General features: G+C 27.9%; 4 protein-coding genes and 1 pseudogene across 6 annotated transcripts; 3 read left to right on the top strand and 2 right to left on the bottom strand.

Annotated features, from left to right (window-relative positions):
- Positions 1 to 973: 973 nt before the first annotated feature.
- On the top strand, positions 974 to 31,840 carry LOC107167527 (phenoloxidase-activating factor 2). Of its 2 annotated transcripts, none has more exons than XM_089216328.1 (6): positions 974 to 1,323; positions 19,710 to 19,933; positions 23,548 to 23,841; positions 24,541 to 24,818; positions 26,579 to 26,742; positions 30,500 to 31,840. In XM_089216328.1, the coding sequence occupies exons 1-6, from the start codon at positions 1,285 to 1,287 to the stop codon at positions 30,710 to 30,712; spliced, it is 1,212 nt and encodes a 403-aa protein (XP_089072454.1). In that variant the 5' UTR covers positions 974 to 1,284; the 3' UTR covers positions 30,713 to 31,840. The 2 variants fall into 2 exon arrangements, with proteins under 2 accessions (XP_089072454.1, XP_015372107.1); XM_015516621.2 differs by having other exon boundaries at positions 975 to 1,323; positions 24,541 to 24,809.
- Positions 31,841 to 42,792: 10,952 nt separating this feature from the next.
- On the top strand, positions 42,793 to 47,601 carry LOC107167523 (tubulin beta-2 chain-like). Its single transcript, XM_015516611.2, has 6 exons — positions 42,793 to 43,104; positions 43,206 to 43,264; positions 43,883 to 43,991; positions 45,510 to 45,705; positions 45,836 to 45,995; positions 46,653 to 47,601. Exons 1-6 carry the CDS (start codon positions 43,017 to 43,019, stop codon positions 47,463 to 47,465), a joined length of 1,425 nt encoding a protein of 474 aa, XP_015372097.2. The 5' UTR covers positions 42,793 to 43,016; the 3' UTR covers positions 47,466 to 47,601.
- A 13,130-nt stretch (positions 47,602 to 60,731) lies between these two features.
- Megf8 (multiple EGF like domains 8) lies at positions 60,732 to 108,588 on the bottom strand. 2 transcript variants are annotated; one of them, XM_015516614.2, is made up of 41 exons: positions 108,438 to 108,588; positions 108,085 to 108,365; positions 103,002 to 103,165; positions 90,421 to 90,704; positions 90,152 to 90,330; positions 89,843 to 90,066; positions 89,527 to 89,639; positions 89,225 to 89,469; positions 88,715 to 88,978; positions 87,909 to 88,046; positions 87,651 to 87,834; positions 87,295 to 87,575; positions 87,057 to 87,208; positions 86,772 to 86,981; positions 86,506 to 86,700; positions 86,124 to 86,434; positions 85,846 to 85,957; positions 85,536 to 85,788; positions 85,213 to 85,414; positions 83,237 to 83,428; positions 82,917 to 83,093; positions 82,590 to 82,772; positions 82,287 to 82,471; positions 82,003 to 82,214; positions 81,652 to 81,936; positions 81,350 to 81,559; positions 74,909 to 75,092; positions 74,570 to 74,751; positions 74,060 to 74,204; positions 73,811 to 73,991; positions 73,318 to 73,546; positions 73,048 to 73,217; positions 72,813 to 72,984; positions 72,524 to 72,754; positions 72,079 to 72,457; positions 69,931 to 70,387; positions 69,528 to 69,837; positions 68,119 to 68,279; positions 67,867 to 68,037; positions 67,550 to 67,790; positions 60,732 to 66,671 (listed from the first exon to the last, which is right to left on the bottom strand). In XM_015516614.2, exons 2-41 carry the CDS (start codon positions 108,272 to 108,274, stop codon positions 66,270 to 66,272), a joined length of 8,760 nt encoding a protein of 2,919 aa, XP_015372100.1. In that variant the 5' UTR covers positions 108,275 to 108,365; positions 108,438 to 108,588; the 3' UTR covers positions 60,732 to 66,269. The 2 variants fall into 2 exon arrangements, with proteins under 2 accessions (XP_015372100.1, XP_015372099.1); XM_015516613.2 differs by having other exon boundaries at positions 108,434 to 108,586.
- Positions 91,800 to 99,805, top strand: LOC149062392 (uncharacterized; annotated as a pseudogene).
- A 1,769-nt stretch (positions 108,589 to 110,357) lies between the features above and the next one.
- On the bottom strand, positions 110,358 to 114,977 carry LOC149062393 (uncharacterized). Its single transcript, XM_089216881.1, has 5 exons — positions 114,474 to 114,977; positions 113,109 to 113,312; positions 112,550 to 112,713; positions 111,258 to 111,488; positions 110,358 to 110,490 (listed from the first exon to the last, which is right to left on the bottom strand). The coding sequence occupies exons 1-4, from the start codon at positions 114,595 to 114,597 to the stop codon at positions 111,270 to 111,272; spliced, it is 711 nt and encodes a 236-aa protein (XP_089073007.1). The 5' UTR covers positions 114,598 to 114,977; the 3' UTR covers positions 110,358 to 110,490; positions 111,258 to 111,269.
- Positions 114,978 to 131,643: the final 16,666 nt, after the last annotated feature.

Raw genomic sequence — 131,643 nt, forward strand, 5'->3', positions numbered from 1 at the left:
TCTCGTGTAATACTTTCAAACATCGATTACACCTATACTCAAATTGAACGTGTTAAAATTAATAATATTGTTGCTGTGGTGATGGACGATGGTACAACGTTAGTACGTTTTTCCTTGTTTGCGATTGACGTATACAATAAAATATTATGTAGGTGTACAAAAAAAAAAATTGAACACAGCTGTGCGCAAATTCGTAATTAATGTATAGGTACCTGAATATATATATATATATATATAAACAATAATAATAATAATAATATCGAATGCGCATCTCGTACAGGAGGTACTTGCGAACTCTCGGTAGGTGGGTACCTGCGTTATTACAATATTATTACACCTTGAAAAGAAATATTGAAACGGCCAGCGACGTAGATTCCCCGAGGTGACGAGCAGTGCGCACGGCCCGCACTCTCGGCAATCCGTGCAAGGTCTCCGTCGGCGGCTAGTCGTTTTGTTCGCACCGCGGTCCGGGACCGGTTTCACGAATAAAAATGATTAATATAATAATAATAATAATAATAATAATCATTAATAATATTTTTGCTCGTTGTTATGAACATAATAATGAGTTATTACATATTATTCCGATTGCAAAGAATCGCCGTGGATGGGTACCAACGTTGTCATGACGTACGAGACGAGTATAACATACCAACATCACCGTCATTGTACAGCTTGTATTATGTATATTAGTATTATCAATAGTAATAATGTGTTCGGATGACCTTTAGAAATCCAGTTATACGTGCATAATAATAATTTAAAGAATACTATAAAATAACATTTATTAATTATACATTCCGTGGTCACCGGTCTGCCGGCGAGGTGCGGTTGGCGAATGGCGAGGAGTCGTCGTATCGATCGCAATATGGATGGGGGAGGGGGCGACGAGCGGCGCGCGCATGTCTCCCCCGAAACGCGATGCGAGGACCGGACCGCCACCACCGGTTTTCCGCGGTTTTCGCGTCTCCTGCGCGTTCGCACTTCGCGCCCATCACACCCGTTTCGACGTGCTTTCGCGTAAGACGACATCGCGCCCCTCTCCATCCCTCGGACGGCAAACGCTGCTGTCGCATTATTGCAGTCGACTACTGTCTAAATCGAAAATAATCGTTTCCGGCGCAGTCCAGACGAATTTTTTTCGCACACGATATCGCAACGATATAATAATTATTACTGTCCGTCGCGTTCGCGTCGTCGCGCTGTTGATTGTTCCTCGGCGAGTACTCCGTGCGGCAGGTGCGCCGGATATTTCCGAATAGGATCGACGCCGTTCCGGTGGACATGTCGGGCCCGACCCTCAAGAGACTTTCGGCGCCGCCGGTGAGTGATATTGCAGTCGTAGTACGTAGGGCCCAGTCGTGGTGAATGAATACAGATTAGTTGTGTACAACCGGTTGTTGCGGTTTGCACTGAAACGGGCAACCGGATGTTGCGGGTGGGTAGCTCTATGAGCGTCATCTTGTAGGGACCTCAGCTGAGTTCTGCTAACGTATATCACTACACTTTATACTGTTTAAATGGGTGCTCGAATTGAATATTGGAAAACGCTAGGTTAATGAGAAACTCTATCTACGCACTCGAGGTAGAAAAAAAATTGAATCGTAGTCAGATATACACATGTATATTAAGCTATATACCTAGTACCTACATATAAGTAACCTAGTTCACTCCTACCTCTTGTAATATATTTATAAATGAATTTTTAAAGTTAGATAAATAGATAATTTATACAAATGAGAACTATTATAAGTCAGACATCATATATAGAAACAAAAACAAAAATAAATTACTCAATACTCATATATATATATATATATACTATCTATATTATAATATTGTGAATTTAGTATAATATTGATGATAACGCTTATCGTGTTGACCACAGGATTCTGTGAAGAATTCTTATCTGTGTGCTGATTAGGAAGCTAAAACTTGATAAACAATTAACATTCTACTATATAGGTTCATTAAGTTCTATAAATAGTCAACATTATAAGGTTTGACATCTTATCGCCAGCATGGATTATAACGGCGCAGACAGCATAAAAGTTAACGTATTTGCATAATCGCATTATGCATTTGCACCAAATGAATTGAGAGCTTTTAATCATAATAAATGTAATTCCAAAAACTTATCATCATATTCGTCATACTTTCTATTTTTTCACAAACATTTACATATTGACCGTTGATTAGCATTCATTAATCGTTATCGGTTTCAAAAATTTTAAATTTCCCAAAACTTTTCTAAAAAAAATATTTCAGTAATAAGTAGCTTGAGTAAATACATGAAAATAAATAATAATACTTTAAACTGTTTTTCATGTTATTAGCTAACTGTAAAAGTTACCAAGTTCATAATATGTAGTCTAAAGACTGGCTTAAATGCACGAAACAATAAAAACTAGATATACGACTTAAAATATACGAGTAAAAAAAGTCCAAGATAAATTGCAATATTATGATGATATTTATAGTTAATAATTAATCTCTATTTCACTTTCGTTTTACCAGCATTATTAATATTTATATATTTATAGCTGACATGTAAACATCTATAGCAATATTGTAATACCTATTCTATACCACGTGATGAAATAAAATCTATAAGATAAGTGAATTTTCTGTTGTTAAATCACTTCCTTTGGAAAATAATATAAAATCAAACGAATTTAATGTATCGTAAGTTATATATTAAAGAATATCAATACAATCAAATTTCTATAACATCTAAGTCAGAGTATATCTTATACCTATCATAAGACATTTAATATTTAATACCATATACTATAGGTATACGTATAGGCAATAGACACATTATAGATGTAAAGTGATTATTTGGATTTCGTATATAATTATTTATAATAGCGTAAATAATATCTAGGTACTATGCACAAGTAAAATTTCCAATGTTTAAGTGTCCATGTCGTTATTTAATATAATATATTATAAATTATAAACACTAATATATATTACTACAGGCTACAGCCATTTTATTATTATTAATTTTATTTTTATTGTTGGTTTAGTAGGTAGGTATAGCTCCTATATGATATAATTTATGAAGATTAAAATTAAATATATATATTTTATACAATTATTTTATCTTATGTAAGGCTTGAAATAATATATAACACTTTCCAATCGAGTTACCAAAATTATAAAACTGTAATAACTCTGACAAATATAACTTTGACGTATTAGATATCTATCGTGTTTTCTATACTTACCGCTTACCGGTCTGAATGACTACTTATTGATTATTGCGAAATTATTTTCTATTATTCGCATGTGGCGTGTGTTTCAGACAGAGAAAAAAAACCTTATAATAACAATTATTATTTTAAATACATGTTTGTACAGGAAAATAATACATTTATCAAATGGTTTGTAAAAACATTAAGTACCTGTCATAAACACAATACAATTTAAATTAAACACTGAATATGATCTACAATTTCCATAAATAATATTGAAACAATCAAACAAATAGTGATGTATTTTGAACTCAACTATCTCTTGTGATTTATGTTTGATTATGGAATCAACTAAAATTAAAAATACATTAATGTATATTTTACCTAAATGTGTTATAAGTGTATTATGTGAACCAATATTAAACTCTTTCACAGTTCACATTAACACGTCATGCATTATAATAAACTCAAGAGAAGGTAGTTTTTATATATTTATAATGTATTTTTAAATTCCGTACAGTAAAATATTATAAATATTAGATAGTTAATTGGTTTGTACCTATAGGTACTACATTTAAATACAATAATTAGTATAACTTAATCATTTAATAGATTTTACCTTATACTAATAAAATCAATGTGTCCTAAAGTTTTGACAAAACCTCGAAAATTCGGAAATTATTTTTCAGTTTAACTACAAATGTATATAGTATTTTCAATTCCTAAAGCTAAGGATTGAAAATTAATCACAACTTATTGTAACTAAAAAAATATCAAAAAAAGGTACTAATGTACATAATGAAATTTTTTTATAAGCGTTAAAAATGCAATGTCTAAATTCATCAAAATCACGAAAATTTTAAAATTATATTTTAATTAAAAATTAAGAGGACACTACACCCACGTGTATTGTCTTTGGACTACTACCAAAGTGGTCCTATGTTATACATTTTTAAGACTGTACACAATATGCTGGTGTAGTGTCCCTTAATAACATTTTGAATTTTTACCCTTAAGGTTTGAAAATGTAATACAAGTTTACTTTAAAAAATGTTCTGGATATTAATAAAAAATAAATAGCACAAATGCGCAATGCCATGTAAACGTTCAACTTTTGTCAATATTTGATATTCAAACGTGTAGCTGATATCAATGTGTATTACTTCTTAGTTCTTAATATTCAAAACATATTAATTGTTAAAATTGAAATATTCCACTAATACTTAAATAAATTATCATTTTCCAATCACAATAAAATATTAAAAATATGTTTACTAATTATATACAATTTATATATTATTAACATTTTGAATTTTTTTAGTTTTGGCTGAAAACCTTAAAAATGTACCACAAAGTTATTCATAAGTTGTTCTTATAGATATCTTTAAATATTTAAAACGTTAATGTTACATTTTCATAAGCGTTTGAAGTTAAAATGTTGTCGAATTTCGTCAAAATCACTAACATTTGATAATTGTTTTGTAGTCAATAACTCGTACATTTTTTTATTTTAATAGCTTGTCATGATGATGTAAGCGCATTTTTTCTTTTTAGCCCGCGTGCAATACAGAAAACTTTTCATCCACAATAATTACTATAATCACAATGATTTCTAAAATTAAAGTGAAATGACTTTTTATCTTTTTATAAAATTTAAAGGTAATATGCGATGACCAGAAAAAAAAATGCGCTAACTCTTATCTGTGACACAAGCAATTTAAGTGCTCAGTAATCAGTTGGATTTCTTTTCATCTGACTGAAATTTCCTAGTACCTACTACCTAATACCTACATCATAATAATATGTAGTATGCACCATCATTAAAAACGTAGAAAAAATCTAAAACTAATAATCAATTAAAATTCTAATAAGTTTACACTAGAAAAAAAATATATGAAAATATCTATTGAATACGATTAATTCAAGTTCAATTATATAATATAACACAATATTATTGTTATTTGAACTTTGTCACTCGGATTTTCTTATTCCTAGTTGACGTTCTGCGGCAGACGTTTTATCTAAAGCCATTATTGGTAGAATAATAATTGTGTACTTATGTACCTCAATTAACAACAAAAATATAAAAATAATGTAATGTGATTATGTGAAATATAAATAGAACTTATACAGTGTCCCGCAAGAATTTCCCCATTGCGATATTTCACGTTATAATGGAGATATAAAAATTCTGATTTTGTAATAAGCCTTAAAGGGAAAGAACTACAATTATTTCATTTTTAAATATATATTTATGTTTTGGCAAACAAATAAAAAGATATATTTTCTGAGAATATTGGCGTTTTAAAATTGTAATTTTATTAGTTTCCTGGTTTTTAATATTTTTTCTAGCTTTGAAGAAATAAAATATGATTATAACTAGGCACATTGAAACTGTTCGGCAGGCCGTACGAGAACGCGCGCGGCGCGGCGTGTCGTCTCATATATATGATAAATTGATAACACTACGGTATTAAATAATTCGCAATTTTTCTCGAAACTAAAAGAAAAATTTAAAATCAAGAAATTAATGAAAATAAAATTTTTATTACTCAATCCCCTAGTTTAACCACTCCCTGGTGGATATACTTATACGTTCTCACAATAGACATTTCTCAATACGACGCGCGACGTCCCTTACGTACGTTAATTTATGAATTATTCCTAATAGTGTAATAGGTAAAGTAAATTGTAGACTATAGTTGTTTAGCATAAAGTTTAAATGTACATAATTAAATATTCATTTAGTAATAAATAAATAATTAGATAAATATTAATTCGTTCAGTATTGATAATAATGTAGAAACTTGACCTATATTTTAGATTTTGAACGGAATAATGAATGTATTGATCTTATACAACATTATTTTTTGTTCGTCTGTTAATAATTTTTACTTTAAATGCTTTGATTTCTAACTTTAGCATTTTTTCTGGTCAAAAAGTTAACGTAGTTGATATTTGGGGATGGTCAAATGTAAAACATTTACATTTAAAAAAAATGGTCATCATTTATTACTATAAAATACGTATTAAAAACAAAATTGAATTTATTATATTAAATATAACACATTTTATAAAAGTAATAATAGCTGAATGTCTGGGGTGTTAATAATTACTTATACTCTCAGTAAAAAAAAAAAAAAAATAATTATGATGAATCGGATTGCAAGGCTTGGTTAATTAATATCTAATTTTGACCAAATTTGAATTTAAAATAACTATAAAAAACTGTGTTTGTATAGTTTTTAGATTTTTTTTTGTTACAGAATTAACTACTTACGTTAAACTTTGTTTTAAGTTTTCAATCCTAAGCTGTAAATTATAAACGTTTTATAAATTTTTAACAACTAATAATTTTCAATTTAATAAATTTTGTCAAAATTTGAACTAAATATATGGCGAACATTGTACTCTATATTTTCAAGCTTTTTGATCCAACGAATATAATTTTATTGATATTTATAGAATAAATAACTAAAAAATTCCAAATTTTAAATATCTATAAATAACTTAAAAAGAGTTGAAATATTTTTAACAAATCATTTTAAAGTATAGGAATTGATTAAATAAAAATATGATGTAAATTTCAAGTTTCTAAAATTCATGGAATTTTTGAATAACAACAAAATAAGAATATCGGCAAAGGGGAATTGATCCAATGTAGTAAAAATTTGAAGTTCAAACGCTCATAATAATTAAATATGATTTTCCGGTAGGTTTTTTTATTGGATAAAAGTACACAAGCTTATGAAGATTCTTGTATTGAATTCTCGAATATTAAATTTAAAAAGATATATTTTTATGAATTTCTAACTCAAAATAATTTGCACATTTTTGTGATTTTTACTTGTTTTATCAAAATTTGACTTAATAATATTTACTAAAAAAATTGTAGTCATATATTTTTGATATTTTTTAACTATAACACTGTAACAACATATAAGGAGTCTTGTCTTAAATTTTTAAGATTTTTTACCATACGATAAAAATTTTATTGACATTTATAGAAACAAAAAACCATAAAAATTGAAAATTGAAAATATCTATTAATAACTTAAGACGAGTGGAAATATTTTGAAAATTTTATCAAGTATTGAAAATTCTAACATAAAAATCCAGTGTACATTTCACGAATTTACGGTAATTTGTTTTAGAGAGTACACCAAATATCTTTAATCGATTTTCTCAAAAACCGATTTTGCATAATAATTCCTGTTTTTCGTTAACTTTTTTTATATTTCCCGGTGCTTTTTAAAAATACTAAGAGATTTTAACCTCCCCAATGTACCAACGAGATTCAATTTCCCACCGAAAAAGCTACTGAAGTTGAAAATCGAAGCATTATTTCGACAACTCATCGTATACATACTACATAGACACACAAACAAACACACGCACACACACACATCATTGTAAAATCAATACATTCATCGCTCCACTTAGAATCTAAATTATATACTTAATAATATAAACTCATCATAGACCGCTCGGAATCGTTCAGAACCATTTCCCGTAAACAACAATACAATGATTTATCATAGGATTTAAATTTAACGCGTACATTACAGTGACCCATTCTACACATGTAGCCTACAGTCAACTTACTCACTCGCCCATCTCTTTATTCCTACAGTAAATCATCGACCAGGTGTGACAAATAACAGTTATTTCACCCCCTTCTCCCAGAGCGGCTAAAGCTGTAACTAACCTATTCAGCTGTTTAATTTATATACTTGCAGTTTACCGCCTAATTTCTTTATGAACCAATAGTTTTGGTTAATATAAAATATTCTTATACCTTAATAAAGTTGATAAACATAATGTCAGTACGTCACCATAAGACATAACTTGACTTGTTAAAACTTAACATAATTTAAACTTATCATTTAAAATTGTATTAAAATTATAAGTCTTCATAAATCATTATATAATTATATAAACCTTGGCTTATGTTAAGCAACTGACTGTTAAATTATTGCATAAATATAAAAAAAAAAGTCTTAAATAGATTTAATATGTTTTCGTTCCACATTATAATCTGTATTTGTATAAAATCATCATTGGTTTTCCTTTCATAATTTATGAATCAATGAATCAACAGTTATATTATTACTAGTACGAGTTGTTAGTACATAATATAGGGCATATAGGCTCTAATATGTACAACGTAGGCACTAGTCAACTATAATATTGAACTATCAATAGCATTAATAATAATATAACTATATTATTATAATATTCACATTTAATACAAGTTATAACGCTAAGGTTGTTTTTTCATTACATTACCGTCATTATCGGTTCTTAATGTACCTATTACTAATTACTATTATCTATACCTTATACTTATCAATTATTATATAGACAATAGACATTTTATGAGCTTGTGATTTATATATACTTTGTTTTAGTATACATATAGAATTCTACATATTATATATACATTTTGTTACTAATAGAGTTTTTACTTTACATAGCAGACAAACAAAAATTGTTCATGTAAAAGTTTTTATGGCACACTGAAACACGATTGTTGACTTTGCTTGTCTAGTTAAGTACAGAAGTATTAACAATGCTCATAATATTATGAACTTGATCTTAAATTGAATAAAATTTAAATTTTATTACGTAATAAGAGTGCGTGTACGTCGATAATATTGGTGATTTAATTTAGGTACGCTACCGTTGAAACTTTAAACCGACTTTTTGGAAAATCGATATGATGAATAAATTAGATTTTTAGGTTTTGAAAATATAATTTAAGTTATAAAATATATAAGAAATATAATTTATTAAGCACATGATTTTTTTACGAAATATTATACTTAGCTAGGCTCTATTAAAATCAGAGAAACAAAAACATTTTTATGATTGGCATTTTATATTAAATTAGTAATTTGTATTCAATTATATTTGCATAGGGTAGGTATTATTCTTTTGTTAATAATTTAAAACGATTTTGGTAACAGTTCAATACTCAATATACAAATCATTTTTAGCCTTTATGTTAGTGCACTATTTGTTTTTTCTATCTGACCAATGCGAAAAATAGTTAATTTGAGTTCAACACAACCAATGTTGTATAGTCAGTTTTAATATTAAATTTAATTAATCTATTATCAAACTTGAAGTTAAGGACATTATCTGTGTTGGTAAGTTCGGTTTTTTTATGTTATTATGATTTTAATGTGTATATGTTATGGTTATGTAAAATATTACAATTTAAAAATGTTATACATTACAAAATAGTCAAAATAATTTAAATATCATAAAAAATTCAACCGATAAACACAGATAAATGTTCTTAACGGTATCTTTAACTAAGATATTTATAGCCTTCTAACGCTGTAAACTTTTAGCAGCATGTACTTTATTTTTGCCTAAATCATTTAATATTTCAATTATCAATATATAGTTGAGTATAGAAACGTCATTTTTTAAATAAATTTGAACACTTTATCTAGATTTAGTAGTCTTCAATAATAACTTTTTTGTATTTTACATGTCGTGATCTCTTGTTTTCGGATCAATAAAAATTCTGAGTGGTTGATACTTGATTGTTTCGTGAATGTATTCATATATATTTAGTAGTTTAGTACCTATTTATGAGTTATTCGATCGCACTTATTACATAAATTAAATCATACTTCTGGCTAAAGTAGTACGGAATTTATATTATTTTTACGAATTAAAATTTTGTTTTAGAATTACATTTTAAAGTTTTAAACTAGTAATTTAAGCGTAGACCACACTGAAACATAAAAGTTACAGGTGTTATATTAGACTAAACATGTATTCGTGAGTTTTATATTAAACTGTTATCATAATTTTTATTTCAAAATATTAAAATTTAATAAGGAAATAAAATGTGATATTTATAAATCTGAATTCTTTATTAAAAAATTACAATATAGGAACACTTAACATAGGTACAATAATATATTACATATTATGCGCATGGATTAAAAATTTACGGAAAGTTTAAAATTTTTTTTTTAAATTCATTTAAATAAGGAAAATTATGATTGAAAAAACTCTACTACGTTGTAGTTAGTACTTAGTAGGTAAGTTAAATTTTTAATTATAAATTATATAAAATAAATTTGAAATCGTCATACATCGAATAGTTATAAAAACTATGTTTTTGAATGTTTGCATGATAGGTATAGGTATATCGAGGTCGATCACTAACCAACTTTCAGACGTCCAACAATATTTTGTGAAATTTTATAAATTCCGAACCAAAATATCAAGATCGGTATCATTAGTTTTACAACAAAAATTGATTAAAAAAATTATGCCTAACTGAATTAAAAATAAGTACGGATGAGTATTTTGTACATTTTAAAATTACAAATTATCTGTGAAATTGTGAAAGCATGTAAAATAATATTTATGTTTACAAATATGTGATGTTTTTGACTGCGTAGCGTTTGGCCAAGCCCATTGATGAAAAACCTGTATAATATTAATGCAAATAGGTATTGAATTTTAATTTCAAATGGAAATACAATCTACTGAAATATTATGTTCAAGCTCGTTCTGGAGGAGAAATTCATACGACTCACAATAATCGTGTATACCACTATCACGGGAGGTATACCTATAAGTTCAATATATTATGTTTTTCGTACATATTATAGAAAATAAACATAATATGCTTTACGAGGGCCTTGATAAAAACCACACGAGCCGCATTGATTTTACTTCCACCTCCATAAAATCTATACATACTTATATGAATTGTTTATATATAATAGTGTATGTAGAATGTAGATATTAGATACGTATTATTAATATATACCTATGTCCAGCTACGACATTGACCAATAAATATTTAAAATTAAAACAATTCCAATCGCAGCGAATAATGCACTATTATATTATAATTTACTTTTTTCCGTAAAATACCCGAATTAAATATAAATCCAACTGATTGTAGATTATAAATTATGAAATTTATTATTATACTAAAATGTATCTAATATATATATAAGTAAATATCTCTTGATAAATACATATAGCTAGTAAATGATTATTTTTATTATAGCTCAAAACATGAAATTTGTGTTGCGTCTACTAAAACTTTGGTACAGGCAATTACTATATTATAGACCAGTCTCTGTTTTCTATGTCGATTTTTTAGAAGCAAAAAGTTTATGGCATTATTTCACTTATGTTATAAACTCTTATAATCTACCAAGTATTTATTTATTTATTTATTTATTTAGCATTTATTTATGTTATTAGTTTTGTATAATTTAAAATGAAACAAAAATATATTTTTGGATAGTGAATTGAACTTATATGAAATATGTAAATTTATTACATAAAATTTTAATAGTAAAACTTTGGAAGTGTTGCTAGAATTTTTTGAATATTTAAGTATTTGTTGAGGTTTTCGCCCTTCCCTCACCCTATTTTTTTTTGCAGATGGTGATGTTATGTCCATGAGTAGGCTTGAAGGCCTAGTTCAGACGTCTTTGGCAGAATTTCTAATGGGTACCCGATAGGTTTCTGTCATGCCCGGGTGGGAGGCGGTGGCCACTTTTTTTCCAGACAGCGTGAACGGCCCGGAAAGCGATGCCCGCATGATCGGATTCGAACCGGCAACGGTGCAACCGACGCCTAAATTCACCCACCCTCAACCCTTAAATCCTGGCTACTTGTCACTGGTTTCTACTTTAGGTATTTGGTAGTTTATGGATTTCTTATTTCGGCCGTCAAACAGTTATGGGGTGTTACACCCTCATGTACTGTCTTCGTCTTATAAAATTTTGCACCGAGAAAGCTATAGAGTCATAACTAAGAAATGAAGTTTTTACCATTTAAATACCAATAGTAATTTGCGCTGATCAAAATTATAAAAATATTTTTGCAAACATTTTAATATTTTTGATTTTATAAATAGTTTACAATAACAATAAATATGTAAACAATTTAATATGAATACAATATATAACAATAATAACTTACTTAATCACGCTAATACTTGTTTTGGCATTGAAAACAGAGATGTGGAGTCAGAAACGATTATACGATTATATAGGTACCTATGTATTCTGTAAGTGTACATTTGTTAGATGAAATACCTACGAAGAATAAAAAACCGTATTCTGTCTTAAGAAATTCCCAAGCGGCAAGCATAGATTGTTTTTAAGATGAGGGTAGGACCTTCCAGTTGCTGTATCTAATTTAAATAAATACATAAATTATCAGTTATAATTTGTTAGAAACGTATTTTTTATTTTTAGCTTATATACTTATATGGTTAACATTAGGTACTTATTATGTTAATTGAAGTTTGATAATTATTGTCAGTGTCACGTTTAATTTGTTTTTGGTGCTGGTTTGTATAGGTATCTACTTAGAGTTTCTTCTGATCTATGTGAAAATGTGGACTGTAAAGTTTCATATTAATGTACATAATTGGTGTAATCCTCGGCGTTTAAATTAAAGAGGGGGGGGGGGGTTGGCTTGAGATTCCAGGCTCCTAGCTATTTTATATTGAATAATGAGCTTTGCTCCAACACTAACACAAACACGATTTAATGATTATATATAATCATATGTCAAATATTGAAGTCCTGTGTAGGCAAGTCATTTGAAAATTCAATAATTAAGTTAGCATTCAAAATAGGTAAGTACCTACCTAACTATAAATTATTACGGATATTAAATTAGTTAGCCGCAATATTACCAGGGGCGTCTCTAGACCTTGGTTATGGAGAGGGGGTCGATATAATAAAAAAATTAATATAAAGCACAATTAGCGTAAAATGATTGAGTATATATACCTTTGTAGCAACACGACTGAGCATAGAATATTTTATTATAAATTGATATATATGAATCAATAATAATTATAAATTATAATATTATATTATATTCTCTGAAAATTCTATGAGTCTATGACCGCGAGTAGGTACGTGTTTATAATAATAATATATGAAGAAATTTGATATTATATTATAATTTCATGTAAAAAAATAAATAAGTACTTATTACCAATAGTACTTTTCATAGAGTAAGACTATACCTATAGGATAAGTGATAACTTCAAAATGTTGAATATTTTCAAATTTATTCATATTGAACTACCATGATAACCATATTATTACACTAGTTTTTAGACTCTGAACGAAGTGTGATGAATGTATTGATTTTACAATGACGTGTGTTTTTTTTTGTGTGTCTGTGTACAGCATAACTAGTCGAAATAATGCTTCAATTTCAAACTTTGGGGGTGGTTTCCGATGTAAAAGTGAATATTCTTAGTGCATTATAGAGGTCAAAAGTAAACATTTTCCAACAGTTTTCAAAAAAATCGAGAAAAACAAAAAAAAATTATAGAAAAACGGGAATTTTTACGCAAAACCAGTTTTCGACCAAATCGATTTTTTTATATGGTTGTAATTCAAAAACTAATCACTGTAAATATTTGAAATTTTCACCAAATTTTTATGTTAGTGTTATCTATATTATCTATATACAGTTTAATTTTCACAAATTGTTGACTTTTTTTGAGTTATTTATAGGCCACTGAAATTTTCAATTTTACTGAAATTTTTTTTCTGAAATGTTGATAAATTTTTTCTGGCCCAATCAAAATACTTGAAATTTTAATACAAAGTTTCTCATAAGTTATTCTTATAGTGAATAAAAAATTATGAGAATGCATAAGCACAATTTTTTTTTATTAGCATTTGAAGTTTAAATATTGACAAAAATTCGTCAAAACCATGAATATTTTTTTTTGTAGCAGTTTTGGGGCAGTAAAAGTGCTTCGATTTTTGACTTCAATACCTTTTTCGATCCGAAAGTGAAGCTAGTTGTTACTTTGGGGGTCAAAAGTTCTTAATATTTTTCTAAATAATCGGGATAAACAAACTAAAAATTAAGGGAAAAACAAAAACTGGAAATTTTACGCTCAATCAGTTTTCGACTAAATCGATTTTTATTTTTGATGTAACTTTAATTTTCACCGAATGTTTTTATAAATATATTTTATCCACTTTGCAGTTTTCAAAAATGTTCGACTTAAGTTGAACTATTCATAGGTATATGTAATTTTCGATCATTATTAGTTTTTTTAAAATTAATATTGATAAAAATTATGTTTTGGGTAGAAAATCTTGAAAATTTAATACAAGGCTCTTAACATATTTTTACAATAGCAGTTGAAAAATAAAAGAAATTCATAGTCACAATTTTTTTTTATAAACATTCAAATTTTGAATTTTGATAAAATACGTAAAAATCACAAATATTCGCAAATTGTTTTAAGCTAGAAATTCATAAAAAATTTTCTTTTTAAATCTAAGATTTGAAAATTTAATACAAGATTCCTTACGAATTTCTCTATCTTTATCACAAAAAAAAAAATGTCCACCGGAAATTCAAATTAAATTTTTATTATCATTTGAATTTCAAATATTCACAAAAATTCGTCAAAACCATGAATATTTGCAAATTATTTTGTAGTTTAAAATTCAATTGAAAAATAAAATATTTGTTTCAAAATAGAATTTATGACAATATTTAAATATAATATATCCTAGACTGACAAATCATCTCCGTTCAGAATCGTTTTTCGTATACAATGATACCTATCATTGCATTTAAATCTAACCTACCCTAGTCAGAGGTCCACCCCACAACCTAATGTACAGCAGAGCGACATCCACTTACCCGCTTTTAGATTCTGAATGAAGTGATGAATGTATTGATTTTACAATGATGTGTGTTTTTTTTTTTTTTTTTTTTTTTTTTGTGTCTGTGTACAGCATAACTAGTCGAAATAATGCTTCGATTTCAAACTTTGGGGGTGGTTTCCGATGAAAAATTGAAGATCCTTGGTGCATTATAGAGGTCAAAAGTAAACATTTTCCAACAGTTTTCAAAAAAATCGAGAAAAACAAAAAAAAAATGACAGAAAAACGGGAATTTTTACGCAAAATCAGTTTTCGACCAAATCGATTTTTTTATATGGTTGTAATTCAAAAAATAATCACTTTAAATACTTGAAATTTTCACCAAATGTTTATGTTAGTGTTCTCTATATACAGTTTAATTAATTTTTGAGATTTTTTTTTGAAGTGTCGTTAAAAAAATGTTGGACGACCAAAAAAACTTGAAAATTTAATACAAGGTTCCTTATGAGTTTTTCTTATTGTAGCTAAAAAAAATTAAAAATTGTAAGTCACAATTTTTTTTAATAAGCTTTTATAGTTCAAAATTTTACGAAATCTGTCGAAAACGCGAAAATTTGCAAGTAATTTTGAAGTTGAAAAATCATAAAATTTTTTGTGTTTATAACTAAAGATTAAGAATACATCACTAAGTTTTCCATAAGTTTTACTTCAAGTAGCTATAGAGAAAACTCGAAGCGTCATTATAGGAAAAATTTTAATTGCGTTTGAATTTTAAATTTTTACGAAATAGCGTAACGATAACGATTTATCCTGAAACGATTTTAAATATTTGTTATTATTCAAAAAGTATGAGTCCTAGATACTTGAAAATTTTACCAGTTATTAAGATTGGCATTTTCTTTACATGATTTAATTTTCAAAATATTTTGACTTTTTTTGAGATATTTATAGACAACTGAAATTTTCAATATTTCTGAAAATTTTTTTTGAAGGGTTGATAAAATTTTTTTGGCCCAATCAAAATACATGAAAATTGAATACAAAGTTCCTCATTAGTTATTCTTAAAGTGATTAAAAAATTATAAGAATACATAGGCACAATTTTTTTTTATAAGCGTTTATAGTTCAAATTTTTACGAAATCTGTCGAAAATGTGAAAATTTGCAAGTAATTTTGAAGCTGAAAAATCATAAAATTTTTTGTGTTTATAACTAAAGATTAAGAATACATCACTAAGTTTTCCATAAGTTTTACTTCAAGTAGCTATAGAGAAAACTCGAAGCGTCATTATAGGAAAAATTTTAATTGCGTTTGAATTTTAAATTTTTACGAAATAGCGTAACGATAACGATTTATCCTGAAACGATTTTAAATATTTGTTATTATTCAAAAAGTATGAGTCCTAGATACTTGAAAATTTTACCAGTTATTAAGATTGGCATTTTCTTTACATGATTTAATTTTCAAAATATTTTGACTTTTTTTGAGATATTTATAGACAACTGAAATTTTCAATATTTCTGAAAATTTTTTTTGAAGGGTTGATAAAATTTTTTTGGCCCAATCAAAATACATGAAAATTGAATACAAAGTTCCTCATTAGTTATTCTTAAAGTGATTAAAAAATTATAAGAATACATAGGCACAATTTTTTTTTATAAGCGTTTATAGTTCAAATTTTTACGAAATCTGTCGAAAATGTGAAAATTTGCAAGTAATTTTGAAGCTGAAAAATCATAAAATTTTTTGTGTTTATAACTAAAGATTAAGAATACATCACTAAGTTTTCCATAAGTTTTACTTCAAGTAGCTATAGAGAAAACTCGAAGCGTCATTATAGGAAAAATTTTAATTGCGTTTGAATTTTAAATTTTTACGAAATAGCGTAACGATAACGATTTATCCTGAAACGATTTTAAATATTTGTTATTATTCAAAAAGTATGAGTCCTAGATACTTGAAAATTTTACCAGTTATTAAGATTGGCATTTTCTTTACATGATTTAATTTTCAAAATATTTTGACTTTTTTTGAGATATTTATAGACAACTGAAATTTTCAATATTTCTGAAAATTTTTTTTGAAGGGTTGATAAAATTTTTTTGGCCCAATCAAAATACATGAAAATTGAATACAAAGTTCCTCATTAGTTATTCTTATAGTAATTAAAAATTTATAAAAATACATAGGCACAATTTTATTTTATTAGTATTTGAAGTTCAAATATTGACTTAATACGTAAAAATTACGGCAATGTTCAAATTATCTTAGATAGAAATTCATAAAAATTTTTCTTTTTAGATCTAAGATTTGAAAATTTAATACAAGGCTCCTAACATATTTTTACAATAGCAGTTGAAAAATAAAAGAAATATACATGAATACATTTTTTTTTTTAAAGCATTCAAAGTCTGAATTTTTACAAAATACATAAAAATCACGAAAATTCGCAAATAATTTTAAACTAGAAATTCATCAAGTATTTTCCTTTTATACCTAAGATTTGAAAATTTAATACAAGGCTCCTAACATATGTTTACAATAGCAGTTGAAAAATAAAAGAAAGATATAGTCACAAATTTTTTTTATAAGAATTTACAGTTCAAAATTTGATTAAATACATAAAATATACGGCAATGTTCAAATTATCTTAGATAGAAATTCATAAAAGTTTTTCTTTTTAATTCTAAGATTTGAGAATTTAATACAAGGCTCATAATATAGTTTTGCAATAGCAGTTGAAAAATAAAAGAAATATATAGCCACATTTTTTTTTTACATGCATTCAAATTTTAATTTTGACAACATACGTAAAAATCACGAAAATTCGTAAATTATTTTATTCTAGAAATTCATAAAAAATTTTGTTTTTACATCTAAGATTTGAAAATTTAATACAAGATTCCTTACAAATTTTTCAATTTTTATCACAAAAAAAATGTCCACCGGAAATTCATATTAAATTTTTATTAGCATTTGAATTTCAAATATTGACAAAAATTCGTCAAAACCATGAATATTTGCAAATTATTTTGTAGTTCAAAATTCATAATATTGTTTGTATTTATATCTAAGGTTATAAAATTTAACACCAAGTTTTCCATAAGTGTTGCTTCAAATAGCTATAGAGAAAATTTGAAGTGTCATTATAGGAAAAATGTTTTGAGCGTTTGAGTTTTAAATTTTTATGAAATCGCGTAATGATAACGATTTATCCTCAAACCAGGTACATGTATATCTATGATAATATAAAGTATTATGAATTATGATAACTACACTAATTGATTAACCATGCCATATGCAAAATGCGTCTTAATTGAAAAATAAAATATTTGTTTCAAAATAGAATATATGACAATATTTAAATAGAATGACAAATCATCTCCGTTCAGAATCGTTTTTCGTATACAATGATACCTATCATTGCATTCAAATTTAATCCCATCCATTGCAGTAACCTACAGTACAGCAAAGCGACATCCACGACTTACCCGCTTTTTTTTTTTTTGGTTTTGTAATATCAGAAAAGCGTTATTAGATTCTGGTATGGATCTTAGTTTTACTTCACCAAATCTAAAATGGGCTTTAGGCTTATAATATATGTCCTTTCAAATCATACCATAAGGTCAATAATGTAATTCGGAAAGTATATAAATTTCTGGAACTTAAGCAGAAAACAATAAATCAAACTTTGTGGAAACCGATACCTTTAGTCACGTAAAAGCATTTTCTTTTACTGCTTCTTCTGAAGGTAAAAATATGGGAAACCAAAAAAATGTTTTAGCTAATTCCCCATATTGGAATTTGTATTATTGTAGTACCTATTAAGCTAGGTAATTTTGAGTCAAGTGTACAAGTTATAATTTTATAATCGGAATATCTAAATATGTATTATAGCATTGCAGTGAATAGATGTAGTCAAAAGCTACATGGAAGTATTAAACTTTTTAATATTTAGTATTTTACTAAATATATTATGAAGTAGGTATACACGCAGAGATTTTGAACTTTCGTCCACATAGTATTAAACGTTAACACTTAATTTTGATAAATATAAATTGTATACAATTGGTTAGAACATTTTGTACATAATCAAATGGACTGTATCCAAAATCATTTAAGCATATACATTTAATAATATACCTATTGTGTATATTAACTATATAAATTATTCTTAAAGAATGGATACTGTAATAATATTTAATGTCACAAAGTTACGTAAAAATATGAATTCACAAGAAGTTCTATTTGAACAATATAAAAGTGCCTGAAATAAAATAACTAGATACCCTTAAATTATTTATTAATTAATTTAATTAATTGATGCCAGTCGGCATTTACATATTGGTGATATAACAGTCAATGAAGAAAAATTTTATTGATTTGATAGACTTGGATACTCAAGATGACCACAAATTACATTTATATCATTTTCTCGTGAACGTATATCACTTGTAATTCGTATCAAAATAGTATTACTTATTAGTTATTATTTTATTAATTATTATTATTGTTTAATATAATTCCATTGTTATTAAAATGTTTATTAGAAACATTTTAGATAGGCATTTCAGTATATTATGTTATTATATTAGACGTTATAGGTAGGTACTGTTGTTATTTTGGATTTAAATTTAAACAGTGCCTATCTACCAAAATATTATTTAGATATAGGATAATATTAAATTTTGAGAATTGTGTTACAGTAATTATAATGTTTGTAATATTTGTATAATATCCAGAAACATGCTTTCAACAATAGTACAGAATCATTATTTAAAATAAATGTATTGTTTTGTTATCCATTAATGATCTTATTCTAATAACTTTTTTTTGTATTTTTACTGATTTGTAGTTATGTGTTTTGTTGTCTGTCACATTGCTGTTACAAGTGACAGTGACTGTAGTTTCTGGTCAAGAAGAGGATGTGACTAAGGTAGATCTCGATAATGCAATTTTGGAAGTGTTTCCAACACCAACACCTTCACCACCACCATCGGATCGGTGTATATGTGTACCATATTATTTGTGCAGAAACAAGACGATTAATACAGATGGTGAAGGATTAATAGACATTAGGTATGTCTTATCACTCCAGTTTTATAGTTAGAGAGGATTAGAATGGCATAGAATATCTAACTATTAATATTATTATAAATCTAGAATGTATATAACTTAAATATTAAAATAAACTTGTATTTTTTACTATAAAATGAGTTTTAATCTCATGTAATTATTAATGTAGCCAACGGCTCCCAGTCGCCGAGGCGGTAATATTTATCATTAAAAAAAAAAAATTCTAACTATAGTATAATTTCATTCGATGAAAGGGACTGTAAACGGCCAAACTATTTGTAATCCGATAAATTTATCTCGATGATGAACAAAAGTTCAAACTTACTTTTGTAAAAAAAAAACATGCTATCACTCGAGCGTGACATTTTGACAGTGAGGCAGGTATCAAGTGGCTTGTAAATGTGTGGAAATTATGCGTTATGATTGTAGTGCACGCATACAAATACATATATTATAATATTATTATTACAGGAAAAATGAAATTTTAATGATGTTTAAATCATTGCAACTACGCGAATAGTACGCGAGTACCTACTCTTCAAACTAATTTGCCTATATTGAACTCCTTAAGAAGACTCCACGCCTGTATGTGTCGTCTCCATATTAAGCCGGATTCCCACGACTGGTGTACTTGCCAAATACGCCAATAATTGTACATTTGACCAGTGCACGAATATGGTGCTCACACGTCTGGCGTACTTGACAAGTACGCCAATACCGGAGCACTAGTGCAAGTAGCCAAGTACACTGTTGTCTGTTCCCATTGCTGGCTGTTATACGAACCGGTCGTGGGATCAATAGTACAAGTATATTGGCCGTTCCTTTGACTTGTGTCACATTTACCGACAATCGCCGGGAACGACACCAGTGACAAATAATTGTACAAGTATGGCGATCCGACGGCATGGCAAGTAACCACCAGTGCCAAATATTGGCCAAATACACCAGTCGTGGGAATCCGGCTTTACAAATGTACATTGTACAATGTAGCAAAATCTATTTTTCACGGGATAGAACCACTCAGGCGCAGATTCAGGGGGGGGGGGCTATGGGTGCTCGGGCACCCCCTGTCATATCTAGCCACCAACAAAATAAATTTACGTTATAAATTAAATTATTTGTTATTTTTAAAAATAAAAGTAATAATAATAATATCGGTGCTTTTCGTTATCACCGTCACATACGACAATAATAACTATTATTGTTAATTGATTTCGAAGTATACTCGTATGTAATGACACGCCTCGACAGCGGAAAGCACCGATAACAATTATTATGAAAAAAAGTTAGCACTAATAAATCAAATGGTAAATAGTAATATTTAAATAAATAGTAAAGTGTAACATTTTTTTTTTTTTTTTGAGCACCCCCTGTTAAATTTTTCTGGATTCGTGCCTAGAACCACTCGAACTGTAGTCCAAGCTAAGTGACCAAATGTTCACACTTTAAAGAAGAGAACGTTTATCTACTTTGCAACATTGTTTTTATTTAAGATTTAATAATTCACTTAATCGTTTGAAATAATGAATTGTTAAACAATAAGAAAATTGTTGTTATTTGTGATATTGAATAAATTAAAACGATTTGCACGGTAAACGTTCTCCTCTTTATAGTATGATAATTTGATCACTTAGTTTGAACACTACAGTCTGAGTGGTTCTATCCTATAAAATAGTTTTTCCTATGTTGGACATTTGTAAGACGGAGACAACAATATGCTGGTGTCGTGTCCTATTAATATTCGGAATCGAATTCGACTCGCCATGTATTGTCTCTGCCTTACTAACTCATAATATAATATCAAATTTTATGTTTTGAAGAATCTATTTTCTATGTCATTTTCGATTATGAGCAGAGTTTGTTGATTTTACATTGATATTAATCGATGTTTTTTAGGGCATTTGAAATTTTGAATACACTTTATAGAAAAAATGCTTGAATGTATTATTGGTACTCGAGAGGAATTCAAAAATTGTTTATTACGCAAAACTAGTTTTGAATTTTTTTAGTTTTTTTATTTTAAAGTAAGAGAATAATTTTGTTATTTTATTATGTTTAAAAAATATTATTCTTGTGGATTTTTGTATATATTAAAATATTATATATACCTACGCGATAACATTTAAAAAATATTTAGACTTATTTTGAGTTTTAGACTATTGCCTATTTATAACACTAACCTATCCACAACGGTCTATCTATGGTATAAATCGATATTTACGAAAACATCAAGAATTATAATAAATATTATTGTATTGATTTACAGTGACCTATTCAATGATGAGATACACTTGACATCTACTGTACAACAAAGCATTTCCGACCCTCTCGCTTATCAAATATCAATATTAAAGTGAATTAACGTATTAACAAATTTGCAGGTAAGAATATTATCTTGGTCCCCGCGTACGATTTTTTAAAATGTTTAATGATTTGATGATTTTTGAATGTTAAAGCAAGTTAATTATAAAAAAAAAAACTTACTTGGGGCACTAAATAATACTCTTATTTTTAAATTGTATAATAGGTCAATTCACTCGAATATTAAGAACAACATAGTAAAATAGATTCTTCTAAACGTGAAATTCTATATGTTATGCGCTAATTGATAAAATAGGGACAACACTTGCGTGTAAGAGAATTGGAAGAGCGCCTTTCTAATGAGTAGATAGGCAATTATTTTAACACGTGTGAAAAGTAAATTATTATTATTTATAAGAATGTCGCCTCACTCGCCTCATATTCGAATCTTATTGTGTATTTGTACGAAAATAATAGCTATGATAGAACATAGTTTATAATTTAAGTACACAATTGGTAAACAATTATCGTTCTATTGAATAACTAATTGAAATCAACTTATACTAAAAGTATTAATGTAAAATGTATTAATAAATGTGCTTTAAAATTCTACACAATTTAGTACCTATACAATATTATAATAATTTCTTCAAAATGTAAATTTTGAATATATTAGAATTAAAATTTACTTTTAAATTAAATAATAATTTATAGATTTCTTGATATTAATTATATTAAATATATTTCGTCGTGATGTCAGCACGATAAAACATATAATTCCATAAGCTTCAAATTAATATATTATAAATATATTCATTCTATAGGCTCTGGGGGGGGATATATCCCCCTCATCCCCCCCTTAATTACGCCCCTGAAATGATATTTGATTTTAATTGTATAGAATCATTCATTGACCTATTTTTTAGATTATTGTCCTATTGTGTAATTCAAGTTTTGAATAACCTTTTCGTATAAAAAATAACTGAAGTAAATATTCAAAATATTTTAATGAATAAAAGTAGGAATGTTGAAATTTTAACACAATTGTAATATCAAAAATGTATTACCACTTTACCCAAATAATTAAGTAACCAAGAAAAAAGGCAATATATAAGTATATAATTAATTCAAATTTTTTAAGGTAGGCGTAATTCTGTCAGACTTACGATTTTAATGTCTAAATCATTAAATAAATACACTGCTTCTAACTAACTTGTTCCTTGAGGAAAATAGGTTACTGAATATGTCCATGTATTCACCGAGAGCATTTGACGTTTTGTTAGTGATAAATGACTATCCTTTCATTTAATCTACAGGCTTAAAGAAGGTCCGTGTCCTAACTACTTGGACGTGTGCTGCTACGATCCAATGAAATCATCAGAGACTACACATATATCTTACGATGAAAAGCGTACGATCTGTGGCCATTGGAACTCTGCTGGCGTAGGATTCAGGATAACTGGAAACTCCAATAATGAAGCACAATTCGGCGAGTTCCCCTGGATGATGGCAATTCTTAAATTAGAACCTAACCAATCCAAAACTTACTTGTGCGGTGGTTCATTGATTCACCCGAAAGTCGTGTTGACTGCAGTTCATTGCGTGCACGGGTAAAATTTTAACTTATTATTCTTATTGTTTAGTATTTAAAAAGTTTTACTGCAAACTTAATCGTATCTCACTATATTATAACTGATTTGTAACTTTGAAACGTAGGCAATACAAACCATAAAGTTGGTAAAGTTTATGTCGACATTTTATATTTTTAATACGTGCCTTTACAAAATAAATCTTTAACAAATGTTCCAAAAATTATATTTTATAGAGGGTTATCTTTTGGTTATTTTGACTTTAATTAAAATTAACTTATCATTCATTTAAAACTGATTATTTCAGTGGTTCATTTTAAAATAAATATAACAATCGATAATATTAATATTAGACAACTTTCTTTGAAATAAAAATAGTACTGTTATTGCAATATTTAAATAGCAGTTATTGATCCTAAGTATTAAAATCATTCATGTCGTACAGACACTTACGATTGTATAAAAAGTATATAGTATAATTTCGTTCCCAAATAGGACAGTACAATTTATTTCTAAAAAACGACAGTTACGGAATTTAATAAAATATAAATATTTTATTGTAATATTTAAAAAAAAAGTGATTTATATCCACACTATCCGTGTATAATTTTATATATATCAGTTTATGCATACTATAAATTATATAGTAAAAGCTGATATTTATATATATAATGTTAAGGTATTATTAGTGATGATTAAATATGTTTTTTTTCACAATAGCAAAGATCCGAACGATCTAGTAATTCGTGCTGGCGAATGGGATTCGCAGACGGAAAACGAACTGCTACCGTTACAAGACGGCCAGGTTTATAAAATAATCAAACATGAAAAATACTACGGTGGTGCGCTTTACAACGACGTGGCGCTTATCATTGTCACCCAACCGTTCTTACTCAGAGACAATGTGGGCACTCTATGTTTGCCCAGCAGGAATTACGTGTTCTCTAAAGAAAGATGTTATGCCAGTGGTTGGGGCAAAAACGTATTCGGTAAGCATGGTAATAATTATTAACCAACATAATAATACATCACCAATCACCAATGAATACAATATGTCGTGTTGTAATTTGAGAAATATTATTGCATTAAATGTATTACCCATATTACGTTTGATCATTCAGCATAATTATTTAGAGATACCGCGATATTTGCGAAAAATGTCTACTCAAATTTCTGAGGCAAAAACAGAACTCCCCGACATCGTCAACCTATGATATAGTTAAAATAAATTACCTTCTTTTCACGCAGGGCTCATGAGTCATGAGTAGTGAGCAAATTACATTTAATAGTAGTTTCATCTCATATATTTTTATTCTCCTTAATTTTTTTTTATATTTAATGTGTGGTTAGTTTAAAATAATAATAGGATGTGTTTTTAATTTTGCTGCAGTCACTCAAGTTAATATAGTTAATGTTTAGAGTTTAGATCGTGTTTTATAAAAACAACCTTAAATAGGTAGATTATAAATGGTAGTAATATTATAACTACCATATTTTTACCTTATTCGATTATTTCGGCTTAAAGATTTTAATTGATTAATGCAAAACTCAAATGTCGGTTTATTACCTATAATCTATTAATTTTTTTTTTTGACCGTATAGTAATGTTATAGTGTTAGGTATAACTGTTAAATAAACTTGATGAATGATGATTTATGTTTTGGAGTTTTGGACACATTTCAATGTTTATATTCAAAGAATTAATTTATCCTTATAGTTTTGAGCTTATTACGTGGATATTGCTTAAAGTAGCAGTTTGACTAGTAAATAAATCAACAAATAATTTGTTTTGTGAGAACTTATCTGTGGGAATTATTTTATCATTATGTTGGAACTTACCGCTCGAATAATTTGAAATACTTATATTTCAACGTTGACCTGCGTGTAAAATCTTGCCCAACCCCTTTAGTGAATTCTACTGGCATTAGGTTAGGTATCTATTTCCAATAATGGTTTAAGGGTTTAACGGAGCAGCGGAATTATGGTAGGTATGTACATATATTTATTAGCAGTGGTTGATTTGGGAATAAAGTATAGTAGAGATACTCTAGCTGACTAGCTCCCCTTTAAAAAAGAAGCAGGAGTACACTTGAGTATCCTAAAAATTAGTTGAAGTACTCAGCCCCCCCCCCCCCCCCCCACACACACACACACACAATAGGCCGCTGTTTATCAGGAAGAAATTTGAACACAACATGAACAATATACGATAAAAAAATTAAAAAACTAATACAATGATATTCTTATAAGGACAATTAATAATATTAGTCATTTATAGGCATCTTTTTTTTTAATTTTAAAACCAACAATCCGTAATTTGAATTTGCAATAAATATGTGTGTAGATAAAATATATTCATTTGGCATGCAACATGTGAAAAAAGCCACTCAATAGGGACACTTTATAAAAGAAATTTCAAATTTGTTTAATTTATACAGTTTTTTAATTGTGGTTTAGATCACGACACCAAATTCTCTTTAGCCTGCGGTGAGGATTTCCATGAATGGAGTTGTAATTTTATAGTTTATTACATATATATATATATTTTTTAATGATATTATGAGTTTAAACATGCGTAATAAAATTTTTTTTTTTGCGCCCTCTCTCTTCCAATTTCTAAATACGCTCCTCTTTACACATTTCACGAAACGTTCAGCACCCTAATTAATGAATTGACACAAGTTATATATTATCGGATTATGTACGTATAATAAAATTTATATTTATGTTAATATATTTTTTTCTATTCATTGTGTAGGTAAATCCGGCGTGTATCAAGTAATTTTGAAAAAAATAGATTTGCCGATAGTGCCACGCAGAACGTGTTTGGAACTTTTAAGAAAGACCCGGTTGGGCATGAATTACAAATTGCACGAGAGTTTCATCTGTGCTGGTGGGGAAATTGGAAAAGATACTTGTCAAGTAAGTGTTTTTTTTTTATATATTGTTTATAATAGTGTTTCTCAACCTTTTTACCGTCGCGACCACCTTTTTCAATTTCAATTTTTTAGAGACCCCTTTTTAAATTTTTTTTATATAGGTACTGTACTCGCTTAAATAGAAGAAATACTATAAATAATAAATATAAATAAATAATAAATACAAATAATACATACCTACATTATTACAATTATTTTTTATAAAAAGAAACGATTATTTTTTGTACCGCAGTATGTATGCATACTAAAATTGTATTTTAATTTAGATTAAAAAATAATGATTTATAAATATAATAATAAAATTAAGGTTTTTAATGACTTGATTGTTGTTGTTGGTTTAAAAATATTTCGTCAATTCTTGGCTTTATAGAGTTTGTTAAGCTAATCAGGGCCGGCCCAAGGTATTTTGACGCCGTGGCCAATTTTTTGAAAGGCGCTCTTAATCAAATGCTCCATAATACATTTAATATTTTTTATACTTCCCTACATATTTTGTTTGAAATTCTTATATTTATGAATAGGTAAAGGACGGCAAAACTTATTTGAATACAATTTATAGACGTATCGACTGTAATACAATTTTTTGGTTTTCCCGAGATAATGATCATATTATATCATTGTATTTGTATATTATTTTTTAATTATTTGTCATATAATGATAAAAACTGGAAAGTGGAGTAAAATCTATAAAAAAATATATATATAACAGAATATTCCGTCATAGATAATTTAGTCATTTAGCTATATTATTGTCGATTTGAATAAATATTACGCTAAAATTTATAAAATATTCGTATATTAAAAGCGCCCCTAAAAAAGTAGCGCCACGGGCAACCGCCCGGTTCGCCCGTATCTTGGGCCGGCACTGAAGCTCAACCGAATTCTCAAGGCTGCTGAAATCTTCAGTCGGTTTCTAGTTTTATTTTTTACTGCAGTCAATAGGTATAGAAAAACCATATTCACAGAAATAAGTAGTTGAAAATGGAATGAGTACTTTTAATGCTTCTTCGGCCAAACTGGGATATTCATTTTGAACGGATATCCAAAATTTTCCTATATTTTTGTAACTTTTTAAATTCTCGTGTATAAGCCCACATCTGAACTCAACTCAACTCAATCAATTTCTCTTCATTTATTAATGATAAAATATTTTGATCTGATTGTACGAACGGGTTTATTACCCAATTATAATTTTACGAATATCTTTTGTGGGGTTGAAATATTTGAAAAATTTTTCTTTCAATTTGCATAAGTGTTCTTTAATTATATAGTACATGTTTCATTATACTACAAATAACACATTGAGGAACATCAGTTCCATTTTCGTTAAGGGATTAAAATCATATTCAATGTAACTATTATTTTATTTAAATATTTATACCTTTTTGAGTGGTGGTTAATTATTTTCGTCGGTAGTATCCAAATTACGTTTATTCGAATTTTGATTAGTTGTAGTCGATGTATTTGGCGGTCGTTTGAAAAACTTCGTGAAACACTGGTTTATAACATATAAATATATAATAGGTATTACCTACCCATTTTAACCATGTTAAGCTTGTTTAAAACGCTTATTGTGATATCTAATAATATAAGAGTTTAATGGGTATTTTAGTATTTAAAAAAAAAAAATACGTCAAAACAAATTAACATGTTTTAGTGTGAAACATTCCAAACAAATTTAAATCTCTTTTGAATTCAGAGTATAGTATTGTATAGGTAAAAACACTAAGAACTTACTTACCGCCTACCTGTATGCTTATATAAGTTATTACTTGTCAAGAATGCATGAAAAATATTTCTAAAAAAACATCATTCATTCCTTCACATCGAAAAACAATGTAAACTAGTAAATCGCGATGAAATCTATAGTTATGATTAATTTTTTCTTATAACTAAACAAAATAATTAATTAAAACGGAATTTTCAATTTTTTTTTATCATACGAACATTGCCTATAAACAATTCGTTTGTTTCATTTAATTATGTCGTATACGCGTATACGCGCCGATCACTGGCGTACACAAATAATAAACGAACAAATTAATTATAAGCACTTTTATTGAACACTTTGACGTCCAGTGGCGATCTAGTCACACGATCACCACCTGGCTCTGACACTAGTGGTCAGTGGTAATCGATCGAGTCACACGACAACCGCCAACTGACCCCTTTTCTGTCATCACATATTCCTTAAATATAATTTTTACAATCGAAACACTACCGGTAATATCGATATTGAATTTAACCTAGTTACATAATACTTACTGACTAAGCTTAAAATTATACTAATTGTTATTGTATTACGCCATATCTTAATTGTTTTGGTATACCAGTTACATATGATTGTTTACTTAATCTAGTTAATAGTTATAATTGTAATATTTCTTATATATTATATTATTATGCATGATACAACAATTATTTTATACAATATTCTGGTTGGTTTTTAAAAATATTTGATACCCATCTATATTTAAAACGTGACTGTTTGATCTTAAGTTTTTTTTTAAATTTTAACAGCTTACTGGTTACATAGGTATATCCCTGTCGTGTTTCATTTAACTTACCTACTTTTTATTACTGTTAGTCATATGTATTATTTTTGCTGTATTACATTACAGTTACAGTTGGAAATAAAATTGATATACAATACAGTAGAGAATCTATGTATATAATGTATACAAATATAAAGGTATAAATCAATAATTTAAAATAAATAATTGAAGCTGAAAACAAAATGAACGGCAAATATTTTCTACTTATCGTGTATAGATTTGGTTTTTTAACTATGATTATAAGTTATGGGGATGTTACACTGACATTTGTTGTTTCCGTCTAGAAGTGCGTTACGTAACATATTTTATGATCAACAGATCACGTTTAGCTCCATTAGTTTAAAAATTTGAATGAATAGACCTTTTTTTAAATTTAAAGATAAATTTATTATCTAGCAAACGTCTGCTTTTTATTGTTTTAATTTTAAAGCGAGTACTCATTAATCGCCTTAAATTACTCGTTAATTTAAGATGTAGGTGCCAAAAATTAAAAATTTTAAAATACCTGTTATATAGTTATTTTTTTAAACCGTTTTTCAGCATATTATGATTTCGTTATAATTGAAAAAAGTAATTACATCGGAAAAATGTTAAAATACTAATCACTTACTTAGTAATTAAATTTAAAATTCCTGTATAAAACCCATTAAATTTAAAAGCCGTTATAATTCAACTTTAATATATGTTTTTATTTTACCATTCTATGTATAGGCAGTAATATAAAATCGATAACAATTGCGTAAATACCTATATAAAATATTGTTAATACGTAAGTTTAGTTACATTAAAAAAATGGATTTTTCAGATGACACTTAAAAAATTACAGAAACACTTTTGTTAGAATAGATGGATAATTATTAAGAAAATAAACTCTAAACTACCTACTAGATTAATCTGATAGATCTCACATTGTAATATTTGGCTGCCTCTCGGTGTGTGGTCTACAGCCGTTGTATGTCCTACCTTAACGTCCCTAACTACTTAATATTTTATGAATGGAATTATAAATTTGCCATTTACGACGTTATTAACGTGTGTAGAATTAAGCATGCTCCATTTAAAATTTTAATTTTAAAAATTGGGTATCTATGTTTCTAAGTCCGCGAATGTATTTCTTGTCCTAACGCCTAATATTAAAAATATTGTGTGTACAATATCTTATTTATAAATTTATTGTATTTAAAGGGTGATGGCGGAAGTCCTCTGATGTGTCCAATTGAGAATAGACCCGAACAATTCCACCAGGCCGGCATCGTGGCGTGGGGAATCGGATGCGGTGACGAGACACCGGGCGTGTACGTGGACGTGGCTTTGTTCAGAAACTGGATCGATGAGCAGATGGCTAAGGAAAATTTGGACACAAGCTTCTACGATCCTGATTACGTTCCGCCGAATTAAATTTTCATAATAACTGTCTCCATCATGTAGACACACACAAATACCCTTCAGGCTCCAAACTCGTCCCCCCCCTCTCACTCTACCGACTCTTAATCTTTCTGTCATCACGCCACCGGTCGAATAAAGCTAATAAGGTTGACCCAGTTAGGGGTACTCTCGTGTTGTGGTGTACTGGTGTGTCAAGTGTATTTATCATTATCATTATTATTATTATGATTATACTTATTACTATACCGAATAAAAATGACGTATTATAATGAGTACCTATAGATACGATTTGCATAATATGATCTATTTCAAATGTTAGCACTTACTTGTACCCGATTTTTTAAAAATATATAACATCAAGTAAATCGTATTACAATAGAATATTGTTATAATATGATTGCCGAATTATTTTCAACATTATCTTTCAAAATAATCAAACGTCTAATAATAGGATCACTCCACCCGCAAAGCTATTTGCAGTTTTGATAGGTAGTCCTATCGATATTCGTTCGTTGAATAAAATCTGTATGTTCTTACCTATAACTATTTTACACATCACACACATTATCGACATATCGTTGTTGTAATTTTTCTCGTAATACGTAAATACGATCAAGTCTAATCTTTAGAAAATATAATAGTTTTATTAATCGAATGTAATTATAAATCATCCACACTTATATTATAATTATATAATTTCTAATAAGTTAAAAACATATAGTGCCTAAGGTTGCATAATTTAAATTTATTATGCATTTGTTTTGTATTAGTATACTTTTATGAGATAGGTACCTATCTTTTGAACTTGGAACTACAAATTATAAGTTAAAAGAGGGATTTAAGTAGGGATTAACCCTAATTATTAAGTTATAAATACATAGGTTGGTAAGCAATTTATTTTTGATTTCATATTGCATTATTGGCCATTTATTTATAAAACAATGAAATAAATAATCAAAAATAACAGTATGAATAATTTTTTGTTTTATATTTACATGTGCCTAGGTTAAAAGTTGTTAGGCTTTGAAATTGCATTTTGTTAAAATGTTCTCTTGATTTTTATTTAAAATATAATTATGATTGTTACAATGAAATATATTAAAAGAAAAACTATTCAAATGAAAATTTGAAAAATATTTATTTTTTCTATTTATTTTTTCTAGTTCGATTAAATTTATTTTTATCGCACTCAAGTTGTAGAAGTGGTTCAACCGGTACCTACAGGCAATGTATGTGTCAACTCAATTATATATTAAATCATGAGTTATTTACATTTATCCAAAATTATTGTATTGAATACAGAGTTGAGTGGTTAAATAAAAAATAATTATTAATCAAGAAATTAATTTAGTGTTAACTAATGTTATAAAATTTAATATGAAATGTATACTTATGATTATAACTTAATGTAACTAATTGGTATTCACATTTTGGTCGATGTACATTTATTTTTTTAAACTTAGATTTATAAACTAATCTTTAGTTTATAATTGATATTCACTTTTCATAAAGTATAACAAAATAAACATCATAGTTAAGTTGTATAACCGTAATTAATTACCAACTTAAATTTACTTCCGTGGTATTTTGTATTGTCATAAGTAAATTAGAAGGTAAAGATCATAAATAAATTTTAGAAATATTATTAATTAAAAAATTATATTGATTCTTTATAGATTAAATATTAACTCACAAATTCAGTTAATTTAATTCCAATAAATTAATAGAATATTGTCAATATTGATGGTTAGATAGAGGGTTATGTTGCTGGATACCCGAAAGAAAATGTGATAGAACTAAGATAATAGTAGATCACTAGGGTTCGGATTTGAAGGCAAATGCCTTTCTTTTATTAATCATAATAGAAAAATAATTTTTATACAAAAATGTGTTTCATTTAATTTCTTAGACGATAGATCTTTTTTTTTTGCCTTTTTACTTATAAATGCCTTTTTGCCTTTTTTTTACCTTTTGTACTTATAAATGCCTATTTTGTGTTTAATTTTCAGTTGATTTTATAATTTTATACCCAGCTAGAGTATTATCACTTTAAATGGGTTTTATTATTCGCAATATCAAAAAGATCAACCAAGTATTGATTGGAGAAACCACAAGCGATGACGATCTATCAAGTAGCATTCATAATTTAGATAATTATTTAAGTATGAAATACGCCCCGGTAACTTCGGTGAAAGATCGTTTTCGATGTACAAAAATATTTTAACCCCTAACCGTAGCCGTTTTTCTGAAGACAGCTTATCAAAATACATGGTAGTCAATTTTTTTTTTAATACCAACTAGTTTATTTTGCATTAAATTAACTGGTATAACTCAAGTAAGTTAATATTTAAAATTGTTTTTAACTAATTTTTAGGACAAACCTGGTTAAAGAAAAAGGTACCAAATCTATTTATACAAAATAGCATAAACTTAATGTAGTTTAGCATTCATGCTCATTTTTAATTTGTATTTTTCTCAAAATGTGTGCATTTGAAAGTGTTTAAAAAATGTTCACTATTTTATTTTGAAGTATATTTATGAATTGCCTTTTTATTAAATGAAATGCCTTTTTTTTACATTTTAAATGCTTTTTTTATTGATTATATTGCCTTCAAATCCGAACCCTATAGATCACTAAATAATTGGGTTGTTAAACTCAAACTTTGAAAATGGTTTACACATAAAGTCTTTACACTTTTGTTTTTTTATAGGTAACACAAAAATGTTTTTTATTAAATAATTAAAAGTAACTCTAGATTACCAGAGTTGAAGTTTAAGTTGATTAGTTCATAGATTAGTTTGTTGAATTGAAATAAATGTTTAGTTTGATTTAATAATGTAATATGCATCTTTGATTTAAATGCTACATTATAGGTAAGTATTAAAAAACTGAAGCATGTATACATATTATATTCTTGTAGACTTGAATTTTTATATTCTATTGATGATTCAGACATCCTTAAATGTTATATTATTAATTTAAAATTGAAATTAAAAAAAATAGAAGACTAATTTTTTCAATCAAAAAATTTATTTAAATATTGGTGTTTACTGACATCCAGGGACTGTATCAAGACAATCTTTTTTTTGCTTCTATTTGCCAGTAAATATTTCTGTGAATTTTGAATTTTTACATTTGTCACAATGAATACTAAAATTTTAACACATTATGAATAATAATCGAAATTAAAATTGCTTTTAGGAGAAAGGGGTCTTATGGATATATTTAAAATAGTAAAATAATAATAACATATATAATATATATAGATTATCTTAACATAGATTATTAACTCTGGCTCTAACCATTTAATTTTTAAAAATAGGTAGTTAAAACTTGCTTAAGGTAATCACTAAATGAAGCTGATGGAGATAAATTAGAACTCTCTTGCTTATGGTTTCACACAAAATACTATTGAAAGTTAAAAATTAACAGTGATATTGTTGTATAAAGAGTTTAACAATTAATTAATATGTAAATTTAATAATTTAAATTATATATTAATTTTGTCCAAAGAGTATACAGGAATAAGCCACATACATTCTCTAAATTAAAATAATAATTAGATAAAATAATAAGTTTCAATGTTTATCAATTAAGAATTGATTTGTGGCCTTGTGTGCCAGTTTTAGGTTGACAATTTCTGGATAAAAAAATTTGATGTTTTAAAAAAATGTTGTAAGTTTATTATTATTTGCGGTTCTGAATGAGACTATTACTATTTTTATACATTTTCATTACTTTAGGTATCAGTGTATCACAGATATAAAATAATAATTTGATTTATGTAACTGCTATAAAATCATTAAGTACATCTAAGGAATATGTACTTCTGATATAATAATTTATTTGTTAATTATTTAATGAAAAAGTTGAATGCATAATAGTATGCATAAAATAATTTTTCTATAAATACTTGAAAAAGAAATATTTGTAAAAAAAAAAACAATGATGTATCAAGTATTGAATTATTATACATTGTCGCTAAAAATGTTAAAATATTGAATTTAAACATTCTTGATACCTAATGTATATAAAATATTACAAAACAGTTCAATAATATATGATTAAAACAATATCATTTTATACAATATTAATTACTAGCTGTATTACCTTACCAACTATAAATTAAACCAAGATTTACCATCCACCTATAGCGGAGAGATGAATACATTTTTTTCTTGTAATAAATTAAAATGTGATTACAATTTTAATATAATTCACAACAAGTAAGTCATACCAAGAAAAAAAAATTGGTTCAATTTATCATTTAAATTTTCTTTGAATAATCAAAATCAGTAAAGTTTTTCTTTATTCTATAAGTCTCATCATTAATATGAGTAGTATGACTTTTATTGAAAGCAATTCAGTAATTTTTTAGCCTATTGCAGACAAAAATAAATAATGAATTAAATCAAACTAAAGTAAAATACTAAAATCCTTTAATTTTTCTAAATATGGTAAGTTCACAATGAATAGTCAATGATAAAATTAAATCTGACAGCAAAAAATAATAAAATACAATAATTGAAATCATTATTATGTGTGTTATAACAGAACAATTATAAAACACAAGATACAAAAAAGTGGTTCTTAAATCTAATTATAATGTAAGTTACTACTACCAACAAAATTGAAATATAAATAATTGACTATAATAACTATAATTATTGAATACCTATTTTAATTATGTCTAAGATACAAATATACAATAGAAATCAATAGATCATACAAGTACCTAGATTTGCAAATGAATGGCACTATTTGATTATTACTAACAATTTAAAATAAACGAAAATAATGATGTTATTCATTTAATTCATAGTAAACCTAAACAATGTCTTATAATATTACATAAAAAGTTTAAATATTTAAATGTTCAGCATTTAAGAGGACGTTATACCCATAATATTTGGCGTGAAAAAACGTCTACGAAAATCAAACAAAACGCTATTAAAAAATGGTTTTATAGCAAAAATACCTATAATGAAATTTATAGGAAACAACCTCATTGGCGTTTATTCAAATATGAATTATTAAAAAAGTTATAGTTGTTTAAAAAATGCAAAAAAAAAATAATGTTTTTCTGCCTTTTACAGCAAGCTGTTTATTTGAAATAAAACAAAATCCCGATGAGGTTGTCTCCGAAATATTGTTTTCTTTAAATCTCTTAATAGGTATTTTTGTTATTTACTTTTGTCTAAGGGTCTAATACAATATAAATTAAATATACCTAGTCCTCTATCAGCTACAGCAATTGCTACCAAGAGTCAAGACCTTCATTTTTTTAGTCTTGAAATCTCTTAAAGATTTTTCTCGTTCTGGCTGTAGACGATTACCGTGTAAGCTTATAGTTGGATAATTAAGTTCACTTAGAAAGGCTGCTATGAAATCAGTTTGTCTTTACTCTTTTTTGTTCAACAAATACAATGCTACCTTGGTAGTCATCTGTAACAAACATAATATATTATTAATTTAAATTTAAATGGAAAATAATAAATAAAAATTAAAAAAAAAACAACTGTAATTTTAAGTAAGTATATTATACTGATTAAAAAAAGTTTACTTACTTGTTTCATTTAGCAAAGCAACTAATAATTTTTTTTACTAGCCTTATTAACTTTTATAAATGTTTGTGTAACATCTATACGGGCCCCTCTAGTTTCTCCATCAGCTACTGATATGTAATATGATTTTAAATAAGACTTAGTTATTTGTTGAACATTTTCAGGTAAGGTTGCTGAAAACATGATTGTTGATCTTTCTGCCTAAAATTAAGTATATTTTTGTTAAATAAATATATATTTAAATTCACATATAAATGGGTAATAATAAACAATAGTTAAAACTAATAAGTAATGATTTATTAATGTTATTTCTAACAATAACCAAGTACCTACATCGAAAAATACATACAATATTAAAAGTCATACATACATACATACATACATACATACAAACATACATACACACATACTGACATACATACATACATACACACATACATACATATACACATACTGACATACATAGTACACACAGACATATACAACAAAACTAAAAATTAAGGGAAAAGCGGGAAATTTTACGCACAATCAGTTTTCGACAAAATCGATTTTGGTTTTTGATGTAACTTTAAAATAAATGACCATAGATACATGAAATTTTCACCGAATGTTTATATAAATATATTTTATCCACCATGCAATTTTCAAAAATGTTCGACTTAATTTGAACTATTCATAGGTATATGCAATTTTCGATCATTATTAGTTTTTTTTAAATTAATATCGATAAAAATTTATTTGTTTCGTAGAAAAGCTTAAAAATTTAATACAAAGCTTTGTACATATTGTTACAATAGCAGTTGAAAAATAAAATAAATTTATAGTCAAATTTTTTTTTATATGAGCATTCAAAGTTTGAATTTTGATAAAACACGTAAAAATCACAAGAATTCACAAATTATTTTAAGCTAGAAATTCATAAAAAATTTTCTTTTTAAATCTAAGATATTAAGTAAGATTTGAAAATTTTAAATAAAAGCATATTTTGTGTTTCTAGTTTTTTAATTATTTCAACTAAAAATGATAAATGAGTTGATATAAATGTTAATTCATTCAAAATCGATCTATCTTTAATAATATCAAGTACTTTTTTGATGCATTATGCGTCGTCTTCTGCGAGCTTTTCAATTACCTTTTGATATTTTATAAAATGTTCCGCGTAGTATAAAGCAGCGACTATCCATGTTCCCCACCTTGTTATTACCGGAACGGGAGGTAAAGGTATATTTTCCATTTCGTCTCTAAAAATTAAAATTCTGCTCGGTGATTTAAAAAATATTTTTTTACCATTATTGATTACAATATTAATATTTGGAAATAATTCGCGAACTTTTTCAGCAATAAGATTACAAGCATGTGCAATACAAGTCATATGTACCATATTAGAATAAAACAACTTCAACGATTTCCCTGCTTTTACCATGTATGGACTATGGAGCAGCGTCTGTCAATAAGAGTAATACGCGTCTTTCCATGCCCACATCGGTCCATAATAATTTTAATGAGTCGTTTATTAGTCGAAAATCCCTATGATACTTTGGTTTATCTGTTTACTTTATAATCAATGGTGATAATAATACGGAAGTAAAATTAATATAAATAGGCTTGAATTAATAATAAGGTAATATCTACACGTTTTTGTCGAAAGATTGAGAAAAATCATGTTCCACAGACGCATTCACGCATTAATAATAAATAAATACCAAATAATATCATAGCCACTCACGTCTCAGTGTCTCACTTAAATCTCTTGCGCGCTTCATGGTTTCTTATGACGATAATATAATTCTTGATGTTGTCAAGAATAATAATTGCGGCAGTGTTTCGACGGGATGCAGAGAAGTCTGCAAATTTCCAGGAACGAAATCGATATGCAGTAGCAGCAATAGGCTGAACGATAAAATGACGATGTGTGTAACAACGTGGTTCGCGTGTTGCACTAAACGACGGTTGTAGTGATGGTCACTATCGAATAATGGCTATCGAACAATTCGATATTGTTATTCGAATAATTTTATGTTGTTTAAATAATTTGATATTATTCGAATAATTCGATATTATTCAAATAACTCGATATTATTCAAATAACTCGAGACTATTCGAATAATTTGATACTATTATTAACTATTTAAATAATTCTATAATTAAATATTAATGGAAAATATGTCGGCCAAAATTGAAATGCTTAATACGATGTGTTAAGAATATAAAAAACGCTGTGGATAAACACCCGACCATAGACGGGATTATAGCAGGCGTCCGACCACGGTTTTAGATAGAAGCTTTATTCTATCTAAAGCCGTGCGCCCGACCATGGTCGGACTGATAGTAGACACACGACCATAATACCATATTGTTATTGTTATAATTTATATTAATATAGTCATAATTATTTAATTATTAATTGTTACTGATCGATCATCAGTGTTTACTCTCTAGTCTCTGTTCAGTGTTCACTGACTAACCTAACACCATTGATTATAAATACTATTTATAATATTTAATAGTATTTATAATCAATGCTAACACTTAACTGTCAACGTTGAATACCTCGTAAGGTTTGAAAAGGTTGGTATCATAGATTTTAATTTTGAATTAAAGCTTTCTAGCCTATTATTAGTTGCCTATTATTAGTAGTCCCGGGTCCGTAATAAAAGAGTAAAAGACCAGCAACCACTTGCCACAGTTATCTGCTAAGATATAGTACAACTGATAGTACGGAATATAAACTATAAACTAATTGTCCACACGGTGCGCTAGTAGTAGAGGGAACAGCTGTTTCAGATAGTTAGTTCACCGGTCAAAATATGGGTGTTTGATACGCAACCTGTATATCTTAAATCGTGATCCACAGCGTATAAAAAATAGATACGTACCTATTAGAAACGTTTGTTACTCTGTTTAATGTTTATATTTACCATATTTATATAATAAACTTATACTAGCAAATTTCAGAAGGTTTTTGATTTACTTATATTTAAAATAAAGATAGTAAAATGTAGCGTATCTTCCCAATATTTAAAATTCAACTTTTAAATAATGTTAATGTTATAAGCAATAATGTAAACGTGTTTGGTGTTTGTGTTTGATTTTAAATAAATTATATTAAACTATTATTAGACTTATTTATTATATTATTAGTTTTGAAAATTGAAATACTATTTTTATACCACCAACATAATTTCTTCATGTTGTTTCATTGATTACTGTATTATTATAGTTATTCTGTATTTTGGTATTCATATTGTGCACTTGATTTTTTACGGTCACCGGATATTTTTGTATTATTATTTTTTCAAAATTGTTTTGGTGAATTTAATAATTGCACATAATGCTAAAAAGAAATAGTTCTGAGGTTTAGAAATATTTCTTAAAAAACCAAAATAGCCCAGATGAGGCACAATGTAAAATATGTAAGCATTCTTACAAACGTGCCAATGGGACTTCAAATCTTATGGAACATTTAAAAAGAAAACACATGACAATTTTACAGCGTGACAAAATAATTGCCCTAAATTAGCGAAATGGTGAAATAAATGAACCTAATACAACTACAGGTAAGTGAATATTTTAGTATTTTTAGTTGGGCTGTGAATTTAATGCGCTAAAAAACTTTAAAATTTTTCAAAAATGACATGAATTGAGACTGCATCATACTATTAAAAATATTTTAATGAGATAAAAAGCGTCGTGGAAGAACTTGTTCCTGACAAGGCTGTTTCAATAAAAGTTTCACAAAATATTTTTACTCAGATTTCAACTACAGCTGATTTAGTATTTATTTACTCGAACTACGGAATATCGCTGGACGTGATTTTAAAATTTTAAAATCAAAGACTTTCGATAATTGAGGCTATTGGAATAATTAAAAATTTACAACATATATTTAGCGAAATCGGAATCTCGGTCCATGAAAAATTCAAGAAGGTTATTGAAAAAATACCGGATTTGAAATCATTATTAAAATAAGTGATATATTAACTGGACAAGTAATATATATATTTCGATGGTTTACCCGAAGAGGTAATAGAGGTAAAAGGTAATATTCGAGGTATAAAAACTTATTGACTCCAAATCGAAGATGAGAGTTCGAATTCAAAAATGTAAAACAAACACTTACAGTCAAACGCAATATGATGGACATTGATGGACATTCTGAATTGTTGTGTTTTTTTTCTGTGTAACTAGAAACGAAATTACATTATACTACTGCTATAGCAGTGGTAATTTGACCACTGTTATAGCAGTACTGTCTACCTATATATAGTAACTATCAAGTACGTATATCACTACTGCTATAGCAGTACCGTCAAAAAAATTATTCAATATTTATATTTATAAAACAGAAATATATAGTTTAAATCTAAAACTTCGGTTTATTTTTTTTGTCTAAAAAATTAAAAAAGTATATTGGTACATAGCAATAAAATAACACAACTCGGTGAACTTATTTTGCTTAGAAAATTATTAAAAATATGATCCAACTAGATCAGTACAAGTATAACAAATATATAAATGATTTTAAACAGTGATTTCAATATCTGATTGTTATTCATTAAAATAAACAGATGTTGTAAATAATTGTCAATAATATGACCGATAATATTATTATCATAAACAGCAAAAAATACTAAAAATAGAAATAATTGATGGTTGTAAAATACAGTGCCCAATGGTCCGTTGAGTTGTAGTGGGCAGTGGGAAATTCTCTACCGTATAAAACCATTGAAAATGGTACTGCTATAGCAGTAGTGAGTTTTAATAAACGAATATTGAACTACTGCTATAGCAGTGGTGATATACGTACATCAAATTTAAAAATTACTGCTATAGCAGTACTGTCCATCAATGTGTTTTAAAATTTAAAATATTTAATATGATAAGTATATACCCATAGATTATTATTAATTTGTTTATTATTATAAAATTAAAAAATATATTTTTTTGGTAGAATTAAAATAAGACATCTAAATTATAACGAAACGTTATTATTTTTTAGTGCAATTTTTAATATTTTAAGTGCAATTTTCGGTCATTTTTATTGCAATACTGCAATCAATTTTACTAGTTTTTTACTAAGTAAGTAACTTATAACTAGAGCCATTCAATGAACATGAAAACTATTATTAATTTATGATCCAAAATTCATAAAAAATGAATTAGACATTTTATTTTCGGTTTTATTGGCTGGTACTAGTGCTTGACAGGTTGTAAAACATTGATAATAAAAACCCTGTAAAAATCACAAAAACGTTGGAAGCATGCACTGTATATCATATACCCATTTTATTTTGATAATCGATATTCGATACCAAACGTATGTGTATACCTATGCACCCATAGATAATATATTTATATGGATAGGAGTGATAGGACATACCATGCATTCAATGTGTGATCAAAGAGCATACTAGTTACCAAAGTGGTTAATTATAATTAAGGTGTAGTATCAACCATAAGTGATAACGAAAACGCAATTTTTGGCCACATCGAAGGGAAAAATTCGGAAAGTGACATTATTTATTATTTGCATTAAATTGCTTGTAAAATTATAACTTGTCCGATCGTTTACATTTTATTGGTATAAATAATTGAATAACTAAAAATGTATGTTAATTCAATAAATTTTGTATTTATTTTAAGACAAGGTATATTTGTCATGGTTTTTTGAAGTGACTTATACACCATTTTAAATAAATATATAATATTGAAATTAATTATCGTATTTTATACAAAAATTGGATCGAATCAGATTGATAAAAATATTATTCATCATAAACCAGTATCTGTAACCGCATATATATAATATATAATAAATAATAATATGGTAACGAGCAGACTCTTCGCTCAGACAGCATACCGTGTATAATAGGTATAGGGATGTCTTATCTATGTATGCACCACTGTGACACTACAATATACATTATCATAGTTCATAGCCAATTTTAAGAATGTGGCACATATTATATACTAACATGACATACTGACTATTACATATAATATACCTAGTATAATTGAAAATAGATTAATAAAAGTACCCTGACTGATTTATTTATACATATAGGTACAATAAAAATAGTTGTTTAGATTTTTATACTATATAATATATTAAATCACCTGTGGTGGCCTGGGAATAGATTTTACTTGGTCGGCTAAATAAAAAATGGCCTCTTTATTTAAGTAGGTACAATTAGAAAGACCCTGAGCTTTGAACATATTTTTTCAATAAATTTCAAATGGGCCCAGTCGGCGATCGCCGTCTCGTTGACCTAGCTAGGCTGTCACTGTGAAACATATTTTTAACTAAAGGAAAACAATCTATAATCTATATTATCATACTTAGTAAATAAAAATATTTATCAATCAAAATGTATGATATTCAAGATTTTCAAGGAGAAGAATTCGATGCGTATCGATACGTACCGACTCGTATCGAAGTCTAAGACCGATACAGGCCGGTACGTATCGCTTGTATAGTGAACGTGTATCTTCTTGAACACTCAAAATTAAATCGATACACTCCAATTTCTTCCTTGAAAATATTATGTTAAATTAATTAATTTATAAATTTATATAAATATATTGTTAATAATATAATATGATATTTAAATAAAGTATTTAGTTTCATTAAGTTTGAATTTACATAAAATAATAAAATCAGATTTTATAAAGTACATTTCCTTTCAATTGCAAATCCAATGTCGCCCATCGGACATCGATGATTGGAAAAACATCACAGATGAATAATTAGATGAAAATTGTTCAATGTACTCTATGTTACTGGCCATTTCAATTTAACAACTATCATTTTTATTTACACCTCAAACATCTATTGCAGAGTATTCATATTTACATTTTTTAATTTAACATATCTTCCACAAATTAAAATACAGTTATAATTTAATAAGTAATAATTATACAACTATAAATAATCAATTAGGTATGCGTGAAATATGTCACTTACAAGCCGGTCAATGCGGAAACCAAATTGGTGCAAAAGTAATATACTTTTATTTTAATATAATAACTGACTATTAATGAGTATATTATTCATTTAAATAATGAGCTAAGTAGTTTATTAGAATTTTAGAAGAATATAAATTATATTTTAATAGGTTATCATATATAAGGACGTAACACTCGCATTTGTTGTTGTCTTTGTATCTTATAAATGGATAACATAGCAAATGTACACTCAGCAGATCACACGTTTAGCTCCGTTAGTTTAAAAATTAGAGTGAATCGACCCTTTATGAAACTTGATGTTAAGAACATTATCAGTATTTGTATGTGGGTATGTTACGATAGTTCAATTTTGTAGCAGATTATGCGTATATAAAAATGATCATAACTCACTTATAAACTGAGTTATCACAAAAAAACCCACCTAAAAACACAGATAATGTTCTTACCATCAAGTTTCACGATAGATCAATTTACTCTAATTTTTAGACTAACGGAGTTATGATTTTCTAAACGTAAATTTGCTATGTTACATTGTTACGCACTTGTGAGACGGGGACTCCAAATATGTACTAGCGTCCTCTCATAGGAATTATAGTAGGTACTTATAAATTTATAACACCATAACGACGTTTTTTTAAAATAATTGTTCAGTTCTGGGAAGTCATATCCGATGAGCACGGTATCGATCCAACCGGATCATATCATGGAGATTCTGATTTACAATTGGAACGTATCAACGTCTATTATACTGAAGCACTTGGTAATATTCATTATAAATCACATAAATATTATTTATTAGCTTATTACTAAAATTCAAAAATAACATTATTTTGACTAAATAATAGTAGAATTTAATTCAATAAATGTCTGAGGTGAATACAGTCGCATAACGGTTAATACTGTTTAATTTTATTAATTTATGGTCATAAAAATATTCAACTTGGGTCAGGAAGTAGACATATTTTATATTGCATGTATTTTGAAATGTTTATAATCTGGTAACAATTCATTATAAGTTTTTAATGACTGATTATTTTGGGGAATTTTACAATTTATATGAAGAACAGTATTATTATATCTTAATATAGACCATATTTTTTATACACAAAAAATTGGCTCTTTCAATTTATTCATAGAATTAACCTTGGAGAAGTATAGATTAATGAAATAAATATATAATTTACATACGAGATATTTACTATTTTATTTTATTCAACTAACATTAATTTTATATCTTTATTTCGATTGACTGATGGCTCAATTGGTGCTAGTGTAGCATGTGATCTACCAGCTCGTTTCTGGTATAGCGTGCGATCTACCAGTTTGTTTTTGGAAACATAAAATTTAAAATATAAAATATAATAATCATATCGGTAATTTAAGAATAAACGCATCTCTTTTTCTTCAGTATGGATATTTTTGCATCCAACCATGATCTTTCAACACCCTGTGTGTGTGCACCTGTTAAGGGGTCAACATAATTTTCTTGATGATTAACAGTTTCATGAATCATGGATGAACCCTTCTGATGTTAAACATTGGTATGAGAGCCACTCATCTGAATGAATGACAGAACCACCTTCACATTCCCTTTTAATAATAGGTAAAAGAGTATCCTTGTCAAGCGTGATCAAGCATCTAACAAAAACAAAAAAAAATATGGAAATATACGAAAATAATGACGGATAAGGACTAAACATTGGAAAACACACTAAATTATTATCAACTATCGAAGACGAAATATAACATTAACGTTGTTAACGATAAATTACCGATAAAGAACTGGATAGTAGGTAGATCATAGGTAGAGCACACGTAAGCGGTAGATCGCAGTATCGCACGCTACACCAGCACAGCTCAATTTAATTAAAACCATTTACCAACTGTTATTTTTTAAACACATTTATAGTCGTATTTCAGTTTAATGCTGATTTCATACAAATATTTATTTAACGTAATTTAATTTTGGTATTTTATTTCTTTTGTCAATTCATTTGACTAATATATGTTCACTTTGTCTTAGTTATTTAAGAATAAATACCATATTGTAGGTAAACGATTGAAAATTTCATTACATTATAATATATTAAATAATGCAATAATAAAATGCAATATAAATAATACAAATAATAATAGGTTTATAATATGACGTATATAATCATTATTTTTGTATAAATCTAAATTATGATATTTCCTTTGATAATTATAATATTTTTTATAAAACTTGATGAAAAATAAAAATAAAAATAAATTTTTTATTAACATATTAACCTTCTAGGTGGTAAGTATGTTCCTCGAGCAGTTCTTGTGGATTTGGAACCCGGTACCATGGACTCTGTCAGGTCAGGCCCATTCGGTCAATTATTTCGACCGGATAATTTTGTTTTTGGACAATCCGGCGCAGGCAATAATTGGGCCAAAGGACATTACACAGAAGGCGCTGAGCTAGTGGAATCGGTGCTCGACGTAGTCAGGTACAGTTATGTTGAAGTACACGTCGTTTAAGTTAATGTCTAATTGAATCCTAATTAATATTTAAAAATAAATAATGTTTTTTTTATTAAAATTATATAATTGATTTTTATTAAAAAAAAATTAACTTAGGAAAGAAGCAGAGAGTTGCGACTGTTTACAAGGATTCCAATTGACCCATTCGTTAGGTGGTGGAACTGGTTCTGGTATGGGCACACTTTTGATATCGAAAATTCGCGAAGAATATCCAGACCGCATCATGACTACATATAGTATCGTTCCCTCGCCAAAGGTATCTTAGCTTGCGATCATAATTTATTAATTTACACATTCGTGTACTGTATTCTGCGTATCACGGTAGACTATTATTACCAATGTCTGTATAAGCATGTGAGAGACTGTTTAGTTTTGTATAAATTATGATTTATTTAATTAAAATTATTTTCTGTAAGCAACATTTCTACTATCATTTTCTATTTTATGTACATGCCTACTATTAGAATCTGTTCAAACTTGATAGCCATAATCTGTATTACAGAAATAACTGTTGTATTAACATAGTGTAAATAGAATGCTTCATGAGTCATGATCAATTTTATCAATATTCAAACTATAAAATAGAACTATTAAAGAAACAATATTAGTAATAATTTATATTTAAATAGTTAAAATCTTTGAACATTAAAAAGTATATTACAATGCTGTGTTTATAATGGATTATGTTTACCCGATTTGAACAGTTAGGATATATATAAAATGAAAATTACGAATAAATAAATAAATATATGCATTGACGGATTTCACAAAAAATTAAAATATCCTCCAAAGAGTCAGATACTTAAGTTTTTTGCTCTCTTATCCTCCCTTAGAATTCAGAACAAAAAAGTGAGTCCATACCATCCGTCACTAATCGGACTGTATTTATTTTTATTTTTATTTTTGCGTACAGGTGTCCGACACAGTCGTAGAGCCGTACAATTCTACGCTGTCGGTGCACCAGTTAGTGGAGAACACTGACGAGACATTTTGTATCGACAACGAAGCACTGTACGATATCTGCTTCCGGACGCTGAAGCTCACAACGCCCACGTACGGTGATCTCAATCACCTGGTGTCGGCGGCTATGTGTGGCGTGACCACGTGCTTCCGGTTCCCCGGACAGCTCAACTCAGATCTCCGGAAACTGGCCGTCAACATGGTACCGTTTCCGCGGCTGCACTTTTTTATCACCGGTTTTGCGCCGCTGACGTCACGCGGTAGCCAACAGTACCGCGCGCTCACCGTGCCTGAACTGGTCCAGCAGATGTTCGACGCGAAGAACATGATGGCCGCGTGCGACCCTCGTCACGGCCGGTACCTGACCGCCGCCAGCATATTCCGCGGCCGCATGTCCATGAAGGAGGTGGACGAGCAGATGCTAAACGTGCAGACCAAGAACTCCAGCTACTTCGTCGAGTGGATACCGAACAACACCAAGACAGCCGTGTGCGACATACCACCCAGGGGCCTAAAGATGTCGGCCACGTTCATCGGTAACACGACCGCCATCCAAGAGATGTTCAAACGCGTGTCCGAACAGTTCACGTCCATGTTCCGGCGTAAGGCGTTCTTGCATTGGTACACCGGCGAGGGCATGGACGAGATGGAGTTCACCGAGGCCGAGTCAAACATGAATGACCTGGTTTCCGAGTACCAACAGTACCAGGAAGCAACTGTCGACGAGGATGGTGACGAGAACGAGGACGAAGACGCGGATGCGTAGTCCAGCACTCCAGCCTCCTTCAATGATCCATTTACATCAAAGGCTATAACTTCCGCACGTGTCGAATATTTTTTTACTAACAAATCCAAATTATAACTGTATATATTAAAATATAAAATAAAAAATTATTCCATTTCGATCGATACATTATTTTAATAGGTAATAAAGACCTTATCAAAACAATTTGGTTTATCATACAATTTATGTAAAATCCATTTGAACACCATAGGTAATGATGGGTCTTACTCTTATATAAATCACCGTGCATTCAAATGTTGAGTGATATTATAAATAAATAATAATAATATACAAGTATAGGTATACCTAAAGTTTTCAAATTTTATAGAAATAATGAGAGAAGAATAAAATAAGAATTAAAAATTTGGAATTATATATTTCTGTTTGATTTCGAGTACAACATCGAAGGTCGTTTATCAGTGCCGTTATCAACACAGTCCACAAGTCAGTCAGTCGATCGTAATGTGCTCAAAAGAAAATGTCCGTCTGTTAAAATATAAAATATTTTTTCTCTAAAAACAAAAATTCTGTTGGTTATTTAAAATAATAATATACTTTATTCCTGCCTTCGGGTCTCGCCCGTAAAGCATTGCGATAGATAACATGGTCCATTCGAGCTGGATGCGTTACGCGTATTAAGTTAAAAACACGTGTTCACGTATCTCGCGAATCGCGTTTTTCAAACTAATAATAAAGGTCGAATAACCTGTGAATTTTAATAACAAATAGTGCGTTGTTTGCAATCGATCGTGCAACCGATCGCGGCCATTTTGCCATTTTGGTTTCTTGTTAAAGATCGTTAATTCGTAAATTGTTATTAGTTATAGCGAAATTCGTACAAACGTCGAATCGGTGTAACGTTATCGTAGTAGTCGTACCATCTCCGAGTATAAGTGTCACGTCGTATATTGATAATTCATATAGTGTTTAGTAAAGTTGCTTACATCGATATCTGATATCGTATAATCACATCATAAATTGTGTTCATAATATTGTAATACATGCGTATTTATTCATCTAAGTTCAACTGTAAAATTGAAGGGATTTCTCGTTCATTCTGTCGTTCAGTGAGAAATTAAATTGTCCGTGGTCAGCAGCTCAACACGGATCAGACGTCGATTAAAGGTCAGAAATTTGATTCTTAATTACCTTAAATAAATTCCTCGTATAGATACAACAGCGCTTCTTTGGGTCGTTACAATTCAACTTAATTTGCGTTACCTTATCGTAGTAGTCTATTTAAATCTGAATGATTAATTATTATTTATTATGGGCGAACCGGCAGTGCTTGTAAATCGCCGCGGAGTATTAAAGGGCCAAATGACGCGTATTTTAAGTTACATTTTAGGAGAACGGAGTAACTTCGAGGTTAATCAGATAAGAAGACGAAAAGATCGTTTAAAAGAGTTGTTTGATGCTTTCGAGGAAGTTCAGTCCTCTATTGAAGAATAGAGCGGTGTATCGGAGGATAGTGAAAATTACCGCGTCGAAGTCGAGAGATGTGTATTATAAAGCTATGGCGAATTATGAAAAAATAATAAAAGAAATGGAACCAGAGCAAAGCATCAGTTATCCGCGCGCAAATAGTGAAATTCAGAACAATAGTAGTACGAATAGTAACCAAGTAGCAACCGTGAAATTAGCTGCGTTGTAAATACCAAAATTTACGAGCTTATATTCAGAGTGGGTGACCTTTTATGACATTTTCACAGCATCTGTACATAACAATAAGGATATATCAGAAATACAAAAAATTTTCTATTTGCGTGAAGCAATCGAAGGAGATATGTGTGTGAAATTAGCAACCCCCCCCCCCCCCCAGTGTATAAGACCTTTTCAAAAATGGTTGTAACCTTGTTTTTTCAATTTGTAACCATTTGTAACCAACTTTTTAGAATTTGTAACCTTATCACTTTTGAGTACTGACCGATTTCCCTAAGGGTGGCTGCCCCCCCCCCCCAAATTCAACGAAATCCTCCAAAACTGTTTGTAACTTATAAAACCCAATTTGTAACTATTTGTAACCAACTTTTTCGAATTTGTAACCTCATCACCTTTGAGTAATGATCGATTTATCCTTGAGGGTAACTCAATAAAAAAATCCAGTTTTTTAGTTCTGATATGAAGTCCCCAGGTGAGGCGACGGTCAAAGGTTAGGCCTAAGTACTTAACCGAATGGGATGAAGGGATTGGTATGCTACTAAGGGAGACTTCTGGGCAGGGAGGGAGACGAAGAGTGAACATAGTGTGAATGGATTTTGATTGGTTGACTTGAACTCGCCATTTTTCATACCAGACAGACATTAGGTCAAGATGGTTTTGAAGATTTAGAGAAACAATGTGTAGGTCTTCGACTCTTCGTGTACTGATATAATTGCCTTATCATCCGCAAATTCAGCTACAGATGTTGATGGAGAGGTAGGTTGGTCTGCTGCATATACATAATATAGTATTGGTGAAAGAATGCCACCTTGAGGGACTCCTGCACTATTTTTTTCAATATTCGAAAAGGAAGAGCCAAACTTGACTTGAAAGAGACGATCTGCAAGGTAAGATTTGATGAGTAAAAAATATGTTGGGGGAAGAAAAGCTTTTAGCTTATATAGCAGCCCTTCATGCCAAACCCTATCAAAGGCTTGTGAGACATCAAGAAACACGCACGAGCAGTATTTTCGCTTTTCAAGTGAGAACGAAATGGCATCGACTAATCTATGTAGTTGATGAGTTGTGGAATGAGAGACACGAAAGCCAAATTGAGTGTTCGGAAGTATGTTACTTGAAGAAATGTATGGCAGAATTCTTTTAAGAATAATCCTTTCAAAAATGTTTGCATAAAGGGCAAAAGTCTTATAGGTCAATATGAAGAGAGAATATTAGGTGGTTTTTTGGGTTTTGGAAATACAATTATTGTTGAAAATTTCCAAAGTTGTGGAAAGTAAGCTTATCTTAGAGAGGAATTTATCAAAACCGTTAACAGGACAAGTGCTCTTTTTGGAAGGCATTTGGCTACTTCCGCTGTGATTAGATTATAACCAGGGGATTTCTTGAGGCTATAGTTTTGAATTGCATTATTTTTTTTTATTATTATTAAACGCCGAAACGGCAATTTTACATAGTATTACAAATATGGTACAAGTACAGTAAGGTAGAATATACAAATAATTAATTAGATACATAAATAATTTAGATAAAAGTATAAATGATTCAGGGTATACATGTTATAATATAGATAAATAGTATAATTATAAAGATAGAAGTGTAATTAGTGGCCTAAGGATTATTGGTTGTTTGCAGCTCTGAGCATGTGGTGTAGAGTGTGGTTGTGCCCATAAGAGGTCTTGTGGGTTGGGACATAAAATTGTGATTGGTTTCTGGAAGAATGAGAAGGAACTCTGAATGGTATGGCTGCAAGGATATCAGGAACATCCAAAGAACCACTTAGAATTGAGTTTAGAAAGTCTAAGTCTGCTTTTGCACTACGAGATATAAGAGTCGGGATGTTACTTACCTTATGTTGGAATAATCATGATTTTCGTGATAAATGTTCATTTTGAAGGCAATAAAGTTAAGAAATTTATTTTGGAAGCGTTCTAGCCGTAGCTGGTCTTTGACTTAATACGGTTGCCAGACCTCAGATCCAAACTCAAGAAGAGAGCGGACAAGGGTATAGTATAAAGTACAAAGGCATTTAACTGACTTAAATAATTTAGTATTACGTATGATGAACCCGAGGAAGTGCTCTATTAACCATTGCATTTATGTGAGTGCTAAAACATAGATTAGGTGAGTAAATTATACCAAGGTCCTTAATGGAGGAAACTCGTTCAAGTTCCGTGCCGTTAAGAAAGTATGTGGTTAAAATTCGAGTTAAAGATCTGGAGAAGGAAATAATGTTACACTTAGAAAGGTTTAGGGTTAAACCTAAATGAGAGACCCATTCTGTAAAAATGTCTAATTCACTCTGAAGTAGGGTGGAATCTGAAAGAGATCTAATTTTATGAAATATCTTTATATCATCCGCATGCAACAAAAATTTTACTTGGTTAAGCCGTATGATGATAGAGTTAACAAAAAGTGAAAATAGTAGTGGGCTTAGGTGGCCGCCCTGGGGAACGCCAGAAGTTGTTTCAAATGTTTTTGAAGAGGAGCCCAGTATCGATACGAGAATTGAGAATGGGGGTAATTGAAGAAATTTTCATACATCGGGATATATACCGTTATCAAAGACGTATCTGTATAAAAGATAGATTGGGAATGCAAGCAGATTTTTTAACATTATTGGGAGTAAAATATTTCGATGGACGAATTGGTGGAAGTGGGCTATCGAGAATCTAATAACTAAAGCTGTGTGTTGAGGAATTTGTAGATCAGAATGTGGCGTGAAAATTTTTGCTAGGTGATTTTTTAACAGTCAGCGTCTGAAGATGCTAATCCACCAGATGGATTTATCAACGGAGTATTCGGAGCTTGATGTTGCAGGGAATTTTTAGTGGCTAACCACAGGCTAACGTTTTTCGATGACATATTTGTAAGGTAGTTGGTTTGTGCTTGATTTTTGTGACTTGAAAGAATTTTTTTTAGAGAGTTTGACAAGTTGTTAAATTTACACTTGAGGGATGGTAGGAAATATCGTTGATATAGGGCCCTTGCTCTGCGTTTAATTGCTATTAATATACGAATATGTTCGGGAATTGAAAGGGAGTGGTTTACGTGTTGCCTGTGTGTAGTAGTATAGCATCCCATGCTGCAATTTGAATAACAATCGTAAAATTATTAACGGCATCATCAATTTCTTGGGTGGTTTTAAGGCTAAATTTAAGGTTAATGTTTTGATTAACCAAGTCATGGAATTTTTGCTTATCAGTGGTCGAGTGGAAGAGCTTTGATGGACAAGAACGAATTGGAGGAGCAGCACTAACAGTTAGAAGGACAGCTGAATGGTCCGAGCTAGGTTCAAGTAGATTATTAGTCGTGAAGTAAATGTTGCTCGGTGTGTTGGAATCAAAAATGTCGAGTATATCGGTTTTTTTGCGAAGTGAGGTTGGCCAGTAAGTTGGTCTAGGGGGAGCAAGAACCTTGAAGCCTTTCTGAGTTATGAAGTTATGAAGTATATTACCTCTAGGGTTGTTTGTACGGCAGCTGTGAATTGACAGCACTATAAATTGACAGTCCCTCTTGATGTTTATTGATGAATTCATAATTCGTCTATCAATTGTTATAAGTGGTTGGGCAGAAAGCCTTTTAAATTCATCACGAAGACGTGATGTAGATTCTGTCATTCTTCGACCATGATAGAATTCCTTTTCATCATTTTTAGTGATGATAAACAGTCCTTATAGACTAGTAACTCGTGACAAAGCTACATAAAGAAAAGATTGTGTGTGACTCCTGTAGTCCTGTGATATTCATACACCACTTGACTATAAGTACCTCCTTGTGATTTGTGAATAGTTGTTGCACAGACACAAACCACAGGTATATGAGAGCGCTTCAGATGGATAGTTTTACTTTGATTCAACTGGATCGTTGATCAACCGCTGTTGATCTGATGTTCTTGGCAATCATATGTGCAGAGTATTTTCTTCTTATTTTTGTTCCTATCTGTGGAGTATCAGAAAAATCAAGCCACACGGCAATTACTTGTCCATCATCATTTTTATCGATATGGCAGCTCCAACTGTTATACTTGGTGTTGTAGTTACCGCCTATAATAAAGTTATGGCTAAATGGCCTAAATGTGCTAAAGTAATCGAAATAATTTTAAAAGTTCATATTATACCGTGGAGGAGAATATATTGCAGATATTGTGGTCGGTACGTTATTGAGGTACATTAATATGGCACAAGACTGTAAATTTGGTTGACAGAAGTTTGGAAGGGTTTGGTCTACCAGTGAGAATTTGATATAAAATTGCAGCTCCTCCATGTGCAGTATTATCTGGGTGGTTTGTTTTTAGAAGATTATACCCAGTTATGAGAACATGGGAATATTTAGTGAAGTGCTGTTGTATATGGCATGTGCCAATTAATAATAGGTTTATTACTTCTCTTAGCTAAATATTTAAATTACGTAATATTAGGCCAATGAAGCAAATGAGCTGAGGCAGCTCATTGTAAAATAATATTTAAGGACGTAAGAACCACAGTAGGGGGACAGTACGGGTTTCGAGTGAGAGGCGAGATATTGGTATGCGGTTGATAGAGGCCCGTATATTTTTGTGTGTTTGTGTTATGTTTTAATAAAGTTATTCAAATAGTATTATTTGTTCATCAATTATTTCGTGTACCATAGAGAGATAGGTATACTACAGACAGGTATACGACAGTGCGTTTCTGATATTAGAGCAATATCGATACGTTTTTCCTGTAGTACTACTATAGTATAATATAAGACTCTTAATTGTTTTATGATTGTAATTCAATATTATTTTAATATTTAATTTGAAAAAAAGCCAGTTAAGACTCTAACAAGTAAATATATATTTTTAACACTTTTAACTAATCATTTTAATAATAAAAAGAAAATATTTGGTTTAATTTACTTTATAGTTAATTTTCAATCATTTAATTCTGATGAATGGTAAGTAAATAAGTAGTATGTATTACAGTTAATAACAATTGACTTTATTGCGTTTTTACACTTTTACACTTTTATACATTGAGTGTATTAAAAGAAAAGAAATATCATAATTTATATTTAAGGCCAAAAACAAGATCAGCTAATAGGTATAAATATATATAGTGGTTTACCTAATAAATATAAAGGTGAAAAATATTAAAAATGTATATAGTTTTAGAACAGCATGTATCTACAATTTTGAAAAAAAAATTTGAAAAAAGTAAATAGTTTTTATAAATAATGAGTGTTTTACGCCTCATGAATCACCCCGTATATATTTAAATACATTTTTGGTCATTAATTTTAAATAAAACATGTAATATATGAAAATGTGAAAAGTTATGTTATAAATACCTTCCTTTATAGTCATGATATATGTGAAAATTCAAATTTTTAATTTTAAATAAGTTCAATAGTTCGGATTTTTGATATTACCAATTATAAGTTATAAGCTGGATTTTTTTATTGAGTTACCCTCATCGATAAATCGATCAGTACTCAAAAATGATGAGGTTACAAATTCTAAAAAGTTGGTTACAAATAGTTACAAATTGAGTTTTATACGTTACACAAACTGTTTTGGTGGATTTTGGTGAGGTGGGGGGGGGGGGCTGCGTGAAATTAGCCCCTCATTGAAAAGTTTGTTATTACCCAGCATAGCCGGAGTTACAAATTCTAAAAAGTTAGTTACAAATAGATACAAATTGAATTTATAAGTTACAAACTGTTTTGGAGGATTTTATTGAGGATGGGGGGGGGGGGCTGCGTGAAGTTAACCTTCAATGAGAAATTATCCATTGCTTGAAAAATATTAGGTTACAAATTCTAAAAAGTTGGTTACAAATGGTTACAAATTGAAAAAACAAGATTACAGCCATTTTTGAAAAGGTCTTCTACACTTGGAGTCTAACTTCACACACATCTCGAAGTTGATGCCGAAAAATGTTTACAATGTTTAGGAACAACCACCAAAAATGATGGAATCGCATGGCAAACCTTTGTATCGCGTTATAACAATAAAAAAGTGTTAATTCAAAACACAGAACAATATAGAAGCGACACTCTGCAATCCCCACCTGCTTGGTGGTCGATCTCTGGTGGTTTAGTGTTGAAGTTGTAAATGATTACCTGGTGGTTTAGAAGTGTTGTTATGAACGATTTTTTTTTTGAGATAAACGGTTTGTTGTTTGTTTACGTTTTTGACTAAACGGCTTACGGGCTACGGCTTTACTACAACATTTAACTTATAATTTTTCGCTAAACACGTTCAGTAATTTTTTTTGTTTTAATTATTGTTAGTAATTATAATTATAAATAATAATTAAAACAACATGGTTATGACGTGTGCTGCATCGTTTTGTTACAACAAGACTGGACAGGAACAATCCAAGGTTTCGTTTTTCAGGTTTCCGAAGAATGTTGAAGAGTAAGTACAAATATAATTATTAATTTATATTATTCATTATATACCTAATATTATAGAATTGTTGACTTTTAAAGAAAAGTTTGTCTTTATCACTGGGTTATAAATTTGATTATTAGCACAGAACAATGTTATTAGGTATCGTGTTTAGTATTTCCATATTACAGTATTTTTTATAAACATTTAAGTGCATTAAAATTATACAAGTTGTATGGTGTTGTGTATTGTTTTAGGTCTAATCAATGGGCATCATTAATTGGTCGTAATGACTTGGTGAATTGTGATGTCCAGTTTCAAAGAGTCTGTTCTGCACATTTTGATGCTACATGCTTTACATCGTTATCAGTGGGGCGACAGAAAGTGCGTCTTATCAGTGGGGCTATGCCCACAAAGAAGAAGGAAGACGATGCAGAGCTTGATACTGTCACTTTCAATGATGAAACCGCAACTTCTGAGGGACAAGTATCTATGTGCACTGTAACAGATGTTTGTGACGAAGAATGTTTTAATAATGTTGAGATTCCAACTGATGTATCACAAATGGTTATTGAAAGTTGTTCAACTCCATTGTCACTTAAGTACCAAAGTAATTTAAGTAGTTCAAATTTGTCTTTAGCATCAACAAGTAGCTCTTATTCAATGACTTCGACACAAACATCTTTACAGTTATCATCAGATACTCCCCGTAAACGTAAACTTAGGAAAAGTATGAAATATAAAGATGATCAATATAAAGACTTACTTAGGCAATTCACTAAATTACAGAAATCTGTAGATAAAGCAAAACATCCCACAATTCAAGATTTCCATGAGTTATGTGATAAATTTTTAAGGCCTGGCATCGCTAAGTTTGTTAAATCACAACCTTCCTTAAATATCAAATCAACGAAAGGTTTCCGATATTCTAATTCAGTGAAACAATTTGCACTTAAAATTTTCTAACCTAACCTTCTAATGTACAACAGCTACCTAATTCTTCTTTTCTAAATATTAATAAAATTAATTTAAATTCCGATATAAATCTAAATTCTATCTCCTTCACTGAATTAGATGTCCTTAATTTAATCTCTAATATTAAACTTAACTCTAATGTAGGCCCGGATGGTATACCCTCTTTATTCCTATATAACTAAAGATTTATCTTAACTCCAGTATTAACAAATATCTTTAAGTTATCTCTCAAAAAAGGTTTATTCCCATCAATTTGGAAAACTTCTTTTATTTCTCCAATTTAAAAAAAATGGTGTCCTTCATTCATTTCGAATTATCACCCTATCTATAAGTTATCTATTATCCTGAAATTATTTTCACACTTAATCTCCTCAAAATTATCAAGATACTGTTCCTCCTTACTATCAAATCATCAATATGGATTTACTCCCAAACGATCTTCCTGTAATAATTTAGCTGTGGTAAAAATCATAATCCTTAATTATTTTGAATTAAATGCGCAAACTGATATTATTTATACTGATTTTTCTAAGGAATTTTACCAGGTCAATCATGCAATTCTTATTAGAAAATTACAAATATTTGGTTTTTCAAGATCTCTACTAAATTGGTTTCAATCATTCCTATCCGGACGCCACCAAATCGTTAAATATCTAAATTTTACCTCTACACAGTTTAATATACCTTCTGGTGTTCCTCAAGGGCGACCACTTGTCAACTCTTCTTTTTAATATATTTATAAATGATCTACCTAATGTCATAACTAATTCTAATATCCTTCTATTTGCTCATGATGCAAATTTAGTAAAAATTATTAAATCAGAACAAGACGCTTTTAATTTGCAATTAGACATTAATAACCTTATTTTGTGGTGTAATGAGAATAATCTATTTTTAAATATACAAAAATGTAAATTTATGAAATTTTACTTAATTGAAAATCCCGTTAATTCTCAGTACTCAATTTCTAGCACAAATATCGAGCTTGTTAATCAATTTAAAAATTTGGGTATAATTTTTGATCGTAAATTAAATTTTTCTCTATATACTGAAATGATTAAAAATAAAGCTATTCGTAACTTGGGATTTATTAAACGTTCTTGTTCTGCATTTTCAGATCCTATTCTTTAAAAATCCTCTACATCTCTCTTGTCCGTTCTAATCTAGAGTACAGCCCCCTCATCTGGATAAATAGTACGTCGAAACAAGCTCTTACGTTTGAATCTGTCCAAAAAAAATTGTTAACGTTTTATCTCATTTAAATTTAACATAAACAGACCTACCTACGGTACATATAATAATGTTTTAAATTTTCTTCATATTTCTCTACTCTCTGACCGTCATACACTTTTACTCTAAAAATTTTTACAAAAATTAATATTAGGTTCAATAGATTGTCCTGAAATTCTCTCTTTAATCCGTTTTAAAATTAATTACCTTAATACTAGAGATCAAAAACCCTTTTATCCACTTCTTTCAACAAAAAATTATATCTTGAACTCTCCTGCTAACCTTCTTATGACTGCAGGTAATACTTTTGTCTTTGATTATATTTGAATATAAATTTGTATACTTGATTTGTATTCTATATATCTACTTTAGCTTTATTATTTTACTCATTCTCTAATTTTAAGTATATATTTAACTATAAATTATGTTTTACGTATAAATACGTTTTTCACACACAATGTAATATTATTATGTTTTAGGACTGACGTCCGTTTACATTAAATAAATAAATAAAACAAAACCTAGAACCAAGTCGACCATTCTCCGTATGTGGTATAGATTTCGTTGGGCCTTTCCTGATTAAAGGAAGTTTACGTCGAAATGCACCGATTACAAAGGGATACTATGCGTTTTCGTATGTTTTGCCACGAAGGCAATACATCTCAAATTAGTGTGTGATTTGTTAACGCAAGCATTTCTAAACGCACTTAAACGTTTCACAAGCCGAAGAGGACTCTGCTCCGATACCTATATACTCAGACAATGCAACAAATTTCGTAGTGACCAAACTCCGGGCCATTTCCTCTCTAGAGACTCGTTGATTGCTATACCGGAGCCAGATATTACCACCACACCTATAAATAGATTAAATAGGTGGTGAAGTGTAACACAAGCATTCCAACAAATATGGTATCGACGGCAAAAGGAATATTTGGCTCAGTTACAGCAACGTAGTAGATGGGAAGGCAAGTAGGGGCCAAGGGTGAAGATTGATACAGTGGTATTGATGAGGGAAGATAATCTACCTCCTTGGAAATGAAAATTGGGCAAGGTAGTATAATTAATGCTGGTCCAGACAAAGTCGTAAGAGTTGTCCCGTTGATATCTGACAAGGGTCAATTCACGCGAGCCATTTGGATGGTGTGTCCATTGCCTTTTGAGGGGAACCAAGCTGTTTAAAAATGCCATAACAAACTTTAATTTTGCCCGTGTTAATATCTTATAATTATAATTTTATTTGTTTTAAAGTTTCATGTACTTTGATTTACGTTATTATTTTTCTTTTGTACTTATTATTAATGTTGTACATTTGAAAATTAAATTAAGGACTTGAAATATTTTTGAGTTGTACAATGTTTCAAGGCGGGTGGTTTGTTTGATTTCGAGTAGGTAATATAACATCAAACAGTCGTTTATCAGCGCCGTTATCAACACAGTCCGCAAGTCAGTCAGTCGATCGTAATGTGCTCGAAAGAAAACGTCAGTCCGTTAAAATATAATATTTGTTTTCGTTCAAATATAAAATAGTTTTTCTCATAAAACAAAAATGCTATTGGTTATTTAAAATAATTATATACTTTATTCCTGCCTTCGGGTTTCGCCCGTAAAACATTGCGATAGATAACAATTAAAAAAATAAATTAAACATGTTTTCAGATTTTACTCATATAAGTAACTTATAATATGTTTTTTCTATTGGAGTAACTTTTAAGAGAATTAAAATTATTTTTATCATTAAATTTGAAAGAGTCGTGTTTGTATAAAATTGTATCTAGTTAGGTACTTTGTCACTTTGAGAGTAAAAAGAAAACAATTCATTATTAGTACTTTTCAAAATAATTTTGAAAAAAAAAAATTACACAAAACTTTTTTTTTAGATTTTGGTTTTTGGATGTAATTCAAAAATTAATGTCCCAAGAGAGTAGACTTAACATTTATAATTAGTAATTTTATTAGCATTTTCTAGTCAGAATAAAATTAAGAAAATATTTTAACCTTTTTGAGATATTTATAGATATTTGAAATTGTCTTTTTCTTAACTTACTTAGTTTTTATTAAATTTATGCATGATAACATGATTGTTCGTGAGTGAAAAATAGTTTGATAATAAAATACAGTCTTCACAAATTTATAAATTATTTATAATTAATTATAATTATTTAATTTATAGTTAAAAAATATCTAAAACACATGGTTACAATTTATTATTTATTAGCGTTTGATTTCAAATCCAAATTCAAATTTTCAATTTTTATACACAATTATATTTTTATTTATATACATTTTTATGCATAGTTAATAACATTTGTTTTATGTTTTGTTTGATTTGAAATATTAAATTAGATTCTATTTTCTATTAGAAACCGCGTCATCGTCGAAGATTTAAGTATTTTTTCTAGTCGAAAGAGATACAGATACACATTGTATAAAAACCATTACACATGCACCTATACTCCAATCGGAATTTAAAACGGTTAGGTACTTATGTCACTTTTTGTTTTTGTAATAAAACTTAAAATTTTTAGTCTTTTTCAAGATAATGAGTATCTACTGGTAAAAGATTTTATGTTTGTATTTTAATTGAAAAATATAACCAATTAATGACCATCATTATCGCAGCCATCAAGTTGCTCCTTGTGACCTTGTCACGCACAATACATATATATATATATATATATATATATATATATATATATATATGGGCAACATCGCTCATAGTCTATATCAGCGGTTCTCAACCTTTTTATAGTCATGTATCACTTACATAATTTGAAAATTTTTACGTACCACCTGACCATTTTTTTGCTTATTAATAATGTATACATTTATGTTATATGTATAGAATTTTATTAATAAATTCATTTTTTATAAAGGTAGATTTTCTTCGCGTACCACCTATGAGCTTTCCGTATACCACAGGTTGAGAACCGCTGGTCTATATAGCTAGCTGGTAATTATTAATTACTATATCACAGGGGGGGGGGGTAGGAGTTTAAACAGGAGATTAAAAAAATAGTAAATTATAATTAATAGGTATCACGTTTTATCATTTTATTGAACAAACAAAAAATAAAATAAAAAATAATCAATAAACAATAATAAATTAACAAAACAAACACATCAACACATATCTGAAGTGTAGCACTACATTAGAAAATATTTCGATCATAATTTTAATTTTGTTCGTTATATTATATACACTAAAAGTTTAACAATACAATACGCACTCTAGTATTAAATAGAAAAGCAGAAATATAATATACATATATATTTTGCACGTAATGTTTGTTTGAAATACGTTTAGTTAGAGTAGTATTATCATACATAATATTATTATGTATAAGGTATTTTAAATTTTAATTACACACGAAAAAAAAATAAAAATAATCATTATTACAACTATTCATAAGTTACGTGTTCATAATAATAAAGGAATAGCCAATACAATATAGGTAGGTAGATTGTAAAAGAAAATTTAAGGTAACATTGTTATAATTCAGACAAACGAATTGGTTAACCAATTTGCTGGTCGGTTATTGCCTATTGGTAATATTACGTTTATAGAAGCTGCATAAAGATCTATACAACTCAACTAAATTATTGATTAGTGTTATGATAGACTAATAAACAAAAAATAGCTATATCATTATGATATTAACGAGAATTACAGTGGAAAAAAAACTTTGACAAAAGAAGAAGACATTTTGGAATTTGCACTGCACTGCACAAAAGGTATATTAGTAATTATTTACGTCAAGGGCGTAGCCGAATAACATTTCCAAAGAGGTTTCACTTTTTTTATTTGACACAGAAGTTAAAGTTATTAAAATAGCTTGTTTGTACAATATTGTAGTTATATTGACTTTTTTATTAATGAAGATATTATTCAAGAGGAAACGCCCGAAGTCTTCCAAACACACCCTTGATTTATACATTCGACTATATTATATTTTAATATGTATATACTATTATTATAAATATCAGGAATGGTTACAATTATTAGAATTAAATAGGTCTACAAAAATATACTATAATAGGTAGCATAATATAGGTACATATTATACGGGAGTAGGGAGTAAATATATTTGATCACACATTCACACGTACGGTTTCGTAATTTACAATATTTATCGTTTGCACTTCGCACTATGTGGTATAGTGTTGAATGTCGATGTATAATATAATATTATTATGATTTATAACGTAAGCCGCCAAAGTATATAAAGATAAGAAATATATTATGTTGATTACATACTTACGCGTGAATAAAGCGGATATACGCCGCCGTTAATTTTGGTCAATTTGATTATCACAATATTGTTTATAATAATGAGGTACATTATATTATTATACATTTTGGTAGGCGGGTAAGTAGATATAATTTTGTATAATTTATATGAAATTATGAATTCACTTTGCAACCTTATTGAAACGTATAGTAACATTATAGTAAAATTATTAGTAAAATATTAACGGTAAAATTTGGATTATTTAAGTTCGTTCATTCTTGGTTTTGAATTTGCGATGAACCAAATATGTTAATATTTAAAAATGAAACTAGAGAAAAGTAATGTACCGTGTATATATTTCGTACATTTTAGTGATTATCTGCCAATACAATTATATTAAAAACTATTTGAACTTATAAAGCGTTTATAGGTGCTACCTATACATTTTTTTTAAGAATCATAAATTAAATCGAATAATTACCTAATATATAACTCATTCAAAAAATTAGACTTTTTAAATAAAAAAAGGAACAAAAAACCACACATTATAGTGATCAGGGTATATCGAAGTGATAACGAAAGTCGTGAATCACTCAATTTAGAATTTAGAGTAAATACATCTCATTAAAACGTTGACATAATTTGCAATGATAATTTATAGATCGATCTAAAATAATGTATAATTTATAATTTGAGCCAAAGTTACACGGTAGATATTATAATTATAATGTATTATCTGAAATTCTATTTTTTGAAAAGTACCTATATCCAAAACATTCTATGTAGGTACCTACCATCTTATTAGTTATTATTATTATAAACAACACGTTTGGTACAACACTACAACCTGGTATTATAAATCTGAAATTGAATTTTAAAATTTCAAAAGTTAAAACTAATTTGAACTAATTAATTTGTATTTTTTTTTTTTTTTTTAATAAATAAGTATTAACTATGATTTAAATTAATTTAATTATCATTATATATTTCACAACCAAATATAGTGAATAAATTTTATATTGAACATGGTGCTTAACATATGTTTAAATTTTTCATTAATCGTGTATTACCTATCAATAAAAAAATAGTATAATAACTATCACATTAAAACATTTGGAGATTTTCACAATTTAATATGATTAAGAGGATGTGATGTCCGCATATGTTGTCACTGTCTCACAAGTGCATAAAATGGCAAATTTTACACTCAACAGATCACGTTTAGCTTGGTTAGTTTAAAATTTAAAGTGAATTGATCCCTTATAACATTTAAAAGTAAGATTATTATCTAGTCAATCTAATATAGGCTTTTAATCATATTTTAATTTTAACTTAAGTTGTAAGTATTTTAAAATTTACAAGCAATTTATATATTTAAGATAGGAAATCATAACTCGATTTTAATAAAAGGCCTATGAGACTGACTAAACAATAATATTACCTTTAAATTCACTAGGTAAATTTAAATTCTAAATTAACGGAGCTGAACGTAGTTTGATGAGCATAAAATTTGCTATGTTACACACTTGAAAGACGGAAGCAACATATCTGGGTATTAACGTCCTCTTAAGTATATTAAAGAGTGTTATTAAGGGAATTCGATGCAGACCGTTTTTAAGGAGTTCTATAAAGGCGATTTTTCAAGTATTAATTAGTCGTGTAAATGCATGTATAGTAAGTGATCATTAACGTGTAAAGTGTTAAAACAACTTACAGTGGAGCGTTTTCTGGTTAGGTTAATAAATCTATACAAGAAAATTATTTTTTGTTTAAAAATATCAATATTTTAAAAATTGTATTGCAACTTATTTATCCGATTAAAGTTTTTGAGAAACAATAGAATTCTTTATGAAATTTACTTGAAAACTAATTTTTTATCAATATTTTAAAATTCTCAACAGATATACAAAATGTATGAATCTAATTTTAAGTGTTCAGTTTCAGAAGTTTTAATTGATCACTAGAGTTGTTGATACAATTAGCATAAGATATAAGTATATTTTGGTAGAAAACATAGACTGAATCGAATCCCTTTAAACAAAAAAAATTAGTCAAATATGATGCGGAGTGTGGACCCTGTTAAATATTAACTAATTATGAATTAATTTATTTAAATGAATTTTTCTTAAGATGTTGGAACATTGCAGTTATAAAAAAATATTTATAAAAGTAAGTGTGATGTTTTTGAAAGTATTCATTTTCGCAAGTAGTTTCGCCCAAAATATGAATTATGGGCAAAAAATGATTGCAAAAAATTGATTTGTCCAACATTTTATCAAATATCTTAAATTTGTCATTTCTTTTAATGAAACTGATTTATTTACATTCAGATTATACAATTATAAATGTATACGAAATATAATGAAGAGATCAAAAAATATCGCTGTGGATATGGACAATGGTCGGACTGATAGTAGACAAACGACCATATTGTTTTCAAATGCGCGGCAATTTATATTTGAATTTGTATAGTTTGTAATTTAAGCTAACCTTATGAGTAAAACCCAATATTTTAGTACATTCTCGCATTGATGCTATTAAGACAATTTTTATAAGATCATAAGAGGTGACTCTTGATCACTCTTATCTTGAATCGTAATTTATGATGTTGCCCAGTTGCCTTATTCTATTTGAAAGCCTGAAATATAAATTGTATATATATTTATATTTAAGGTACTCAATATGCAATAAGTACACTCTAACATTGGTTTTTACATCGCATTTCTCATACGGTTTATTCTAGTTCATTACAGTTTATTCCATAGCACGAAAAGTGAATTGTTCTTGGTGACTTTATAACAAGGTTATATAGTAATTATTTATTTTTGATTGTGTAATAATTATTAAACAGACAAAATGTTAAAGATTTGTCAGTTATTCGAGTCTTATTCTGACATTCAAAGTGAGTTTTCAAATTATAAAAAAACTTTTTTTTATGATTTTTCCACGATCGATTTTTGTACATTAAATGTAGCTCGTCAAAAATACCCAAAGAAACTAGAATTTACTCTAGATGCTTTAAAATATTATTTTATTAAGTTTATCTGTATACATGGTGGTACTTTTAAAAAAAGTAAAAAATGTGAAGATTTAAGATCCACATCGTAAGTATTATCAAACATATTATTATAATATTGGTCGTGCATAATATCTATACTATCAGTCGTTTGCCTACTATCTAATTCAAATATAAATCGCCGCGCATTTGATAACAATATGGTCGTTTGTCTACTATCAGTCCGACCATGGTCGGGTGTATATCCGCAGCGAAAAAATATGGTGTAATACTATGATAAAATAAAAATCATAATGGTAATAATATAAAAAGCAATCATTCAGTTCATTTATCATGGAAATTGGAAAGACTTGGTTGATAAATAATACAATAACTAAACATCACGGACTACAACACTGGACTGGAAACGTCAAGGGAGGCGGGTGGCGGGGACCGGCCCGCTTAGTGTCTGCGAGAGAGGTGTATAAAGGGGAATAGTACATTAGCTAATCTAGCGCAGCCTGGCTTACCACAGGCATGAGGCATACTACCCATTTCTTCAAACGATAAACGTAAGCGTAACGTAGTCCGTGCTTTAGAGTTAGGAATGTTCGTGTGGAATATAATATATGACAATATTATGTTATAGTTATGTGCTTATTATAATATAATATTTATGTAGGTTTATTTGACGAGAATGGTTTATCATTAAAGTATAGATGGCGCCAGATTCGCTCATGTACGATTCCCTCTCGTACACCTCTCTCGCGGACACTAAGAGGCCCGGCGGTAAACGTCTCATTTCCAGTCCAGTGTAGTAGTCCGTGCTAAACATTATACCTATAGATAATAAATATATTAGGATAAAAACAGATTTAGAGAGATAGTGGAGGATTGATAACAGCTAACAAAAAGTTCAAACAAATTATTACTAAGTATCAATTGACAAAATTTGAAAATTATACTCTTACAAATAAATTAGTGGAATATTTAAATATAATTTATTAGGTTTCATCACCCACTTATATCTATTATAAAATAGTACGTAAAATTTATTGCATGTTTTGACGAGATTTTATGCACGAGCGCTAAAATTAAATGCGTTTGGTCTTAGGTAAAATTGTGATCAGTATGTCTATGTCTACATGGACCACGTACTAATCTAGGAATCTATAGGCTTACAGGGATTACATGTAGTTGGACCAATTGTCATGAGTGTAAACGGCAAGTTTACGGATTATAAATGAAAACAATACAATGGTTATTATGACCACAATCTGGTAATGTACCTTACAAACGATATATTTTATGCGATGCGCGAAGACAACAGTTAACCGCGATCACTGGGGCGCGTTTCGCCTTTGCCTAGGACCAGCGGTATTGTTGTGATGGTGGTGGTGATGATGGTGGTGGTTCCGGTGCGCACTGGAAGCGTAACCACCCCTCGGGTTAAGCATGTTCAACACCAATGTGGAGCCGAGCGCCAGCCTCGTGCCCGCCGATTGATGGCCGCGGTCCGGCAGCTTGATCAGCAGCGTAGTGACCGCCGCGTTTGCGTCACTGGTCGGTTCGATCGCCAACGGTCTGATGTTTCCGAACCGGGCCACCTGACTGTTGTTGGTCTCCAACTGTTGCTGGGGTGTGCTGCAATTCAGTACAATGGCCACGAACGCGAACGGTCTCTTGGCCATGTGCAACATCTCCACGACCTGTTGGCGACGAGCTCGCCTCATGTCAGCTGCCTGAAGCGCGAAAAAATTAAAAAAATTAATTTAAAGGAAAATCTGCTTTACATAACCTAATATATAATAAATTATAATCTAATCATATTAAAGTCTGTAATCACGAAATTATATGGAAAATTCATAAAAATTATGTTGACGTAGAACAGTTGTATGCTTGTATACTTAATTCTAGCGCAATTTAGAGCTAAAACGTTAATTACATGATCGAAAGTGAATAATAGTTTTGAAAACATTACATAATATCCGTTATAAATTTATCAAGTGTTCGTTTTATATTTAAGGGTATCTGCAAATAAAATAATTTTGTTCACTTTTTTTTTTAACTGCTTAATTTATTTTGATATTATGTAGGTACTTATAAACCTAACTTAAAGATATCTGTATAGATTAGATACATAATTTATAACATCATTATCATAATATTTTACATATTATCAATAAGTAAGCCAGAACAAACTTCTAAAATATTACACAATTCAAATGGCAGGTACATTTACCGAATTAATGGAAATACTTATATGAATAGTTCCCTATTATATAGTATAAGCTTTATGACTGAATGCCTGGATTACTAAAAAATATGTAGTCATATATTATCTGTTCTATCTCTCCTGTAATATTTGCTTTCTGTTCTCTGTATTACTTTAATTTTGTAGTACACATTTTTATTTACTTATTAATCAAATTTGATACCCATCATTTTTGATAACAGTAATAAAAATAAATACCTAAATTTAATTAGAAAAAAATTTTCATCGTAATTTTCATGAGTATTGCTCTAAAGAATTCTGAACAAATTACAAAATACATCTAGTTCTCAAAATGAATGAAAACCTTACAGCCTATACAAGTCGTAAAGATGTGGTATTATTTACTTGTTTAGCTTTCCATCCAACGACGCATACGGCAAGAAACAAAAAGAAACACGAGAAAAACACAGAGAAAAACACAAAGAGATCAATATGAAGTTGGTCTTGTCTAAAGAACACTGTTCCGTATGTCGGGACGGGTACTAAATGGGTGGCTTGAGCAGGTAATGATGAGATCGCTAACAATGCCATGTAATATCTTGTTGCTGATAGGTCATGTTTGTCATGTGGAAGTGTAATGATCAATCTAAAAAATAAAAGATTTAATAGGTAATAGTATAATATATAGGTACTGTATAGCGTATATTTTGCCATTAACATACCTATTGTTGACATTTTTCACCATTAACAGGGACATACTCTTTTTCAATGTCACATATGTAGACAAACCTTTGGTTTTGTGCTCTTGATATGTAAATAAATGCTTACCTTTTGAAGAATTTGAGCTACTACTCACACGTTCAATCATTTCCATTTCACTAAACCACTCAAACCTGAAAAAACATGCAATGTTTATGCTATTAAAATATGGCTCAAATTATCTACCATCTAACCATATCAATGAAAAATATTACCTTGGATCAAAATCAAAAACATTTCTATTGAGTGACTTATTTTTAGTAACTATGAAAATATCTTCATGTGATGTTAGGAAAAAATCAACAGCTCCTTGTGTAATGTCAACAGTGATTCTGATATCGACGTTCATAAAACGTGGTTGAACAACAAAAAACGACTAATATCAAAAATAACACTATTAAAACCAATACAATGCAACATGATATACTAATTAAAAGATAAATTTGGAATGTTAATTTTTTTTTTAAATTATACTATATTGTGATTTATGATTCTAAGGACTAGCAGTTACTTGACAGATTAAAATATTGTTAGGCACAACTGCACAAGTATTATGTGTAACTGTGTAAGATGTTACAATACAAATCTATCATTGCTTGATCAATAAGAAAAATAATTAAGTATGAAATATGAGTTTATTGTAATATTTAAAAATATTATGCTCAGTAAAAGAAATTATTAAGAAAATAGAAATACTTATGGAATTATTGTAAAATGATTAACCGGTGATGTTTTTTATCTAAGGATATCAGTATTAGTATGTCAAAAATAAATACAGGAAATTATCATATACTGTAGAATAGTCGGATAATATTTTTATTTTTTTATTAAAAAAAGAGGACAGCATTTGCCATTTTGCAGGTTGGATCAAAGCCCAATTTTTAAAATTATAATTATAGTAACTAAAATATGGATTTGGTTAATGAACAATATTTGTTATTTTTCAAACATACTTTTCTAGTACTATTTAAAGTAATATGCAAAATTCAAGCTTTGATCTGATTTGAACAAAGTTGTCATCTTTCAGATAAAATATACTATATAAATCCACATCAGATTGATAGAAAAATATCATAATAAAGGTAACAACTAAGATATAAGTTAAAATTTTTAATTTTACATAATAGAAAAAAATTGGAAAATTTGGCATCGACATCCTAAGTATACTTAATGATGATTGTATTTTTGATTAATTATAAATCAATTTACTTTGGTTGATAATTTGAAAATTTATCGTTTGTAAGTTAAATATATAGAAAATAAGAAAAATATTTTCAAAAAATATGAGAAAATGTAGTTATAGTTGAACTCCACAAAGAATTATTTTTTGACTGATGTGATTTATTATTGTTAATAAATTTAATAAACTAATTATTAAGAGGTATTTCAGAAGTTGATATCATTGTTCTATAAGTAAGCAATGTAAGGGTCTGATTAATTTTTATTTCATCTTATTCCTAAATTAATTAATTAATTAAGACTTCAATAATTGATATTTGCAAAAAGCAACTTAAAAGATATTAATAGTAATTTTTTATACAGACATTGTAAATATGTTTCTTTATATTATAAAACACATTTAATGAAATAAAATATTTATTATTTTAATTATTTTAGTGCATACCGTTTGTCCTGGATAGAGCGGATTAGGTTTTGTTTTACACTCATCAAGCAGTTTGGCATCAAGGCAAAATCTTAAGTCTACACTCATTTGTTTGTAACACTGATGGCCATCAGTTGGTGTTCCCATATATGATTCTCTGCACTTAGAACACTGTTGCATCCAACATAGTTGAACAGTATTTTTTAATGTTCGATGATGAGGTACGCCACCTGACTGACAGTTTGTGTCACTTTCAGTATTGTTTTGACAATCACATTTTTCTCCAGTAATTGGATCACACGTGCTCCCGTGACCATGACATTCACAAGGTCTACAATTAGAGATTAATGGCACATATTAAATTTACTTAATTATGCAGTTTATTGAAAATAATATAAATCCATATTTAAAATATGACACTTGCCTACAAGGATCTCGATTATCATTTGAACCTCGAAAATGACCAGGTATACAACTCGAACATGTTGGACCAGTTGTGTTATCCATACAATTAATGCAATATGCATCCGAAAGAGGGCCATCATTTTGCATAAGATTAGTATTAGGATCATTTAAAATACTTAGAGCATCAAATGGTTCAGAATCGTATTTCTCAACACATACTTGAGCATGCCCATTACAGTAATCTGAGCATGGTATACATTGGCCATGGTCCACTGGATTACCAACATAAAATAGTTTACACCGTTGACATTGAGACCCTTGAGTATTGTTTTTGCAACTCAAACATTCAGTTAAGCGATCAGGACCAGCACAATCAGAGTGTCCATTACATTCACATTGTATGGTACAATTGGAACCAACATAACCAAAACCACAGCGACAGACATCTGGTTTTATGCATTCACCTCTGACGCAGCCTGAAAACAAAACAATTCAAGGTTATTTTTAATATTTACATTTTTATTTTTTATAACAGTTATCTCCCAGAATGTAGTCTAACATTGAACTATGGTCTATCATAATAATGATTTAAACATTTTATGTGGTCTACAATACAATTGTTATTTAATTAAGTGATAATGAAATAAATATTTATAAATTATAAAAATAAAACACCCAAAATAAAAATATTAACACGTTTGGGATTTGGTGCTGATTATATTTATTATTTAAATACTTGTTATGATACTGATAAAATTGGAGTTTTAATATATATTTCTCAAAAATTGAATATATAGCTAGTATCAATGTATAACTTGTATGTACTTTATACAAAACGCGTTATTTAGCATATTATCCAAACAAAATAAAATTACATAATTTTCAGTGAATGTTTTAAGTAGTATAGTTATAAGCATTGAAAAAATAAAAAAAAATAAATATAATAATTATTACTAATAACTATAATTGTGTAATTTAACTATTGTTTATTCAATTAAAAATAAATTTAAAAATTCTTTTACATATAACTACAATGAAAGGTTGATTAATTTATAATCAATTATACCTATTGGCTATTAATCAGCATAACCTGCAATAATACATCAAAAAGAAAACAAGATCAACTAAACTGTTTTCATTCATAATATTACTATAGCATTGCAGGGAAATATAAACATAAAATATGTATCACTAGAAGATATATTGAGAGATTTAAAATAATAAATAATATAATAATTATAATAAAGTGCTATAGCAGGGGTCACCAACAATCGATCATATTCGAATGGTCAATCTTAAGCAGAATGTTGGCTGACCTTATTAAAAATTAATTATGATAATATTTGTTGGTCACATGCGTAATCTTTAAGTTAAGACTTAAACTACAAAAGTTAAGTATTTTTTATAGAGAAGAAAAACATACGATTTTCTGATGGAGAAATAGAAAGAATAATGGTATTATTATAAAATATGTTTTCATGATACATGTAATAATATAAATATAGTGGAAATCACTAAAATGAGCATGGCTTAGAGCGAGATACTGCTAACATCAAGTAAAACGTTAGATCCTGGTAGAGGTACGAGTCTATATGATTATATGTTGAAATATATGTTTATGAGCATGGTTATTACAAGTTATTGGCTATAACAAGTAAAATACATTGAATTATAAAATAAATATTCAGTTTTAACAAACCGGTCGGTATCTTTTTCTTATTATGTACTTATCCCATTATTTAGGTTGATCAACATGTTCATTAAACTGCATTTCTATAGTCAGTATCTAATTATCTAATAATTAATTTAAGTATGTATGTACACTATTAGTAAGCTTCAATTAGCAATTATAAATTGTCTAGTTTTTTTATGTATGTTTTTCCTGCTTCTAACCGGTAACAAAGAACGCTCCTTCTAACTGTATTTGTAAATAAATAGTAACTGGTAACAACAAGAAAAACAAGTTACCCTAAAAACTCATTATTATAACCAATTTCTATTGTAGTACACCTAAACACATGATGGTAGAATTTCTACTAGTTGGAAAATGTTGGCGATTCTTATGCTACAGTATAACAAACAATGGTAGACATATTGGCAGATTTTCGAATATATATCAAAGTAGATTTAAAACTATTTTTTATTTTTAGTAGTATATTTTAATCACCTTGAGTACAAATTGGAATACATTGAGAGTTATCATCAGGTTGATAACCATTGCCACATACACAATGGAAACCATCAGCAAGATCAACACATTCTTCACTTTCTGAATTGCAACTGTGATGGCCATTTATACATTCATTTTCTGGTGGGCAAGTAATGTAATACCATGCTACAGAATCATTTAAGGTTGATTCTTTATTTAATAAAGCTACATCTGTAGATGATGAAAATGCATCATCTATTCCAAAAATGAAATCATGAGATTCTAAGTTTTGATAAGCTGCCATTTTAGGTTCAGTATTTAAGTGTTGAAGTAATTCCTGACATGAATGATTAGGACCAGAAGCTGGACTAGACATATAACCTTCTGTGCATATTCCCTGAAAAAATGAAAAAAAAGTTCAGTGGTTTTTTAATGAAAATATTTTTTAACAAGTTGTATTTACCTGCCCAGTTTTGTTCAATACATCTAAAGCACACCATCCACAATGGGTATGACGGAGACACGTGGAACATTGAACATAGCTAGAACAAGGTTGGGGGCAACGATCTATATTACCACCACTAAGAACAAGTCCACAAACACCTCCAGCACAGTACAGTGGTTGATAACTAGGTGATATGCACTCATTTAACGTAATTGACCAGCGACATTCATGCCAACCTCCTTCTCCACCCTAAAAGTTAAAATAATTTTAACACAATCATAATTTATTCTCATTAAGAATATTTTACTTGAGATGATAAGCAAGTTGCACAAGATTTATGCGCAGAACAACGTTCTGGACAAATGGAAGAGTTTTTTATTTTGATATTTAATCGCTGATTGAGATCTAGACTAGAACAACTCCAATCATATAATGACCCACTATTTGACAGAGTTCCAAACTCAGATGTATGTATTTGCCTGAATATGAAAGGTATTCAATGATAATTAAAATGAGTAGTTAACATTTTAGTAAACACAAACCTAGACCATAAACAATTTCCTTGCTGATGACATTTTTCACAATTAGTTGCCATACATTGGATATTTGGACACAATTCTACTTTTGTCACTGTTTTACATTGATTATCACAGCTTGAAGGGTCTTTAACACATTGTCCTTTAGTACCACAATTGGCACACCATGAACAAACCTAGAAATAATACATTAATATATATAATGTATATATATATTTTTTTTTTTTGATAATTTTTCTAAAATTATAAATAATTTAAAGTTAATTTTACGCTTACGTTTGAGTTTTCATAGTGATTATTAGGCCATGTAGCTAAACAATCAGTGCATGTTGTGTATTGCTCACAAGATCGACTAGATATCCAATTAGAATTGCAAGATACTCCATTATTTGTCCGTGAAGTACCATTTGTCGAAACACAAGGATTAAAGCCTGGACCAAGATGAGTAAAACAGTAACTGACATTAGTTCCTATCACTTGACAAAATGAACATCCAACCAGTGACCTGATTAAAAAAAAAGTAAACAATAAAAAGGTAGTTGAAATAATAAAATCTTTAAAAAAAAAGATTTACATTTATCCTCTTCATAATAATCAGTAAACATGAAAATCAGTAATAAGACTGTTTATAATTTGGCTATGTACATATTTAGGTAATAGAAACATAACAAAAATATCAACATAATCTCTATGATATGATTTAATTAACTAAAAATATTTAAACATTATTTATAAATAATAATAGTATTAAGCTTAAACAATTTCTGACCTGCATTTTTCTCGTTTGCCAGACCACAAATTACAAAGGTCGTGGGGTAATTGAATCCGTGTTACACGAGATTGTATATCACCAGCAAAACCACCAAGAATGTACATAGACTTAGTTTCTAAGTCTAATGTCATTGCATGAGCATGAGTAGGTGGTGGCGGCAAACCGATAATAAATATATCTGAAAAATACAAATATATTATTTTCATTTTCATTAGAATAGCACATTTAATACTGTGTTAATTTTACCTGGAGTTAATAAACGTATCCACTGGTTACATGCATATGAGTAGGCAATAAGAGTATCATTTGTACTAGGCGGATCAGTCCTTCCACCAAAAACAAACATATATTCATCTGTTGTAATAGCTGAATGTAAAAATCGCCCCCTTGGCTGAAAAATTTAATAAATACTTTTTAGATGGCAACATTAATGCAGGTGTTGTGAAAAATATATAAACATTTAAAATTCCAAATAAATTTGTGAATAAATTCTAATACAAATAATAAAATGGCTAAATTAAAGACTAATCCTTAAATTACTAACTACTGTTATAATTAGAATATTTAAATCCAATTTAATTTAATTTGAATATTACTTAGGCCGATCATAATGTATTATTAATAGTAGCATTATGATTATGAATTATGGTATATGACAAGTGATATATTTTTGGGAGCAAAGATTGTTTAGCATTCATTTTGATATTAAAATTTATACAATTAAATGTGTTTATAACATTTAAACTAATTACTTACTAGGCTATTTTTTGGTGGATTATAGTCTTTGAAAATAGGTAAAATAGTCCATATTTGTAATTCATAGTTAAGTGCGAATAATTTATCAGTCATTATTGTTTGATTAACAGAGTAAATATATCCACCAAATACATACAAACTATCAGTTGGTCCATGATATACTGTACTATGTCCATAAATACCTAATAATTAAAATGTTAAAATAGATACATTATGCAAAGGTTATTTATTATACCTATTATATCAACATATCAAATAAATACATCAGTGTTAGGAAAAAAAATGTAAGTATACCTATCAACTATAAACAATTTTATTGTTGTTTTTTGAAGCACTTACCTGCTGGTCCATAACCACTTGTTTTAAGCTTTTTCCAAATTTCTGTTTGCATATCAAACTCCCACACATCTTCAAGGAAACCCAGATCTGGACTAAAACCTCCAATCAATATAAGACTTTCTTTATCACCAACAGATCGTAATGTAAGAGTATGGCCAGCCAAAGGCGGTGGATCCTTTTCTGTCTGAAAAATTTAAATACCATAAAATACAATTAAAAATCATGAAAATTTTGTACACATATTAATTAAAATGTAATAAATGGAAAAAAGAATATGTTGTCAAAATTATAGAAATTTTATTGCCAAATTGAGTTCAATTTTTTTATGTTGTTAATAGTATGAAAGTTAATTAAGTAGTATCCATGTGTGTGTTTGGTGTTAATACATGTTATATTCTTATTACTCATATACATTTGTGAAAGTGAAAGGAAAATTCTAACACAGTTTTAAAAGAAGCATGATAAATTATTGTACATGATATTATACAAATAAATAATATATTTTTTTTAAACTCATGAGAGGTATTGTAAATAGGTGTGATAAAAGTAATTTTTGTTATTTATAAAAGACATAATTTAATTGTGCATTACTTAACAATTAGTATTCCTCATACTTCTACAAATAAAAATCAACAATGACAGTTTTAAGAGATTTTTGATAAGATATATTTAGTTTTTTATTTATGGCTGGTTGAGAGGAAGATTGGACTTGATATGATCAAGAACATCTTTCATTAAATGTTTGAATACAATCACTTCTAGGTTAGTAGAATAAATTATTTTCATTTTTTAATATAATATAAAATATTTCCTTTCTAAAAAAAAATAATTTGAATCAAAAAAAAAAAAAAAATTAGTGACAAACGAAAACATATCAAATAAAGTATATGCTAAATGATGAGTAAAATGAACACACGTGTGCAAATCATTGTATGGAATTTTTATTGCAAATACATTTTTACTCAAACTTATATTTTAGTTTTAGAGACAAATGTTTTCCTGTCAATTTATTAATTCCAATAGTGATGATTAGGATTTGCCATTTGGATAATATAGCATTTGTTTTTAAACTAGGTACTGTGAGTAACTAAGTAAACTGATTGTATTGAATTGTGATACTCGAATCATTAAAATTAATAAAATGAGTTCAATTGTTATACATCTATCAGTGGGCGTAAAAAATTGAGCTAAATTGTAAGGGTTGCAATAAGTTTCCAGGTTAGACAGACTTTTGGGGGACTAAGCCCCTCACCCCCCTTAAAAGTTTTATATTGTTCTAAATTTAAAATTATAAGTAAAAAGTACACAATCTCAGCAAAATTATTTTAACCATAAACACATATAGTATCTATTGGTAACTGGTATGTATTATGAATATTCACTATAAATAAGGTATATAATTAATCACCGTCAATAGAATATGTTTAATTTTCTTAAACAATATACGAATACATAAAATATAACAGTTCTTTTAATCTAGATTGTAATAAATAATTATATAAAACTTGTTCAATAATATAATATTACCTGATAAATTAATTTACAGATCAAATATAAATTGTTTTAATTGTTAAAATTGTAGTTTTAATATAATATAAATCAGTAATATATTTTAACAGCTACTTTAAACTTAATGCATACTAAATATGTATATTTAAAAGTTATATGAATTTAAAGTTATATGTAAAAATAGATGCTTATTTTCGACTCGATATTTTTACAAGAAATATGTCTATTTTAGTAAGTTGTAAAAACACTTTTAATTTTGTATTGTTCGAGGATAAGAAATAAATACAAGTGTCAAAAAATAAATGAATATGTTAATAAACAAATAATAATTTTAATCTATAAACATACAATAATGAAACACGTTTTCACTATCAACATTAAACTACCATTGAGACTCGAGTCTGTCAATCACAATAAATACATATTGGTAGGTATATTAAAAGAAAATGGTCAAAAACAAAACTATAAAGTATAAGAAAATGTGGAAAGTATATATTATAATAACAACTCCAGAGATTCAAAACAAAATAAAAAATTGGTTTTCAAAACATAAATTAGTTAATTAATTAAATAATTATTGATATTTCAATTTTTTGAAAACTCAAATCATGATTTTTGGGGTCACAAAGACACTCTTGTGACTATGATATTTTCAGAGTTCGCAAGTGCGACCCCCAGATTACACCAGTGAGTCATCTATTATATTTATATATTAATAAATTGATTAAACTAAATTCAATAGAAGAAGAAAATAGTATGTAAGTATGTCTATTAACTATTCGAAAAAAATTAGGCCTTAATAAGGCCTGTCATATTCTCATTAAATGTATGTACTAATAAAGTAATAACATTATTTTTTTGTAAATAAATTTAATAAGTAATAAAATGTATCTAATTATAATTTATAATAAATAAAAATTTGTAACGTCCGTAAAGTACACATTCCTAATTAAATATGTAATTATAATTTAAAGCAATCACAGTGTGCGTGTATAATAAGCACGGATAAAGATATTATGATTACACAACGGCCTATATTGGATCACAGCACTGAGCGGCATAAAATGTTCTTATCAAGTCTGACAAAAAGTCTCTAAAGCCATTATCTCATACCATGTTACAATACTCAGTGGCTGATCTAGGATTTTGTTTGAGGGAGGGAGGGGGTAATATTGTTTTATATCAGTATAAGATACGAAGTTACATTATAGCAGCTTTCACGGTTGACATAAATATATAGTATAATATAATTAAATATTAAGTATCAAAACAAAATCAGAAACGTGAATTTTTCGTGAATCGTGATTATAAGTTTTACGTCACAGTTATATTCTTACACATTTTATGGGCCAAGGGGGGGCCCAGGCCCCTCCCCCCTCAAATCTGCCACTGACCATACTAATAATAATAATTACACAATAATTAACAAATAAATGAATATAATTTATTAATTTATTTTAAATATGATAATTATTACACGGAATCTTAAAAAAGCATGAGACTTTTAAACATTGATGTTGTATATTAAATATACATAATAAAGGCACTTGTGTGACATAAATTTCTTTTAATTTTTGATAAAAACATCCAGAGCCGTCATATCCGTGCTGGTTGCGCAACCATAGTATTCATATCCCATGGACCATGATAATAAGTTGAAAAACCACTGTATTATAGAATATAGGATACAAATAAAAAAAAGCGGGTAAGTCGTGGATGTCGCTCTGCTGTACAGTAGGTTACTGTAATGGATGGGATTAAATTTAAATGCAATGATAGGTATCATTGTATACGAAAAACGATTCTGAACGGAGATGATTTGTCAGTCTAGGATATATTATATTTGAATATTGTCATATATTCTATTTTGAAACAAATATTTTATTTTTCAATTAAGACGCATTTTGCATAAGGCATGGTTAATCAATTATAGTGTAGTTATCATAATTCATAATACCTTATATATACGAATACCTGGTTTGAGGATAAATCGTTATCATTACGCGATTTCATAAAAATTTAAAACTCAAACGCTCAAAACATTTTTCCTATAATGACGCTTCAAATTTTCTCTATAGCTATTTGAAGCAAAACTTGTGGAGAACTTGGTGTTAAATTTTATAACCTTAGATATAAATACAAACAATATTATGAATTTTGAACTACACAATAATTTGCAAATATTCATGGTTTTGACAAATTTTTGTCAATATTTGAAATTCAAATGCTAATAAAAATTTAATTTGAATTTCCGGTGGACATTTTTTTTGTGATAAAGATTGACAAATTCGTAAGGAATCTTGTATTAAATTTTCAAATCTTAGATTTAAAAAGAAAATTTTTTATGAATTTCTAGTTTCTAATAATTTGCGAATTTTCGTGATTTTTGCGTATGTTGTCAAAATTAAAATTTAAATGCTTGTAAAAAAAATATGTGACTATACATTTCTTGTAATTTTCAACTGCTATTGTAAAAATATTTTAGGAGCCTTGTATTAAATTTTCAAATCTTAGAACTAAAAACAAAAACTTTTATGTATTTCTATCTAAGATAATTTGAAAATTGCCGTAATTTTTACGTATTATTAAGTCAATATTTAAACTTCAAATGCTAATAAAAAAAAATCGTGCCTATGTATTTTTATAATTTTTTAATCACTATAAGAATAACTTATGAGGAACTTTGTATTAAATTTTCAAGTATTTTGATAGGGCCAAAAAATTTTTATCGACACTTCAAAAAGAAATTTTCAGACAAATTGAAAATTTCAGTCGTCTATAAATATCTCAAAAAAGTCAAAATATTTTGAAAATTAAATCATGTAAAGAAAATGCCAATCTAAATAACTGATAAAATTTTCAAGTATCTGCGACTTATACTTTTTGAATAATAACAAATATTTAAAATCGTTTGAGGATAAATCGTTATCGTTACGCTATTTCGTAAAAATTTAAAATTCAAACGCACTTAAAATTTTTCCTATAATGATGCTTCGAGTTTTCTCTATAGCTACTTGAAGGAAAACTAATGGAAAACTTAGTGTTGTATTTTTAATCCTTAGTTATAAACGCAAAACATTTTATGATTTTTCAACTTCAAAATTACTTGCAAATTTTCGCGTTTTCGACAGATTTCGTAAAATTTTGAACTGTAAATGCTTATTAAAAAAAATTGTGACTTACGATTTTTAATTTTTTTTAGCTACGATAAGAACAACTCACAAGGAACCGTGTATTAAATTTTCAAGTTTTTTTGGTCGTCCAACATTTTTTTACTGACACTCCAAAAAAAAATTAATAACTCTAATAACTCTAACTAAATAACTCAAAAAAAGTCGAAAATTGTTGAAAATTAAACTGTATATAGATATCACTAATATTAACATTTGTTGAAAATTTCAAGTATTTACAGTGATTAGTTTTTGAATTACAACCATATAAAAATATCAATTTGGTCGAAAACTGGTTTTGCGTAAAAATTCCCGTTTTTCTGTCATTTTTTTTTTGTTTTTCTCGATTTTTTTGAAAACAGTTGGAAAATGTATACTTTTGACCTCTATAATGCACCAAGGATCTTCAATTTTACATCGGAAACCACCCCCGAAGTTTGAAATTGAAGCATTATTTCGACTAGTTATGCTGTACACAGACACACACAAAAAAAAAAAAACACACATCATTGTAAAATCAATACATTCATCACTTCGTTCAGAATCTAATAGCAAAGCGAGTTAAAAATAGGGACTCTAAATATGAATATTATAATGATATTTTTACTACTATGTATAATGTAATGATTTATTTTTATAAATCTCCATTTGTATTGAATTAGTAGAAACAATTTACCATTTATCTGAATCTATAAGAAACATACAGTTAAAAAATATGCAGTTCATATTATAATATAACTTTAGGCAGTCCCCCAGGATAATGGGCATTGGCCCATCAAACAGTATATAATTATGACTCCGGAAGCCCATCAATCATATTTATATAATTTGTAAAATTGCTTTGTCAAATAACTAATTAATAAATATAAGATTTTTTAAATTGTTTATAGAATAAAATAGTTTTAACTATAATTATCATAATTAATTGCCTAAATAGTATTATATATTATATTATAAATTAATTGTGTGTAAAGTATAAACTATTTTGTTAGGGCGCCACACCCAAATGTGCTGTCTCTGTCTTAACTAATTTATGACATAGAAAATGTATGTAAAGACATTAAGCAGTCTAATTTCGTACAATAACCCAATAATAGCATCGAATTTCATATATTAAAATAAACAGATTATGAACATAATCTGTGCTTCAATGGGTTTTTCTTATAATTTACATAAAAAATTAAATATTGTAAAAAAGTTTAAGGAGAAAGAACACAGGTCCTTAAGTTTGATAATAGGGTGATTTACTTTCTTCAATAGAGCTTCTTACTTAAAATTAGAACTACTGATTACAAATTTGGTATGTCGTGTGTTTGGAGTTAGCACATGTGATAAAATGTATTTTCTCTCTCAGTCGCACGTGCAATGTAGTTAAAACGCTTCACCTAAAATCGCTTTTTATAACTTTTGAGTAACTTAAGAGGAAAATCAGCTATTACAAAAATTATAGAGGATATTATTTTTGAGGGTAAGGCTACCTGTTTTACATTTAATTTTGTTTGATTTAGTACTTGACTTTCAAAATAAAATAAAAATATTGTAAATTTATTCTATGTTTATTAATATGCCATTTTTCCAAAAATATTATTCTCTATAGATTTTGCAATGGGTAATTTCACTCTAAGGTTACTCTAAAACATAAAAAAAAATGATTCTGCATAAATTTGTATTGTTTATGTTATGTGTACGGCAGAGAGAGAAAACAAACAGTGTGCTGACATTCTTTTAATAGCTTAATATTTATCATATCAATGTTAGTTACTTGTATCCCTATCCATCTTTGATCTTTTAAGCTGAATTTCCAAAAATCTGATAAAATCTTCATTGAATATTTTGTAGAACGACCATAAGCAGTTTGAATTTGTGTTAGACCACCATAAACATATATTTCCCTTCGAGAATGTACTATTTCAGCAGCATGGAAATACCTCCCATTTGGCATATGAGCGTCATTTGTACCATCTACTGTCACCTTTTAATAATAATCATTGAATTATCAATAAAAACAATACAAAGTATTATGGATTTTTTTTTTAATTGCAGACTTGAGTCAATGTAACTTACTTGCATCCAAGAATTGTTTTTAGAGTCAAACAAACGAATATCATTTAAAGGACCATGCGATAATGAATAACCACCGAATAACCATAATTGACCACGCCTTGTTGCAACCACTGAATGTCCGAATCGAGGTAATGTTTGACGCAAGTGATCTAAATTTTCTGATACGTGAGCTGAGTTAAATAGATCCGTAAATATAAGTGGTTGTCGCAAATGACTAGATATAGGAACTGAAATTGAACAATCTTCTCCTTCATAATTATTATCACAAATACAACGACCATATTCCTAATAAATAAAGAAAACAACTATCAGTTTTTTAAATCTCTAGAATTTTATAAAAAATTTCCTAACATGATCACATTTTCCATAGCCTTTGGCATGATTACAATTATTTGGACATATTAAGTCTTGACAAGTTACTCCAGTACTTCCTTTTTGACAAACACAACGGTTATGATGGCATACTCGGGTTGAGGGGCAGAAGTCTGGACAGCTAAACACTACATAGGTAGCATTAAACCCTTCAGTAGGTTCAGATTGTTTGTAGTAAACAGTCATCACACCTAAAATATTAGTTGTTTATATAACATATTAACTGGTAAGATACCAAAATCTTATGTAATATGTAAATTTACCAGTAACCGCTTCTATGGTTAAAGGATACTGTGAATCTCTAGTACAAAATACACCAAGAGAATGAGCTGGGTGTGTTCTAGACATGGACACAAAATTTGGCAGTCCATCATATACGTAAACACTGTTCATACCACATGGAACATTTATATCATTATCGATTGTTAACTGTATTACATAAGATCCACTGAAAACATGACCAAGGAATTTAATAATTATAATATTGGTATCATTTTAGAAACTATTATTTTATAAGTAGTAAATATTTGTTTTTTTTTACAACTAGGAATAGATTATAGACTTACATTGCAGTTGAATTGTTACGCATGTTTTCAGGATCAATTATCCAGAGACATTCTTTTGATGGTGGACCTTCCAAACGCGTTTCCCAAGCACTAATCTCCACAGATTTTGATCCAAAACCTTGAGGGCCCATACCAGATAAAATACCTCTGGCCATACATTGATGATAACAAACATTTCCATTTCTATAAAATCATCAAACAAGTTTAGGAAAAGAATGATTAAATTTTAAATCATACGTCATGGAAATTAATTAAAAAATATCTGGTATCATAAATATTATTGATAAATTGATTTATTATTTTATCATATTTAATAACAATAATTACTTTGGATCTCCAAAAAATCCTTTCTTGCAAAATTGACAATTATCTCCTTCAGTATAATGTTTACAATAACATTTACCCGAATTAGAATCACAAATACCTAGTTGCTCATCACCATGACCATTGCAATCACATTTGTGGCATCCTTCTAGAGATGTTGCATTACCATAACTTCCAGCCCTATACAATAATTATTGGATAATAATATTTTTTTTTTTGGGTGTTTGCGGGCTCTAGGACCATCCCGTCCCGTCATACATCATTACATTAGGTAATAATATGAGTATAATACATTTTTTAAAGTTTATTTTTATTTGACTTACTTGCAATATTCGCAAAACTGCCCAGTGGTCCAATCTTGACACTGGTCACATGTACCAGGCCGTTCGTTGCAGGTTGAATGATTATTACATCCACAGTTTATTGCACAATCTGCTCCAGTCCACCCGAGATCACATTTACATGTATAATCAGGTGCTCCAATACAATATCCATTCAAACATTTATGATAACAACTAAAGAATGAGTTATACAGACTATACAGCTAAAAAATCCTAATTTTTTTTAATGTGTGAAAATGTAATGCTTAAAAAAAGAAAAATTTTGGTGGTATAAAAATTTTTGTCGGACAATTGCTTCGGTGATTATTTATAAGTCACGTAAAACGCGTGTCGTCATAAAATCACACCGTCGACTCCGCCGGGCCGTATCTAAAATGCACGCGTTGTAGTTATTTCACTCGATTAAAATAACTATAGAGAAAAATTGATTTAAGGTATAAGTTACTAAAGTACATTTATAAAAAGGTTATAAATGTATTTAGATGATCATATTATTTTTACAGTATTAAAATTTATTTCAGGGTAGTTTACAAGAAAGACAAAAAATTAAAATATAAAAAATAGCAAATATATTATATTAAATAATATTATACACTTTTAATTAAAGTTTAAACAAATGTGTTATTATAATATTTATAATTTAAGAACTAAAATAAATATGCAAAAAAAACCTCATAATAAAATATATTAATTCAAACAAAAATACATAGGTAATAGGTATGTTATACGTAATTGAATTATTATAATATATAATAATAGCTAATTTAGCTAATTAAATTATATTTTTAGGTAAATCTTTAATATCTCTTTGATTTCAATTCTTCATAAATAAGGTGAAGTGTTGGATAAATTTGATACAATTTTTTGGGATGTTAGTATTACATATTTACATTCTCTTTGTACATCAAATTGTTGTGGTAAAATTTCTTTCTCAGCTTCTTAGATAATTTTTGTCATTATACCATGTTTCCATTTTATTCTTTATTGTGTTTGTTTTATACTATAGTCTATAGGGAATAGAGTTGTTATTCCATCATGTGGTCAAAAAAATCGTGAACGTTATCCTAAGGAGAAAGGATTATATGTTGGTTTTTAAAACGCGTAATTCGTGTAATCTATTACTTAATACAATCCATTAAACATTTAACATTATAATTAATATTATACTATATAAAAAAATAATATCAAATATGTAAGTTGTTTTATTGTAGTATAAACCTACTATATACTTACCTGTATTCAATTTTATGAACCTACCTTATTTGAATTAGTACCTATGTACATTTTATTGTAAGGGTTGTTTTACATATTTATTTTAGTTCTTAAACTATAAATTATAATAACACATTTGTTTAAACTTTAATCAAAAGTGTATAATATTATTTAATATAATATATTTGCTATTTTTTATATTTTAATTTTTTGTCTTTCTTGTAAACTACCCTGAAACAAATTTTAATACTGTAAAAATAATATGATCATCTAAATACATTTATAACCTTTTTATAAATGTACTTTAGTAACTTATACCTTAAATCAATTTTTCTCTATAGTTATTTTAATCGAGTGAAATAACTACAACGCGTGCATTTTAGATACGGCCCGGCGGAGTCGACGGTGTGATTTTATGACGTCACGCGTTTTACGCGACTTATAAATAAACACCGAAGCAATTGTCCGACAAATATTTCTATACCACTAAAATTTTTCTTTTTTTAAGCACTACATTTTCACACAATAAAAAAATTAGGATTTTTAGTTGTATAGTCCTTTAGTAAAACATAAAAATGATGTCATATTTATTTTTATTTTAACAAAATATAATTCTGGTAATATCAGTATGATATCAGTACATCTATTTAACACTTTTTCTATTAATAGTAAAGGAAAGTAATTATTATTTGCCTGTTGAGGAACCAGTATAACACCAGCTATATACTCTCTTATTAGAGACTTACGTTCTAGTACATGAATGTTTTCCATCACCAATAAAACCTCGTTTACACTGACAGCTATAAGAACCTTGAGTATTGGTACATTTAGCTTCTTTATGACAATCATGTAGCCCCAAACCACATTCATCAACATCTGGACATTGTGCATATGCCCAACTTGAATCCTCTTCATAAGTATTGTTGTTCATTATGTAGGAACAAGTTCCTAGAAGATAATAAACAATGTTAAAATACAAGATACATGACAATATATAAAATGAAATATTCTTAATACTCTTTTATAATTTACAATAATATTTGGATTATTATATAAACAATATACATACCTATAAATGGTTTACTAAAATCACCTCCTGTACAAATTCCTTGGATTGGGTTACCACTGTCATAACACCACCCACAACCAAGAGTTTTTAAACAACTAGAACAATTCATATTTTTTTCACATGAAGTACATGCTATGTTAGGTTTATCTATTTGCATCTGTCCTGATCCATAATAATGAATACTTCTATCAATCCATTCCCGACATCGTCCAAATTGATATTCTGATGTATATTCGGAAAAATGGAAACATTCCTAAAAATTATAATATGTAAATAAAAATTGCGCTAGAGATGAATAAAAATACTTTACATTTGTTGCTCGACACCAAACGCATCGACCATTGTCCAAACAATTAGAACACGAGTGTCTATTTGAACATGGGACGGGGCATGAATCAATAGATACCACTCCCTCAGGCAATCTAATAAAAACAGATATTGATATATATATATATATATATATATATATATATATAATCAAAACATCAAAATATTTATAGTAAATACTTGTAAAATATGACATAATCCTCAATTATTCTTACTAAACCAGTTTTGATTAAATAAAAAAAAAAAAATGTATTAACACACCTTCCACGCCGTTCACATTTGGCTTCTTGACTCCACCATTCACAATATCCACTTTGAATACAGTCAACACAATCCACATGATTAGAACAATTTGGACATAGCTGAGGTGATATTACAAGATACTTCCATTCATTAATATCATTATCGTTATGACAAAAAACTGAGTCAGTTTGATTTCTTGTAGTGCAAACTGATTTTAATTCACACCATGCACAATTAGCGTCACTAACACATATAAGACAACTTTGATAGTCAGCACATATTGAACTGTCTCTGCTATGATATGGTTCAAGATAATCCATTGTAAAAGGCTATTTGTATTTAAAATACATTAGTACATAAATAAATATAAACGTAAAGTATTTAATAATAATTATAATACCTTTGAATTATTATGTCCTTTATTGTGTTGTAATTCTACAACAGAGTTACCTGAGTTTTGAGAATATGTTATATTTTTATGAGTAGTTAATTCTAACAAATATCGTTCAGGAGCATGGAATGGCTGATCTTCCGTAGACCATGATGAAAGTTGTAAACATTGCCAACCATCAGCTTTCAATGTGATATTGATTTCCTAATAATTGATTTTATTTGATAAGAAAAGATAATCAACTTTAATTTTAAAGTTTTTTTGAATTTACTTACTGGTTGGTACATATAGGGAGATGTCATTATAAGTCGTGTATTTGTAAATCGAGAGCATAATTGCAGTTGGTCTTTATGATTGTCCCACATCTGAGGAAATCGCAAAAATCCTGAAAGCCTTACAACCATTGTTCCACCTATCGATAGATCAGCTCTTGACATTGGTAAATAGGTTGAAACATCAATAATACTTGTATTAACCACTGATACCTATTACAATTATTAATTATTTAAAGATAATCAGCAATAATAAAAATTATTAATTAACAGAAAAGTTGAATTTACTAGATCTGGCTGTGAAAAATTTGCAGGATGTAAATATTTGAAAAAAGTCAACCCTGATCTTCTATCTAAAGCTCTGCAACTGTCTGGATAGGTAACTTCTGTTCCTCCGCCATTAAAAATATTATTATGTAGACCACACACCTCATAATTATCTGTACAAATAAAAATAATTTAACCTTAAGTTACAATATTTATTTATACATTAGGTAATAAATATCAAGTATAGAATATAATATACCATTTTTATGATGACATCGACCATCTTGTATGCACCAAACACATCGGCCTAATTGCATAATATGGGCAACTGAAGTAGTTGATTGATTATTGATAAAAGGAGTACTTTCTCCATGAATTAAACATGAATGACAATCAGTTAAGGCAGAACAAATACCTGGACATCTGGTTGTTTGTAAATTGGTTGTACAATTTATACCTCCATTGCGTCCATAACAAGTATCGTCAGAAGAACACCACCCACATTCAGGATTTGCTGTGCACTCTTGAAGACCTTTGTGTCTAAATATTTATTTTATTGTTAATATTATTTAGAAGTTAATATTTATATATATATATATTTTTTTTTTTGATTACCTTAAGCACATAAGTTCTAAATGATAGGAATCGTTTCCTGTAGGAACTAATGTTGGTGGTAAAACAAACGCTAATAAATCTGAGTTTATGTTTCCGCGATATCCACCGACAATAATTAATGTGTTTCTGTTTCGGACATCAGACCCGTGTCCAAATACGCCAAGCATTTTCTTATGAGTGAACTCTATAATATATTTATTGACCGTAAAAATGTTGAAAAATAAATAAATTCAAGAGAGAAACATATTCTTCAATTACCTTTGTTAGATAATCCAAGGACATCTCGACTGAGCCATGTATTACAACCAAGATGATACAGATATATTTCATTGTCATAACAAATTTCTTCCTTGGCATGTCTATGTGTATATCCTCCAAAAACAACAATATAATTTCCTTAAAATAAAAGTTTGAAAAAATCATAGTTATATTATTTAAATTAATTTTATTAAGATTAAGAACACAAAGACTTAAAAATATAAAAATTACAGTCAATATATAAGTCATTTATACTTAAACAATAAGTTTTAAAGAAAATTGTACACTTCAATATTAAATAACATGATTTTGACTATGTGTAAGAACATTTTGTTTTATTTGATCATTGAAGGGCAAGATAGTAGTTAATAACCTATTATTAAAAATTATTCTGCCCTTACCTTAGTTTACTTATAAGTTATGAATTAAAAATTTTTTATTAAACATTTATTGAATATTATAGTTACAATTATATGATGACAATGACAAATTTTAATTTCTAAATCTGCGAATTATAAGATCTTTAAAAAATATTAAAATAACATTGTCATATTAATTTAAAAGCTGACTATTATTAGATGATAAAAACTGATATAAGATTTCTGTGATTTTTATAAAATAATATGGCCACTATTAAGTATAGGGTATATTAGTCAGTATAGCACAATGTCATCAAATTATAATTACAATTATTCATAAATATTATAAAAAGTTTCTAAAGAGACAATTGTGTATGTGTACTAATAATATTTACATTGTCAAAGGTTACTTAATATGAAATTCTTAATATGAGTTAATATACAAACCCATTATATTTGCAGAATGAAAAGCTCGTTCAGTGGGAACATTTGATGGGGGGTATTTTATTTCAGACCAGTGTTGCATTGGTATATTAAAAATAAACATACGATCACTAAGTTTTGAAAACCATGATGCACTTGTGACTATTCCACCATAAATAATGAGAGATTGAGAACGGATATCATACACTGTTGAATGAGCTGCCACTCGAAAATTTAATTCTTTGCCACCTCTTGGTTTAATTTCTTTCCATTGTTCATTAACATTATCTAAATGTAAAAATATTACATTTTACAACAACATAACAAAAAATGAACAAATATTGCATATTTTGACAATATTAAGAAGATAAAGAAATTTAATACATGATATTTATTTACTCTACTACTGGAAAAAATAAATTAAATTAGATTAATGTACTTTGATTATGAACAGAAAGATAATTAATTCCAGTATTAAAAATTATAACAATAAGCATTATATGTCATAAATTTTATTTTTAAATAAAAAATTACCTGTATTAAGTTGAATAGAAAATATCTGGGAAGAAAAATATCCTTTGCTATTACTACCACCAACTAAATAAACAGTATTTGTGTGTTCCACATATGTAAGAGTATGTCTTGTAAGAGCAGGTGGTGTTACTATAGAATGTTGGGCACGTAAAAACCATTTTTTTGAATATATGTTATAAAACCATAGTTCTCCTGACAAACCCTTTTTCAATTTGCCACCATAGATGAGAAATCCTCCATTGAACCTAAAAAAGAATTAGAATAAATATTATTTTACATATTTTTATAACCATGTAACCCACTTTGTTGCTGCATGACCAAAGCGCGGAGCTGGTAATCGTTTATGTTTAATTTCATTCAATATATGTTCATTATTTTCATCATAAGGAAACTCAAATGGTGAATGACGAGTGTTCTGAAATCGTGAAAACAAAAATGCTTAATAAACCAATAATTGAATTATTAACATTATATACAATTTAATTATTATCATTTTAAAATACAAGAAGTCAAAAATATTTGAATTAACAGATAATTTAGGTAAATAATTTTTCTATTATTTATTAAGATTGTGATTTATACAATACACCTATACATTATATTAATAAACAAAATTACATCATTTTGATGTTCTAGGAACGTTGAATCGTCAGCTAGTGATACAAAAATATCATGTAATACAGCTGACCATGTTTTGTTACGTCTATGCTCATTCACACGACTAGTATTATCAGAAGAGTATTTAGATCGATTTGCTACAATTGTTGTGTCTCCTAATTTTGCAGTCATCAGAGCATTTATTGTGGCTGATCCAATAGAATTGACCGTTGTGTGTAAAGGATCTATATATGTACACAAACAAAAATAAATATTAATATTTATTTACTAACAAATAAATGTATATAGATCAATTAAAAAATATATTACCTATAATGTTATCATTTCGATCATACCACATAGAAGTATTAAACCGGAAGACAACGAGATCTCCAAGAATATTATTTAAATCATATCCTCCAAATACATATAAGGAATCAGCCTCAGAAATATATACAGCTGAATGGGCAGCTCTCGGATGTATGCCACCTTGATACAAATCATGCCACCTAAAATTCAACAAATGATAAAAATCACATTTAATCTTGTAAATTTTAGATAACACTAAAAAAATACTGAATGATATAAAAATATCAAACCTATTTCCTGTAGAATCAGAACTATTCAATGTGCAACCCATTCCCGAATAGTTTTGTAAGCAATGGCATCGACCTTGTTTGCACACACCTCTGTTAGGTTCTCCACATTTATCGGGACATAGTTCAATTGCACAGTCAGGTCCACCCCATTCGTTATCACAAACACAAAAATTTCGAAGACAAAATCCATGACTTGAACAATTTCTTGGGCAATCAGACACATAATAAGAAGCTTCAAAACCTTCTAATGCATAATTTGTGTCACTGAATAACAATATTAACATCTAAACATACAAAACAACAAAAAAGTAATTAAAATATTAAATAGTAAGAATAGACATGAAAATATTTAAATGTAATGTTGCATTACGATTGAATCTTGTATAAAGTAACTGTTTTTAAAATATATCACATGCTGTTTACAATAATTTAGGATTATAATCATTATAATAGAGATTCAATTTTGCACTAAATAAAAATAGTTTATTTTATATTTTATAGAACAATTTAAAAATAGAAGAATATCAAGAAAATAAATAAAACAGTTAATTCTAGTTTAGCAACCTATCGATTTTTAAAATTTTCTTTTTTTCTAAAATGTGTGTTTTACGTTGCTTTATAGGAATATAAAAAAAAGCCCGCTCAAACTTCGTTTTGAAGTTATTGACGAAAAACTTCATTTTTTTTCGTCACGCGCATTAAAAAAAAAAATACTTACAATTGAATATTTTTAATATATATATATTTTTTAATGTGTAGTTTTTAGCGTTTAATAAATTGGTAAAATCAAAACTTAACTAAAATACCTACTTTTGAAGTTTTTGCACGTATAAATTGGAAAACACAATTTTCAAGATTCGTAATAAATCCTTTCTAAAATTAGCTAAAAATCGGTTTGTTTAATATTTTTATTTTTTTACTACGTATAGTTTTTGAAGAAAAAGTTTTTAGTGAAGTCAGAATTGTGCTATCTAGCTTAGTTTTAGAGTTACAGGTATTAAAAGTTTCCTTATTTATGAAAAAATGTAATACAGGTAAACAGGTAAATATATATATTGGTAGTTGCCAAAATAAGAATAATTAATAGCATCATTAATTAGATAAAATATATACAGAAAATGTAGTATTTAATTCTTATAATATATTGAAAAAAAAAAGATAAAATTTAATAGATACTACTTTGTCCAATAGGTAACAATAATATTATAATAATAATAGCATAATCATGCATTTTCATGATCGTCTTTACGATCGATTACTTAGTACGTTAAACTAATATTTTCTTGTGCAGTTATAATTTTATTTTATTCAAAATTTAAATGACATCGATCATTGAAATTTATAAAATTTTTGAACATAAAACAAGTGGCCATCTGTCCATGCAGGTTATAAGTGTTTTACAGTCCTGGGGCCTTATTGCAAAAAATAATATTATTAAGTGTAATAAAGATCACTTTTTAGAATTGTGTCCTAGCACAGCTTATTGTGACGGTGTCGTTTGGCGATGTAAACAAACTTATGTGAACAGCAGTAAAAAGAAAGTTAAGTGCAATTTTTAGCAATCAATCCGAAAGTCCACTTTTTTTTAAAACTCCCACTTGTCAATATTTCAAATTGTGACATTCGCGTATTTGTGGACCGAAAAAGTGTCCCTCGAATTTATTCGGAATCAATTGAAAATAGCTCGGCAATCATCTGTCGATTGGGCCTCATTTCACCGAGAAGTCGTATTTGACGGTATGATACTAAGACACCAAAAAATCGGTAAGTAGAAGATTAAGTACTCAATTTTTATATTTTAATGAACCCGCCGCCACACGCGTATATAGGCATTGCCCATACTACACGCGAACATTTTTAATTTTATTTTAACAATATTAAACAATTTTTAGTGCATTATTCTTAAAAAATACTTCGTGTGTACCTAGGTGTAACGGGGATAATTGTTGAAATTGATGAATCCAAATTTGGAAGGAGAAAATACCACAGAGGACATCGCGTTGAAGGCCAATGGGTGTTTGGTGGAGTTGACCGCGAAACAGGTCGGTGTTTTCTCGTACCGGTAGAGAAGCGTGATAAGATACATTATTAACTATAATTAAGGATTGGATTTTGCCAGGAACATTAATAATAAGTGATTGTTGGAAGGTAAGTTTGTGTTTTAATTGATTTAACTCAACTGTGTTAAATTTAAATGAGTTCAATGTTTTTAGAGTTATGAGTGTTATGACTGTTTAAAAGACGAAGGATATAGTCTTTTAACGGTAAACCATTCAATAGAATTTAAGAACCCGGAAAGTGGCGCACATACTAATAACGTCGAAGGAATGTGGCGTCATGCCAAAGCTTCCATGACACAGTACTCTAAGAAAAAACATTTTTATGCAGGGTATTTGGCCTAATATATGTTCCTAAAGGGATGTCGTTCTTTGGGACTAAACCCTTTGGTTGAATTTTTCAAACTTGCAGCACAATTGTATGACCCAAATGGACTAACTTTAGACTGCACAGAAACACCAAATAATTCTGATTCGGGTTCAGACGATGAGGAAGATTATTTTTTTTTAATTAACAATTTTTAATTTTTAATTTATAAATAAAATTGTAACTTACTGTTTACCTGTATTACATTTTTTCATAAATTGTTTCTTAAGTTTGAAAACCGAAGCGAATATACTTTAAATACTTAAATACTTTAAATAACGAAGTTCAGGTCATACTTGTTAGGTCATCCATCTGCACGTAGGGCTGGTATACTCCCCCCGCGACCCTGAAGGGGTCACCCTCCCCCCTCACACCAGGTTGGCTATTTAAGCCCCGGGAGGTTGTGGGCCGAAGGACCTCAAGTTTGACGACCGGAGCCGGCAGGCGAAGGGAGTCATTAATATACTTATGTTACTTTAACTGGCAAGGTTACAACTTACAGTACTTACTAAGTTCAAACAGTTCCTAAATCAGTATTAAAAAAACGTATTTTTTAATAAAAATTTGCTTTATAAAATTATAAATAAAATTGAAACTACCTGTTTACCTGTATTATATTTTTTCATAAATTAGGAAACTTTTAATACCTGTAACTCTAAAACTAAGCTAGATAGCACAATTCTGACTTCACTAAAAACTTTTTCTTCAAAAAATATACGTAGTAAAAAAATAAAAATATTAAACAAACCGATTTTTAGCTAATTTTAGAAAGGATTTATTACGAATCTTGAAAATTGTGTTTTCCAATTTATACGTGCAAAAACTTCAAAAGTAGGTATTTTAGTTAAGTTTTGATTTTACCAATTTATTAAACGCTAAAAACTAAAAAAAAAAAAAAATATTAAAAATATTCAATTGTAAGTATTTTTTTTTTTAAATGCGCGTGACGAAAAAAATGAAGTTTTTCGTCAATAACTTCAAAACGAAGTTTGAGCGGGCTTTTTTTTATATTCTTATAAAACAACGTAAAACACACATTTTAGAAAAAAAATTTTTTAAAATCGATAGGTTGCTAAATTAGAATCGTTCCCAAACCTCTGGATATAGACAAAATCACTTAGCTAAACTAATTTTATGTTATTATTTTAAAACATTAAACCATTAATTTAAAAAAAAATAGTTATATTTCGCGATAGAGCATAATCATATAACATTGAAAAAAAAATGAATTTAGATGGCGTGGAGATATATATCATAATATATTTATTGCAATTAGTAAAGTGTTTTATCAAAAGTATTTTAATAGTTAATTAGAATTAAGTATGAAATATTTTAAAATTTCAAATACATTGTATTTGAATTAAGTAATTTTTGTTTTTGAGTGGTTCATTCAATTTTATATTTAATAGTATTATTTTTATATTATTTTAGATTCCGAGCGGAGTGAGGAATGTATTGAATTTACCATGATGGGTGTTTTTTTTTGTGTCTGTTATCACGTTTTGGGGCAGTAAAAGTGTTTCGATTTTCAACTTCAGTACCTCGTTCGATCAGAAAGTGAATCTAGTTGGTACTTTAAGGGGTCAAAAGTAAAAATTCTGAATATTTTTCCAAATAATCAGGAAAAATAGGAAAAATTACACACACAACAAAACAAAATCTATTTTGGTTTTTGATGTAACTTTAAAACGAATGACCATAGATACATGCAATTTTCACTGAATGTTTATATAAGTATATATTCTATTTACCATGCAATTTTCGATCATTATTAGCTTTTTTTAAATTATAATATCGATAAAAATGTATTTGTTGGGTAGAAAAGCTTGAAAAATTTATTTAAGACTCCTAACATATTGTTACAATAGTGGTTGAAAAATAAAAGAAATTCATAGTCACAATTTTTTAATCATTTTTCAGCATTCAAAGTTTGATTTTTGACAACATCCGTAAAAATCAAAAGACTTCGCAAATTATTTTAAGCTAGAAATTCATAAAAAATGTTCTTTTAAAATCTAAGATTTGAAAATTTAATACAAGATTCCTTACAAGTTTGTTAATCTTTATCACAAAAAAATGTCCATCAGAAATTCAAATTAAATTTTTATGAGCGTTTGAAATTTAAATTTTTACAACATCGGATTTTCACTAGATTTATCATTTAGCGATTTTCTTATTTTGGTGTAACTCTTAAACAAATAACCGCAGATACTTGAAATTTTCACTGAATTTTTTATATAGCCTATATAGCAGGGGCAGCCAAACGGTCGATCGCGGACAATGTCAAAGTCAAAGTCGATCATGTTAGAATTTATTTTTAGGGACACGCGCACGAATTGTTATTGAATTGTCAATAAGTTTTATCTGTTTGTAATGCCACACTTCAACAAAATAATATGGTTAATAAACATCAGTTATCTAATTAGATTTTAGAAATTATTATTTATTATTATATTATTTTTAATAATTAGTAATTAGTTAATTAATACTTATTGTATGTTTATATACACTTTATGCAAGTATGTTTCTTAATAATTATAGTTATTCAATATTTCGATAGTAAAAAATTTTCTATAAAAGTCGATCCTCAAAGGTGAAGTATATTTTTAGTAGATCGTGACTAAAAAAAGTTTGGCCACCCCTGCTATATAGGCATTTTCTATATTTGATAAAATTTTCAAAATATTTTAATTTGTTTTGAGTTGTTAACTGACATTTTAATTTCTCAACTTTTTTAGTTAAATTTTTAATAATCTATAATATATCCTAGACAGATAAGTCGTCTCCGTTTAGAATCGTTTTTCATATAGGTACAACGATATAATATCATGGGATTCAAATTTAATTCCATCCATTACAGTAACCCACTTGTAACCAGGCCCTATTTTTTAGGGAACCCCGACACAAAGTGTGTAATCCGAAATTGAAAGTGTGCACTACGGATTCGAGAAGTGTGTATTAACCTACTAAATACTATAATAAATAAGACTACTTGCTAGATAGTAATAGGTAGTACAGAATACATTTTACACATTTTTTAAAAATAATATTTTTTTAGCCACCCACGGGCCACGGTTCTGTATTATTTCATGGTACATTAAAAGATGTGCAGTACGAATTTTTGTGCAACAGTGCAGCATCCACGACTTACCCGCTCTTTTTTAATATTTTTGATAATAATTTCATAAATAGGTCTTAGATTTTATAGCATTTGATAAATGTTACAGATAAAAACAGTAGAGTGAGCTATAAATTTGTCATATCTCATATGCATCAGAACTCTAGATATACATTTTTTAATGCTATTTTTTGCACATTTGAAGTAGTTTAGGTTTTAAAGACATTTTTTAAGTTTTTGGTGCTATTTTTTGCTAATTTGCATAAATGTTCAATAACATTTTATTTTGTATTTGAATGAATTTAGTTTATAATATGTGGTATATAAAAAAAAAAGTCAGTCATTTATTTTAATTATATTTTGTTTGAATCCACAGGAAAAATGTAAATACCCACATTTTTATTCATATTAAAATATTAAAATCTATTTTAAAGTAGTCTAGCAAATTGGTCTATTGAATTGTAAATAATTATGACTATTGACTATACGAGTATATCAGTATATGTATAATGTATATACAGTAGAACTTCGATTAACCGTGTCACTCTCTGTTATCCGTCATCGATATAGACGATCGCGATAAACTCGTCGTGGTGCCCAACACAGTAACTATCAAGTGTACAAAAATAGTTTGTAATAATATGTATATATCCAATATAAACGATAAACGTGATAAACGAACTATAAACTTATCTTATGTGTGTATGTATTGCAATTTTATCAGTGACCGACGAACAGCCTATGTGTAAGTGTGTACCGTGTGTTTTCGTAGTTTATGTGTCATGTTTCGAAGATTGCAGAAAAGAGGAAACGTGTTGTATTAGGATTCAATCAAAAACTTGGATGTCAAATACGTAATATTGCTGCTAAAAAAGCTAGTGAATCAAAAAACCAAACTAAAATTACGGATTTTTTTATAATATGTGTGGTATGTATGTTTATAATTTGTATTTTTTTTTTTAAAGAACACACACGTAAAAAATATAATAAATGTGTGTATAATGTATAACGTTTTTTTTTTGCAAAATTTCCGTTAACCGTCTTTTTGATTAACCGTCATAGCCCCGGTCCCGACAGTGACGGAATATAATAACATATAATAACATATACAGTTCTACTGTATATGTTACGGGCAAAGTGGAAAATTCGAACAATGTATACAATTCCTGGGGTATATTGGGCAATGTAAATTGTGAAGTATTTATACAAAATAATCTGCTTAATATATTATGTTTAATCATCAAATGATAAATTAGCTTAAATTATACATTTAAAATATTGTGAAGTACATTTATTCTAACAATTATATAATTAATAATCATTAAATGCTACGTCTATTCTCTGATTAAACACTAACTATTATATATAATTAATTAATTTTTATATTATTATTATTATTATATTTCAAGAGTTTATTATAATCATTTGGCTTCAATTTTTGGGAACTATTCTTTATATTAATTATATGTTCAATTAATTTGTCATATTTTAATTTGGTTAAATACATATTATTCATATTTTTTTCATTTAACACAATATTCAATTTCGCACATACAACTGCACAATATAAACTGAGTGATAGTATAGGTACTACAACTAAAGTAAAATTGTGAGATAAGATATTTATCGGTTTCGTTATCGGGATATATAATGCATTCACGAAATGTCATTAGTGTTTAACCAAAGGATAGACGTAGTGTGACCATAATTATTCTATCCTAAAGGGGGACACTTTAAAAAAAGAGGTACGTAAAATGTAAATACATAATAATAGCAAATACATTACATTTAATTTTATTTAATATTATTTTTTATTGATAAACAAATCAGACAAACATTAGATACTACATATTTTAAAATGTTAAAGTTTTTACTCAAACAAATTTTAATTTACAATCACAATTACAGTTTAAATACTTATCCTTAGATACAATTTTTTTTTATTATTATCAATTCATGATTGCAAGTCTGATATAACGTCCTGTAGAGTGATTCTACACTATGACGTACCACTTCAATTTTCATAAATGCGTGACCAAAGTGGGACATTTAGATATGCGGGACGCACCTAATGGGGGATGTCTGGTCACACTAGATAGACGTAGCATACAACTATTTATATTTTATAAGAAAAAAAATTGTATATAAAAATTATTTGATAAAACATAATATATTATGCAGATTATTTTGTATAAATACTTCACAATTTACATTGCCCAATATACCTCGGACATTGTATACATTGTCTGAATTTTCCACTTTGCCCGTAACACACACACACACACATATATATATATATATATTACGAGCAATGTGAAACGTAATGTTTTTTATACCGACTAATATTATTTTTATTTTTGTTATAAATTATAATTTTACTATTACTAATTATAATAGTTTAAACTGCTTAAAGTATTTAAAAGTATAGTATTATTATTAATTTTATTAAATCATATTATATAACAAACATTTAAAAACAATTATAATAATAATAATAATAATAATAATAATAATTTTTATATAATTTAAGTAATTTACAATAAATGACAAAATTTTGGAAACACACTGTATAAACTTGTTTTTGTTCCCTATAAGAACCTAACCTACCTATAAGAATTATAAAGTTAATAGGTGTCTTAATAAAATCAGTCAATGATATATTATGAACAATAATCAATATTTTCTACTAACCAGCCGAGTTTTTGAACTGTACACAACACTATACTTCATTACTTTGTACGTGTTTTAAAAATAGAGTCTAAATTTTACAAACATTTGGACAAAGTTATTGAAATGAAAAAAACAAACAATACTTTTATAAGTAAATCTAAATATAATGAAATAATAAATTATTTAAAATCAACTGAAGCTAGAGAAGAAAACAAATTCAAAATTAATGGATAAATATGATGTAATGACAGTATTAAGAGAAGAAAAATAAATTACGCCAATAACTGCAGAAGGTAATTGTGTAAAATTATATACTTTTAATGAAAAGCTATTTAAAATTGTACATGAAATACATATATCTATTGGGCATGGTAGAAATCGCATTGTGTAATAAATAAAACATTTAAAAATATAATACGGAAACAATAACGTCATATTTAAATTTTGGCAAGACATGTGAGAGAAAAAGAAAAAAGGATTGGTGCAGTTAAATGAATTATTTCTTCGGAAATTAATTTGAGGTGTCAAATAGACCTTATTGATATGCAAGCGGCACTTGTCAAGTGTAACCATAAGTAGATTATAAATTTATATGTGTTTACCAAGATCATTTGACAAAATTTGCTGCTAATGTTTTGTTGAATATATTTACCTTTTTTGGGAACCTGCTATACTACAATGTGACAACAGATGCAAATTCGTAAATTAAATAATATCTGAACTTTTACTATGTGTAAGGATTTAAAAATAGTTCACGGTAAGCCAAGACACTCTCAAAGTCAAGGTTCAGAAAGAGCAAACAAGATGTTAAAAATAAGTTTGCACAATGACTTTAAGATAATATAACAAACACATGGAGCAATGGCTAAAAATTCTTACAGTTAATGAAAAATCATATTTACCACCATGGTACAAAACATTCATTATATGAAGCAATTTTTGGTACACTCCCTAAAATTAGTTTAACATGTCATTACTTCCTGCAAACATGATGGCAAAATAAAAACTTAAAAAGAACATCAGTTTGCCTAAGAGTCAATACAGATCCTTTTTAATGACAACAAAAATAAAGAAGTAAATTGTGACTTAGAAGAAGATGATGAAGATCAAATAATTGAAAACAAACAAAAACAAGACAAACATCAATTAACTAAAACAGGAATGATTCATTAAATAATCTGAAAATTTAAGCAAAAAAAATGACGGAAATGTCAGAAAAAACGATTTTGCCAAGGAAATATTGGAGAGTCAGTTAGAGTTAAAATTATTGATAGAGCATGGAGTGATCTCAGATGTGTTATTGGAGTGATTATGTCAAGTAATAATAATATTAAACTATGTATTATCTTACTATTAATATTTAAAAAAAATACCTATATTTCAGAGAAAGATAACTTTTAGGAAATTGGTATGACTGATGGAAAACTGCAACAACTGTATAGCAGAAACCAATTTACATTTTATAAAGAAAATTTTTTACAAATGTAAGACATACTGGCAAATTCAATTTTATTGCGAGAAACAGCTCGCTCATTTTCTATTTTAAGGGTACAGTGATATTATATATATATCATATGATTAGTGAGCTTGTACACAGAGTTTCAAAACAAATAAATTCAAGTGTAGAAAAATAGATAGACTATTTACTTAGTAATAAGTGTCAATGCTTTCAAATCTTGGTACAAATAAATAGGTAATAATAAAATTATAATTTATAGTAAAAATAAAATGATAATATTTGATTTTTTTTTTTTGACATTCTATCAAAATATTCATAATATTAATGTGATTTATGAATATAATTAATTATTGTTTTAATGTAGACAATAGGAATAGTTGGTAAAAAAATAATATTGTTGTTCACATTGATCAGGCAAGATCATATTGATATATAAATATTGCGTACAATCTTCTGTCTTAAATTTGTACATATATTTTTATTTAAATTGTGAACAGAATAAATCTAAATTTTTGATATTTTTCATGATTTAAGGACATATTATATTATAGCACAAATTATAGTTATTTTTAGTGCAAGCTCTATTCATAAAATATCATAATAATGAATTATACTATAATGAAATGTAGAGTAAATAAGTATTATAATGATAATAATTATTGTAAAATTTTAAAATAATGTTTTTATTTCATTAGGTCATCACTGTATGATTCCTGTTATTAGGAAATTGTAATATGAAATTGTCAATTTCGTATTTATTTTGTAATAGGTATTTTATTTTATTCTTTGATTTTTAGTATTTCTAGTAACAAATAAATAACAAGTCTTGAAATACTGATAATTGATATTTTGTACACATTTTTAGATTCTGAACGAAGTGATGAATGTATTGATTTTACAATGATGTGTGTTTTTTTTTTGTGCCTGTGTACAGCATAACTAGTCGAAATAATGCTTCAATTTCAAACTTTGGGGGTGGTTTCCGATGTAAAAGTGAATATCCTTGGTGCATTATAGAGGCCAAAAGTAAACATTTTCCAACAGTTTTCAAAACAATCGAGAAAAACAAAAAAAAATAAAAATGACAGAAAAACGGGAATTTTTACGCAAAACCCGTTTTCGACCAAATCGATTTTTTTATATGGTTGTGATTCAAAAACTAATCACTGTAAATACTTGAAATTTTCACCAAATGTTTATGTTAGTGTTATTTGTATACAGTTTAATGTTCACAAATTTTTGAAGTGTCGGTAAAAAAGTTTTAAATGACCAAAAAACTTGAAAATTTAATACAAGGTTCCTTATGAGCTTTTCTTATTGTAGCTAAAAAAAATTAAAAATCGTAAGTCACCATTTTTTTAACAAGCGTTTATGGTTCAAATTTTTACGAAATTTGTCGAAAACGCGAAAATTTGCAAATAATTTTAAAGTTGAAAAATCATAAAAATTTTTGTGTTTATAACTAAGGATTAAAAGTACAACACTAAGTTTTCTATTAGTTTTCCTTCAAGTAGCTATAGAGAAAACTCGAAACATCATTATAGGAAAAATTTTAAGTGCGTTTGAATTCTAAATTTTTACGAAATAGCGTTTCAATTTTTCTGATGAATTTTTTTTGAAGTGTCGATTAAATTTTTTTGGCCCTATCAAAATACTTGAAAATTTAATACAAAGCTTCTCATAAGTTATTCTTATAGTGATTAAATAATTATAAAAATACATAGGCACAATTTTTTTTATTAGCATTTGAAGTTCAAATATTGACTTAATACGTAAAAATTACGGCAATGTTCAAATTATCTTAGATAAAAATTCATAAAAATTTTTGTTTTTAATTTTAAGATTTGAAAATTTAATACAAGGCTACTAACATATTTTTACAATTGCAGTTACAAAATAAAAGAAATACATAGTCACAATTTTTTTTTACATGCATTCGAATTTTAATTTTGACAACATACGTAAAAATCTCGAAAATTCGTAAATTATTTTATTCTAGAAATTCATAAAAAATTTTCCTTTTATATCTAAGATTTGAAAATTTAATACAAAGCTCCTAAAATATTTTTACAATAGCAGTTGAAAAATAAAAGAAAGGCATAGTCACATTTTTTTTTACAAGCATTTTAATTTTAATTTTGACAACATATGTAAAAATCATGAAAATTCGGAAATTATTTTAAGCTAGGAATTCATAAAAAATGTTCTTTTTAAATCTAAGATTTGAAAATTTTTAATAATCTATAATATACCCTAGACAGATAAACCATCTCCGTTCAGAATCGTTTTTTGTATACAATGATACCGATCATTGCATTCAAATTTAACCTACCCTAGTCAGAAGTCCACCCCACCCCCTAATGTACAGCAGAGCGATACCCACTTACCCGCTTTTTTTAAGTTGGTAGCATTATTATTTGTTTATTTTTAAAAATATCTTTCAAAAATTTGACTTGCTAAACTTTTTTGATATTTAGAATTAAATAGCTTTGTTATGAAGTATTTGAATTGGTAGCAATAAATAATTTTTATACAATATAATTATTGTTTTTAAATTGTTATTATAACATAATACGAGTATGTAGTATAGGCATGAACAGACTCTTGTTTCAGGTATGGCTTTTAATTTCTTTTTTGACCACCCATCCTTTTACAACCCCACCCACAACAATAAAAAATAAAAATAAAATAAAATAGACATCATGCAAAACATGATTGGTGTTGTACTAGTCATGACAATTTCTATGATAAAATTATTAAAAAAAATTCTGATTTTTCAAAAAAATAAGTTATTGACTTATTCTACTTAAGCAAGCTACCTGATACCTACCAAAACTGTTCACTCTCAGGTGTGGCTATAGCCATATAAGCCACACCCGTGTGCACACCTATGCTATTAAATATACTTACAAAACCAGATGATGCTAATATCGACTGAGGTTGATTCTTTCCACTATAACTTCCAAGGAGGGGTGAATTAAATGAATCTCCATCATAAACAAATATATAATCATAAGAACATTCAGTATTTAGTGTCTTGAACTCCAAAGTAATAAACTGATTTGTACTATTTGCTAAAATAAGAAAAAAAATAACGGTTAGAATATTGAATTTAAAAGTCTTTAGATTAATTAACAAGAAGATTTAGAATTGTTTGTAAGTTTATACGTTTACAATATTTTTGCAAATTAAACTATAAATATTAACTAAGTGTTACCCGTACCGTATATTATTAAAAGATGATATGTTTCATAATTATATTATATTTTAAAAAACTAAGAAAAGAAAAATGAGTTTGTTGATAAAGCTAAAAGATAGTAAGACAATTTAAAATTTTTACTGTCTTAAATATTAAATAAATTGGGAATAATTATAAATAAACTAAATGCCTTTCATTTTATTTTATAATTATCCAATCATGTAATTGATATTACACAGTAAATTTAATTTTATCTATTTAGATTCTGAGAAGAGCAATGAAGTCAAAGTTTTGACAATGTATTTTTTTTTTATTGTTAACTTCAATATTTATTTAGTTAGTAAGGTGTATAATCAAAAATAAATACTCTTCAGTAATTGGTTCATAATGATTGGGTGGGTGGGAGGAGGAGAATAATAAATGAGGAAAACAGATACTCTACAAATAACTGTCTTTTCCAAATTTTTAAATACAAATTTTCTATACTTGGTATAATTATTAATATTATACAACATTTTTTTTTTTTTTTTTTATCTAATTGTAGAGATATAATTTATTTTCTATAAATATTAATTCAAAAAATTTTAGCCTTGTTAAAAACCTTAATAATTTAAAGCAATTTTAAATTGTAAATTCATCAAAATCTTGAAAATTTTCTAATCATTTTTCAGTTAGAAATATGTGAACATTTTTCTTTCCATAGCTAGTATAAGAATTTTAACAGAAGATTGCCAAAACATTTTTTTACCTTAATATTAAAAAAAAGTTCAATGGAAAATTCATGAGAAATTTTTAATTTTTGTTACCTTGTTTTTAACGATTAAATTTGATTATTTATATAAGTTACCTATGTTAATATCTGCGTCATAAAATACAGTTGCTAATATAAAAAAACAATCTCTTCACAGCATTGATTTTTGTATGCAATGACTATTATTGAAATTCAATTATAGCACATCCATCACAGTGGATTACTCAATGATGAGATACAAGTGACACCTACTGTACAGCAAAGCAGTTAACTTCTTCTCCCATTTTTAAAATTGTATAACATTTAACGTTTTGGATTTTTTCAAATAAATAAAATTAAAAATATTTATGAAAAAGAATGTTTAAAGAAAGAATTGTTTTTATTTGGGCATCAATTCTTTGAAAGAGTCAATTGTATTTACCTACTGCAAAAGATTTTTATCCAGTTTATCTAGTTTTAAGTTTTTTATATAGTTTTGATGGTATATGAAATTAATAATGCATTTTAGTAACATTAAATATAAGATTTAAATTTAAACATTTCTTTGTTCTAAAATCTAAAAAGTTAATTCATATTACAAATAGCTTAGGTTTATAAAATGAAAATATAATAGGTATACTGAATCATAAAATAATTAATCATCAACAATCTAATCATTTGGGCTACAAAATGTCAAATTAAAAAATGTTTTCAAATACTTTAGTGAAGTTAAGTATGATATGAAGCAATCTCAATCTCAATTTACTCTTTATACCGTGTTAGAGTCAAGTCATGCAGTTATATTATCCATTAATTAAAACAATTTAATGATATAAATTAAATTAAAACAAAAAATAGATTTTTATTAAATGTCATATTATGTTTCAAAATTGCGTAACTTTTGGGTAATAAACCAATGAAGAATTGAAGGCTCAGTTGAGCTATATAACAATTCATAATTTATATTTTAGCTTATAGTTTACCTTTTAGCTTTATATTTAGCTAAAAATATGTCTTATGAAATAATATTACATTCCATCAAATTTTTTTCATCTTATTATCCTCCTATAAATATTAGAACCTTTGGTTAAAGCTTAATATGTGATGATTTTTAAAGATTTCAAATTATTAATTTTCAGCTCTTGCTTTTGAAATAAAAATTCCATTGATCTTTTATTGCTTAAGTGCTTCAATATTTTATTCCAAAACCTACTGATATGAATATAGGTGCTATGCTAAGTTTTCTCTGAGTAAAGGAAAAAAGTAAGTGAATAAAAAGTAACGGGGAAAAAGCAAGTAAAAAAAATCATGATAATATGGGAAAAAATCAAGTGGAAACGAATGAAAAAACCAATTTTATATAAATTATTATAAATTAGTTTTTTTAAACAGTAGGTACATATTATTAAATATACTTATAGAATATAATAAGTCATATGAAATAATATTACATTTCATTTATGCATAAGTACAATATCAAAATATTAGCATTAAATTTTTTTATTAAAATTGACTATGAACATACAATTAAAAATTAACCAAATATAATATCTCCGACTTCAGTCTGTCCAAAGCAGAAAAAAAATGCAAACTTCTAATAAATATAATATATTAAAATTGTTACTTGACGCATGTCATAATCAAAACTTGTATCCAGATCTTATTAATATTCATATTGACTCCAAAAAGGCAACTTTAAATGCAGTCACAACTATATTAGGTGAACATGTAAAATATAAAAGGTTGTTTTCATAATTTAATGCAAAGTACTTATAGGAAAATAAATCCCTTAGTGTAGTAAATTTATACATAGAGTATGAAAATTTTAGTTTATTTTATAAAAAATGTATGCTCCTCATGTATTTTACCTGTTAATGACATTCAAACTGGAATAAACTATATTAAAATTATTATTCCAGAAGAGGCTAGAGAACTATAATGAACTTTTTTGATCAAATTTAGATTTCGGGAATAATTAGAACAATTGGGATTTCAGGGTTGGATAAAAAATAAAACTTTTAAAATATTTCCCTGATTTTTCCATTTGCAATATGGAATGTACACGAAACCTCTCTTAAAAATATAGAATGTAATTATAACCAAATAGAGGGATTTAATCATCAATTTCCTAAACTCGTTAACTATAATCATCTTTCTATTTGGACACTGATTAAAAAAAATTAGATTAGAGATAGATTCTGATAGCAAGAAAATATGAAGATATGCAAGAAAGTTGATTTTTACTGGGTACAAGATAATAATGATGACAATTGTTTAAAAAATTCTTAAACATTGTAACTTATCATATGCATTTTAAATAGATAAATTAGTTTATGGGTACCTCTACATATATCTTTATATTTCATGATATACCATTTATTTGATTTTTTAAACAAACTATTTACAGTAATTATAAACTTAAGTATTTTAATTTTAATTATATGTTCATTGTTAATTTTAATATTAAAATGTAATCATTACAAATAACATGACATCGTACTTATACATGAATGAATTATTGTAATATTATTTCATATGACTTATTATATTCTATAAGTATATTTTATAGTATGTACCTACTGTTTAAAAAAAATATAAATTAATAATAATTTATATAAAATTGGTTTGTTCTTTCATTTCCACTTGATTTTTTCCCATATTATTATGATTTTTTTACTTGCTTTTTTTCTTAATTCAGAAAAAAACTTAGCATAGCACCTATATCCGTGTAAGTAGGTTTTGGAATAAAATAGTGAATCAATAAAAGATCAATGGAATTTCTTTTTTAAAAGCAAGAGCTGAGAATTAATAATTTTAAATCTTAAAAACCATTACATATTAAGCATTAACCAAAGGTTCCAATATTTATAGGAGGAAAATAAGATAAAACAATTAACTTGAGTTAGTTAAGTCTGTGTTAAACACGTTACTTAATTTAAAATATAATAATTAAAATACTATACATCCAACTCTAAAACTTTTAAATGAATACAAAAACAAATAATCACTTAGCTCAGTTGAAAATAAGTTAATTTATTTTTTGCAGCCAGTCAAGGTGATTGCGCGACTATAATTTTTTTTTTTTAAAGCATAATAATCAAACATTTAGTATAAACTTCATCTTACATTAAACAGTAAAATGCAGTTAAATTACTAAAATTCCCTCAATATATGTGCAATCACTTAAATATACCTAAAAACCCAAAACATTTTGCTCACGCTAAATATAAGAAAAATATAAATAATTTATAAATAAATTATAAAAAAATTAAATCTATGTAAATTTATGTTTATATTTTCAGACAGGGTCTTTTTTAGTTTATCTAAAAATAAACAAAAATTCCATTTATTCATTTTTCTAAAACTAATTTAATAAATACTAATTATTAGGTTCCCCAATTATTATTCATATTAATGTACAACATTGTGTGATTAAAATTGATATTTGCACATCTTTGGTTTATAATTTTAACAAAAAATGGTCTAGCTGACGAGGAAAATACAACCCACACTAATTTCTTTGAATATTTTAGGCATACACCTACACTACTCATCTAAATAAAGAAAAGAAAACTAAATTTTAATTTAAAAATATATAAAATTAAAAAATCAGAAAAATACCTGTAGACTCCTATTAGTATGAAAGAAATATCACTGAGCTAAGTTTTAAATGAATATTAGAAAACATACAAACTTCTATAAATCCCTAACCCTAGCTATAAAATTACCAGTGATTAATAAATAATGAGTTAGGCTTGAACTAAATTCATTCAGCATTTGTAGTTATTATTAGTATAAATATTGCAATAATCAAATAAATTTGTACTAATTATTATAAAAATATATACTTTATTCTACGATACAAATTCCACATATTACCATTGAGAACTAATTCAAAATATTTCCAAATAATTTAATGAATAATGTTATAAAAATAACTTATTCTACTCTTTGTTTTTGAATTGTATCTATTATTATCTATTGGTAGATTGGTACAATAGCTGATAATGTTATGATAAAGTTAAAAACAAACTTATTTTATAGCTTTCTTCAAAGTAACTCACCTTTGATCAACCATTCGCAGTGAGTGTTCTGAGAGTAATTTGTTCCCGGAGGACCGTGAGTGATGATTCCACTAGCCTGGGACAAGATGGTCCGGGTCTTGTCGCAAGGCACGTCGTTTGAACGAACAACATTCAACAACAATGCAAACGCCAACAATTCCCTTGGAAACATGACTGATATTCTTCCCATTACAGTTTAACATGTTGAATACACTTTAACCATAATCTTCATGGTCTCATTTTGGAGTGTAACAGAGTTTGTCGATGAAATATTCAATGACCTATTAAGATGTATCAAAAATTCAAAATCAATAAGATGGGACGAGCTATAAACGATGCATGTGCATACCTACATAGCTCCACACACTACCAGAGACATTAGAGACGTGTTAAATGGGACTGTCTTGAGCGATATTCATAGTTAAATATTAGGTAAATAAAATTATTATTCACTATTTCACTAATTCAGAATTCTAAACATTCAGTTTCTTATCAAACAACTTGTGTTTTGATTTCCGTGTCACTATCATTAAGGCGTATCGTTACTTGTTATCACGGAATATCAAAAACAAGATAAAATATTAATGTATTTTTTTTTTATTCTTATGGAGGGACATAATTTAACATTCAAGATACAAATATACAATAATGGGAGTGTACAACAAACGCATTGTACCTTGTGTCCTTGTAATTACTGTGCGAGACTATCAGACGAAACTACGAAAGTACATTACACGAAAACTAATAACTATTTGTTTCTTATTTCAAATTTAATTGATTCATGTTTTGAAAATTTGTGATACTGATATTTTTTCTGTGCCTGCTGACTAATATTGGTTTGTTTTAATAAACTGTAACCCTACATTTATGATTGTCAATTTTTGACTAGAAAAATAAATGTTATGCATAGAATATCTACTTTGGTGAATAACCAATAGAAAAATACATTATACAAGATTACCTAGTGTTTCAAGATAGAAAAAAACTTGCTAAATTAGTAAAACAAAAGTAGTCTAGTTGTTTAATTTCAACAAAATTCGTTGATATCATGAATATAAAAATAAACAAAATCTTTTGAGTTAGATTTACAAAAATTTTTCCTTTTTTATATCAGAAATTTAAAACTAATAAAAAATTCCTCATGAATTCATAAATTTGGCTGCTCTAAAAGTATAACCCTGCAATGTCAAACTATTTTTTTTTGACAACTAAAGTTATAATTTAAAGCAGAATCGAAAGCTGTAAACTAATACGATTTTCTTATTTTGGTCTTCGGTGTAATTTAAAAATGGATGACCGTATTTAGAGGATTCTTGTGATTACTATATGCTAGTGACGGTTACAAGGGGAGGGGGGGTTCTTCACCACCAAGAGTTATTTTGAACTTTAGTTTTCTAGGACTTGAGCTCCTGTAACTATTAAATCCTAGTTATGTCCATGAATAGATGATGAGGTACAGAGCTAAATATATTTATATTTGTAATATAAGTACCTATTCATATTAATACATAGGCTTATTGACTTAATAAATCATACATTTTAAAAAGATTATTGCCGGGTTGCATGAACGACCATTAAACATTTAACAAATCAATAGTGATCTAATGGTCCCTTAAATAAGATTTAGTAGCCCGTGATTGGTCCATTACATTTTAATGGACTGTTAAATTAATTAATTTTTCTTGCAACCCGTAATATATATATTAATTTTTTAAGGATAGTTGGGTGTAGATTTGCTGATTTGCATCTAAAGTTAATAGTTCAACTACAACTGATCACTGATGGTGAAATAAAATTACTTGTTTAATAATAAGCAATTCAATTAGTCTGAAAAAATATAAAACCTCATTCATTTTAATTGGAAAATAACTAATTCATAATACGATAATCATTCGAATTGGTGAGCTCAATATAAATCAATATCTAAAATAATTTTTTATATGTGTATATTATGGTCGGAATTTGAAATCGTAACAAATTCAAAACCGTTTTGGTTATTTTAAACAAAAGGTGCCAAGCACATTGGTTACAACTTATTATTATTACATGGTATTTTTCAGACATGTATAAAAAGTCACTGTTATATTATAATAATTTTTTTAATATCAATAATTAGTATGTGTAATGTGTATGTGTATCAATAGTAGTGAATATAGTATGAAAAACAAAATACTGACAAAAAAACAAACTATAATATTATGCAATGTTTATAATTATAAAATAAAATTCCTTACAAGTGAACTAAAAAATAATTAGGTATTATAAATCATTATTAGCAAAATATTTTTCATTGCACAAAATTACTGGTGGTGGCAGCAGTCGCAGTTGAAAAATTAGTAAGCATCGCCATCAGGATATTGTAGGTACTTTTACAGCATTCTTCATATTATTATATCTTCTTTCATTCTGTAAATATTATTGCATAATATTAAAATTTTGACATTGAAAATTTAGATTTCAAAATACAGAATACATCAAAATTCCATTAAAAACACAATAATTTTGATGATAACTCTTTTTTAATTCCCCAGCAAACCTAATAATTGAATATTATTTAATTGTATTACTCTTAAAACAAACTAAAGAATTTGCTCTGCTATATAGAAAGTGTCTTGTGTACCTCTTCATTGACTTATTTAATGAATGCGTCAAATTTGTTGAATAATAACTTAATAGCAGGAACCGTACGAGGATAAATCATTTTTTATATAAATGAGTAACTGCTGTCATTAATCTATTTCAAATATTAGTCTCTTTAATCAAAATCTATTTTGTAGAAAACTGTTTAGAGTGAAAATGCTTGTTTTTCCAAATTTTTGTAATAAGTAAATAGGCTTTTTTTTATCTTTGACTCCGTTCTCTCATCAAAATATAAACTGGATTAATAAATCTTTCCAAAACCCCCTCATGTATTTTGACTGTTCCAAAAAATTAGATTAGTTTGTAAAAGCAATGTATTTTTATGTAGTGTAAATTACTCAGCTTAGAACCTAAATGTTGAAGGAAAACAATTAAAATAATTATTCTTTAAAAAAACTAAATATGTATATTCAAATTTTGAAATACATCAAAATACATATTATGTATTATCTAGCTTTAAGAAATGTTCACAAAATAATATTAACCTACTGATATTATAGTTGAAAAATGTAATAGGTTTTAATTAAGCATACCTCATTTGATTATTATGGTGACTTATCAGGATTTCTTCCAATCAAATATAAATACATTGAACCATCGGGCCATTCCCGTTGGCCCTCAGGGAGGTATCGAAGGGCATTTTTCCCCAAAATGTTTGCGAGTCCTTCACATTGGCCAACATGTAATTCTTCTGCTCTTTTATTAGAAATTACAATTCGTATTATTCTTACTGTTCCTTGCTCAATGTCTTGCACATCGTACACCTGTGAGGAGAACGAAAAAAAATTAGTTCGAACTTTTTTTTATCAGTTTTTATACTACATTGAGAGCATTACTTTTATACCATAACCATTTTTAATATTATGAAAAATTATAATTTGTATTTTTTATTAGATCACCTAAATATATTAAAAATAGCTGTTTCTTGATACTGTTCTAAAAATTGTTAGGGTAAAAATTTGGATTTTAACTCATCTGCCGCGTAACAAATGGCATTTATATATAAAAAATAATTTCAATTTTCACTGTGAAACTGAAAATCCTTGTTTAAGGACTACTTTAAAATGCAAATTTTAGAAAATCCTTTCTTAGTTTGTCTCTCTTGAGTAAAAGAAACTACAGATCAAATTTCATACGCATAGCTTCAATAGTGGTTCCAACAAGGCAATGATAAATCAATCAGGACAAGTTATTTGATGCATATATAAATAAGTATTAACTATTTTTTTCTATTTGAACCAACCACGCCGCGGGGACTAATTTCAAATTCTTCCGCGGCGCCGCCATAATATATAGGTTCCAAGTAGGTACATGAAAACCCTTTATCTTACACAATCGTCGATAATGTTGCGTTTATACCTGCAGTTACACAGTAATATTAAAAGCTAAATTACAAATGATATTGAATTATATACTATATAAAAATTGTATAAGATTAAATACAGTGATGAATAACAATCAGAGTACCACTCATAAGTGATAACTATAAAAAAAATTAAGAATTTTCATTCAATTTTTTTTTTTAATTTTGATGTTGATTGATGATTAGACATCCACGTATAATATAGTTTATTATATATACCTAATTTTAATAAAAATATATTTTATTTTATTTCCCAAACTATTGAATAGCTTATGGTTATTTCATAGATGTATGTTTATAGTTTCACTATGCAAAATTAGTCGAGTTATCTTGATTAGTTGGGGAAGTGGCATATTTATCGTTTGCTAACAGTACTAATTCTTAAGGTTATAATATTTCCAAGTATAGTCCATTATTTGTTATTGATTAATATTTATGATAACGTAAATACGTAATACTCACCGCACATCTGTAAAATATACGTTTGGTTAAATTCTGTATTGAGTTTTGAGATTTTTCATCAACTGTATGTTCAAGTAATGAAATAAACTTCCAGCCTTTATCAGCTAATACTGTATTGGTCAGATCATTATTCGACAGGCACTCAAAAATTATGTGGTCCATATCTAATAGAACATTACGACAAAAGAAATATATAAGTATGATGCATTTTTTTGCTTGGTAATAATTCACAAGTCATGGTTGCACATTTTTGTTTGAGTACTTACAACCTATAAATGTGTAAATACTTACTATTATCTATTTAGTATAATATACCTATAATTAAGACTGGGCCATTTAATGATATTTGTTCACTCAGTTAAGTGATTTTTTTTATTCAATTAAATTAATAGACCTTCTTAATACATCAATCAAGTCATAGGCTATGATATTTAATTTATATAATTTATATATAAAAATATAATTTAATCCGAGGAGAGTTTTTTTATAGCATCAGATGCAGCGAACCTATTTATTTTTTTCCTATTGTACTGTAACTAAAATGATTTGTTATACATACTCTGCATGTCATTACAATGGCCGTGTACCATAGTTGGCACGGGACGTTCTAGCCACAAATGGAATAATGGAGCTGCGCTTAGTAGCTCGTTTCTTTTCATAAAGGTGCATCCGTACATGGGCGTCGTTGTTTGTATTGTAGCTACTTCAAATTTATGCCTTAATCCGATGGGAGGACATAATAGTCCATTCAGTCTATCTTGGACTGGAACAAATAATAATAAAAATTCCACATTATATTATAAATATTTTTTTCTTTTTTTATTAAGTTAAGTCCTCAAACCTGGGTAATCTTATAATAGGTTTATTACCGTTGTGGGAGGGTATGGTTGGTTATAATACGTGTTATGTGAATTGTCACTAAAAACCCGGGAGTCACATATCCGGGAACTAGTGACACCGGTTGATAAATATAATATACTCGTATGTATTCTCGGCCAACGCTACACTCTGTCATCGAGACCGGTATCACAGTTTTCTAATACCCACAAATATTTCGAGTACGTAGGAGAGGAATAAAATACTACTAGGTTATTCGTATATCTATGTTAAAAGGAGTAAAACTAACCTATTCTTGTTGTTTTGTAAAACGTTTCTGTGAAGAGGGAGGGGGTAATAACACTATACTTTTTACCCCTTCCCCTAAGAAAAAAATATCCTATAATTTTTATAAACTATATACTGATAAAATTATTAGACGATATAGGAGATAAAAAAATATATTTGTAGATTTCATATCATCCAGCAGAGTATTCACATGGCAATGCGTAGGTAGATTTTACAGCAGGGTATCCACGTGGCGATGTGTAGGCAAATCTTATAGCATGTTATTTACGTGGCGATTTCGTAGGTTAGGTCAACGGATCACTTCCGTACGCGCATGTAAGTAAACACTAAACACTTCAGCGTTGCGGACGTGACCGATAAACAAATTATACTCATTCGTATGTACTTTATATCCATCCTACTTATAATTTACCTAATTATGCGATATAAGTTCATATTTTAAGATTTCTAATTTAAATTCCGAATAATCGACGATTGAAAATTCAAAAATTTTAAATGATTTAAACTAATAAATTTATTGTTTTTGTAGATGAAATTTGCAAAAAAGGACTGACCGATATCAAGTAGATATAATGACGAATTCAAATCAGTTTTAAAAAGTATTGTCGCATTACTAGGTCGACCAGTATGATGGATAAAAGATTGGAATGTTTTGGCTAAAACAACTGACCACCATCGATCCCCTTAATACTATTTTAATATATTTAACGATACATAAAAATGCTAAAAATTAATACCTTGAACATTTTAATGATAAATTATAACATATATAAAATAATACATAATGATTATTACTCACTATTTTTGTGGTTTTCAATGTTTACTTTCTCTATTTTTTGTTCTGTGTAGCCATTTTTTGGAGCTGCCATAACGGATAATGTCGCGAAAAGTAAGATTAAAATATTAATATATTTCATCATCATCTGATGACTTACCGAAATAATGAGCAAAAGTGAGCAGTAATTAAAATATTAGGAATAAAATTGAAACAGTCGTGACAATGTCTGTAACGGGCTGTAATAACTGTTTACCCAAGGGCACGGTTGGCACAAGAATAACGATAAGCTGCGCTCTGTTCGCCGTTATATTTGCGGAGGGGGTCGTGGAAGTGGTTCCCAAAACTGGTTGAACGGTGAAGTTATTGTCGTATTATACCAATGTACTCGAACTCGGGACGCTAACGTCCACGGATAATAGATATACGGTCGAAGCCAGCTAGCCAATAAAAAACGATTATTGTTATATGACATCACAATAGACCTAAATTCTCGCGGCTGCACGGCAATACTACGGACGACAGGCGTATTCAATATATATTTTCATCTTAGAACTTAAATTTATTTTTAATTTAATGTTTCTTTTACCAAATTGGTTTTATTTTTTTAATAAAAAGTACTAAAGTAATATTTGTAATTAATTAAATAAATAATGTGTTAATTACACTAATTAACGTTCAAAAAATAATTGTTCAATCATTTTTATGTAGCCATAACTTTAGGAGTAATATTGTAGGCCTGGAGATTTTTTTTCCAACATCGCGAATTATTTCCTGGGGTTCTTCAGATTGTTATTCTGTTTACCATATTTTAATTACTTACTTAAACATATAAAATATTATGGCTATCAATGAATAGTAATGAGTTATTTAAGATACTGATATATTTAAAATTAACTGAATTTAGCTATGTGTATTTGATTTTACATACATACATTAACATAAATTTATAATACAAACATTCAATAATAATAATGTATTTGAAACAAATTGCGCAAAATTAATAAGATAAGAATTTACAAGTTCAAACTTTAATCTTACAAATATTTATAAACAATTAATAATTTTTACACAAATAAAAGTATAATAAATATTGTAATGAGATTTATGGTTTTATACATGTATATTTTATTAAATAATAGTATAATAAATACCTATTTAGATACATCATATTGACATTAATTAATTAAGAATCAGGATCAATTAATATAAGTAAAAAAATATTATAAGGTTTAAATACTAGTTATTTTAATATTACAATCACCTACAATTCATGTTATTATTTTTTTAGTTGATTTTATTTTTATTTTGATGATCATTAATTAGCTTTTTAAATTAACTTCAAAATCGTTTTGCAAAAAATGTACACTACAAATTGTACTGGTCTTATGATTAATTATTTTAATAATTTAATAAAAAAAATATTCCACTTATCTTTTCTCTGGCAGGCATTAATCCGAACATGGCATAGTTTTTGATCTTTTGGAAATGTATGATAAGATATGTTAGAATTTTAGATTCTGAACGTAGTGATGAATGTATTGATTTTACAATGATGTGTTTTTTTTTGTGTCTGTGTATACAGCATAACTAGTCGAAATAATGCTTCGATTTCAAACTTTGGGGGTGGTTTCTGATGTAAAAGTGAATATCCTTGGTGCATTATAGAGGTCAAAAGTAAACATTTTCCAACAGTTTTCAAAAAAATCGAGAAAAAAAAATGACAGAAAAACGGGAATTACTGCATTAGCGGGCTAGCGGCTGGAATGCGGAGGTCTATTCTGATGTCACGCTCTTTGAAACCACGCCTCCCAAACAACACAATGCTTCGACCGTATATCTATTATCCGTGGCTAACGTCGACAATTTTAGGCCACTGATTACGTATAATATGAAGAGAATATAAATCACAATCTTATATTCTTATAGTAAAATAAAATAGGAAAACGTAAAAAAATCGGATTCAACTCTTAACGTTCTTCTTACTTTCTTTTGCGTTACTATATAATTTCATAATACACTTAATATCTTTGGTATCCTATCGACCGATGATTATCCTTCATAACTTGGTCTGGACATAAATGTTGTATAGTACCTACTGCATGTCTGTATAGTACCAGTGTTGCAAGCCCGCAACTATATTGTATTTATCAGCAAGGATGCAGTGTATGATCTAGTAAAAATAAAATTTATAATTATAAATAATAAGTTTTTTAGTTAGCATTAAAAACATAAGGTTGTACTAAGAACAAAATATATTATGTCAATGAATTAAATCATAAAAATATATTTTATTTAAAACAAACTGATCACCCTAAGTACAATTTAGTAAGGGTATTACTTCTAGGCAGGGGCGTAATTGAGGGGGGATGGGGGGATATATACCCCCCAGAGCCTATATAATGTGTATATTTATATATTAATTTGAAGCTTATGGAATTATATGTTTTATCGTGCTGACATCACGACGAAATATATTAAAAATAATTAATATCAAGAAATCTATAAATTATTATTTAATTTAAAAGTAAATTTTAATTCTAATATACCTACTCAAAATTTACATTTTGAAGAAATTATTATAATATTGTATAGGGTACTAAATTGTGTAGAATTTTAAAGCACATTTATTAATACATTTTGTGTACATATATATTAGTTTAAGAATTTTTGATGAAATAGTTTTCCCAGATATTGTACTTGAAAATCTAAGTATTTTGTGTGGAAAAAAATGTTTATCCTCCCCTAAGACAAATTCCTAATTACGCCACTGCTTCTAGGTCAGTGTTGGCATCAAGATTTATTTCCTGGATGTTCTGCTAAGGGTAGTCACTATATATTAGGCACAGAAGAAGAGTAACCGGGAAATGGAATTGCAGTTTTGTGGAAGGGCGTAGTGGTGTCCATCATATACCACTGTTCCCAGGCAACTATTATATTATGTTGATCTGATATTTGTGTTAGAAGTGAAGTATTTTTTCTCTTGTTATTTTTTACAATCTGACTAGGCTATCAAATATTATTTATGTCGATCAGTATTGTGATGTCTAAACTCTGGCAATACATTGCATCCATCCAATTTTACACCCAACATTTATAAAAGCTCAAATCAGAACTATAGCTTTTATTTGAAAAAATTTACTAAGAAAATAGTAAACAGAATTATCAATATTGTTTAGTTCTATTTAATTGAACTGATGCATTGAACTTGCATAATATGGTAGTTCAAATAATAGGTATAATTGAATAATCGACTAATGTATTTGTTTCTGGTTCATCAATACTTTCATCACTAAAGTCTTCAATAAAATAAACAATTCATATAATGAATAATATTATTTATAAGCTAGAAGTTAATGATACGTAAAAAAAATAATATAGACATTAGATAGTTAATACTTATATGCTGTAACTCAAAGCTGGACAAGTTAATCATTTTTTTCAACTACTTAGTTGAAGTTAAGTTACTTTAATAAAAAAACTAACCAAGTTAGAATATAAATTAGTTTTTGAAACCATCCAAATTTTCAACTAAGAAATTAATTTGGTGAAAACATTAACTTATGTTAGATTAGAAGTTAGAAGTTAATTTTATACATAGATTAAAAAAATTTTTGTTCAAATATAAATAATAAGTTACCTAACTTACATTATTGATGGAAACTGAAAAATTGAATTAAGCACCTGGTAATTTGATCAAATGTTGTAATTAGATAAGTAATAATTTCAATTTCTTCGAAATTAATTGGAATATTGGTTATTAGAACATAAATGGCGAAACAAAATTAAAATTACTTTAATTATTACTACAATAGCCGTTAATAATAATATCAACATTTGTATTATAATTTATAATTAAAAGTTACTCTGCAATATTCGACCAAAAAGTCTGTTTCTTGTGGTTTACTTAGAAAAGACAACTGAATATCAATATAGATATTCTCTGTTTCATCAAAGTGGCTTAAAATAAAACTCAAAGAGTCATACAAAGCATTCAAACTACAAAAACAAATAAACAAAGAGAATAACAAATAATCACACTCAAAATAAAGATACTTATTGCTTAAATATATATATTTTTTTTGTTGGATTAATGTCATTTAATTTGCTTGCTACGAATGATGTGAATGATTTATAAATTAAAAGTGAACCATATTATAAAACATTAAGCAGAAGAGCTTTTGGAAAGGTTAGCTGCCATAAGTGTACTCCTATTTTGTTTATTGAAAAGTGCACTTAACTTTGTGTTATAGTTTTTTTTTTTTAATCGTTGGTTTTTTTGTCAGTATTTTGTTTTTCATACTATATTCATCAAATTATTGAAATTATAAAAAATATTATAATATAACAGTGACTTTTTATACATGTCTGAAAAATATCATGTTATAATAATAAATTGTAACCAATGTACTTGGCACCTTTTGTTTAAAATAACCAAGACGGTTTTGAATTTGTTACGATTTCACATTCCGACCATAATATACACATATAAAAAATTATTTTAGATATTGATTTATATTGAGCTCACCAATTCGAATGGTTATCGTATTATGAATTAGTTATTTTCCAATTAAAATGAATGAGGTTTTATATTTTTTCAGACTAATTGAATTGCTTATTATTAAACAAGTAATTTTATTTCACCATCTGTGATCAGTTGTAGTTGAACTATTAACTTTAGATGCAAATCAGCAAATCTACACCCAACTATCTTTAAAAAACTAATATATATATATATATAATCTTTTTAAAATGTATGATTTATTAAGTCAATACGCCTATGTATTTATATGAATACTTATATTACAAATATAAATATATTTAGCTCAGTATTCCATCATCTATTGTACATTTGAGATCTTATGATTATTATCTAAATTACAATTTGAATATTTTATATTTTTGTCTCAATAACATTTATCATTTGTATTGTTATCCTTAATGATGTTTAAACTGATTTACATAATAATATGTAATAATTTACTACGAATAGACATTAAAAATCTCAAAATTTTTCTGATTAACATGAAAACTGTGAAATATAAAAGTAAACATTTTTTTATTGGTTAATTGGTGTTTAATTGGGGATATGAAATTTGGACCTCTACAAAATGTTTTGAACACCAACATTTTCTGTTTATAATATGGTCGTAAAAAATCTTGTTTTATCTGACCAATTATCAAATTTTAAATTAAGTACCTATTGACTAAAATTATAATATAAATATTTTAGACACTGCTCAAAAATAATATTTGTATTTTTGACTCTAAGCTACCTACATGCCTTACATATTTTCTTTTATGCTATTATTATTTCATTAAAAAAGTAAGAACATACATTAGATATAACTATATGAGTATATGAAAATGCTTTCAAATACTAGCTTTTTAACAATAGTTTCATTTCATTTAAAACTCGTGTGATTAAAATATTTAAAACTATAAAGTTGAAATAGTATAATATTGCATTCATATTTTATTTGTATTATAATATTTGGTATATAATTTGTATATTGTATTAGACATTAGGTAAAAGGTAGATTAATAAGGATATGTATCTAAATAAAATATAAACTAAAATTAAAGGGTCAATTATTTAAATTAAAAAAAGAACATAATATTAGGTAGTTACATAAACAGTTAGTAGTTTAGTACCTATACTTACCTAGATAAAATGTTTAAAATATTTAAATGTTATAATGTACTTACTTTTGAAACTGTGGAATTGAATCAACCATCTCTTTTTAATTTTGATCCGGTTAATCTCATCTTTATGAAAAACTTTAACATGATTTTCTAAGTTACCAGAGTAACTTCCTGTCCGAATGGGGATATTACAGTTGGGAATTTGGCAGACACATTCATTTGTACTAATAGGTATTAAATTTGAAGTACATTTTCTGTACTGGGTTAGAAATTGTTCTACCCATAATGATTCTCAATATGTAGTTTATACACAAAATTAAATAAATAATAAACTAATATAAAGAAAACGTATGCACGTTAAAACTATAGGTATATTAGTATAAAATATAAATATTAAACATTTGACAACAATTAGACAAACACTGACGAGTGACGACTAAACAAATCTGAGGAAACTGAACACCGAACACAATAGTTGAATAACTTGAATGGTATAAATTTCGACCGTAGTACAGTACAATATTATCAGATTATCACTATTATTAGCTATTGGTAATTAAATTATTCTATTAATTCCTTCTTATTAAATTTTAAAATAATATCTAATACGGGATCTCCCAGATAGGCCGGATACGGAATAAAATTAATTCTTGGATTGAATAAATAATTGAATACCTACTACTAAGTACTAAGTATTATTAAATAATTGGAAATTAATTATTTAGTTTAATGGAATACAATATATACCGTTTTGCGTTATGTTTAGTTAAACGTTACGTTTTGTTTTGTGTTATTTATTTATTTATGTTTATCGTTTTCCGTTATAATTACGTTTACAAATTTCAATCGTTTTTATCAAATATAACGATATAATCATAACGTTATTATAACGTTTGCAAGCTCTGGTTCCTGGACAAACTTTGGTGTGTTTGTGTTTCAGACGTTGAACTGTTGCCTGATGAATAAGTTAATGATCTTGACGCAGAGCTGGCTACAAAATAAAATACAACATTAATGTAATATAACTTGCTTATTATTATAAGTATAAATATAAGTGAATAGGTATTAATCGCTATTAATGTAAACAGAATTGGTCATTATTCCTGAAGTACTAGGAATGGACTCCTCGGGAATCATTTCTAAACTTCTAGTTTGTTTCAACTCCACATCAGAACAGTTGAATATAGAAGGCACAGCACTATTCATCAACCATCAATTATCGTTGAAATCTGTTTTAACGAAGTGCTCTGAACATAATTTATATGTTCTATTACAAATGGATGGACCCTTTTTTAATAAATCAGGACGACGGCAGAAATTAATCCACTTATTAAATCTAAAACATTAAAACATTATATATTACAACATTGTTAGATTAATACATTATTAATAATTAACCAATTATAATATTTATCTTTCATAATCCTTCGGAAATCTATGGAAAGTATCATTAATTGCCTTTGACAAGGGTCAGTGGCGTAACTATAAATTTGGGTCCCCGGGGCAGTATTAAGTGTTGGCTTATATTATGCTACCAAAATTTAAAAAAAAAAAACAATATTTATTATAGTTTATTAATATTAGGTAGGTATATGTATAAGAGTACAAAACTACAAAGTGTCTATTAAAAGTTTTTTTTTCTAGCTTTCAGTTCGGAAAATGTTTTTATTAGTTCTTTTATGTCCATTTTCTCTGCTTCTTTAGCTTCTATGGCTAAGATTGCTAAATCGCTAAGGCGTTCCTGTTCTTGGGTGCTTCTTAAATAATTTTTTATTAACTTTAACTTTGAAAATGATCGTTCGGCATTGCCTGATGTTATTGGTAATGTTAAAAATAATATTAAAGCGGTTGCTACTTCTGGAACACTTGAAGTTAGTAATGGTTGTTTTATTAAAAACTCTGAAAATTCTTTTATTGAGTTTAACTTGGCTAACTCTTCTTTTATAGTAGTCATTGAAACTAGCATAATTAATTGTAGGGGAAATTCAGCTGATAAATCGTTACTGTATCTTAATTGAATCTTTTGTGAATATTACATTATATCTTTTTCTGGAAGAGAAATTAATACACTAGGGCTCATAAAATTAAATAAATTATACACTTCATTCATTCCTACAAAACGGTTATGAAGTTGGCAACAAACGACATCCATAACTTTATGAGGGGTCCAAAAATATAATTATTTTAAATTAACATGCAAATTTAATTGTTTGTTTAGTGTAAATATTGTAATTATAATATAAAATTAAATGATAGTTAAATGTAAAAAATAAAGGTAGGTATGTACAATGTTGTATAGTTTATAAAATAAAATCCAAGCGATGTTTTTTACTGCTTAAATGGTGTATTACTTCCTCAGGTGTTACACTGACTTCGTAGCAGGGCCGTATTTAAGATTTTGGCGCCCGTGGGCACAAAATTTTAGCGCCTTCCCACTTTGCATATAATTAAATTTAAAACTAGTTGGTGAGTAATACTACTAATACTAATTATAGGGATTTGTGTTATATGGATTTAGTATTTAGATAAATAAAATGAAAAAAAAAATAAGCAATTGCAATGGCCTGGTAAATATTATTAATATATTAAAAAATAACAGAATATAGGTAATATACTAATAAAATAAACATATTATTAAATACAATATAATATATAAAATCATTACTTTAGTTTTTTTTTTCTTGCTAGGTTAAAAATAATAGAATACAATATGTAATATACTAATAAAATATAAAATAAACATAAAATATATAACATACTATTAAATACATTTTAATATTAATATATAAAACCATTACTTGAGTTTTTTTTCTTGCTTGTTTTGCTGAAAATGATTTTATCAAGTCTGAGTAATTTAAGCTCTTTGTAAGAGTAGCTTCTATGTTAAGAACTGCAAGACTATTAAGTCTTTCTGAAGACATAGATGATCTTAAATAATTTTTTATTCTACGGAGTGTAGAAAAAGACCTTTCGGTTGAACAGTTGGAGGCCAAATTACAAAGTAACATTCTTAAAGCTACATCAACATATGGAAAAATTGTAACTAATTGTTTTTCTTTTATAAATTTACTCATGTCTAATAGTATTTTAGGAGGGTTGGCAAACCGTAAATACTGTGTCTATGGTTTTACCAGTGATATGGGAAATACAGGCGTACGGCTAAAAATAAATAATACCAGCCGTGACCGAGCTCGCCGCTCGGGAGTCGGAGGCCGAAGTAATATTCCGCGGTTGTAGATTGGGAAACAAATAACAATATTGTACAATATTGTCAATTACTTGATATTTAATATTTTGTATTATAATATAATATTTTAATTATTAATATAATTTATAATTTTTCCGAAAACTTTTTTATAGTCTCCGTAAAAGTTTTGGCGCCCCTTGACATATTCCAGGGAGGGCTATTGCCCCTCCGAACCACCCCTTAAATACGGCCCTGCTTCGTAGTGGATATTGAGAGTAACTAACCTATTGAGTCTTCTTTCTGATGTGGTATTTCTCAAGTAACTTTTGATTTTTTTTAAGTGTGGAAAATGATCTCTCCGCCTCACATGAAGTAATTGGAAGTGTGATAAGTATTTGCAATAGCTTATAAATATTTGGAAAGAAACTGGAATTGCATTCATTAAGTATTTGAATTATATACTATTATATTGGATATTACTGTCAGTCAAATAACGATTCCATAAAATAGTTTCTGATTTAACTTGATCAAAATCATCAACATCGTTTGTATACAACTCAACGAGTTCTCTAAGTTTCTCTTCATCAAACGCTAAACTTTTAAGTAACATTTGAAATCCACATATTGTATTTTGATGATTAGCAAAACGATCATTTAATTGTTGTACAAACAAATCAAGAAATGGTAGAAACAAAGTGATTCTAAAATATTCTTCGGGATTTTTTGTTGGGATATTAGCTCGGTTTTTTTTACGCTTAGATATTATAGGCATTTCAATAGAAAGTTCAAAATCATTTAATCTTTTATTGATCTCAAAAAATAGTTTGTTAAATTCGGTAGTGGCATTAACCCTAATAAAACTCGATTGATTTTTTACTAGATTAATATGTTCAACAGCTTCCACCAAATCAATATTTTTATTTTGTAAATATTTACAAAGAGACTGTGTATATTGAAAAATGTAATAGAGAATACCAAGGACTACATTAAATTCAGAATATTGCAATGCCAAAAGCAGTTGATTAGCTTTACTCGATGTATCAATATCTTTCCACGTAATCATTTCTTCCAAACAATAAATAATTGCAGGAAAAAATTCATTAAACGTTTCTATTGAATTATAACGTTCAACCCACCTAGTTGGGCAAAGTCTTTTAAGTTTTTCCTTTTTAGAAGCAGATTCTTTTTTTTTCAACTCAGCCAGATGTAAATTAAAAAAAATGTTGTCGTTTTGGAGTATTTAAAAATTTATAGCACGCTTCTACAGTACCCATAGTGTTTCTTATTCCTTGAATATTGCAAGCATATGATACGGACAGATTGAGATTATGGGCACTACAATGTATGTACAATACACTCGGATATTCTTTTCTAATTAAAGCTGCGACACCATTTAATTTTCCACTCATACTTGCGGCACCGTCATAGCCTTGGCCCCGTAGATTTTTTATCTGAATATTTAAGTCTTTTAACTCGGTAATAATATAATTTGCTAAGCTTTGACCACTAACATCATCCACTGGGACAAATTTTAAAAAACTCTCACACATTTTTTTTTCGTTCACGTCATAATATCGAGCACATAAAGCGAATTGTTCAATACCTGATATATCTGCCGTTTCATCGGCTATTATTGAAAAAAAGTACTGTCATTTATTTTTTTTACAATTTTTGAAGTAATAATATCATAACAAATATGAACTATTTCATTTTGAATTTTCCAGCTGATATATTGAGCATTTTTAGAACAATTTTCTCTGGCTAACTTAAAACTTTCATCACCAGATAAAGTAGTAGCCTTGAGAAAAAATCTTAGCAATGGCCTAAAATTGCCTTCGTTTATTAATGGTTCATCTATATTTAGTGGTCCAGAGTCGCGGTGACGTCCTAGAGCTAAGCCTTGCCTACCACACAAGATTACCGAATTAATCACAGGAATTATTATTTTTCGATTATTTTCTTTCTAGATTTTTTCCTCTTTGTTTAGTTGAATGTAAACAGAATCCACTTTTCCTGTAATAATTGACGAAATTTGTTGAAAATCTATTACACTATTTTGATGGTAGTTAGTTTTTCATGCGTAGAAAACTTTTCTAAAGCGTGTTTCCATTTGCTAAAACCTTCGGTGCAAAGCTGGCCTAATAGCTGACTACCCTTTCTATCTCTACATTTGGAAAAAAGCACACAATATTTGTAGTAAGCACCGTCTTCTATAGGGCGGTCATCGTTTCCGCCAAAACGAAAAAGGTTTGATTTTCATTTCCGCCAAATCTATTTCTACCTATATTATTGAGCTGGAGTTTGAGAACCCCTAGTCTGTCTGTAGTGCTATCGACCATCGATGTACATAATGTACCATGTCGATAATCCATTGTATATTGAAGATATCATAAAGAGATAATTGATTTTAAACGTAGAAATACCTATATAATATTAAAAATAAATATAAGTCGATTTAATCTATATCACGTGTAGATATATCAGCAGTGTCCGTGTTATCGGGATCGGAGTTCTGTGATCAGATCTGTGAGTACAGTAGTAACAACGACGAAATTAGGAGTCCACGTGAATCGTGAATATTATATACGTCTATTAATTATTGAATAATATATAGAAATATTATGGAATTCATAACGAGTAAACGTGGTAAAAAAATGATTGTGATTGATGGATTCAAATTTAATTTTTCGTATAAATCTGTCCAAACAAATATTTCACGGTATCGCTGTTTTATCAAAACTTGTACCGCAACTGTTTAATTATGTTGATGATGACAATGTTTTAATCAGTACAACAGGTATGTTAAAAAATGTATTTATTTTAATTTTACTTTTTATTCAATATTTTAAAACTAATTAGGTACGTATTAATTACTTGTACTGTAGATCACATATGCAACGGTCCATGTTCTAATATCGATAGGCAAAAAGTGACGAATGCTTGTAAGCGAAAAGCAATAAATGATATTAGTGAAAGACCTCAAAAAATAATTTTGAATGAAATTCAAACAAATAACAGTGTTTCAACCTTTACGGTCAATGATGTTTCAGCTATTCGACAATCTATATATAGAGCACGAAAAAATGTATTTCCAATTAATCCTTCGTCATTAAATGAGATACATTCTGCAATAGATAATACGAACACATCTACCTCGAATGGCGAAGAATTTCTATTAATTAACGACCAAGAAACAAATATCATTATATTTTCTTGTGAAACAAATTTAATTTTTCTATGCGAATCACATACAATTTTTGTCGACGGAACATTTGAATATTGTCCAAAATATTTTACTCAGTTATTTACCATTCACGGCTTAAAGAACAATTTTTACGTACCTCTTGTTTTTTGTTTATTGAAGAATAAAAACTCTGAAACTTATACACAAGCTTTTAAATATATTCAAACTAAATGTTATGAAAAAAATTTGAATTTTGACCCTAAAAATGTAACTGTCGATTTCGAGATTAGTATTCATAATGCTGTATTATCTATTTGGCCTTCAACTAATCTTATTGGGTGCTGTTTTCATTTAACATAAGCGTGGTATCGTAAAATTCGGGTACCACACGATTGCGTACGATGTATCTTTTTGAGAACACGATTGCGTACGTTAACACGATTGCGTACGTTAAACCATTAACTTTAATATTTACCCCAAAAGTCAAACGATTGCGTACGATTTACTGTGCAACGTTGCCAAATTTATGTTTTTATTTTTGATCAGTAAAATTTAAATTTTATGACTTAAGCTATGGTACCACTTAAAAATCTCAATTTTCGACAAATATGTTATAATATAGTATACAAAATAAAATAATTAAAAATAATAAAATGTTTAAATAATATAGTAAAAAATGTTATACTTGGTACCACTTAAAAATCTCAATTTTCGACAAATATGTTATAATATAGTATACAAAATAAAATAATTAAAAATAATAAAATGTTTAAATAATATAGTAAAAAATGTTATACTTGGTACCACTTAAAAATCTCAATTTTCGACAAATATGTTATAATATAGTATACAAAATAAAATAATTAAAAATAATAAAATGTTTAAATAATATAGTAAAAAATGTTATACTTGGTACCACTTAAAAATCTCAATTTTCGACAAATATGTTATAATATAGTATACAAAATAAAATAATTAAAAATAATAAAATGTTAAAAAAATATAGTAAAAAATTTTATACTTGGAACCACTTAAAAATCTCAATTTTCGACAATTATGTTATAGTATACAAAATAAAATAATAAAAAATAATATAATAAAAAATGTTATACCTTGGTACAACTTAAATAACAAATTTTTGATAAATATGTTATAATATTTCTATGAATTTTGTACTTGTTATATTCTTTCATGGCTTCTTTTATACGAATTAAATCAGCATTTTCCATTTTTTTAATCCGACCTTTAAATACTGATTGAATTTTCGTACATGTTTCCACTTGCGTTTCTTTTAGAATTGAAAGAACTACATAAACAGAAGGATGGGAGCTATGAAATTGAGCGTTGTAAGTTCGATGAAAACTTTCAGATCCATTTGTCGTACTTAAAAAAGATAAAAATAAATACAAAATAATAGTTATTATAGCAATTATATAGTTGAATATTTACCGGGGATTTTCGGATGGCTCTTGTGCCCAAATTTCTGGTGGAAATAAACAACCATTCTCCACGTATGTATTTAAAATATAGTCAGAAAACAAACATCCAATATTTAAATCGGGACAAATTGATATGAGTTCACCAAACGCATTTTGGATATCTTGAAAAGGTAAAAATGGTAATCCAAAAAAAAGTTTTAACCATTTTCCCAAATCGGAGTTTTTAGTGTAGGCCAAACGAAGTTCTTTTTCAGAATTAATCTACAAATAACCCAAATGTATTGATTAACTATTGACTTTAATTTATTTAATTTAATAAACTCACTTTGCGCCACCAAGACTGTCCTAAGTGAAATCGACATGCATCTATTTCGATGTTAGGGAAAACTTCTTTTGCCGCTTCATGGGCACCGATTTCAAAATCCAAATGTAGTTTAAGAACCAATAAATTTTTAAAAACAATTTTTTCGCATAGTTCTTGTAAAAACAACCACATGTCTGCGTACATTTTTTTTGATTTATTTGGTAATAAAAAGTATACCACTGGTACATAAAACCCATTTTTATAACCATTTATTGTGTATAGTTGGGTAAAAAATGTTGGTGCATAATTGAAAGTACCATCATTATCGAGTGCGAGTATCCTAAAATATCCTAGTAAAATAACCGATTTCGTTATCGCCTATTAAATATCACCTATCGAATCTCAATTAATTTTAAATTATATGTTCTATAATATAGAACAATATTGAGCGCTTAACAGTCGATCGCAATCGACCGGTCGATCTTGGACAATTCCAAAGTCAATCATATTAGAATTTATTTTTAGGGCCACGCGCTCTATATGTTTCTTAATAAGTATAAGAAAATGGCAACAGTGCTTCAAAGTTGCAGATAAAAATCGTACGCAATCGTGAACATTTAATGTTCACGATTGCGTATGTCGATACAGACCGTACGCAATCGTGTTTTACCGTAAAATTCAAGAGTTAGGGCTTAGTACAGAATATAAAGAAAACGGGTGGTTAAGGACTACATTCGGATTAACATTTTTAGATCCTCAAGAAGTTACAGATTCATTTGTCGACGATTTTATGTCTATAATACCAGAAGAGTCAGCATAATATAAATACGCTGATTATTTAACTGACAATTATATTTCTGAAAATAGTGTGTTTCCGCCAACAATATGGTCCAATTTTAGTGCAAGTATATCCAGAACAACAAATAATTGTGAATCTTTCCACGCTCATTTTAATGAACAATTTTATAAATCACATCCACATATTAATACATTTTTAAAAATTTTAATCTCGAATGTTCAAAACAATGTATACATTCAAATTAACAGTTGCAACTTAGGTATGCAAAAACCTGTAAGATGTAATATAAAAGAACGAGTGAAAAGAACAACAAACGCAATAGACGAATACAAAAGTAAAACAATTTCAAGAATGACATTTTTAAAAAAAGCGGGTAAGTGGATGTCGCTTCTGCTGTACATTTGGCGGTGGGATGGACCTCTGACTAAGGTAGGTTAAATTTGAATGCAATGATACCTATATCATTGTATACGAAAAACGATTCTGAACGGAGATGATTTGTCAGTCTAGGATATATTATAGATTATTATAAATTTTCAAATCTTTGATTTAAAAAGAAAATTTTGTATAAATTTCTAGCTTAAAATAATTTGCGAATTTTCGTGATTTTTACGTATGTTGTCAAAATTTAAATTTAAATCCTTGTAAAAAAAAATTGTGCGTATATATTTCTTTTATTTTTCAACTGCTATTGTAAAAATATATTATGAGCCTTGTATTAAATTCTCAAATCTTAGGTATAAAAAGAAAAACTTTTATGAATTTCGATCTAAGATAATTTGAACATTGCCGTAATTTTTATGTATTTAGTCAAAATTTAAACTTTAAATGCTTATAAAAAAAAATTGAGACTATGAATTTATTTTATTTTTCAACTGCTATTGTAAAAATATGTTAGGAGCCTTGTATTGAATTTTCAAATCTTAGATATAAAAGGAAAATACTTTATGAATTTCTAGTTTAAAATTATTAGCGAATTTTATGAATTTTGTCAAAATTAAGACTTCAAATGCTAATAAAAAAAAATTGTGCCTATGTATTTTTATAATTTTTTAATTACCATAAGAATAACTTATGAGGAACTTTGTATTTAATTTTCAAGTATTTTGATAGGGCCAAAAAAATTTTATCGACCCTTCCAAAAAATTTTTCAGAAATATTGAAAATTTCAGTTGTCTATAAATATCTCAAAAAAAGTCAAAATATTTTGAAAATTAAATCATGTAAAGAAAATGCCAATTTTAATAAATGGTAAAATGTTCAAGTATCTAGGACTCATACTTTTTGAATAATAACAAATATTTAAAATCGTTTCAGGATAAATCGTTATCGTTACGCTATTTCGTAAAAATTTAAAATTCAAACGCAATTAAAATTTTTCCTATAATGACGCTTCGAGTTTTCTCTATAGCTACTTGAAGTAAAACTTATGGAAAACTTAGTGATGTATTCTTAATCTTTAGTTATAAACACAAAAAATTTTATGATTTTTCAGCTTCAAAATTACTTGCAAATTTTCACATTTTCGACAGATTTCGTAAAAATTTGAACTATAAACGCTTATAAAAAAAAATTGTGCCAATGTATTCTTATAATTTTTTAATCACTTTAAGAATAACTTATGAGGAACTTTGTATTAAATTTTCAAGTATTTTGATATGGCCAAAAAAATTTTATCGACACTTCAAAAAAAAATTTTCAGACAAATTGAAAATTTCAGTCGTCTATAAATATCTCAAAAAAAGTCAAAATATTTTGAAAATTTAATCATGTAAAGAAAATACCAATCCTAATAACTGGTAAAATTTTCAAGTATCTAGGACTTATACTTTTTGAATAGTAACAAATATTTAAAATCGTTATCGTTACGCTATTTCGTAAAAATTTAAAATTCAAACGCACTTAAAATTTTTTCTATAATGATACTTCGAGTTTTCTCTATAGCTACTTGAAGGAAAACTTATAGAGAACTTAGTGTTGTATTTGTAATCCTTAGTTATAAACGCAAAAAATTTTATGATTTTTCAACTTCAAAATTACTTGCAAATTTTCGCGTTTTCTACAGATTTCGTAAAATTTTGAACTATAAAAGCTTATTAAAAAAAATTGTGACTTACGATTTTTAATTTTTTTTAGCTACAATAAGAAAAACTCATAAGGAACCTTGTATTAAATTTTCAAGTTTTTTTGGTCGTCCAACATTTTTTTACCGACACTTCAAAAAAAAATTCTCAAAAAAGTGTAAATTTCAGTGGTCTATAAATAACTCAAAAAAAGTCAAAAACTTTTGAAAATTAAACTGTATATAGAGAACACTAACATAAACATTTGGTGAAAATTTCAAGTATTTACAGTGATTATTTTTTGAATTACAACCATATAAAAAAATCGATTTGGTCGAAAACTGATTTTGCGTAAAAATTCCCGTTTTTCTGTCATTTTTTTTTTGTTGTTCTCGATTTTTTTGAAAACTGTTGGAAAATGTTTACTTTTGACCTCTATAATGCACCAAGGATCTTCAATTTTACATCGGAAACCACCCCCAAAGTTTGAAATCGAAGCATTATTTCGACTGGTTATGCTGTACACAGACACAAAAAAAAAAAAAAAAAAAAAAACACATTATTGTAAAATC

The sequence above is a fragment of the Diuraphis noxia genome, unplaced genomic scaffold, assembly GCF_037042655.1.
Source record: "Diuraphis noxia isolate RWA-SAM2 unplaced genomic scaffold, SU_Dnox_SAM2 contig0001, whole genome shotgun sequence".
Lineage (NCBI taxonomy): Eukaryota > Metazoa > Arthropoda > Insecta > Hemiptera > Aphididae > Diuraphis > Diuraphis noxia.

Coding starts and splice junctions, on each gene's coding strand:
- LOC107167527 (XM_089216328.1), top strand. CDS start 1,285: ATGTCGGGCCCGACCCTCAAGAGACTTTCGGCGCCGCCG. Junction 19,934..23,547: donor GAAGGATTAATAGACATTAG/GTATGTCTTATC, acceptor TTTAATCTACAG/GCTTAAAGAAGGTCCGTGTC. Junction 24,819..26,578: donor AAACGTATTCGGTAAGCATG/GTAATAATTATT, acceptor TTCATTGTGTAG/GTAAATCCGGCGTGTATCAA.
- LOC107167523 (XM_015516611.2), top strand. CDS start 43,017: ATGAAAATTGTTCAATGTACTCTATGTTACTGGCCATTTCAATTTAAC. Junction 43,105..43,205: donor CCTCAAACATCTATTGCAGA/GTATTCATATTT, acceptor ATAATCAATTAG/GTATGCGTGAAATATGTCAC. Junction 43,265..43,882: donor GAAACCAAATTGGTGCAAAA/GTAATATACTTT, acceptor ATAATTGTTCAG/TTCTGGGAAGTCATATCCGA.
- Megf8 (XM_015516614.2), bottom strand. CDS start 108,274: ATGGGAAGAATATCAGTCATGTTTCCAAGGGAATTGTTGGCGTTTGCA. Junction 87,835..87,908: donor CCTTGGATTATCTAACAAAG/GTAATTGAAGAA, acceptor AATATATTATAG/AGTTCACTCATAAGAAAATG. Junction 67,791..67,866: donor GTGAAAAATGTCAACAATAG/GTATGTTAATGG, acceptor TTTATTTTTTAG/ATTGATCATTACACTTCCAC.
- LOC149062393 (XM_089216881.1), bottom strand. CDS start 114,597: ATGATGATGAAATATATTAATATTTTAATCTTACTTTTCGCGACATTA. Junction 113,313..114,473: donor CATTGAAAACCACAAAAATA/GTGAGTAATAAT, acceptor TATTTGTTCCAG/TCCAAGATAGACTGAATGGA. Junction 112,714..113,108: donor CCATTGTAATGACATGCAGA/GTATGTATAACA, acceptor ATGTTCTATTAG/ATATGGACCACATAATTTTT.